Source organism: Juglans regia, chromosome 15 (genome assembly GCF_001411555.2).
Source record: "Juglans regia cultivar Chandler chromosome 15, Walnut 2.0, whole genome shotgun sequence".
In the NCBI taxonomy this organism is placed as follows: domain Eukaryota; kingdom Viridiplantae; phylum Streptophyta; class Magnoliopsida; order Fagales; family Juglandaceae; genus Juglans; species Juglans regia.
In genome coordinates this window covers 1433045-1577223 of record NC_049915.1, presented here as the reverse complement: position 1 = coordinate 1577223, position 144179 = coordinate 1433045, and the positions used below count along the sequence as shown (strand labels likewise).

The window sequence follows — 144179 nt, the reverse complement described above, 5'->3', positions numbered from 1 at the left end:
TAATATTTTTTAAAAAATATACAATGATCGAAATACATATCTTATATTTTGCAATAAATAGATTGTATCAATTTCAAGTGAAACGAAAAGATCTTTTATCTACTTAGCAAAAGATCATTTCACTTGTTGGTCTCCCTTATTTGCGAATTTCATAGTGCTATTCCAGGTATGATGTGTTTGGTTTAATTGCTTTACCCTAATTTGATTGTGTTTTTTCTTGCAGGTTTTATCCGTTTGTCTAGGTTTGGTTTTGAGTCTGGTTCTGGTTTTTGTCCTGTAATCTCTTGTAATTAATTGGTTGGAAGCTTTTTAGTTTTTGATGCTTGGGTTTTGGTTTTTCTTGTTTATCTGTATCCCTCAGGTGTTGGGTCGTAACCACGGTTTTCCTCCACCACAAACGAGGGCTATCAATAAATTTGGGATACCGTCTTCTTCTTTAAAAAAAAGAAAAAAAAAAAAAACCAAGCCACTAAATTCTTTTGTTTTAACCCAGAATTACTAATAAGACTTGTCAAAGCAAGTCAACTTATTATAAAGGTTAATAATGGGATTGTAAATCACTAGATTCAGCATGAATAATCCAAATTTTACTAAAAAAAAAAGGATCACAAATTTAAGAAAAATATTTTTTCATGGAATTATGCTGGGACAAATAGATCAGACTTGTATGGGCATGGCCTTGATTCTCTAATTATTGTCTTATTCATGACTTGGTATATTCGTGATCCAAAGGTAAAGACAAATATTTGTCAGGCCATATGAATATGTTGTTTTTGTTGTTGCTGGTAATACTACTGCTGTTATCTTGAAATTGATGTTGATGGGTAATGAACTGATTTATAGCCCTATAGTATCATCTACTGATAAATTTTTGAGGTTGCTCCGGCCACTTACATGCCACATTCAAGGAACAGCTATATACAAATATCCCCTCTCAACGTTGTTAGATCACTTATTTTCATATTTTTGGGAACTTTTCTATTAGAATGTTAATATTAAAAGCCAAAGACAGAAATTTGTTTACCTGGTAAGCCAAAGAAAGGCTTTGCTACAGCTTGTTGCTTTCCTTGCATTGCCTTCACTGGCCTCTTTCTTCAAGATCTCAACCAAATTTGAATTCAGTAAAGGATCAGATTCATGGACCATTTCCAATTTCTGCACAAGAGACAGAACATAATAATGGAAGTCACTAAAGATAAAGGTAAGTTATAAATATCTCAGAAAAGCAACCTAGTTTCTGTCTTTCTGATAATAAAGCATTGCAACTTTGATAATGGCAGCAGGAAAGCATGCATGACTTTCCAAATTCAAAGGAGTATTCTTTTCATACAAAGAAATTTGTTGAAAGGTATATGCATAGGGAGAATAATCATGGTTTTCCTTCTAGTTAATACCTGAACATTCTGATGAATGTCCTGTCTCAGAACAGCCATTGTTGGTCCAAGCTTATCTGCAAGATGTATTCAACAGAAAGGTTTATGATTATCTACACATCCAAAACTATTGAGAGAGAGAGAGAGAGAGAGAGGACCAAACCAAGAACTTGAATAACCAAGTTGCAGACATAAAGAAAAGGCTTTGTGGGGATGTGAGGAGCAGCAGCTGAAGCAACATGATTATCACCAGGTTTAAGTTTGACAATCAGAGAGAGCTCTTCAATGGCATATCTCAGGATCTCTGTCCCCTTCTCCATCTCTCTTCTCCTCTTCATTTCAACCTCTATATCTTCTTTCTCTCCCTCTTCTTGGGCTTGCATCTCCTGCAGACTCTATAAATGTAACAAGGTAGAGGGAGATCAGGAATTCTCTTTGTTTTTTTTCTAATTTTTATTTTTTGCAAAAAGATCGGAAGCCTTTAGAATTTGCATTGATGAGTGTCTTTCTCTTTTGTTCTTTTTATTCTATATGCCATTGATGGCGACCTTAGATTTGACCTTGGAGTAATCGGCTCTCCTACAATTGCATTTCTATATTGTAAACATATATTCTTTGACATGGGTCGTCATATAATTAAAAATTAACAAGATTGCCGGCAAATTAATTACATCATTGTCTCTCTTTGCTCCTATCGATCACACTTTTTTTCATTGCAACTTGATCATGAGGGAATATTTATCATAATCATGTTGGCCATGTCCATGCTGCAAAGGCCAGCTGATGAAGCAGCTCGTTATAATGTTTGAACATATATATCATGTATGTATGGACATATCATGTACATATGCACGTATGTAAACACATTTTTTGTGAATTATATATTACAAAAGAGGATCTTTCACAGCATTGATTTCCAGAGTACAAGGAGGAAGAAGAAGAAGAAGAAGAAGATTGATGGGTACTATAACATGCTTCCAAAAGAGAACGTTTATATAAGTAGAAACCGCTACAAAAGTATATCTTATAACTCATGCTTGATTAGTGTCTTATAAATTAAACAGTACCTGATCTCCCAACTATCAATATACCTGATCTAGCGCCTGCCATTTAAAATAATCATTTAACTCCAAAATACAAACAAAATCCAGAGAGTGAAGAAATTAATGAGCCTAATTTATCTCATAAAACCGATTGTACAAGAGAGGATTGTTCATTGCTTATAAACATGCCCAAGACCTTGTCCACAGCTAATGTGGAATTATTACTCAACACCCTCACTCACGTGCAGGTCAGTATTTTTTTTGATCCTTGTCACGGAGTAAATAGTGTGGACTCCCATTTGTTTTGTGGCAGGCTCTGATACTATGAAGAAATTAATGGGTCTAACTCATCTCATAAAACTGATTCTACAAGAGAGGATTGTTAATTACTTATAAACATACCCAAGACCTTGTCCACAGCTAATATGAAATTATTACTCAACAGAGCTCCTCTCTATATATGTAATTGGCAGATTTTGATCTTTTGGTTTGCCGTGCACCAAGGTTGGAAAAATCCTAAGGTCGAGCGTACGTGGTGTATTTTTTTTTTCCTAATATCCAGCGAAGTACTAGAGGAGAGCGGCGTAGGGTGCCTAGCTTATGCATGAAACATAGGTCCCGGACTCAGCTTGTTAATTTCTTGACAAAACTTAAAAATAAATTAAACCGTTGCAAGTTTTTTTGATGTCCAAAAAATGAATTAATATATGTTTCAGATATATATGTATGTAAAGATAATGTTTCATAGAATGATATTCATCCATTATTATTTTTGTAATTAAATATTTAGAATTTATTTTTTTCATAGAAACTATCAATTAATCTTTTAGGAGATCATCTTTAATTCATTTTAGTGTGTAAGCTTGTTATAATTAAGTCTTATATAAAATCTTCCATAAAAAAAAAAGTCTTATGTAAAATCTAGATATTTTTGTTCCGCATTAAACATATAATGATATAATTGAGATCACCTTAAATAAATTTTTTCTTGCTCAATGAAGTTTAGATCATCATCAACCTTAAATGATTTTTCTTATATTTTTAATTTGGATTCTATATTAAGAAGCGTAATATTATATAATAAAAAACTTTGGGATCCATATTCATTAGTAAATTTATTATTTCTCTTAAACTCTTTTTAAATTACTTTTAGTGAGGCAACATCTTTGAAAATAGATAATATATGGAAATTATATAAAATTTTGGGACTATAGAAAAAAAAAAATTTGGAGAGAGGCATTTCTATGTATATTGAAATTTTAGAAAATGTTAGAGAGCATATGAGAATTATAATTTTCTTTGGGGGTTATTCTCTATATTTATAGAATTATAAGTAAAATTTAGGGAGCATTTTGAAATTTTAAAAAAATTTGGGGGCTATATATATAAATATAAATACATGCATGGTTTCTAGGGCATGCATGCATGCACATGTATATGAAATATGAAATGTCTCCCTTATTCTTCTTCCATGCACTAATTCCATTGATCATTTTGCCGATCGAGGAAAAACAAAATCATGACTTTAATTCGTTAGTTGTAGATTCCAATTAAAAGCATGGTAGTTAATCTGTCCTAGTATATGCTTACATGATCAATGATGCATGCATACCTTAATTATCGAGTTTCCTGCTAGTTGTATGTATTTTTTAGTATGGCATGCATTTATCAGAGATGATCATCAAAATAATTTTGCAAGACATATATATATATATATATATATATATCATGTTTTATTCATATTATATTTTGTAAGGCATGACTCTCATGACGTACTGGATATGTTGCATGCAGCTAGGATTATAAAAATATATCCAGTACTTACTTACTTCCCTATCAATATATATAATACCTCAATGAGTCTACATACTTATAACTACCATTAATATAAGTTAATCATAGAGTCCTGTACTCATTTTTCCTTTCCATGTAGCTTGACTTTTTTTTTTGGTAGTTACATATATTTGTTATGGGATACAACTCTCAAGTTTATTTCAATTTTCGGGACCTTAAAATTAGGATCCCGTTTAGATGTTGAGTCGAGTTAAGATGAATTGAGTTTTTTATAAATAGTAGTAAGTTGAGATGGTGGAGTGAGTTTTGTGGAGCTCACCTAATATGAGTTTAGATGTGTTTGGATGTTAAGATGAGTTAAGATGTATTTATGAGAAGTTGAAAAAAGTTGTGAGTCCTGTGTATAAAAATGTGTTGAGTTGAAAAAAATTGTGGGGTTCACGTATAAAGAAGAGTTGAGTTTAGTGATTTGAGAGTTATGTGTTTAGATATTGTATTCAATTTAAAATTAAACTAAACTCAACTCAGTCCAAATTTCAAACAGGCTAGACTCCGCATTGGGCTAGATTTTTTCGATCTGGTTCTGAATCTAGAAAATTAGATTCATTTATCTATCCTAATTTTATTTGGGCTAATATCCGGATCTAGTACCCGTCTTTATCCAAATGCAAATATTGTTACATAATGTGAGTTCCAAATTAATACCTAGATCTTTAACCAGGTTTCATATTTAAAAATAAAAAATTTATTTATAGATAAAATCATAAAACGACGTCATTTTGATCTTCAAAATACTATCATTTTGTGTTAATATCCCACCTCTTTAAGATGATTTTTTTGACAACTTCGAGTATCCGGTTATAACCCGGATAACCGGGCATCCATATTTTTATAATAAATCACCCACCCAAATTATAACTGGTTAATCCAGACGAGTGCCCAGATCACATTATAAAGCCAGATGCAAATTCGAGTATAACCGGTTACCTGAATTTGCATCCGAATTTATACCCCTACTTAAAACATTGAAGGACATCTAGGGTTTCTTTTTATTTTATTTTTTGGTCAGAAAATGAAGCATCTTGCACCATTTCCCACTTACTAAAATATTGGCTCTATACTGCTGTCAATTTAATTTGTTTTTTCTTTTTATACTTGTAAAGAGAGGCCAAGTAATTAGTTAAAAGTATAATTAGTCTCTTAAAATAGTTATAAAGAGCAAAAAAAGCTTTTTTCTTTCAGAAGATATCAACATATACGTTCAACCTTTGATTAGGTGAGCTAAGTTACCACTGCCACCACCCGTGGCCGCCACCGCCACTGCCGGCCACCGACTATAGTATTTTCTAGTTAAATGAAAACGAAAAAAAAAAAAAAGCATTTCTATAGGCCCATACATTTATAGGCTATAGCATCTGGTAATTGGGCCCATCATTCAATCTGTCTATAAACTAAACCGGCCTCTTGGGCCTCCTGCTAGACACGAAATTGCAAAACTACCCTCAATCCTTCCACTTAATTACGCTTATATCCTTATCAGTATCTGGTAGAAACAGAAGGCGCAGACACTTCAGTCATCAACCATGGCCTCGACCGTTGTGGTGTCGTCGGTGGGTGCACGGTTAGTGCATCTACCGCGCTTATTAGCACCGTTCACCACCCGACTTAGACCGACATACTCCTCCTCTAAAATGGGTTTTACCCCGATGCATCTCGGGACCACTCTACTAGCAAGAAAGCTTGTAGTTCGAGCTGCTAGAACTGAGTCCAAAGGGACCTCCTTAGGTTCCAAAGCTCCCCATTTTGAGGTTTTTCCTTTCGGCTATTGTCGTATTTGTACCAGGTCATTTTGGTCTTCTCCAAATTGGGTTGCAATTTAATCATTCCTTGTTTTCGGTTGGTGTAGCTTCCAGAGCCACTTACTGGGAAAGTGTGGAAATTAGAAGATTTTGAACCATATCCTGCTTTGCTGGTAAATTTTCCCATTATTTTTTTTTTTCCCCTTTAAAAGACATTTTCTTTTCGTGTTGCTAGTATAGATAGCCCTTTTTACGTTGATTATCTGGAATATTGTTGGTGAATTCTTTTTTGTCATGAGTAATTGAAGATATTATTAAATAGTTGCAAAAGGCATAGCCCAACTACACAGGACGTATACAAATGTATTGGATATTCTTGATCCTTGGTGTTCACTTAACATTGTTATAAACACGAGGAACCTCAAACAAAGAGTAATTGGTTAGAGTCAGGTATTTGAGGAGCTTAAATTTGGTGAGTCCTACTAAACGTCTCTTGACAGTTGAATAGTTGCTTTTTTCTTTCCTCAGCAGGTTTGCAAATTTAATAATCCACTTCATTCCCCCCCCCCCAAAAAAAAAAAAAAAAATTCTCTAGATCCTATAATTTTATAAAGGTTAAGTGAAGAACATTTTGGATTATCTCTTGGTATTTTACCTAACCCATCATTTAATTGCAGTTGAATTTAACTTTTCATAATTGAGTTTACAATGTTGCGTCAAAAATAAGAATCATATGTGGGCTTGGATTCTAATGAGGCCGAAGTTTCAGATTGGCCTATGGTTAACTGCAGAATCTAAGGAAAACATAGGATATGATTGCTTCTTGTGAAACTTAAGAAGAGCCAACTCTTGAGGGTTTGATCCAATGGGATTTTTTTACAATTGACTGAATTATATATGAGAAGTTAATGTTAATTTCCCATAAAGGATCAATAGTACCTACCATTCGGGCTGAGTTTCATTCAACCTTTATTGTGGCCTACATGCCCATAAATTAGGCAGGTTCTTATGATGGAGAAAACCAGTCGTGAAATTTGTAATAATATGTGACATATGCCCATATGTTATGACTATCTCATCTCCCGGGACCCTTAAAGCATGACCATTACCACAACTATGGCTATTCCTTTGCTAGGGAGTTTCTATAATGATATTTTTGCCAAACTAGACTTGCAGTAAAGTGCCTTTTCTCTCTTTGTAGAATAATATGAGCAATGATAAAATTCATTCTATCAGAGTTGTAATGCAGGTTATGTTTGTTTGCAACCACTGCCCATTTGTTAAACACTTGAAGAAAGCTATTGTGAAGCTGACCAATTTTTACATGAAGGTATCTGAAAATATCTCCTCCCAATATGCTTTCTTCCATTTCCTGTTGCACTTTGGAACTTGAGTAACTTATTCACATGCTATTGTATCTTGCTGCAGAAAGGACTTGCAGTGGTTGCAATATCTTCAAATTCTATAGCTACTCACCCACAGGTTCTAATAACTCCATAATTAGGAATTCGATCTGTATTGAAGCTATTGTAACATAAACTGCTCCTCACAGGATGGACCACAATTCATGGCAGAAGAAGCTAAGCTACTTAACTATCCTTTCCCATATTTATATGATGAGGTATACTATGTCACTCTCACCCTGATTCTTATTTTTGGTGAAGTGTGTAAGCACTCACATATGCAAAAGCCTATGTGGTCATATGTTTTTATCTTCATAGTAGTCGGCTTTCATTTTGTCAAACTGCTACATTCTTGTTCATGCACAATAGAGCCACTATCAAATAGGAATTGGTGCTAGTGTTTCACCCATGTAATCTGTTGAGCTGTCGGAGTACTCATCCTCTGTCTAGAATGCTGGGTAATATCAGGTTTATTGGAGATCAGAAGCTTCACCATGCACGTAGTTCTCCAAATTATAGGTTTAGTTACAGGTCTCTGTAACTAAAGATTGGAAGTTACCAGTGGCTACTAACATTTTATCTTTTTGATATTTTTTCAATAGTCTTTGGACAGAATAAATATCCCTATATAAATAATGGGTGGAGGATGAGGTAATGTTTTGAGGGAAGGAATGTGAATAGCTTTTATTGATTGAAAAAGTGGTCCACTTTGGTATTTGGCACACATGATTATGATAGGCGGGGACTTATTTATTATGGGCATGGTGAAAAATATTTCCCTTCAATTTGTTGGATGATGTAACAGTTATGAGTTTTAAGTCATATTGTAAAGAAATGACCCAAAATGGTGACGCTGAAGAAAGAGGAAAAGATAATAAAAAAGGACTCTATCATGGTCACCCTCTCTTGCCAACTAATTTCTTTTATAAAGAAGTCTCTAGTGTAATTGAGCTTCTTTGTTTACTATAATCTAACCTATTTTTTTATTTAATTCTATTAAAATGAGAAAAATAATCGGTTGATTTTGGTCCTCCTTTGCCCCAGTTCGTCATTTTTCCTTTTATTTTGATATTAATTTGTAATTTTAGTTTTAAGTACTTGATAACCGTCCTTAGAAATGATATGGATGGGAGCATAACTTCTTGCTTGTGCCATATATTTAGCTTTGTATGTTCAATTGCAGTCACAGGATGTTGCACGAGAATTTGGAGCAGTTTGCACACCAGAGTTTTTCCTATTTAAAAAGGTGGTAACAACCTGTAAAAGTTACTTCCATTTTTAAGTGTGGTATCTCATGTTAGACCTGGCTCAAAGAAGCTCAGGCTCATGTCATTTGCTTTGAAACCCACCTGCATGATCCAACAATGCTTGTATTTTGGGTGACATATCTAACATGGTGGTACTTTTGTCAATTAAACACAGGATGGTCGGAGGCCATTTGAACTGGTATATCATGGTCAATTTGATGATTCCCGACCCAGTAATAATGTACCTGTTAGTGGAAGGTTAATCCCGTTTGTCTTTAGCTTAATTTGAATGAACATTGCACATCTGCTGCCATCCATATGACAAGGGTAGCTAACTCGCTTCACTAATACTGTGACTAGGGACTTGAGCAGGGCGATAGATTGTGTTCTCAGCAGCCAACCAATCCCATCAGTTCAGAAACCTAGGTATCTTCTCCTCTATACACTTTTTTTAACATCTATAAAGCCCTTATAGCCTTATAGGACATAATTACATGGTTAAAGTGATCTTTTTCCTATATATGTGACAGTGTTGGATGCAGCATAAAGTGGCATCCTGAGACAACTCTGTAATCTGTAATCACTGGTTTGAACTTCATGAAGACAAATTACAGAACAGTGTGGTGTTTCTATCAGGTATCAAAGCCTCTTATGTAAGGGACGAACACTATTTGATTTAGTATGTACTAGTATTTTTCTTCCTTCTCTTAATCTTTTCAGTCTTCCCGTCTTATCATTTTGGATTTCTCAAGGCATGGAAGACAAGGAATGCTGTAAGATTTGATATTTTGTATATGATTATGTAATATGAGCTCTATTTGTAATATTTTCATTTGGATGACAGCCGTTACATTGAATTTTCTTGCCCGATCTTACGTTCTTTTATGCGATTTGGAATCGTCTATGGTGCCATTCCCATTAAGATGCGTCTGCAAGCTTAAACAAAAAATACTGAGTATTGGTAATGGCTTATGCATCTTTATATTCATCGTCATATTTGCATAACATCTCCTCAAATTGGTCTGCATTGGATTATGCATCTTCAAAATTTTGCATAATTATGAACAATATTTCTTCAAATTAACAATGTTTCTTCAAATTTGAGGAAATATTTGAAGAAACATTGTTTACTCTCCAAATATTATTTTACTGTTTTTTCTCTCTCCTACCATTTATCTCTCTCAACATCAATGCAAACAAAGAAACCAAAGAGGACCGAACGGGTTGATAATTGCTTATTTAAAGCAGATCAAGAAAAAATAATTTTAGGAAGAAAAAAAAAATATTTTATTATTATTTGGTTCAAAGATACATAATCCAATGTGAGAGTTTTCTTAATATACAAAATCAATCTTCAAAAGATGTGATTTTTCATATGCATATAGAGAAATCTATGCCAGTGCTAATAACCAAAAATAAAATAAAATAAAAAGGAATTGTGACCATACTGCTGATATTTGCTCATAAGCTATCAAGGTTGAGAATAATTCAATGAGTATAGATATTATGCTTAACAAACCATAAAGCGAAGTTTTTAAACACATCCAAGCATTCAGTATTTCAGGAGTTATTATGGTGTGATCTTTTTGGCAATTTATGAGCCTACATCTACTAAAGCCCAAACGCTCTGTGCACATCTTCCTTAAAGGCAGGGTCAGAGTTTGTTGTGTCTGGTTGATTTCGCATTTTACCTATCTAAACTTTGGCCCTTGCGTTGTGCGGGTAATGACTTTAAAATCAAGACTCCTATGGCTCTTTTATCCCTTAGCCTTAGGTACGTACAAGGCGTCACAATTATACGGGACATTTGGAAACCAAATCTACCAGGTCTCTTTCCATTTCCATTACACAAAACCATTATTCATGAACCATCTTTTTTGACATGGAAAATACTTTAGCTACAAAGGGATTGATTATATAAAAGTAAACCTATAAACTGATATGATTTGATATGGTAGGTCAGATTGTAAAGTTATTTTTATTATAATGTAGATCTCGGATTTCATGAAATCACATCAGTTTGTGGGTTTATTTTGTGTAATTTTTTTGTATCTGTAGCAGTTCTCTTTTGTCATTGCCCAAACATAAATGTCTCTGCAATCACAACCACAACCATGTTAATGTGCAAAACATTCTAGACAGGAATTTGATATATAACAGAGAAAATCATTTTGCATCCAGGCATACAAGCGCGCCCTAGAAAGCTTGACAGGAAGATGATGACCTTCCAAAGTTACCCTTATTTTCTTTCAGCTTTACGCTAAACATCATCTGTGAGAAGGTGGTTTGGATTTAAAAGATCTAGATAGATGAGAGCTTTAAGATATTTTTACCTTTAACGGCTACACATTATGCAGTTCTTTAAAATTTTTTTTCTTAATAAAAAAAGGTAGAGAGATGATTTAGGTTGCGTTGGGTAGTGAAGTATTTTTAAATATTCTGTGAATAGTAATGAAAAAGTAATAGAATATTGAATAGTAGTGAGAAGTAATAATAAAATAATAAATAGCAGTGAGGTATTCTAAACTAGGCTGTGACAAGGGTTTCTCAAGAAACTGCAACATTTCAGTAAAGCTGCCATTTAAAAAAAAAAAAAATGCTGAGGTCAGGCCTCTTATTATTAAGAATCCCTCACCGAGGTGGAGGAACAACTATACTTACAACTACCAACACAACTAAAAAATTACATAAATGTCAAATATAAAGAATACCCAATTTATCCATACGAACTAAGCCCCGAATACGACCTTCCATCAATGTCAAGTAAAGCTGCCATTTGCCCATTTGCATGTGACATGCGTGGATATGTATGTGCCCTTATCCATACATGCTAGCACATATGTGGAAAACTTCTGAGCATGACAAAATATATTTTGGTAGTTTAGGCATCACAATAAGATATAAAAATTTAAAAATGTTGCAATTATAACGTTTTTGACTCCAACCATACTGGTTGACAATGACCAAAGTTAAAAGTTTTGTAATTATTGTTGTAAAAGTTACTATGAGAGGAGGCTTGTAACATTATTAAACAAAATTAAACATTTTTTTTGAATTATAATTTTAGTCAGTTGGAGCTGATCTGTGTGCTTTTCAGTTACATGTCAATTACTAAAAGGGCTTGCCGCTTAGAAGGATGTGTACTTGCTGATCCACCCAACTACTATATAACTTCTAATTGCTTAAGAAGTTTCACAAGAATGATTACTTTAGAGGATGGTTGCTTGCAATCTTAGACATTGGGATTCGATAGATTGAAGTGAACAATCTGTGGGCCCAAGATGGTCTCATGTATATGACTAAAAGCAATGTATCTTTTGAAGAACATGGAGCAGGAATCTTTTTATTTCTGCATCAACCATAATTGGAAAGTTGAAAAGGAAAGGGGTCTTTTTTCTTCTCTTAATTTTGTGTTCTACCAGACTAAATCCCTCCCAATCTGTATCACCACCTCGCTTTTTAGTGGCCCAGTCCTCCACAGACATCCATTAGGTACACTTTGTGGCAGAGATATGCTAATTGAATCATAACACGTAGGCAATATTGTAGTTTTCTGTTTAACTTTACTTCCTCCATTAGGATATATTGTTTGTTTAGAATCTAAGCTACCAGTTTTTTTTTTTTGGGGGGGGGTGGGGGGGTTGTGGTGGTGGGGTTGTGGAGTGATTCTGGATTGTGGGGTTGAGGAAGGAGTTCTTGTGAGTTATGTATTCCTGATTTTATAATTCAATTTTTGAAGCTTGTGAAGATTCGCTTAAACTTTGGTGTGATTGTACCAGCACTAATGTATCGAATTCCATCAGAACTTCGCAGTTATGTGTGCTTGGACATGAATGATCTTTTAGGAAGTCCTTGTGTTGCAATCCTCCTTGTATTTACAAATATTAAAAAAAAGGTGCTGAAACATGTGCATCATTCATGCTATTCCGCTATCTAAATGCCAGTGTGATAACCTCTTGCATTCTTGCTACTACATAAAAATTGTCAATCAATCTATTTCTCAATTACTTCTTTATTTTAAATTATAGAAAAATAACAAAGAACTACAATATTCTAGAACCCTGGATTGCTGCTTCTGGGTTTTTTGCTACCCCATTGAGAAGAGCCTTTGGATTTTAAACATTCTCATTCTTGTGCCTGATTTCCTTTAGCATCATCACTACATCTTTCATAGTTGGCCGTTCTTCTGGGGAAGCATTCAAGCATAGGATAGCAACTCCAAGAACTTGAAGCATCTCCTGGATCTGTGCTCCAGATTTTGAAACTAGTTGTTGGTCTAGAATTGAAATGAATTCTCTTTTTCTTTCTCGAACTTCCCTGATAACCCAGGTGGCGATGTGAGCACCTTCTGGTATCCTGCCATCAGTTGGTTCCATCCCAGTTAAGACCTCTAGCAGCACCACTCCATAGCTGTACACATCACTCTTCACTGTGATCTTCAAGCTGTATCCATATTCTGCAATTCGTGACAAGCATGGATTAAATCTTTTGCTTTGACTAAAGATGTACTTTACCCAGCTTAAATGACTAGAACTGAACATAATTTGAGGAACCTTTCGAGTGTAATTGAGGAACATCTTGAGTTATGGAACATCACTACAATTTTTAAATAGTCTATCTTGATAATGATAATAAAGTCTTTTCCAAAAAGATGTTAAAAGCTCAACTTCATATTATTTTAGTTTGATAGGTATCTTGCTGCGGTTATCTAAGAAGAACCTTAAGCATTTACACTCACCAGGGGCAATGTACCCATAAGAACCAGCAACTGTGTTGGAAACTCTTGAAGATTCTGGAGATTGAACAAGTTTCGCAAGGCCAAAATCGGCTAAAAACGCTTCAAATTGTTGGCCTACCAAGATGTTGTTAGCTTTGATATCACGATGAATTATAGGAGGAATACAGTCATGGTGAAGATAGGCTAAACCATAGGCTGCTCCCAGTATGATCTTATACCTAGCATCCCAGTCCAAGAACAGCCTCTTCTCATGGAGCAATCCAGCCAAACTTCCATTACAGATGTAATCAAACAAGAGCAATCTAATTGTTCCATTGTCACAACATCCCAGAAGCCTCACTATATTTTTGTGCCTTATAGATCCAAGAGTCTCAACTTCTGTAGAAAACAGGTCTCTCTCAGGAACCTCCCCATTCTTCACTGGCCATAGTTTCTTCACTGCAATTACCTGCTTTCTTGGAGTCTCAACACGATAAACGATGCCGGAACAACCCTTTCCTACAATGTTAGCATCCGAAAGCCCTGTGACAATATCGTTTATGGAAAAACTAAGTTTTTGAAATGGAGTGATATCCCATTCCAAGTCATGATCTTCTTCATCGTTCTTTCCAAATAAGCCTCCATGGACTTTGATTAATAGAACTAGTCCAAAAATCAATATCACCACTGTTACTGTTATACTAAGAAGAGCATAGATGATATGTTTTCTGATGGATTTCATGCCATGAAGATTTCCATTTATGCGGCACTCACTTCTGTTGATGCAGAGTTCTTGATTGCCGGAAAACGCTGTGGCTGGAAGGTCATGGAAGAACTTGGTATCAGGAAGGAGACCTGAAAAATTATTGTATGAGACATCCAGAGATACTAGGTTATCAAGTTTACCCAGTATTATCAGGCTTCCTGTTAGCATGTTGTGAGAGAGATCCAAGTTGGCAAGCTTTGAGAGATTAGAAAAACTCTCTGGAATAGGGCCAGTCAGAGAATTCCAACTCAAATTCAATAGAATATCTAATCCTTCAAGATGACCGATTTCATCTGGGATAGAACCAATGATCTTGTTGCTGCTAATGTCCAACAACTGTAAATCCCTGCAGAGGCCAAGTGATTGAGGGATGAAACCAGTAATGTGGTTTCCACTGATTACTAGTTTGTTCAAGGACGTAAGCTTGCCCATATTCTCAGGAATGATACCTTCTATTTTATTCATGGAAATATCTAGAACATTTAGGTCAACAAGAAGTTCTAATGTCGAAGGAATCATGCCTTGGAGTGTATTTCCGTGCAAGTCAACCATTTCTAGTTTAGTGCAGTAACCAATTTCAGGAGGAATTTCTCCTGTAAATTGGTTGTCTGACATTTCAAGGAAGCTCAAACGATGTAGAAGCCCAATTTCTGATGGGATTTGACCGGTTAAGTTGTTTGATCCCAGCCGTAAACGGATCAAGCTGGTGCAATTACCAATATGAGGTGGAAGTTCACCTGAGATTCTATTTGATATCAACAACAATTGGGTTAAGTTCTTGAGATTGAATAGAGAGCTTGGAATTGATCCGGTGAGCATATTGTGTGAAAGATCCACTGCTTGAAGTTTCTCACAGTTGGCTAGCTCAGTTGGTATTCTTCCTTGGAGCTGATTCTGCCAAGCAAAAAACTGAGAAAGTTCTTTCAGTTGCCCGATGGCCGGTGGAATCTCACCAAAAAGTCTGTTGTTGTCCAATTCGAGTTGCTTCAGACTGGAAAAGTTGCCTATAAATGATGGTATTGTGCCAGAAAGATTGTTATTAGGCACAAGAAGCTCCTCCAATGTTACTAAATTTGCAAGCGACACAGGAAGCTCACCACTGAGGGAATTTGATGAAAAGTCTATAACCACCAAACTTGAACAGTTTCCAAGAGTTTCTGGCATGCTTCCACTTAGACTGTTCTGCCATAATAACAACCTTTTGAGGCTTTTTAACATACTCAATTCATCAGGAAACTTTCCCGACAGCTGGTTTTCATGAAGAAACAAGTTCTCTAAGGATGAGCAATTGCCAATTTCTGGTGGGATTTGGCCCGTGATATTGGTTGTGTAGATGGAAAGAGTCTTGAGATTCTCAAGTTCTCCCAAGCTGTGTGGAATCTGCCCCGAAATACCAGTTTCTGCAAGACCAAGAAAAACTAGTCTTTTACAGTGTGATATGAGCGTTTGGATTTCGCCATGAATTCCCAGATTTCCACCTGCACGAAATACTTCCAGACCTGACAACTTGCTGACTTCTGAAGGAATCCTTCCAGAGAGCTGGTTATCAAACAATTCCAGCTCTTCAAGGTTTGAGCAATTTCCGATTTCTATTGGAATTGGACCCCGTAAGGAATTTGAATTCAGTGACAATACCTGCAACTTGTGTAGCTTTCCTACTTCTGCCGGGATGTTCCCTGATAGAGCATTATAACCAAGGTCCAAGGTGGTCAGTGATGACATGTTTCCTATTGAAGGTGGGATTTCTCCAGTGAGGTTTGCATTTGAAAGGACAAGAGCAATGAGATGGTTGAAGGAGAGGAGCTGATTGGGGAAGCCGGTGTGAAGGTTGATGGATGTTATTGTGATTTCCGAAACAAACCCATCAGTGGAACATTGGATATAATCCCATTTGCATGGATTATGGTCGTTTGGATTCCATGAAGAGAAGAATATAGCAGAGGAAGATGAATTGAAGGCTGAAAGCCATGAAAGGAGAGACAGACCTTCTTGATTCAAGGCAGAAATGGTCTGAAACATGTAGATCTTCAGAAACAAGAAACAAAATAGCGATTGCATTGCTTGACATGAAGCTCATCTAATCTCACAAAACCAGTCTCTCAAAGTCTATCTGTATGTTCTATGATCGACAAGGGGATACTAAAATGCTTTTGGATTCATCCAAATTTGCTGGAAGAAAGGGTAAAATATGTGCTCTTGAAAGCTGAAATCCTTTCCACATACTCCATGAGGTTGTCACTTTTAATGAATAAATAGACAGCTAGGGACTTGGGTGACTGATCATTTATGGTCTTAATTACAGAGATGGTTAAAAAGAATTTAGTCATATTAATATTTTGGGAATAAAGGGAACTGGATTCAGTTCTTTATGATATGAGAGGCTTTTCTTCTTTCGAATGTTGACAAATTTGGTACTATTTACCTTTTCTGTATCCTATACAGTCGAATTTTTTCTTGTAGAATAAGGCTGCATTTGGCATTGGGAAATACAGTACTTTTCTTCTATGAGTACTAAAAAAGATGCACTAGAAAAGGATGTAAGATGTAAGACAGCCCACTGAATTAAGATTTTCCCTACTCTTTCTCTATCAGAATTGTTCTTTTCTTTCTCAGATAATAATGAAATCAGCAGTACATAATAGATTGAGCTGGCCTGCATTGAGAGATTATCCAAAGGTAGAGAACAAAAGAACATCAGCAGTGAAAATAGTATTAGATTTCCTTATTTGCTAGAAGTCAGGAGACTCATTTCAAAATTATGTTGCAACTGGAAAAAGATGAGTAGCTTAGCATAAGTAAACAAAACATGCACATACACATACTAATTAGTACAAGACCAAACCAGACATTCATTCATTTGTTGCAAGAGACCATCATGTGATGTTTTTTGGTTCTTATTTCTGTAATTATTCAGTAATTCAAATTCATTATAATAACTTCTTATCTGTGGGATCATTGACTGTTTGATGGGAATTTTTGTAGTTTATGATCAAATGCTTTCACATACAGATCATCCATCCTTTTTTGAACTAATGATATACACAGAGAATGAAAAGGACAAAGCAGCACCTAGAAATGCGGTATGAACACTTCAAAATATTCTGAGATATTGATGCGGTGAGGTCTCAAAATCATCTTAGTTTGATAAAGTTTTTTCTTATCACGAAAGTTAGCCAGCCATCTTCCATAGGGACAACAATATAGGTCCATGCCGCATATTCAGAAAGCTCATTTTCTTCCCCATGCATGAACCTTCCAACAAACCAAACAGCAACCTAGCTAGCTAATAAAAAGTAAAAAAAATAAAAATTGGGTTCTCTTGTAATTTCCCTTCGTAGAATATACCAGAAGACATCCTCGATCGGCTTAGTGAATTTTTTGCACTTTGTAATGTTAGATATCTTTGAGTTTATATGTAGATCATTGATTTTAGCCTGTGATTAGTGATTTTCTGAGATGAACATTAAATTGTAAGAGAATATAACTTTAGACATTTGAACAAGGGTAATTAGTTACAAGTCCCAAATGCATTATGCTTCGTGCAAACCTTTTGTAAAAAAATGGATCCCTTAAAAAAGTGATTTTTTCACACTTTTTCCTTGTGGGTTTATTTATTTATTTATTTATATATAAAGGGATAGAATTTCTTTTTGAGTAATGGGCTTTTGTTATTGCTTATCTGCAGAAGATTGAGAGTAGGTAGTTGATCCCACGAAGGGATACATGTTTGATAAAAGTATAGTTGAAAATTGGAAGATAGAGAGAAATTGTCTCCCAACTAATATTAAATACCAGTCTCTCTAAGACCTCGTTCAAACTCGGCTAGCCTAATATTAACTATAATAAAGCTCAAGTACTTAAATGAATATTAACATCTTCCTTTTCTATTTCCCAAATCTTTTCATATCATAAAGTTTTAATAAAGAATAAAAAAGTTTAACAGGTTAATTTGACACTCATCTGCAAGCAGCCACAAATTATGATATATACAAGAGAAATGATTTGTACAAGTTCCAAATAGATAAATTTCGTGCATGTCTTTGTAAAAAAGTATACTCTATCTTAAAAAAATAAAAAAGTTATTATTTTTAGTTAGACCAATCTTTTTATAAACGATTTATGCGGGCTTATCTAATATGAACTTGTACCTAGTATTATTGGGTCTGCTGATTGGTAGATCATGGTGTGAAACAACTCTTAGTTGGTTTCGACCTGCGTCAAATTCATCTCAAATGGGGATTATTCTTGGATTTCTGCCTTCAATTATAACATGGAAACTTTGGGAACGCAGGTGCATAGCACGAATGGAAGGTAGATTGGTTTCGGTACAGGCTTTGTGGCATTCTATCATACACTGGATTGGCATAATTTCTCATGATGTTTCTCGGGTGTAGAGGATTTCTCAAGCCGACAGATACATTTTACACAGTCTTATGATTCCTCCAATCCCAAGTCAAACAAACCAAATTCAACTTGTTTCATGGAAAAAGCCTACAGGTGATCGAGTTAAACTAAATACGGACGGAAGTAGCCTTGGAAATCCAAGTCCTTCGGTGCAGGAGGGGTGGTTCGAGATAGGTATGGTGCTCTGGTTTTTGCTTTCTCTGTGAATATAGGACATGGTTCTCGTTCACGGGCTGAGCTAAGGGCTTTGTTGGAAGGTGTTAAACATTGTATATAAAGAAATTTCCATGCGGTAGATATAAAGGTTGATTCCAAGGTGCTTTTTTATTGGTTGCAACGTAATCGATGTGGCATTTGGTATTTAGAGGACTACTAGGAGGAATTACAAACTTTACTTCCTGAGTTAAACTTCACAGTATCTCACATATTTAGGGAAGGGAATGCGCTTGCGGATTGGTTAGCGAGGAGGGGAGTAAGGGGAGGTGATTCTGAATGGGATCATATGATAGAAGTGCCATCGCATTTGTGGGGCTTACTGAGAATCGATAAATGGGGTCTCCCCATGTTTAGATGCAGAGGATCAAGTAGAAATGGCAGGTGGTAGCATGTCATTTATGGGAGGAGCTTCAAATGTTGCTTCTAGAGGATCAAATGATGCTTCCAGAGTAGCATGTCACTTATGCAGAGGGTCTATCTTAGAATAGTTATATTTATTAGTAATTTATGTGTAATAATTTTTGCAGGTGCTCTTTCGAAATGTTGTATTTGGTTGGTTAGGATTTTGGGTTTTAGATTTTGGTTTTTTTTTGGCTTTATTTTGACTATGAATTTTGGTCCTTGGAGTCCATTATTGTATCACAATTTTCCTCCGCCACAAGTGAGGGCAATTAATAAAATTGGGGAGGAGTCCCTCGTGGATAGGAGGCTCTAACTCTTTTATAATATATATATATTTATATATATATATATATATATATTCCAACACGTGACTATGGATTTATGGGAATGGGGCTTGTTTCTTGTGCTAAACCGTACGTGTTATAAGTTAATGCAGGTAATCTATATGAGAAAACCTTATAACCGATGTCTCCTATAACCGGTGTAAATCAGAGACCAATGATAGCTTGCCACGTGGGGGAGATCATGGTTGAAATTGAGACCGCGTAAAAAGAGAATAAGCTCTCTCACTCTCACTCTCTCTCTCTCGGTGTCTCTTGATCCCCATTTTTTTTCCCTCTCTCTCTCTCCTTCATTGGTCTTCTTCCCCCCTTGCTCTGCGCATACCCTCTCTCTCTCTCTCTCTCTCTCTCACACACACACACACACATTTCTTCTTCCCCCCGATTAACTCCTGGAGTCTCAACAACTATGAAATGTAAGCACGTATCCACAATATACCTCGCAACGCTACCTACTCCTCTCTCTTTCTCCCTTTCCATATTCTATCTTCGATTCCAATTACTCTCACTTCAAATTTTGCTAGTGTTTTTTGCAAGCCACACACAAAAGGAAAGACCCAAAATTCAAAAAAGAATAATGGCAACACGAGATATCAATCACAACCATTAAAATCGAAAATAAATTACTTCTAATTTCAACCTATCCCAATATCCAACTTTCAGCCAAGAAATGATTCTTCTGTACATATGGGTATTTGCAGCTGGGTATTTGCATTTGAAGGGAATGGATGAAGTTTATCCAAACAAATATGACTTTTTTGTAAAGGGGATACGTGTGGCCAGATTTAGATTGAAACCAAGTGTAATGAGAACATTTTCATGTTCCTACAAACCAGATTTAGATCCATAGCAAGTTTCATGTTCATGGGCCCTACTGATGTGGGGAAAACAGAGCTTGCAAAAGCCTTAGTTGGTTATCTCTTTAACACAGAAAATGCTCTTGTCAGAATCGATATGAGTGAGTACATGGAGAAGCATGCAGTTTCACGACTCGTTGGGGCTCCACCTGGTTATGTTGGTTATGAAGAAGGTGGGCAGCTAACTGAGAGATCGAGAGAGTTGAGCGATTTCGGGATTTTGGAATCCCCGAGAGAGAGAGAGAGAGAGAGAGAGAGAGAGAGAGAGAGAGAGAGAGAGAGAGAGAGAGAGAGATATTAGGGAGATTTCAATTTGGTAAGAGATCAAAGAGGAGAGAGAGATTAGAGAGATTTCAATTCAGTAAGAGATCAAGCGAGAGAGAGAGAGAGAGAGAGTTTTGAGCGTTTTCGAGAGATATTTCCCATGAGAGATTGACCTGCATGAGAAAGAGAGTCGAGCGGGAAGGAAGAACTGAACATGATCCCCTGTTATGTGTCCCCAAAATGGAAATGGAGAAAGGCTTATGTGGCAGCTTGCTATTGGTCTCCGATAAGATCACTAAATAGGATACACCGGCGCGAAGAGGAACTGAGTCTATATATACTCTTATTGCAGAGTATACTCCTATTATATTTCTGCTTAATATATATAACGACTCCCCGACTTTGAATTTCAACGATGTGGGCATGTGACTAACTCAATATATTGAGTAATTGACCATTCTTTTCAACTTTTTTATTTTTTAAAGGGATGAAAAATATGTATATATGTAGGTTAAGGTAAACTCCCTAAATTAATTATCACTATTTAAGATCAAGTAATTTGTGCCTCCAGAGAAGCCAACTGTTCTGATCTTCATGTACACTGTATGTAGAAAGCTGGCCGGCCGTAGAATATTCTTTCACCAATTAATTATTCTCTTATACACTATTTATTTATTGACCTTCCATTTTCTTGTAAATTGTGCCTATATACTTATATATATATATATATATAAATTTTATACATTATTCTACTATTTTATTAAATAAGATGTGACATATTTATTCTCTAATATTAACATAGATCAATTAATAAAATGACACATTTTAAATGATTTTAAGTAAAATTGACGAGCAAAATTTATAATCAAATGGTAATTCAAGAATAATCAATTGCCGAAACGATAACTCATTGATCAATACTTACATGCCATTATTTCATATTCCCATTAGCATATATAAATTACTATAATTAACGTCCATGCTATTCATATTTCCATGGACATGCATGTAAGCTATCTTGAAGAAGAAGGAAACAATCCATATCATGAAGAGGAAAAAAAAAACATAAATTAATTTGATTGTCCATTGCATATCAAATTCTTGAGAAAATTACATCGAAACCCGAGAGATCCGAGCAACTCCAAGTACTATCGCTTATTAGATTCATCCTTGACAGATGATTGTTGGACTGAACCGAAAACTCCAACTCTTGCAAATGCACCACAGGCCGTTGCCACGTTAAACTTGGCGAAGTTGCAGCATCTGACCGCAAAACTTCTTGCACCATTTCATCATCCAACAAAGCCTGCAACAAATGAAATTCATTCGCCGCATCGTCTTCATCAATGAGTTCGTGAACTTTATCCTCTTGAGGATCAACTCCTTGAACTAATATCTCATCACTCTCACGAATATTGGGCCTATGGCAGTCAAAAACCGCACTGTTTTGCTCACCACCACCAAGGATTAAAGAACATGGCGACTCGGATAGTGCGTTAAAGGAATCATTAGGCAATTCTGGGACGGTTCTGAACTCCGGCTCATCAGTAGTGCTCGGGTTCTGATTCAAGAACCTGGCGAAAACAACAGCGAGATCAATATCCGCCTTTGAGTCCCCATTAGAGTACTCGCAAGAATCCGTAGATTGCTCGTAATTGGCAATGTTATAATTACGAAAAGAAGTGAGACAAGCCTGTTGCGTCTGTGGGAGACTAGCCGACCTGGCACGGCGGTTCTTGCGACTACAAACACCACCAACAGGTATGTTCCGAAGAGAACCACCTTTGGTCCAGTACCGCCTACAGCCTTTGCAGAAGTACCTAGGCTGCGACAAGCTGTAGTTGTTGTAGTAACAAAACTTGGTGTTGGAAGAGGCGCAACGAGGGCAGTTGGGAGCGACCTCAACGTTGGGTTTCCACCTTCGATCAGCCATTGCCAATGGCGGCCTAGAAGCTGTAAACATCCTTCAAACATGCACTAATAAACAAGAATTGGGTTTCTGTTTTTGGGAAATTTGAGGCGTTGGAGTGAGAGAAAGTCTAGGAGATTTAAAGAGATTTAAGTCATGTGTGAGAGTTTGTGCATGAGCATGTGCGTGGCACAAGGAAGGGGCCGGGGGCATGCGTGGGGGGTGAGATTTTGAGGTGAATTATTTCATGCAATAGGGTGCTGTTTAACAGGCGCAATTATCGTTTTTGCTCTAATCCCACACGTGGAATTTCGTCATTGGGCACCATATGGAATATCAAAGTCAAAGCATCTTATAGGTGGTGTTCTTGAAATGACTATTATGTCCTTGTGATATTATATTTTAGATAGGAAACCGATCACTAATGGATAACTTTTCAGCATATTAATTATATATTAAGAAATACTTTAGAAATAAAATTTTTTTATAAAAATAAATTTATAAATTGAAGTAATTTAATGCTATACGTCATATTATAAAATTATTTTTATTATAAAATAAATATAATATATCACATAAAACTATATCAGTTTATAAATTTATTTTTATAAAATTTTTGTATGACTATATCAGTTTTCTTAATTATTACACTCTTGGGGTTTGGATATTGAGGGAACAAAAGGGAAATAAAAACTGATCAAATAAAAAATTACAAAACTCTTTTTTAAATAACAATGAAAATTATCTCATTATGAGAATGGTTTATAAGAAAAAAAAAAATCTCTCTTTTTGTTGTACGTTGATTTTTGTTTCCCTTGCCATTTTTTTTTTTTTAAATCAACATACACAAACATAAATTAAATAGCAACATGTACACATTAATGTGACCTATTTTAATAATTTAACATATAGAAAATAGAGAAATGTTACAGTCACAAAGATATTAACAAAAATAAATGATCACAAACAGATATATTTTCATGTAATACGTTAGATCTACTTTACAATATAAAATAAAGGGTCTTTTTCAGCTTTTTTTGGACTTGGTACCAATAGTGAAGCTGAAATAAGGGCTGTTAGAGAAGGTATTGCTCTTTGTAAAAAGCTAAAACTTGGTAAATATTATTATCGAGAGTGATTCCAAGTTGGTAGTGGATTGGCCTCACAATGGTAAATATAGTGTTTGATATTTATGGAATTTTTTGGAGGATATGCTTAAACATCTTGAGGGGCTTAATGTTTTAGTTTTACATCAACTTTGTAAGAGTAATCAAGCTGCATATTTTCTGGCCCGTTTGAGTGAGAATGGACAAAATATTTGTTATGAGGATGATTGAGATTTACCACGTCTATTGAAGGGTATTATTAGGCTTGATAAATTGGGTTTATCACATATTCGTTTTTAGCCTTTTTACTTTTTTGCTGCACTCTTGGTATTAGTTTTTCTGTGTGATCTAACTTTGTTTTGCAAGTGTTTTTTTAATTTAATTTAATTTAATTTTAATATTATTTTTTTTTAATTTTTTTTTTTATTTTTGAGGTTTATTGACAAAAAGACTAGATTGTATTGAGGTTTATTGATGTTTAATGTTTTTTTTACGCCTGTGTTTAGGTCTTTTTGTTATATTTGTAACCCTCATGTGTCGGGATATGTAATCATGATTTTCCTTCGCCATAAATAATGGTTTTCAATAAACTTGGGGTACCATCATCTTCTTAACCAAAAAAAAAACTTTACAATCTGATGTATCTCATCAAGTCATACCAATTTGTAAGTTTATTTTTATAAAATTGATCTTTTGTGGCCAAAATATTTTTCTAGAAGATATAAAATTAAGTTCTGCTAGCTATATATGATGTATCATGCATGTAGCCCTAGCTATCAACTGTGTGTGTAATGTGAGCTTTAGGGAAGCATTTTTGGTTTCGATAGTGAGTTGAAATGAGATGAGATATAAATTAAAAGTTGAATAAAATATTATTTTTATTTTAAAATTTTAAAAAATTGAACCGTTTATTGTATGTTATTTGGGAGTTTAAAAAAGTTGTAATGATTAAATGAGATGAGATGATATGAATTGAGATATTTTTCTATCCAAAACTATGGCTAAATGAGATTCTCCATGCATGCATGTGTGTGTAATTATATATACACACGTATACATGCATGCTCATCAATTGTACACAACTCGTGGGGATTAGCAAAAAATTTAGCAAATATATACCACATGGAAGGTTTCATCAATGGTATAGTGCATGCTAATTAACGTACGTCGAGAGCATGCATGTTGTATTCCATGCACGTGTCTGATGCCATATATATATATATATACATGGCTGGCATGTACTATTAATCGCATACTTCCACTCAGATCTCATAAATAATAAATCTCGGGATTCTTTATCCCGTAGGTGTTGGGGGCATGATGGTGATGTTCATCACACGCCATTCTCGAATTTAATTAATTTGCTAATTTTGACAATTTCAGATGATAATCTTCGTGGACGGTCAACGAAATCTTGTGGGTCTTAGCCCCTCAACGTGGACCTTAAAATAACCCATTATTAAAGTAAAGATATCAAAAGTGACTCCAATAATATTTATCAAAGTATATATAGCATATAATATGAAGTTACGTGGTCACTATATAAGTTTACATTTGTAAATTTTTTTGTGGTTGTGGCATTTTTCATATATATTATCGTTTGGATAAAATTTATTGGCAATATAAATTTGATGTAACCATTTCAGGCATGTTTGAGTAATGAGATGCGATGAAAATTCTGTAAATAGTAATGAAATAGTTTAAGTTAAAATATTTTATTAGAATTTAAGAAATGATAGAGGAAAAATTGAATAACATATTATCAAAATTAAAATGTTATTATAATATAATTTTTATTTTAGAAATTGAAAAGATTGTATTATTTTTTGTATTTTGTTTGGAAGTTTTAAAAGTTATAATAATTAAATGAAAAAATTGAAAATTTTAAATTGGAAATTATTTATGTTTAAGTGATGTTTGGAAAAAAAAAATTATGAGAAGTTTTGAAATGAGATAAAATGAGATCTCACTTCTACCTGAATGCAATGTTTGCATGCTTTGTATTTTGTTAACGCCTAAAAATAGCGCAACGGGCTTGAAGGTGAGAAATAGTCATTCACAGCCCGTTGTGGCGATTCGGGCTTTGATTGTTGTGGTTTAGAGCTCCAACAGTGGTCTGGTGATGTTGTATGGTGTCTGTGCATACATTCATGACAATAAACATAAAATAAATACAAGAAAAATAAAATAGAGGAAGTCATAGACATTTACGTGGTTTGATATAACGTTTATGTCTACAGGTCATTTGGGAGAGAATTCACTATATTATAATTGTTTTATAATCTCTTGTAATATTAAATCCTCACTGTATAATGGAGATCGAAGCTGTCTTTTCATAGACAAATATTGTCACTAATCTTCTTATCGTGATGTTAAAGAAGCTGAAGAAGTTGAATTCTTCAAGCACTCTCATTAGATTAGCTAAAAGCTAAATCCAATAAGTATTTAGCTATTAAGAATTTAAGAGTAATGATACACCTACAACACATTGTACAACAATGTGTTAAATGAGGGGTATTATTGTAAAAATATCTTATAAAAATAAGATGATTTTACAATAATGCCCTTCATTTAACACATTGTTGTACAATGTGTTGTAAAATGTGTTGTAGGTAAATCATTTTCCTTATGGTGAATAAAATGGTCAAAAGTCAAATTTCTCTTACATTCATCAAAACTATCCTTTAACTTTGACTAATCCAATGAGAGTGCTCTAATTAGTAAATCCTTCTTCTGTTCTCTTTACCCTCGTATCTTTTCCTGCTTTATATCCCTTCTTCTTCTTCTTTTTTTTTTTATTAATTTTATGTCACATATTTCATTTTTTCTCTGGACACCTTCCTCTTCTCAATCTTTAGTTCTTTCTTTTTTAAAAAAATCTACACCATCTCTTATTATTCAAACAACATCCAACATATCATTTTTTTTATTACTTTTTTCTTTTATCAGATATTTAATATATAAATAATAAATAGAATAATTGAATTAATTTAAAAAGAATAAATTCAATAAAAATTTAAAATTTTTTAAAAATATAATATATGAAGGTTAGAGAAATTACGTTGCATTGCTGTCGAACTATGCCTTGAAACCCATTATAAGTGTGGGATATTTTATTCCCTTCCTATTCAGTTTTTAAATTGACATGATATTAGAATTCCAACTTTCAAGATTCTAAAATTTTGGGATTTTTTTAAGCTGCTACCAAGCATAGAGTGCGGGATTAGGCAGACATTTACGCTGAGTTATTTGTACTTTCCACAAATAAAAAAGGAAATAATGCTTAAAGGAAGGAACGAAAATAGTAAAGTGGAGTCAAGTATTCTATCAACTTTTTCAAGTCTTTATCAGATATCCTTCCATTCAAACAGTAAAAAATAAAAAACAAATTAAACAGTAAGATAATAATGTGTAAGGATATCATTATCCAGGAATTTTAATTTGGCCCAAACTCCTATAAATGCTTTCTCTCCATTTTTTTTTTTATCCTATCTCCCTATTTTTTTTTAACAAAAATAAAAGATACGCATGTTATTGTACTTTGACTCCAAGATCGGATTACTCCCCCTCTGAATTCTGATAGTATATTCATGCAATGCGACTCGTTTGGTTACGTAATTCAGATGAATTAAAATAATATAAGATATTTTGTTAAATGTTAAATAAAATATTATTAAAATATTATTTTTATTTTAAGATTTAAAAAAATTAAATTATTTATTATATTTTATATAAAAATTTAAAAAAATTATAACGATTAGATAAGATGAAATAGTTTAAAAAAATACACTTCGCATATCACAATTAAACGAATTTAAAGAATTTCTGATAATGAACAATTAGGCCGACTATACAACTCGCGTGGATCAGGCCTACTATACAACTTTAAAGAGTCATATTAAAGCTGACCTTAGCCTATGGGCCTCATGGTCTAGAGGACTCGTAATTGTTTTTCTTTCAAATTTTTAGGGCCCATTTTGGAACATAATTGTTCTAAAATATTTTCATATATTTTCTTTTTAAATATTATTTAAATACAAACAACTTTTTAATTTTTAATTTTTTATTTAATTATTACGACTTTCTCAAACTTCCAAACAAAACACAAAGAATAATAATATACTTACAACTATTTTTACAATCATTTATACAACTATATTTTAAAATGAGGGTATTTATGTAAAATGATGTTACTTTTATAAATTATTTTACAAAAAGTCTCTCATTTAAAACATAATTTTATAAAAAAGTTGTAAAAATAGTTGTATGTCTATCAATCCTATACAACTTTTCAAAATTTACAAACAAAAATAATTTGCAAACAATTCGTTTAACTTTATAATATTTTTATTCAACGTTTTCTTTCTTAAAACACAATCAAACATCTTAAATCAAATTATTTTATTATTATTCATATATTATTTTACTACCATTAATACTATTTTGAAATATTCATCTAAACTAAAACTTAGCTTTCCTTTGTACGTAAACAAGTGGAGGGAAAATCATCATGACCACGTAACTAGGCCACGTTTGGTTACAAGATTCAGGTGAGATCAACTCTGTTCAGTCTAATTTTAAGTTAAGTCTAATATCTAAATATTTAACTTTTTTCAACTCAACACATCTTTATATATATATATGGGTCCCACAATCATTTTTAATTTTTTATAAATAGTACTTAACTCATATTAACATCTAAATATATCTAAACTCATTTTAGATGAGCTCTATATAACTCACTCTACCTATTTAACTCACTATTATTCATGAAGAACTCAGTTCAACTCAACATTCAAACGCAACCTAAAATATCAAAAAATGAGTGCAACTTGACTGACTATACATTACTTATAAAGGTTGTGTTCAGGTTGATTATTATTTAATATTACTTTATTATTTTTTATTATTCTGTATTTGTTATTATTTAATAATTTATCATTATATTTTTGTTATTTTATTATTATTATTCACAAATCATCTAAAATTACCTCACTATCCAAAGTTGGTTTGTTTTCACAATTCATCTAAACTCATCTTATCTAATCATTATAATTTTTCTAAATTTTTACACAAAATATAAAAATAAACAATTCAATTTTTTTAAATTTTAAAACAAAAATAATATTTAAAAAATATATTTTTATAATATTTTATTTAACTTTAAACTTTAATCTCATCCCATTTTATTTCATCTACAAAAACAAACTAGACGATTTAGTAGTTAAATCCAGCCGCCAAGTTGCAATGATAGGTAGGAAAATTTGACAAGCTAATTCAAATTTACCAGTCTAATCCACATTGGTAGCCTGTCCTTATTACCAAAAATAGAGGCAACACACACACTAGTGAAGGTGTTACGTGCAAGTCACATATAGCCCTTGCATAGTTTATGTGAAACCACATAGTTTAATTAAAGATGGAAGAAAACAGACGACACCTTTATACGGATAAACTTGACCGGCATCACTAAAGGTGTTTATATCTTCCAATATGGTTTACCAAATCATACATTTTTTCTTCTTAAAGGAAAAATAAATCAATATAGAAATAATAGGGCCGTGGACAGAGTTCTTATCATCGGTTATAAATATCTGCATGTGAACGTTACGTTGTGACGACCCCAAAGCAGCTAGATCATCTCCGTTGTTATCTGCAAAGGTTTTGTATACTTATAAAAGCAATAAGCATCTTGATCTTCCTCAAAATTCAGCATGGCAAAAATGGCTGCTACTAAGGCCACCAAGTTGATAGTTGTGGCTGTTCTTGTTGCGATCTTTCTGCTCATGTCCACTGAGGTGGCCATTGCTGCACTTGATGCAACATTGACAGATCATCTTAAGCTTGGTATTTTCAGCATTTTATTTCAGTCTTCTAGTAGAAGTACTGCATGGGCTCAAATTAATCATGTTATTCGAATCTAGTAGCTAGCAAAATGACATCATGCTAAACCTTCCTCTGCATTTTTAGTTAGAGATCGATGCATTCTCTTTGCATACTTCCTTTCATCAAAATCTAATTCTATCTATCCATCTTGCAAAAGTTGCCTACAAGTTTGCTCCAATTTAGCTATATATATATACGATCCTTCTTGTGTGTTTGAGATCAGAAAATTAAACATATTTGAGTGGTGTTTTGGGAGAAGTTCTCACTGTATATTGTTGGACTAGTTCTATGTGTGGAGTCTGATCGTGTTTGTAATGGTTCAGTTTGATGACTCTATTGAATAAGGATTCGTTGCAGTGTTTTGGTAGATTTTTAATGAGATTTGGTGTTTACTATATATTGTATTAAATCCTTGTACGGTGGCCTCCTACTGCATATTTTATTATTATCTAAATATAAAAATTTCTTACAGTTTCATAGACGTAATCATGTTGTCGAACCACGTAAATCTTTATTTTACTTTTCCTCTTATGGTTCTTAACGTATATCCCCAATGTTTGACAGCATAATATACTTAATTTACGGTAATTGCGGGAAGAAGGGTTCTTCAAACTGAGTACAACACCAATGGGAGGGGAGGATACAATAGCTACAATACCACTGGCCGTGGAGGATATAATTAATTAGATTTAGTAGTAACTTGGTCGTATTATTAATAATTGTACCCTAATTAAGCTATTGCATGTATGCTTTGTTAATTTTGTTTTAATGTCTGTTTGTTTTTCGAATAATTAGGTTGTTTCTAGGAAGAAAAGTACTACAGTCACAAAAAGATTCTACAAGAATAAATCTACAAATTGATATGATTTTTTAGATCTATTTTACAATAAAAAATAGTTTTACAATATAACGTATCTCATCACATCATGTCAATTTGTGAGTTTATTTTTATAAAATATTTTTGTGGTTATAGCTAAAACATATCTCTTCTAGGAATTAATAGATATCATGCATGCATGATGTACGTGTCTGGATGTTTCGTTTTGTAATAAAACAGTGGTCGTGCACCAACTATATATTAATGAGGATCATGACTAGCTTTTCTAGCCTGTGTTTCTTCTGTTTTGGTGCCTATGAATAAAGTTTGCTCTTGAATGGCATGCATTGGTGTGTGAATCAGCTCTACGAGTAAATAAACACTACAAGAAAACTGGTCTATTGCGGCGATTTTTTGGCCGCTCGAAATAATATCACCTCAATAGCCCAGTTTTCACGGCGATTTTCTGCTTCGACGCTGCTTCAAAGGGGTTCGGTTTTAATTTTATCTTTTGCAACGAATTTAAAGTTTTTTGCGGGTATAGCCAGCGATACATAATCGCTGGTAAAAGTGTTGAACTTTGTAGTGAAAGATCATTTGCCAGCTGCCATTATTTTCTTTATTTTTTTTCTTTTGGAAAATATGAACAAATTGAGCCTGCAGCTTATAATTCATGATTGAAGAAGATTGAATGCGAATTGGTTAATTGCCATTATATAGTCTAAATCTTATGCTCGAGAAAAAACGATTAAACAATAATATTTTCATGGCATTCAAAGCAATGAGATTGAAGAAAATAAGGGAAATGATCATAGAACGACTCCTAAGGAAAACGTAGATAACTACAATTTAGAACAGTATTGATCATTTGACAAGGTGCCTCCCTCCCAATTTTAATAAGAGTACTGCTACTGAGTCATTTGAGTTTTACTTGTTCAAATAACATCACATAATGATATCACGTGATTTATTATAAAAATAAATGAACAAAATTAAACATATTCAAAACAAAAGGATTGAACGGCCGAAAATATAAAAGAGAAAAATTGAAACCTAAATTTTTCCTATTCTTTTGTGTTTATTTTATTTTTAATAAACTACGTGTGTCAAGGGGGTCATCTGAGCGATAATGTTTAGATGGCCTTATAGCATTATTTTTTTAAGAAAGTCTTGCAATAGAAAAATATTACATAATTAGAACGTAGAGTCATGCTACACCTACCGAGGTTGTAGTACAAGAGTAGTCACCGATAAGGCTAAATGACTTTTTTTTTATCATTTTTTTTGTACATTTTTTCTATGCTCTTAAACATTTGAAAAAAAAATAGAAATTCACAAACTCATTTAAAAGCACTTTTTTAACAATTAAATAAAGAAATATATAATAAAATAAAATAAAATATGAATCAGTGACTTTTGTAGTATTGCATCGTCTTGGTGGATGCAACATTTTCTTAGAGCTCGTTTGGATAGTGAGATGAGATGAGATTGTTTTAAATGAGTTGAATAAAATATTATTAGAATATTATTTTTTAATATTATTATATTTTGAGATTTGAAAAAGTTGAATTGTTTATTATATTTTGTATAAAAATTTAAAAAATTGAAATAATGAGATGAGATGAAATGTGTTAAGAGTATTTCTGTATCTAAACGGAATCATAATTGATGTCTAGCCATCTAACCTGATGATGGATCTGTACTATAACATTTAGGGTGGTGTTACAGCATCTTATAGGGTGGTGTTCTTGAAATGACTATTATGCCCTTGTGATGTTATATTATAGATAGGAAACTGATCACTAATGGATAACTTTTCAGCATATTAATTATTGAGAAATACTTTAGCAACGTACAAACAAATTCTATAAAAATAAATTAATAAATTGATATAACTTAATGCGATACGTTAGGTTATAAAACTATTTCTATTATAAAGTAGATCTAACATATCACATGAAATCATATCAGTTTATAAATTTATTTTTATTAAATTTATTTGTGGCTATAACAGTTCTCTTAATTATTATACTCTTGGAGTTTGGATATTGAGGGAACAAAAGGGAAATAAAAACTGATCAAAGCTGCTTAAAATATTACAAAACTCTTTTTTAAATAACAATGAAAATCTCATTATGAGAATGGTAATTTATAAGAAAAAAAAATCTCCCTTTTTGTAAGTTGATTTTTGTTTCCTTTGATATATATTTTTTTAAAATCAAACATATACAAACATAAATTAATACCAACATGTACACACTAATGTAACCTGTTTTAATAACTTAAAATATAAAAAATAGAGAAGTACTACAACCACAAAAATAATTGAACGATCACAAACAGACATATCTTCATGTGATACGTTAAATCTACTCTACAATTAAAATAACTTTACAATATGATGTATCACATTAAGTCATGCCAATTTGTAAGTTTACTTTTGTGAAATTGATTTTTTGTGGCCAAAATATTTTTCTAGAATATAGAAAAGTTCTGCTAGCTATATATGATGTATCATGCATGTAGCCCTGGCTATCAACTGTGTGTGTAATGTGAGCTTTAGGGAAGCATTTTTAGCTTGGACAGTGAGTTGATATGAGATGAGATGAAAATTAAAAGTTGAATAAAATATTATTAAAATATTATTTTTGTTTTGAAATTTGAAAAAATTGAACTGTTTATTCATGTATTTTATTTGAGAGTTTGAAAAAGTTATAATAATTAAATAAGATGATATGATATGCTCAATTGAGATATTGATTTTTTTATCCAAAACTAGGGCCAAATGAGATTCTCCATGCATGCATGCATGCGTGTGTAATTATATATACAAACATATACGTGGATGCACATCAATTGTACACAACTCGGGGGGATTAGTAAAAAAATTAGCAAAATATATACTACAGGGAAGATTTCATCAATGGTATCCAAAATTTTTCAAAAATATGGTTTAGTATATGGTTTTTTCAAAGATATCGTAATATAAAGATAATTTGGCCTCCAAAATATTTTCAAAAATCTCATTTAGTACTTAGTTGTCTATGTTTCTTTTAGTTTCTCAATAATTTTTTCATAATTACACCTATTTTTTGTCATTAATAAAGTTTCACATTTTCATTTTTTTTTACATCTCATAAGTGGCAATAAAATATCTTGGTCTCTTTTTATAAGCTATTTGATAAATTTACAACCTCATTTTTCCTATTTATTTATACTTTTTCCTTTTAAGTCTTTCACTAGCTAGTTTGTTTGGATTAGTTTTGTTAATAAATACATATTATATATATATATATATATAACTACCATCGAGTTAACAATTAGGAGTGAATGTAACAAATCTCACATAGCTATTTTTATCTATATTATAGAGACTTTACAATATTCAATCTTAGATTCAACAAAAAAGTTTATCTTTGTTTACTTAATTTTTATCATTTGCTTCAAAAAATCTTACATGGCTATTTCTATCTTAATTTTTATATTTCACTTGAGTTCGATGGAACTCAAGTGAGAGGTTTAGATAGATGACTTTAATAATTTAATTTTTTCCTAGATAATAATTTTATATGGTTAATGTTAAATATCGGTGACACATTTTACTACTTTAAATATTGGTTACTGTTTACCCTTACGTATGACACACTTTATTAATCGCCCCTCTCATGCATCAAATCTTAGTTCCACCCCTGGGTACAGTACTGCATGCTACTTAACGTACGTCGAGAGCATGCATGTTGTATTCCATGCCATGCACGTCTGATGCCATATATACATGGCTGCAGGCATGTACTATTGCTTCCACTAAGATCTCATAAATAATAATTCTCAGGATTCTTTATCCCGTATAGGTGTTGGGGGGATGATGGTGATGTTCATCACACGCCATTCTCAAATTTAATTAATTTGTTTTAACAATTTCAGATGATCATCTTCGTGGACGGTCAAGTTGAAGATTTTAAATTGAAAATTATTTATATTTAAGTGATGTTTGGAAAAAAAAATTATGAGAAGTTTTGAAATGAGATGAGATCTCACTTCCACCTTAATACAATGTTTGCATGCTTTGTATTCTATTAACTCCTAAAAATAGCGCAATGGGCTTGAAGGTGAGAAATAGTCATTCTCAGTCCGTTGTGGCGATTCGGGTTTCGATCGGTGTGATTTGGAGCCTCCAACAGTGGTCCGATGACGCTGTATGGTGTCCGTGAGTACATCCATGACATTGAACATTGAATAAATGCAGGAAAAGTAAAAGAAAGGAAGACATAGACATTTACGTGGTTTAGCATAACGCCTACGTCCACAAATTGTTTGGGGGAGAATTCATTATATTATGATTGTTTTACAGTCTCTCATAGTATCAAATATTCATTATACAATGAAGATCGGAGCTCTATTTTTTCGTGGAAAAATGTTATCGCTGGTCTTCTTATCATGAGGTTGAAGAAGTCGAAGAAGTTGAAGTCCCAATAAATCATTCTTCTGTCCCCCTTTACCCTCCGCTCCTCCCCTACTTTATATCCCATCTTCTTTTCTTTAGGTCACAACTACACTTTTTCTCTCGACATCTTCCTCTTCTCAACCTTTTGTTCATTCTTTTTAGTTTCTCACTTTCATCAGGCCAGATCATGAATTCCCTCGAACTATGCCTGATGAGTGTGGGATATTTTATGCTCTTCCTATTCAGTTTTTAAATTGACATGATATTAGAATTCCAACTTTCAAGATTCTAAAATTTTGGGATTTTTTTAAGCTGCTACCAAGCATAGAGTGCGAGATTAGGCAGACATTTACGCTGAGTTATTTGTACTTTCCACAAATAAAAAAGAAAATAATGCTTAAAGGATGGAACGAAAATAGTAAAGTGGAGTCAAGTATATATTCTATCAGCTTTTTCACGTCTTTATTAGATATCCTTACATTCAAATAGTAAAAAGAAAAAAAAAATATTTAAATAGTAAGATAATAGTAAATAATGTGTAAGGATATCATTTATTACAAAGAATTTTAATTTGGCCCAAACTCCTATAAATGCTTTCTTCACATTTTTTTATATTCTATCTCCCCTTTTTTTTTTGGATCGTGCTACAGCTCCCGCTGGGGCTCCCGCTGAGGCTGTAGTGTATTTTTGTATGTGTTTTTTTTTTAAGTTATTTTTTATATAATTTTTTTAATATTTTTTAATATTTTTTAAAAAATAAAATAAATTTAGAACATTATTAAAAACACTTTCTTAATCAAGAAGTAAAAAAAAAAATTATTAAAAAATACTTCCTTAATCATGAAGTAAAATAAAAAATCATATAAAAATATTTTATATTTTACTTCGTGATTAAGCAAGTATTATTTAATAATATTATAAATTTTTTTATTTTTTAAAAATATTTAAAATCATTAAAAACATCTACATAAAAAAAAATTAAAAAATACACATAAAAAAATACACTAGAGCTCCAGCGGGAGCCCCCAGCGGGAGCTCTAGCATTTTCCTTTTTTTTTTTAACAAAAATAAAAGATACGCATGTTATAGTACTTTGACTCCAAGATCGGATTACTCCCCCTCTGAATTCTGATAGTATATTCATGCAATGCCACTGTACGTAGTTAAGATGAAATAAGATGATATAAGATATTTTGTTACATGTTAAATAAAATATTATTATAATATTATTTTTTAATATTATTTTTATTTTAAGATTTGAAAAAATTAAATTATTTATTATATTTTATATAAAAATTTAAAAAAATTATAATAATTAGATGAGATAAAATAGTTAAAAAAAGTACACTTGGCATATCACAATTAAACGAATTTCACAATTAGGCTAAAAACAGCGGAAAAAACTAACTTGGCTGAATATCTGATAATGAACAATTAGGCCGACTATACAATGTGGATCAGGGCCTACTATACAACTTCAAAGAGTCATATTAAAGCTGACCTTAGCCTACCTATGGGCCTCATGATCTAGAGGACTCGTAATTGTTTTTCTTTCAAATTTCTAGGGCTCATTTGGGAACGTAATTGTTTTAAAATATTTTTATATATTTTCTTTCTAAATATTACTTAAACACAAATAATTTTTTAATTTTTCAATTTTTAGGTTTTTTTATCTAATTATTATAATTTTTCCAAACTCCCAAACAAAACACAAAGAATAATAATATACTTACAACTATTTTTACAATCATTTATACAACTATATTTTAAAATGAGGGTATTTATATAAAGTGATGTTATTTTATAAATTATTTTACAAAAAGTCTCTCATTTAATACATAATTTTATAAAAAGTGGTAAAAATAGTTGTATGTCTATCAATCCTATACAACTTTTCAAAAATTTCAAACAAAAATAATATTCAAACAATTCGTTTAACTTTATAATATTTTTATTGAACGTTTTCATTCTTAAAACACAATCAAACATCTTAATTCAAATTATTTTATTATTATTATTATTATTTTACTACCATTAATACTATTTTGAAATATTCATCTAAACAAGAACTTAGCTTTCCTTTGTACGTAAAAAAGCAGAGGGAAAATCATCATGACCACATAACTAGGCTACGTTTGGTTGTGAGATTCATGTGACATCAACTCAGTTCAGTCTAATTTTAAACTAAGTTTAACATCCAAACATTCATCTCTCAAATTATTAAACTCATCTCAACTCAAAACCTCCTTACAGGTGTGACCCATAATTTTTTTCAATTCAACACATCTTTATATGTGAGATTCACAATCGTTTTTAATTTTCCATAAATAGTACTAAACTCATCTTTACATCCCAATATATCTAAACTTATTTTAGATGGGCCCTACATAACTCACTCCACCTACTCAATTCACTATTATTTATAAAGAATTCAATTCAACGCAACATCCAAATACAACCTAAAAAGTCAAAAAATGAGTGCAGCCTAACTGACTATACATTACTTAAGGTTGTGTTCGGGTTGATTATTATTTAATATTATTTAATTATTTTTTTTATATATTCTTCATTATTTTTTATTATTTTGTATTCATTATTATTTAATATTTTATCATTAATTTTTTGTTATTTTTTTACTATTATTTACAAATCATCTAAAATTACCTCACTACTCAAAGCTGGTTTATTTTTATAATTCATCTCAACTCATCGTATCTAATCATTATAATTTTTTTATATTTTCACACAAAATAAAATAAACAATTCAAATTTTTCAAGTTTTAAAATAAAAATAATATTTAAAAAATATATTCTTAAATATTTTATTAAATATTTAATTTTAATCTCATCTCATCTCATCTCATCCACTTATACAAACAAACGATTTGGTTTATCGATCCGAGTGAAAACGTACGTACCAAATCCTAGTAGTAAAATACTAAAATGCAGCCGCCAAGTGATGATCATACGTAGGAAAATTTGACTGGCCAATTCAAATTTATCAGTCAAATCGACATTGGTGGCCTGTCCTTATTACCAAAAATAGGGGCAACACATATAAATATAAATATAAATATATATATAGGGATTTGCAGATCTGAAGAATATAAATATTTTTTTTAACATCACGTAGACATTTATTACATGATATTGTGTTTAGATTTAGTTTAGTTTCATGTATATATATAGGAATGATTTTGTTAATGAAGATGTAGAAATTGGAACAGATTTTGTTTGGGTTTGAGAAAAGCATGGGCAAGGTAGTCGGAGTTTGTTAGGGTTTGTGTGTGTGGTCTAAATAGGGGTAAAGATGTAAATTTTCCAATTAAACAACGGGATAAAAACGTAAATTTGTGAATAAAACAAAACAAATGACAAGGACAAAACGAGAAAAGCAGAAATGAAGAGGGATAAAATTGGAAAATGAAATTTGGAGAGAATATATATATATACACACACGCAATTAGCTTCCCCATAGAAATCTGGAGAGAATATATATATATATATACACACACACAATTAGCTTACAAAACGAAATTTGAAACGGGTTTCTAGCTCGACAAAATATATTTACAATTTTGAATTATGTAATTGTTGTGTAATCATTTTGAAAAAAGTAAATAAAACATGAGACTCATATAAAAAAAATTAATTTTTTAATAGTAGACTCCACTCTTTTTCAAAACGATTACGCGACGTTTACGCATTTCAGGATTGTATGTAGAATTACTCATGTTTTATATTGATAAAAGTGATACAGTCACAAATAAATTTATAAAATTAAACTTATAAATTTATGCGATTGAATTTATGTAATATGTTAGATCTATTTTATAATAAAAGTAACTTTTTAATATGACGTACCACATCAAATCATGTTAATTTATGAATTTATTTTTGTAAAATTATCTTGGGGATAATAAAACATTTCTCTTATATATACTAAAAGAATACGATCAAAGGATTTGGTGATTATTGGAGTTAACCACATATTTTAATTAAAAATGGAAGAAACCAGAAGATACCTTCAATTATACGGATAAACTTGACCGGCATCACTAAAGGTGTTTATATCTTCCAATATTATGGTTTACCAAATCATACATTTTTTCTTCTTTAGAGGAAAAATAAATAAATAAAAAAATAATAGGGTCGCGGACAGAGTTCTTATCCTCGGTTATAAATATCTGCATGTGTACGTTACGTTGTGACGACCCCAAAGTAGCTAGATCATCTCCATTGTTATCTGCAAAGGTTTTGTATACTTATAAAAGCAATAAGCATCTTGATCTTCCTCAAAATTCAGCATGGCAAAAATGGCTGCTACTAAGGCCACCAAGTTCATAGTTGTGGCTGTTCTTGTTGCGATCTTTCTGCTCATGTCCACTGAGGTGGCCACTGCTGCACTTGATACAGCATTGACAGATCATCTTAAGCTTGGTATTTTCAGCATTTTATTTCAGTCTTCTAGTAGTACTGCATGGGCTCAAATTAATCATGTTCTTCCAATCTAGTAGCAAAATGACATCATGCTAAACCTTCCTCTACATTTTTCGTTAGAGATCGATGCATTCTCTTTGCATAGTTGCTTTCATCAAAATCTAATTCAAATTAATCATGTATGCTGCAATTTAGCTATATATATACACCATCCTTCTTGTGTGTTTGAGAGAAAATTAAATAGATTTGAGTGGTGTTTTGAGAGAAGTTCTCACTGTATATTGTTGGACTAGTTCTATGTGTGGAGTCTAATCGCGTTTGTAATGGTCCAGTTCTATAGATGTGGGCACGTCGTTGTCGAATCACGTAAATCTTGTTTCACATGTGATTGATTTTCCTTTTCCTCTTATGGTTCCTAACATATATCCACAATGTTTGACAGCATATACTTGATTTATGGTAATTTCAGGAAGAAGGGTTCTTCAAACTGAGTACAACACCAATGGGCGGAGCGGATACAATAACTACAATACAACTGGCCGTGGAGGATATAATTAATTAGATTTAGTAGTAACTTGGTCGTATTATAAATAATTGTACCCTAATTAAACTATTGCATGTTTGCTTTGTTAATTTTGTTTTAATGTCTATTTGTTTTTCGAATGATTAGGTTGTTTCTAGGAAGAAAAGTACTACAGTCACAAAAAGATTCTATAAGAATAAATTCACAAACTGACATAATTTTTTAGATTTACTTTACAATAAAAAGTAATTTTACAATCTAACGTATCACATCAAACCATCTCAATCTGAATGTTTCATTTTGTAAATAAAACAGTGGTCATCAATGACCAACTATATATTGAGGATCATGACTAGCTTTTCTAGCCTGTGTTTCTTCTGTTTTGGTGCCTATGAATAAAGTTTGCTCTTTAATGGCATGCATTGGTGTGTGAATCAGCTCTACGAGCAAATAAAGATCATTTGCCAGCTGCCATTATTTTCTTGATTTTTTTCTTTTGGAAAATATGAACAAATATTTGAGCCTGCAGCTTATAATTCATGATTGAAGAAGATTGAATGCGAATTGGTTAATTGCCATTATATAGTCTAAATCTTATGCTCGAGAAAAAACGATTAAACAATAATATTTTCATGGCATTCAAAGCAATGAGATTGAAGAAAATAAGGGAAATGATCATAGAACGACTCCTAAGGAAAACGTAGATAACTACAATTTTGAACATTATTGATCATTGGACGAGATGCCTCCCTCCCAATACTCGGTCATGATCTAAGTTTTACTTGTTCAAATGACATCACATAACTGTGTCACGTAATTTATTATAAAAATAAATAAATAAATAAAAAGAAACATATTCAAAAGAAATGGACGGCCGAAAATACAAAAGAGAGATTGAAACCTAAATTTTTCTTATTCTTTTGTATTTATTTTATTCTTAATAAACTACGTGTGTCAAGAGGCCGTCATCTGAGCGTTCAGATGGCCTTGTAGCATTATTTGTTTAAGAAAGTCTTGCAATGGAAAAATATTACATATTAGAACTTAGAGTCATATATGCTACACCTACCGAGTACCGAGGGTGCAGTACGTGAGTAGTCACCGATAAGACTAAATGATTTTTTTTTATCATTTTTTTCATACATTTTTTCTATACTCTTAAACATTTAGAAAAAAAATAGAAATTCACAAACTCATTTAAAAATACTTCTTTAACAATTAAATAAAAAATATATATAATAAAATAAAATATGAATCGGTGACTTTTGTAGTGCTGCATCGTCTTGGTGGATGCATCATTTTCTTAGAGCTCGTTTGGATTGTGAGATGAGATAGTTTTAGATGAATTAAATAAAATATTATTATAATATTATTTTTTAATATTATTATTATTTTGAGATTTAAAAAAGCTGAATTGTTTATTATATTTTGTATCAAAATTAAAAAAAAAAATTGTAATGATGAGATGATATTAGATGTGTTGAGAGTGTTTCTTTATCCAAATGAGACCATAATTGATCTCTAACCATCTGACCTGATGATGGATTTGTACTATAATATTCAGGGGCTGGGCCTTTGCGTTTGGATGTTGAATTGAATTGAGTTGAGTTTAGATGATAAAATATTGTTAAAATATTATTATTTATTATTATTATTATTTTGAAATTTAAAAAAATTGAATTGTTTATTATATTTTGTGTTGAGATTTGAAAAAGTTGTAAGGATAAATTGAGATGAGTTTAGGTTCCAAACGATCTAAGCCCAAAATTAGCTTCCCCAAAGAAATCGTGTTTGTTATTGATAAAAATTCCATTTGAAAAAATATTATGATAATTCCGATAGTAGAAAGATACGAAATTTCATTAATTATAATCTTGATTTAGTTGTTTTGAAATATTAATTCGTTTATAAATTGTATATGATGTGTCTATAGGATTTAAAATATATAAATTTATTTTAATATAGTAAATAAATTGTACTGTCTTAAGCCTACATGTTTTGCCAAGTTCTTCTGATCTTTGTCATGGCCCGGTCATGCATTATATCCAACGCGTACGGGACCAACATCATATATACGTACATATATATATATATTATATATATATATATCAGTTCTACTACAGGTACCCAGCATTGGGTACATGTTGCGGAACCATGTGGCATTACTACGTCACTTTTATATTATTATTTTAATAAATAAATTTAAAAAAAAAAACACGATTTCATAATCCTATATATCATGCGCCAAATTCATCCATATTTTCATCTTAGAAATCATATTCATTCCTTGCCAAACTCATCCCTATTTTGCATAAACCATCTCGTCTTCGTGCTGTCGAACTCGTCATGAGGGAAAGCACCGAGAAGACACGTAACGGTGCGAGGAAAGCGACCATTTTGCTTTTTCCTCATCCATTGTCGCGTTTCATCACTGTCGTGTGCTTTCCCTCTTTTTCTTTCTTCTTCCTCCTCCTCCTTCCATTCATCTCGTTCCAAAAAAAGTCAAGTCTTTGAGTTTGAAGTGGAGGATTCTTTTGGTTTCCTTCTTTGAAAACTCTCCCGTACCTTATTCCTCAACTCGAAGAATAAGTCTAACTTTCTCTTCCTCTTTCCTATTACTTATTCTCTTTCTACTTCTAGAATCTATATAAAGGTCATTCATTTATCACCCACGAGTCTTGGCTAGTTTTTACCATTGGGTTTTGACAATTCTAAGAGAAATCTCATTTGGGTTTTAGTCCACTTTTTTTTCGAGTTTTTGAGTTTTCAGAATCTAAATTTGTGTTGGGTTTCGAGTGAATCTTGAGTAGCTGATACATTGTTGTGGAAAGAAAAAAAATATTCTACAGGAACTTTGATAGATTGTCTCAAGTGTTTCAGTGCGAGTTCAATCTTGGAGATGATCAGGTGAACTGGTGAAGATTTTCTCGGGTAGAGTTCGATTTTTAAAAAATTGGTGAACTGGGTGGAACTCGATTTCTGAAATACTATTACATTTGAAAACACACCGTTTAATTAATCGCACCGTAATTAAATTTGAGTTGGAATCCGAGTATGCGGGGTATACACGTCCCAGGTGAAAGTAGCTTTTATATATATATATATATATATATATATAGAGAAAGAGAGAGAGAGAGAGAGAGAGAGAGAGAGAGAGAGAGAGAGAGATTGGTCTTCCCCTTTCAATTTTCTCTCTTGGTCCCTCCCGACAACCAGTTTATTAACTAATCCCAGACTGACTTGACAATTGACATTAATCCATGCATGTTTCTTTTACTCAGTCAATCCATCTGTACTTGAATATTAATCATTTTGGATTATATATATTTGTACAGACATCATATTATTAATAATTAATGTGCTAATTAAGTTATAACAAATTAATTAACGTTTTTAATTATTAAATAACATTATAATTATTAGCTAGGCCGGCAATTAAATTAATTATCATCCAATATCGACCTAGCTAGCTAGGCCTAAGGATTAATTATATATTGATATGTAATTCACATATACATATATATATATATTATATGAAGTTTAATTTCTAAAAACATTATAATATATAAATTACTATGTATATATATATAAAGGATTCAGCATATAAAAAGTAGATCAGCTAGCTTATGGAAATAAAATGGGTATTAAAACAAATTATCATTGAGGTTATTGGTTTTAATTACTCATTTGTGACATGAGTATCAATTAATCAAGATGATTTCTTAATTAATTATATATGTTGGAAAAGAATAGAAAAAAAAATGACAAAAATGACCCAAAAAAAAAGAAGTAGATGATGATCATGCAGAAGTCTTCAATGTTGGAAACCAAGTGGATATGGTATTGACTTTGAGGGACCATGTGACTTTGACAATGTTTTATGCTTGTTGGAAGATTCAAAAGTATTAGTTACATACCCATCAATCGCGTCCTCCCAGATGAAACAGTCCAACCACATGCCTATATGGCCAACCCATAAATACAGATCAGATCGATCCATCTACTAGCTGAAATTAAATATACAGGAATTACTAGGCAGCCTGCCAAATGCTATGTACAAGTTACTACGTACCTCTCCATATATATATCTCAGACAGTGGTGGAACCAAAAATTTATTGTAGGAGGCAAACAAATTAAAATTATAATAAAATATTTTTTATTCTATTTTTAAGTCAAAATAATCTATAAGATTAAAATAATTTTGTACAGGGCCAAGATAATTTTTTAGAGAGTGGGCCAACAAAATATGAGATTAGTATGATCCTATTAAATCATAAAAAATTAATATTGCAACTTCATAGGTCCGCCGCTGATCTCAAATATTGATAATTAATAAAGAGATAGATCAATGAATACATGAATGAAATTAATTAGTAATGATGATTTGTACAAGTCTCGTGCAATCATTTTGTAATCTAGCTAATTTTCTTGTGCATTAAGATATCTTGAAGTGGGGCTTTGATGATCGCTTACTAACTTGAAATGAGTCGTACGTGTTGCTTTTTATTGTTAATTTTATCATCTTTAATTACGCTGATTAAGGTATATATAGCATATGCAATGCAGGTTTTAAATAGTTTTATAGGTCAATCAGTTAAACATGACACATTTGTTAATTTATATGATTGTAAATAACAAAACTGATCGGAGCATCATTTAAAATACAAGTGCATTTTGGCTAGCTAGCTGGCTCTTTCAAATTCAAGTAGCTAGCCCTAATTTCTTTCAAGATCATTGGTATATTTTCCCCTTGAGATCACTTCAAGGTACCTTATTAAAGTCTGCATGCATGCATACATACAAATATATATATATATATATATATATAAATATATATATTTATATATATGGAAAAGGAAAATGATCATAAACACAATTTTTTTTTTTTTTTATAGTCGACCTTTATATAACTATATATATTTTAAATGAGATGTATTTTTATAAAATAACTTATAAAAGTAACATCACTTTATTTATATAAATACCATTATTTTAAAACATAATTATAAAAAATATAAAAATAATGATGTAAATATATCATTATTCTTTCAAAAATCCCATTGATATCATGAGTTGGATGAACAAAATCATAATTCCAGCACACCTCATCGTACATGTACATATTTCGCATGAAAGCCGCCATGCATATTCAAGATAAACTGATATCTATTGGTCTGATCACTTCCACAATTAGCTAGCGACATGAGCCCCTATATATATATATATATATATATATATATATATATATATATATATTTATTATATATGATCACAATTAAAAGATACCATATATGCATGCCAACATTCATGAGATCGACCATCTAAATAAGAGGTCCATGATATGATTGCATGTTCTGCTTAAACACTAGATTATTCTCATCAATATGATGTATATATACGTAAGTACACCATACATATATATATATATTATGGTCAGGATTATAATATCTATTCATTAATTTAACAAATTAATACTAAATTCATTAGACTTACATGGATGCCACGTCATGATCTATTGATATTTCCCCTCTAATTACGAGGTAGTAAAGGACCCGGCCCTTCCAACTCCCACGTAAGTTTAGACAAGTTCAAACATACATACCATCACGAAACCGGCCATTATATACCATTTCTACATATATCATATTAATTTCCCTCTACAAGTGGACAACCTCCTTCTAAATATTTGGTGCATTAATCATCTTTTTTCTTGATCTCTTCAATTCATTCCTCCACTCCATTGACTTCCTCTCCCGATCCTTAAATATTTCCTTTTCAGCTCTAAATATATATACCCATCTCGATCCATCTTCTCGGGAACTAACCTGCTGCAAAGTTCTAGTAGTACTAGTCATGATTTTATGATCATTATCATCTCTTCATCAAAAGTATCTCTTCTTTATATGTATGTACGTGTTGACCGCCATTGCACAATACTCAGCTAGCTGCATGGATTCTTCAGGCAATTACAATATCCCTGCGGGAAGATCTCCAAGAAGAGAGATCCAAGGTCCTCGCCCCACGCCTCTCAGAGTGCACAAAGACTCCCACAAGATCAAGAAACCCCCCCTAGCTCCGCCACATCAGCCGTCACAACCACAAGCTACTCAGCATCGCCCTCCGGTCATCATCTACACCGTCTCGCCCAAGGTAATCCACACCAGCCCTAGAAACTTCATGGACCTTGTTCAACGCCTGACCGGCCGCCTGCAGCAGTCATCATCTTCTTCATGTTCAAGATCCTCATCATCTGTTGCTGATCATCATCCTTCAAGCAATCCTTTTAATGTCATGAATAACAGCGGTGCAGTTTCGCCGGCGGCACGTTATGCGGCTGTAGAGAAGGCGGCGAAGTCTCCAGAAGGGAATAAGAAATCACAACAGAGTGGCGAAGTGGGTGGTGTGGAAGGGATAGAGATTGCTCATGGGGTTGAGATGATCATGGGCTCTTTCCCGGGGATACTGTCACCCGGGCCGGCTTCACTTCCTCCAATTTCATCGAACTTTTTCTCTCCGCCATCTGATCCGAGCCCACTTAGCAGCTTCTTTCATGATTTGAGCCCTGTCCTTCATGGCAGCAAGAATTACCTAGAAGGTAGTTTCATGCCCAGTCCTTCGACCTTTGTTTCACCTCGTATGGCTTCTTCCCCCACCACTCCATCCATAGATTTATTCAACAATTTCTTCGACTACTGATCATTGTTATAGATTCTTCCTTTTTTTTTTTTTTTTTTTTTTTTGGATATAGGAAATTAAGAGTTATAGAGGTGTTTTTTTGGTTCAGCTAGCTAGCTAGTTCAATGGTGAAGAAGATCGATCGATAGATCAAAGAGAGGGATGACTAAGTGGAATTAATTCTGATATTACTTTAATTTTGTTTTTTTTTTTTTGGGGTTATTGCTACTTGGAGACTTCTTAATGGCACTGTCTGCTTAGCTTATTCAAATTCATAATTTGGTGGGCCATGCTTTAGGACAATTTGGCCCAAATATCACATCATACTCAACCTTATTTTTTGTTTCATTCAATTTTATTAATCAATGTCTTGTTGTGGCTTGTGGCCTTTATTTTTCTCTAATTTGTTGTGGCTTGTGGCCTGCAAATTATATATTGGCATTAATGCATTTCATCTCTTTTTTATGTTTCAAGCACAAATCCTTAATTCCCTTCTGATCTATATATATATATATATATATATATGTTTGAATTTGAAGTCTAAATTAATGCAACATTGTTTATGGGTATATAAATTTTTCTTTTTAATTCATGTTTTGTTAGATGAATTCAATGCAAATATATTATGAGAAGTGCATTGTGTATTGCATGCATCATGCCATATATCATGTTTCATTTGTCAACATATATATATATTTATATATGGAGGAAGAAATCAGGCCACCCTGCACCGGGACATGGTGTACTTTTACTTTTTCCTCCAATAATTATGTTGTTAATTAATTCATTGCATGAGTTTAAAACTCCTAATTAATGCTTGCTTTCCTCCTCTCCTCTCTGATCTCTATCATCCCTCGGACTTTTGACCTTGTGGAAGCCAGACATGCTACCAACCATGCACCATATATATATATATATATATATATATAGCCAGTTGTTACAAGTGGTTTGGCGCATCAAACCGCATATCGACGTTGATATGACTTTTTTTATTAAAAATAAAAATTTTGAAAGAAAAATAAGGTTCTCTATCTCACGAAAATGATTTCCGTCTCAATTCACACCGTTTTATTAAACGAATATTTTACATGTCAATATCAGTGTACGAACTTGCTTGCAAAGAAAACTTTTCCATATATATATGGTAGCTAGGAGAGAGGTTTGTAGTTTCTGCATCTTCATTAAGGTTACTGTTACCGGGTATATTTAATATTTAATTAATTTGATAAGAAAAATAAAATGATCTAGATCATGTTCTGATTGGATTTATAATTTACATAGCATTCGATCAAAGAAACTGATCAAATTATATATGTAAGATATTTCTTAAAATTATCTCAAAACATGATTTGTGTATATAATTGCGTTTTTTTATGAAATATTATTATCTCAAGATTATATATTGTAAAACATTTCTTAATTAATTATAAGCGCGCATTAAAAAAACTATTAGATTTTGAAAGACACTCAATAAATTAGCTATGAATTGAACTGGCCGGCAGATTATTATTCTTATTTTATGTGTTGAAATTAAGAATGGTTTTTAATTTTTGAGAGTAATGCATAATTTTTTATTGATCATCCGTGAGCATCTCTCAATTTATATATTATTCAGCTCATTTCAAAGTCCTTCGCTATACAACACAAGTTCATGAATACAACCTCGATTACAAGACCAGCTTGAAAGAATATCTTCATAAGAAAATACACGACCTATATATCTAGCTAGTTAGGATTTTTTTTAAAAATTTTTTTTATTACAAATTCATCAAATTTGCAAGAAATATATGGTTTAATTTGAGTGCATGTAAACTACTATAACGTTCAGTAGAAGCTTTTAAGTTGTACATGTTTTACTTCTCGACCACTCATTTTAATATATTATATAGAAAAATATTTTAGTTATAAAAGAATTTTATAAAAATAAATTTAAAAATTGACATGATTTTATATATATAGTACCTCATATTAAATTAATTGCATATTTATTGTAAATATATAATGTACCGACACGAGATTTTATAAAAATTTTTTATAACTGTAGCAATAGTATAATATATATTTCAGATATCCAATACAATATTACAAGATGTAAATTAAATCACTTCTCATGATGTCACTTTTTTTACAATTAATTAAAAAAGAAGTACGTGATTGACATTTCCATGTTGAATATACGACAAAAACGTTTTACTTTGCCCACAAATTACCACGCATGATCTGTAAAGTAAGGATGAATTTATAATATATATTGCTCTTAATTAATTGGTTATGGTCATGTGTGAAAAGATAATCTATTTCGAGGTTGCAAAGTCAATGTATTCATCAATATTATTATTAATTCACAATCATTTACTTATTAATAGTTTTCCATGTTTCTGTATTTTCTAAAGCAACACGGGATCGAGGGAGTGGTTAGATAGATAAGAGCATGTTTTAGGAAGGAAAAATCAGCCCACTAAAGTTGATAAAGTTGTAATTAGTTTTTTTTTTAATGTTTGGTTTTGGTTGGCATATTAACTTAAGAGTAATGCCATAGAATATCTAAGACTTGGGGCCTATCATGATATTGATTAGTTTTGAAGTTTCAATCATTCACGTTCGTTTCTAGTGATATCCCAACAATATTTTATTTTTCTTGAAATTGTCTCTTATGGTTACAAAGACGAGAAGAAATAGAAAAAAATTAAAAATTAAATAAAATATTGTTAGAATATAATTTTTTTAATATAATCTTTATTTTGTGATTTGAAAATGTTGAATTATTATTATATTTTGCGTGCTAGTCTGAGAAATTTGTAATGATTATTGAGAGAACATTAGATTAGATAGTTTGATCTGTGTAATAATAATAATAAAAATAAAAACTATGTTCAGAGATTATATTTTCAGATCCCAACCCTTGTACAAAAAATAAAAAAATGAAATACTCCACCACTCTACTCCGTGGGAGTATACATTTATTTGCTATTTCCATATCAACAAGAGTCAAGCTATTTCATGTTCAGAATCTTAATTTGCAGTTAACTCATCATTATTAATGCATCCATGATTGAATACAATAACATTACAATGAACTCATCTTTATGCATCCATCAAGAGTTTAATCAACTTGGTATGAACATTGATCACCAGTCTTGCTCCAACAATAACCAATGAACAAAGTTTAATTCCTCGCTTCAACCATATGATTTAATTTATCCTCGAAGTGGATCATTTCCTTTTTTTACTTCAATGTTCGGCACTTATATTTTTTTGATCGGTGAAAAAAATATAAGCGCTGCGCATTGAAGTGCGAAAAAGAAATTCTCAAATGTTTTTTTGATTGGAGCTTATATTTCAACTGCGAATTGAGTTTTCAGGACAAATTTTCTAATGCAGACTTACGACGGATCATTTTCCTTCTACGGTTCAATGCTCGCCGGCGCCGCTGTATATCATCCATGGCAGCCAAATGCAACCTTTTTGTCTCCTTAATTTTATCCTCAGCAGCGAATAAATCAACTTTAAGCTTCTCAATCTCAGCACGGCTGTCTCTATATCTTTCACAACAGATTCATTATCTTTTCTCAAAAAGGACACTTCAGACTGAATGGCATTCAGTTCCTTATCAGATTTTATAGAAGCTTGCAGAACATCTGAAACCTCATGCTCCAGCCCTGCTATCCTCACGTTCCTAGTTGAAATCTCTCCTTTTGACTCTACCAAAGACCTCTCTTGGTCATCAAGAAGGCGCTCCGGATCACTTACTCTGGCCTCAGCCTCATCAAGACGTAATCGAAAACGACCATTTTCAAACTCGGGATGGAATTCGGAGATTTGATGGTCACGAATAACAGCCACTGCATTTAAAGCACTCTGCAATAAAAAAGGAAAGAAAATGTAACAACAGCGCCAGAGAGTGGTAATAAAAATAAATAGCAAAACATGCCCTACCTTAACCCTAATCTTCATTGGCTTAATCTAGATGGTACAAGAATAGCTACGTTGATAATAGATAGCTTTCTTACCTTTGATTCACAATCCTCACAAAACCAAGTAACATATTCATCGACAGTTACGGGCATGCATCCAAGCAATAGCTGCCTAAACAAGCAAACAAACAAACAAAAAGCAAAAGTTAATAGCAGTCCATTTCCATCGGGGAAATTACAACCACCATGTGAGATCTCTTCTTATGAACATAGAACTTCAGGCAAATAAATTTCTATGCTATCATAGGATTTATAAAAAGTCAAAAAACTAAAACTAGGAAGACGATAAGTAATACAAATTCGGTATTTTTTTCGTGCTAGTTATCCTTAACAATGGAAATGATGCATTTTAACAGACACAATGCAATGAGTCATACCGATGCAAAGCATTGGCCAGACATTTGCCACAGTAGACCAAAGCCACAGAGAAGCCTATGTCACCACACTTCTGACACATAGTCACCTGCAACAACAAACATATACTCTTGTTGGAGCATTCTCATCATTTATCTACATATAATCATTAGATATGTAGGGATACGTAACAAAAGTCTTCATATATATAAATACACGTGTGCATAAGCGTGTGTGTATATATATATATATATATATATATCACCAAAGACATTCATCATTACAACACACTCTAAATAAGATTAATACTTTAAAAGAAAAAGCAGAATTTCAAGGAAATGAGGCCCATAACAGCGCCATGTTAAAGCATTTATAATCTAATCAAGCAACAAGTTCAAATGATAAAGATGGAGCTCAAATCCATTTCCATGAGAAACCAATAAACATTCATTTTAGATCCAAATTTACAGATTTTTTTTTTTTAAGCATTACTAGTAAAAATCATATTAAGCAATTGATCAATTTGGGAGAAACCAATCAACAATAGTTTAAAATAATAACAAGAAGAGCTCCAACATGCATGTTCAAATTCATTGGTTTCTTTACACCGATTCAGAAACCCCACGGGTGCAATTGAGATACACAAATTTCTTTAAAGGCAAAGTCGTATCCTCGTATTGGAAAACTCAGAATTACCACCAAATACTAACAAACAAGCAATGCTATTAGAAAACTTCGTAAACTTCTCAACTCAAACAATCAAGCCCAGTTTGTAAACCTAAAAATAATCAACTTTAAATATCAACTATTTATACCAAACCCAGTACTAAAAAAGCAAAATACAAGCAAATTCATTAAAAACATATTTTTCAAAAGAAAATTCATATTGTAACCTAAAAGAACAGCATAAAACTCGAGTTGAAGGTGACATATACTAACCATGGTGGAGAGTGATACAAGAAGGGTCCACCAAAGAACCAGTCAACTTTCTCACGAAAGTGATGGATTAACCCCGGTCAACTTGTGAGAGAGAGAGAGAGAGACAGAGAGAGGCTAACGTTCGTAATGATGAGATAATATAATATTATTGACATTGAGACAATATTTAAATTACCAAAAACTAATATTTTACCCACTTCGATAAAATTTAACTGTCAAAATTGTGTAGGGTCATATTTATCATACATGTTAACTATCATAATTGATAAAAAAAAAAGTAAAATTTTAATATTTAATTCTTAATAATTAAAAAATGCAATTATGTCATTCAATAGTTAAAATGAAAAGTGAAACATTCTATGGCTACTAGCTTTTTTTATACATTGTAAAAAATAGGACTATTCATCCTGATTTCGGCCCGTAAACTCGGATATATCTAGAAGGAACCCAGGTTTCAAAATCGGATTGGAACCCGGATTGAAACCGATTTTTAAAAACCCTGAACCTGGATTCTAGGTTGCACTTGTTTTTTTTTAATCAAAACTTACATGTTATAATTATTTTTTATGAAAAAAATGTTGATGCAGCATTCAAAGTCTATTTATTTAATTTTTTAAATCAAAGCTTACATGTTCCTTGGCAACAAATAAAAAGTTACGTAGAGAAGAGAGTAAAAAACCAAAAAATGGATGATTAATTGGATGTAATATGCATTTTTCTTTTGAGTTTTTGTCCATGGGAGGAACAAAAAAAAGAAAAAAACATTCAAACCGACAAAAAAAAAAAATTGGGTACAGGGTGTATCCGAATTTTTCTATGTGAGTACCAGCCCATATTTGTTCTAAAATCTGACCTGGATGAATAGGCCTAGTAAAAACCTAAGTTTCAATATCTTAACAAACATAAAAATTAATTGTGAAGAATGCAAATAATTCAAAGTAATAAAAACTTTACTTAAAATTGGGGAAATTATCCCATGCAAGAAGACCAGAAACAAGAATAAGGATAGGAGAGTCGGAGGGATGGAGAAGGTATGGGGAGGAATGAGGGGTCGAAGAAGAAGCCATTTGGGCAGGGTAGAGAGGATTGGTTAGGCTGATACCATGTCAAAAATGTAAACATATATTTCTGAAACATGATTTTTACATTGACGAAATTGTCAAATAAATAAATACAAGAGACTAAGTTATCTATGGTAACTGATAGGGTATGGTAAGAAGCTACAATTACAAAATTAATGGCTAATTTCCTAAAATCAATTTCAAACAATAGCCCAAGTGTTTGGTTTAAAGCATGTGGCGCTCGAATTCTCTATGAACACGATATGGTGTAGTTTATACATATTTTAAGCCAAAAAGATCTCGATATTAATAATTCGCCTCGGTCTCGAAAATTTGAGGCTTTCATGCATATCCATGGAACTGAGAGTCTGCTGGTAAGATATACATATCAGCTAGTCTTTCTGCTTTGCCGGTTACTTGACTAAATGCACACAATTCTAACTCAAATTTTCTCAGGACTTAGATGGAAGCTCTGTATACAACTTGTTTTACCTGTATCAAATGATCAAATGTTCTTCCCCTATATCAGCAAAGATGCTCTAGTGACATTTGATTCAATAACTAGTAAAAGAATGATACTTGGATGGGACTTGCTTTATGTGCTTCTTTTTCTATCCTTGAGCATTCTCCAACTAGCATAGTTGGTGATCCAAACACATGAGTTCCTAATAATTACCACCTTACTTTGTCTTTGAAAATTGATATGGGTACTCTGGAACGTTTCCATACCTATTACCTCACTGAAGAAGATCTCACGTCGTTATGGCGCGTGAGAATGTACATTGGAATGTTTGTGTTATATTTTGCGTGCATCGTTTCTGGATTGGTTGAATGGGTGTTCTTTTATTGAGGCTTCAATTGCAAGCGACTACCCCCGCTCGACAATGTGCAAGTGTGGGTTCTGTCTTGTGTTCCAACATGATCAGTTGTTTCATGAAATAGTGAAATCTCTTTTTGAATGCCCCGACAATGTGTGGTCAATTGTTAAGTTTTTACAGATATAAACATGAAAAGCTAGTACTGGTAGTGGTAGATACACATATGAAACTTTATGAAAAGTGTTAGGGACTAAATTGATTGGGTCCTACCTTTTGGAAACCTATCACTAATAATAATAAGGGAAGAGATAAAGCCAAGAAAGAGATAAGGAAAGGAAGAGATATGTCAAAAGAAGTTGGTTCAAACTCCTAAAAGGAAAAAAAGCTGCACAAGGTAAGTTGGACTCTATCACTTCAAGGAAGAAAACATATCTCTATAAATGGAGGGGGCTCTCTCCATGCACTCTTTGCCAATTCTCTAGATGCACTCTCTACCAATTCTCTAAAAAGACTTTCCTGAGACTAAATTCTCCCATTGTATTGAGTGATGTGTGAGACCATGAGACATTATAAAATATAACCTGTTATAGTGGATTTTGCCCTCAACAACCTGTGGACATAGGCTTTTATGCCAAAACACGTAAATTCATGTGTCTCCCTTTATTTATTATTATTTGATGGATGATCACGAAGAGTATCATATCGAATCCCGAATCACCAACGTGGATTGGGAATTACTCTTTCTCTATTTTCGGTCTGTTGTGTAATTTTTGGTAATAACAGTTTGCACCGTCTGTGGGATCGACGATATCTTCTATACTGGAATTGGGAGAAGGATATTCTCTGACTGGCAAGATCATCTACAAAAGTTCAAACTCCTTGGCTCACGAGGTTGTCTCCAGATGCTAGATAAGTTTTCCCCATCAAATAAATTATTTTATTATTATTTGTTTATTTTATTAATACGTTTCTACAAAAAAAAAAAACAAAGTGGAAAGAAGGGAAGTGTGTGCAACATATATACCACACGTGAAGCAGAAAAATAAAATAAAATAAATGAAACCGATGAAGTGCATGGCATGCACTGTGCATGCCATCCACAATGTGGGTAACAGGTGCATGACATGCACGCAATTGTTTTTTTTTATTGTGTAGATGGCAGAACCTGTAGCCCAGCCACCACCCCCAAAGTACAATGGGGTTTGGTGCTGGCCACCCCACATGGCAGGGATGTTGCGACAACAGAGCCCCCATCGGACGCTCATTGTAGCGGCGCACTGTGCATGCTTTGCAGAGAGTGTGGACAAAGCTCAACTAGTGGCTGAAGGCCCTCACACTAGCATCCGCAAGTCAACGGGGCCACCACCAGCCACCACTCGCACCGCTGACAATTTATGTTGCTGGTGGGGTGGTTCCTTGATGCCTGAAGTCAACCACGTTGCAGGTAGAGGATGCACATGGGCAAGGCACAGCCTTGCATAGCGCAGTGGGTAGAGGACACCACTAGCCACCCATCGAATTCCTCTGTGACCAGCATAGTAGGTCCTCCACCACTTGCACCGTTAGAGCTCCCTTTCGCCGACGAGGTGGCCCTTGACCACCGAAGTAGTTCACACTAGGCCATTGTGCGAGTAGAGGACGTGAGCTATCAAAAGAACCACCAAAACCATGTGTCGATGAGCTTGTCACCAACCACCATCAATTTCGCCAACCTCTTTTGTCACTTGAGCAACGGTTCCTGACTATAGTGGCTTTCCTCTCAACTTGTCATTGCCGCAGCAGCACACCATGAAGGTTGTGCATCGTGTGAACGTTGGGAGCACAACGACGAGCAACTCGAGGGAACCAGCTCAACTACCACCTGCTTTGTCGGTTAGTTCTGTCGCTAGCAAGGAGGTCTAGACACCTCACGGTGTTGCTCGCTAAAGTTCATCACTGTTTTCGCCAGTAGCACAACGAGCAGCTCGCTCAACTAAAACTCGTTATGAAGGTCCCGTCACCGAATCACTCAGCCAAGTTGCAAGTTGTAGCGATCAATGAGGTGTAGCTCAGAACAAAGTAGTTGTCCACTGAGTTTGCTCACCACGGAGTTTGTAAGTGCTCCTCGCCACATGTAGTACCAATACTCACCATGGGTTCTGTCTTGTGTTCCAACATGATTAGCTATTTCAAGAAATAGTAAAATCTCTTGTTGAATGCCTTGACAATGTGTGGTCAATTGTTAAGTTTTTACAGATATAAACATGAAAAGCTAGTACTCGTAGTGGTTGATACATATCTGAAACTTTATGACAAGTGTTAGGGACTAAATCGACTAGGTTCGACCCTTTGAAAACCTATCACTAATAATAAGAAAAGAGATAAAACCGAGGAAAAGATAAGACAAGGAAGGGATAAACTAAAAGAAGTTGGCTTGGACTCTTAAAAGAAAAAGGCTTCACAAGGCAAGTTGAACTCTATCACTCCAAGGAAAAAAACATATCTCTATAAAAGGAGGATATCTCTACAAATGGAGGGGGCTCTCTCCATGCACTCTCCACTAATTCTCTAGATGCACGCTCCACCAATTCTCTAGAGAAATTCTTCTGAGACTAAATTCTCTCATTGTATTGAGTGATATGTGAGACTATGAGACATTGTAAAATCATCACCTGTTATAGTGGATTTTGGCTCAACAACCTGTGGACATAGGCTTTTATGCCAAAGCACGTAAATTTATATATTTCCATTTATTTATTTCTATCTGATTATTTATTATTATTTGATGGATGAGCACGAAGAGTATCGTATCGAAACCCGAATCACCAACTTGGGTTGGGAATTACTTTTTCTCTCTTCCGGTCTATTGTGCAATTTTTAACATTAACAACAAGCTTTACAATTACTCATAGCTGTCACAAATGTTTGAATGTATCAAATAAACATGTACACAAAAGCTACATGTACCAAATTAGAGATATTATAGACAAGATTTTCAATTTCATTGCTATATAATAGAGAGAATTTGTACAGTTTTAGGTATACAAATCCAATAATACATATTTCCTCTGAAAAAAATAAATTGTTTTAGCGATTTACACAACTTTCAGATTGTATATGGCATTGACGAAGGCCTGGGAATAGAAAAAAGAGTACAAATACATGACTTTTGTGCTGTGCTTGGAAGATGAACTCAATTTAACTCATCTTAAACTAATCATTAATGAGATTTACTACCTTTTCAATTTCTTATAAAAAAAAAAAGTTAAACTCATTTCAACCTATTTCATACATTTCAACCTAAAAAACTAAATACAACTCAACTTAATAAAGTTAAACTTATCTTGATAAAATTTATAAAATACTATTATTCATAACTCAACTCAACTTATCTCAATGTCGAAATGCAGCCTTGGAGTTTGAGCTTTCTGCATATGGTGTTGAATGCTAGTTATATTCCCACCAAAAGCAACTAAAAGGTTTAAGTTCGCATGTGCTAAACACAAAGAAAAAGCTTGTGCCAAAGAAACAATTGGGGCTAAGCCCGTTTGGATATAGAAATTGTTTTATTTTATTTCATTTTATCATTATAATTTTTTTAAATTCTCACATAAAATATAATAAAAAATTCATTTTTTTCAAATATCAAAATAATAATAATATTAAAAATAATATTCTAACAATATTTTACTTAACTTTCAACTTTCATCTCAACTCATCTCAACTCACTATCCAAACGGTACCTAAGTGAAATTGCATTTAGAAATGTTTGGTGAATGAGATAGGATGAGAATTATGTGAATATAGTGAAATAATATGTTAATATTAGTGAAATTATTTGAGTTAAGATGTTTTATTAAGTTTTGAGAAAAGAGAGAAAAAAGTTTGAATAAAAATATTGTTAAAATTTTACTGTTTAATATTATTTTTCTTTTAGAATTTGAAAAATTGTATTGCTTTTTGTGTTTTCTTTAAAAGTTTGAAAAAATTATAATGAATAGATAAAAAAAAAGTTTAAAATTTGAAAATAAAAAGTGTTTGTGTTGTGATGTTTAGAGAGTAAATAATAGTGAAATTTTTAGATGAGATGAAATAATTTATATTTTCAAATAAGCCTCGAAGCTCCACTACGGGGAAATACAAAAGAGAGAGAGACATTAAAAATATTTTACATATGTGAACAATGTTCTCCAAAAGTAACGACATCACCGCAATAAGCTAGAAAATGAAGATGAAATACAAGGAGCTCATGTTTGAGCAAATGTTTTCATATTTTACAGATAATTATATTTTGCATCCTCCACTGGGAATCATGCTCTTAGCTATGGTTTGGTTGTTTCTTTGAGTTGTTTTTGTAGTTTGTCTTAGGACTCATCTGAACATTTGGAGTATCTCATAATTTTGTGAATAGTAGTGAAATGATTTAAATTAATATGTTTTATTAGGTTTTGAAAAATAAAAAAAATTTAAATAAACATATTATAAGGTTCAAAATTATTTTAATATTATTTTTATTTTGAAATTTAAAAAATTGTATTGATTTTTACATTTTGTTGAGTTGTAAAAATTATATTGATTTCTGTGTTTAAAATTTTGACTAATGTGTAACTAATAATTAGATAAAAAAATTAAAATTTTAAAATTAAAAAATATTTTATCTTAGAATGTATTTGAAATGAGTCCTGCTACACCTATCGAACTAGACACATGCTTCCCTAAATGCATTTTTTTGTTTTCACACAATTTTTTTATACCTTTAAATATATATATTTTTTTAAATTTACAATATTATTGAAAAATATTTTTTTAATTATTAAGTTAAAAAAAAAAGTCGGATCCATTGTCGATAGCATCCATCGGGATGCATAGAATTTTTCATCTGAAAATGAAATTATACAGTAACTCCGAAGTCAATTTAAAGATCCCTCGTTGACATTTGATATACCCGAGAATTGGTACAACGGTTCTGCAGCCTGCTTGGATGGGACTTGTTTTATGTGATTTTACTGTTTAATGAAGAAATTTATGGACTTAACTCATCTCATAAAACCGATTCAATATAAGATGATTGTTCATTCTTTATAAACATGTCCAAGACCTTGTTTATAGGCAATGTATGATTATTCCTCAACGCCCTCATTGATCACGTGCAGGCTAGTATTTTTCCTAATCCTTGTCACGGGATAAGTAGTGTGGGCTCTGTATTCGTCATGTGGCAAATTTTGATACCATGGAGAAATTCATGGGCCAAACTCATCTCATAAAACCGGTTCTACATTAGATGATTGTTTATTCTTTATAAATATGCCCACTACTTTTTTTTTTTCTTTTTGTAAAAGGACAGAATCTCAAGTTTATTGATAACCATCACTTATGGCGGAGAAAAACTGTGGTTACAACTAGACACCTGAAGGCTACAAATAATCATAACTGTCAAAACCTAGGCATAAGAAAAACTAAATTATCATAAAGGGAAAACCTGCAGACCGGTCAAGCTGTTATTCCTTAATAAATATCCCTCCAATAGTAGGGCGCCACGTATGCATTTTATTTTACTTAGGGCAGGTTTGAGGGATGGGATGAGACACAAAATTCTCATCTCATCATTACACAATTTTCAAATTCTTATACAAAATATAATAAACAATTCAATTTTTTCAAATCTCAATTTAACTTTTTCAAATCCTAATATAATAATAATACTAAAACATAATATTTTATACACTAAAACAAAACACAAAATTTTCATCTCACCCTCCAAACCTGTCCTTAGTTTGAGTTTGCCTACACCCGATGAGACCTCATATAGCCCCCCACTTCTTCGTCTTTCCCTCCATCCCCTCCATCCCATTCCCAAACGATCTAGACCCCATGGCAGAACTCGACCCCACACTCATCTCGTAGGCAACTCGACCCCCCGACAGAGCTTGACCCAAACGGTGGCATGGAGGAAAATCTATTTCCAAAGAAAACTGTGAGATCTCCACCCGTGTGCAAAATTGATTTTCGAAGCTTTTCAAATTTACTTGTATTTTTGCAGGCTTCTTGACTGAGATCTCCACCCGCATGACTTTCTCAATAAAAACATTAATTTTTGGTTTACGACTATTTCATAGTTTAAATAGAAAATTCTTAATACAAAACTCTCAATAGTTGGGCGATGTTGTGTTAGATAGCTTAAGTGTGAATCTGCTGCTTGGTTGTAAGTATTAATGTAAATTGGTGTTCAAGAAAGAGGAGAACTTATTGGAAGCCTAAGAAAATGCCATGCATAGAAAGTGTTTGGTAAAATTTCTAAGAAGAAAAATTATGCTCAAATTGTCGATTTTAAATTGTATTAACGTTGGCATGGGTCTATTTGGATGAAAAATTGAAACAAAACTCCTATATTTTGTTTTTTCAAACCAACCCCACCTTACATTATAATGTAAAAGAGGAAATACCTCAGCAACACCAAAGTCATTGGAGTCAGCCATGAACAACTATTAGTTGGTGAAGAACTAAGGAGGAAAACCACAGCCTTAAGGTGGTGAACTGGTGGCGGCGGATGCTGGAGGCGGTGCTTTGGTTGGCGATGCACGCGTGCTTAAGATGAAGATTCAAGTCGTGCGTAGATGAAGTTTTTGCAGTGTTTTACAATTTAATCCCGTGTGCACGAGTCTAGTCTCATTACACCTCCTATTGGAGGGCTGTTATTCTTTGAAAAGCATATGGACCGCTTAGCAGCGGCTGTGTATCATAAATCCACGTATCAAAATAAACTGAAGGAGCAACCTTAGATTATTCCTCAACATTCAAAACGTTACTGCTCCATCGCTTCTAGAAGTATGTCAGATGCGAGATTTCTTCCAAGGCCCCAGTTTCAACGAAACGACTCCAGCAGACACGCTTGCTCTGTTTCGTATTTAGCATTGCTCTACGCGTAAAGTGTCATCGAAACAGCTTCCAGATTATAAATGTAACGCCCCAAACCCGGGTGGCTTGGAGAATTACTACTTGTCACTCATAATTATGTCTCCCAACACATTCGAAGAATAATCTCCAAAAACTTTATAAATGAAATCAATCTCAAATCTTCTCAATAATCTCATTACAAACTCCACACAATCTTTAATGCAATAATAATAAATCAAAGGGGTCTATAACCTCCCGGTAGTCATAACAACCCAACCAATAATTTCATAAATCTCACTGAAACCCAAGATATTACTAAAACTCAAAGAGATTAAAACTAAGAACACCAGAAGTCCTTCTTCTACCAACATCTCCTCAGCTTAAACACAAACAGCAATCTAATCCAGGTCCTCATTTGGACTCTCCACATCATCTGAAAAATATTATAATGATAGGGGGTGAGTTATCAACAACTCAGTAAGCAGAAATCATATGCTAGCGTGCAAACATGAGCATTTACAAAGTAGAACATGCAGAACAAAATATTTTCCAGAGTTAACATGCAGAACATAATATATTTTCAAAAGTAACAGAGCGATGGTTTTAAGACAAGTAAAACCCTTAGTGCTTTGGCATAACATAAACTGAGTATCATCATCAGATCAAAACAGAGCATCAAACAGAGCAGAGACCATGTTTCACCCCCGTGGTAGGGTTGTGCTAACCCCGGTGGCCAAACCAGGCAGAGACAGAGGTGAAATCTTTCCTTTATTCTTCTCGGAGCCCCGAGTGTGCACACAGGAAAGACCACAATAAAACCACTTTGTTTCCAAAGTGGGTGCACTCAGAGACAGAGAAGTTGGTACCAACCCAAACAGAGCAGAGCATAACAGAGCAGAGCAGAGCAAAGCAGAGACAGAGTCAGATACGAAAACCAGTACACCATGCCAAAGGTTTTCAGATATTATATCAAAAAATTACAGAGTACCAAAACAGAATCAGAACAGTTTACACACGCTGAACACAAAAGTCAGAACAAATAAATGCACAACTTTTCATATTCCCAATATCGCTCTTTTTCCAGATTTCAGAAACCACATGACAAAATTTAGCTCATGTCTACACAATGCATGTCAGAATATAATTTTCCTTTTTCACACAGATTTCATGAATAATGCAGATAAGTGACCGAGGTTGATCTTTGTTTTCATAAGTTCCCAACACAACACAAATTATGCAAGTTTTCATAAAATCAACCTCAGTCTTATTAGCTTGTATAAAACCCAGCATAGGAACCCCGCTTACCTGACTCCTGCAGCGCATTATCTATGACTTGAATACAGTCTCTATCCATCTCGTTACCTATTCATAAAAAATAATATAAACTAAATATTAAAGTCCAACAACACAAAATTGATCTTAGATAACTCAAGACCCAAACTCTAGATCATAATTCAGCAAGTTTAACCAACTCCAACAGCCAAATAACAATCCGGACAGCCCTCACTTCGACCCAAAATATTCTATACCAATCTCAGTATTGTCCAATACAAGCATAAAGACCAATGCCAATTCAAATTCCAATAACTCACACTTATTCCAACAGTTCGCAGTCCCAAACAATTACTAACAATTTAACCAACAATACTACACAAAGCACACTTCTTCCCATTCACAACTCCATAACAGAAAATATAAACTAATACCTCCAAAAATTAAACTGTACTAGACAAAGAAAATTAAATTCCATTCTAAAATAATTTCTCAACCACCAATCCAAACGACCCCCTCTTACCCCTCGGACTCGATCCGACACAACCAACAAAAACACAGTAAATAAGAATTAGAGCATAAATACATTTAAATCTCAAAAGTACTTTGGAAAAATACTTACAATGCTATAATATAATTTTTGAAAGATCACGGAGGTGCTAGAAGCGGCAACGCAGCAACAAAACAGTGCCAAATGCACTATGGCCGTGGGTCTCAAAAACCCACTTTTGAACGGGTGTAAACGAAGACCCGAGATTGATAGGGTAGGGCTTAGGGATGTCGGTGAGACTAGTGGTGGTGGTGGTTGGCCGTGGGTGGCGGCGCAATAGGCGGTTGAAGTGCAAAAACACCCAAAACGGAAATGTTGATGGTGGGGCTTCACCGGTGACAGATCGGAGGTGGGGTTGGGTCCATTGGGTTGCTAGAAGGTCGAGGATGATGTGGTGAGAAGATGGTGGCCGGAGGTGGCGCGATGCCGGCGCGGCGGCGCAAGGAATACCGCGGCTTCGTGTGGTGCGTGGAGGCTAACGGCGGCGCGGCTGGGGCTGGAAATCGGAGGGGGAGGTCGCCGGTGGGTGGGGGTGCTGGGAAGCCGGGCGGTGTCGACCACCGCCGGCGCACGGCGGCGGGTCGAGGGCAAACGGCGGACGCACGGGAGAGAGAGAAAGAGAGAGAGGCGCGGGAGGGAGAAGAAAGAAAGAAGAAAAGAAAAAGAAAAGAAAAAGAAAAAAAATAGAGAAAAAAGAAATGAGGTCCAATCCTCATAACTTGGGTCACGAAAATGTTCCAACTGAAACGATTTTAAAACAGCTAGTGAAATAAAATATTTCAAACACAGTGATTAACATGAAAATAATTAATTAAACCCAACAACAAGTTAATTTAATTTGAGAAGAAATTTAAACGCATAAAAATAATTAATTTAGAGAAAGCACTTCAAAAATAATTTTCACAAAATTAAAATCATAAAAATAACACAACTAAAAATTCAACAATTTTAAAACAAGAGAATAAATTTTAAATTAATAACAAATAATCTTTCAATTAAAAAAAAATACACTAAAATATGGAGTGTTACAATAAATGCAGTCTCCGTTGAAACTTTCTTCTTGGAGTCTGATGATATAGGCTGGTGTGGCTAATGGCTAATAGTCTTTGAGCCACGGTTTGACCGGTAGTTCTTTGCTTGAGTTTCACGCGTTTACGCTATATGCAATGCTGGGTAGTGTCTTCTTGCCACGGCGCAACATGTCATTGCTTGTTTCTATTTCTTACTCTGGTCAAAATGTTATTGTATGCCTTGGAATCTTAACTCTACCTGCAGGCTCTAGCTTCCAATCGTTCTAATGTCTTACACCAAAAAGCTTCTTGGAAGATCCCATTCATATATTGGCTCTTCCTATTCTGAATCTGAACCCAAGGAGCACGATGTATTCCTCAGTTTTAGAGGTGAAGACACCCGCAATACTTTTACCGACCATCTATATCAGGCTTTGGTTGATAAAGGGATTAGCACTTTCAAGGATGATGAAAAAATTGGGATTGGAAAACCCATTTCCCCGGAACTCTTGCTTGCAATTGAGAGGTCGAGCATGGCAGTCATCGTGTTGTCAAGAAATTATGCATCTTCCACATGGTGCTTACAAGAACTTGAAACAATTATTGACTGCATGAAAGAGAGGGAGATGAGAGTTTTGCCCATTTTCTACCATGTGGATCCTAGAGATGTGCGACATCAGACAGGCACTTTTGCAGTTGCCTTTGCCGAACATGAGATACGTTTTGAGAAGGACTTAGAGAAGGTGCGAACATGGAGAAATGCTTTGAGAGAAGTGGCTAATCTCTCCGGACGCCATTTACAGAATGGGTAACAATTACTAATCCTCCTTTTTTCTTCGTCTTAACTGCAAAATCGACTTTCAGTACTGTTATATATTAATTTTTTTTTTATTTTAACATATAAAATAAATAATAAAATTTATTATATCTTCCCTCTTCTTCTTTTGAGATAAATAGTATTATATATGATATAAATAAGATTTTTTGAGTTCGAATCATAACTTTACACTCTATCATATTTAATTAAATATTTTATATATTAAATTATTTATTAAGAAAGAGTCTAGCCTATATATTAAAGAGAATATTAAGATATAAAATAAATAATAAAACCTACCTCTTCTTATAAATTTAAACTTTTAAGATAAGTGATAATTATTCTGTTTGAATTATATATTAAAAATTTGGATTTAGATTTGCACCATGGCCAAAAGGCCAAACAAGCCTTTAAACTTTTCAAAATCTTAAGAGTTGGAAATCATAGTTGTATTGAAATCCTAATCCAAATTCTTTTATCCAAACACAACTCTAGTGTTGATCAGGTTAGTTGTTCCACATGAACAAGCAACACACCAACACGTTTGACATCTCTTTTCGTTTTGTGTTCTTTTGAGTTGATTTGTTGAAATAATTTTCTTCAATCCTTCTTATAGGCGTGAGTCAGAGTTTATCAAAACCATTGTTGATGGTATATTTCGTGAATTGAGTGATACACTCTCGATTGTTGATGAGGATAACCTTATTGGAATAGAATATCTAGTTAGCGAATTATTGGATTCGCATCTACAACCGTGGCGAAATGAAGTATGCTTTATAGGATTATGCGGGATGAGTGGGATAGGCAAGACGACACTTGCGCGAGTTGTATTTCAACGAATCCGGTTTAAATTTCAAGCTTGCAGCTTTCTTGACAATGTTAGTGCAGAATATAATATAGTTGCTCTGCAAGAAAAACTCCTTTCTGACATGAAGTTGAGGAATGAAAAAGATAAGTGGGATGTAAGCAAAGGAATGGCGGTAATAAAGAATAGATTGCGTCTCAAGAAGGTTCTTATTGTTCTTGATGATGTTGATAACAAAGAACAATTAGAAACATTAGTAGGGAACTGCAATTGGTTCGGCATGGGGAGTAGAATTATTGTAACCACAAAAGATAAGCATTTGTTGATAAGACATGGAGTTCCAAATGAAAATATATACCTGGTTAAAGGATTGAATGAATACAATGATGATCTTGATTTGAAGCTCTTTTGTCAAGAAGCCTTTGGCAAACCCTATTGTGGAACAGATTTTTTGGATCTATGCAAGGATTTTGTACGTTATGCTAGTGGCCATCCACTAGCACTTAAAGTCTTGGGATCCTCTTTATTGGGAAAAGGAAGAGAGGTATGGCAAAGTGCTCGAACTAAATTAAAAGCAATTCCAAATAAGGATATTCAGAAAAAACTTCAGCTTGGGTTTGATGCACTCGAGGACACAGAAAAAATTATTTTTGGATATTGCGTGTTTCTTTAATGGTGATTACAAAGATCGAGTAATAGATCTACTAGAAGGTTTAGATTGCTACCCTACCATTGATATAGAAACTCTTGTTGACAAATCTCTCCTTACTTGTTCTGGAAAAAGATTGTGGATGCATAATTTACTACAAAAAATGGGTTGGGAAATTGTTCGTGGTGAACACCGTCGGAATCCCGAAAAATGGAGTAGATTATGGCTTTCTAATGACATCCTTCAAGTGCTAAAAGAAAATACAGTAAGTGTAGTAGAAAAGTATATATTTGTGCGGTTTTTGTAAAATTATTGCAGCATCATTTTCAGAATTTAACCGCTTACTTCTTGTCTACTAGGGAACAGATAAAGTTGAGGGCATAATGCTGAATACGCCATCTCATGAAGCACAGTTGAATTCTAACGCCTTCTCAAATATGAAAAAGCTAGGACTGCTTAAAATCTATAACGTGTACCTTCCTGCAGGCCTCAGATATCTTTCTAATGAGTTACGTTTGATGGAATGGCATGAATATCCTTTGACTTCCATTCCAAATAATTTCCAGCCAGACAACCTTGTCGAACTGATTATGCCTCGTTGTCGCTTTGAGCAACTGCCCAAGGGATTTAGTGTAAGATTTTAACTTATACAACTTTGTTAATCTTTTCTTTTTTCCAATTTTTTTTTTTTTAATGAACTCTTGATTTACTTGTTTTCTCTTTTCATATTTACTTATTTTCTGATCACAGAACTTGAACAAATTGAAAGTCCTGGACCTGAGTAACTCCCAAAACTTAATCAAGACACCTGATTTCACTGGTTTCTCAAATCTTCAAAGGCTGATTCTCCAAGGTTGTACTAGATTGTACAAAGTGCATCCATCTATCCGAGTTCTCAATCGACTTGTTCTATTAAATCTCAAAGATTGCCAGAGTCTAGCTAGCCTTCCATACGAGATCAACTTGGAATCTCTAAAAACTTTTTTCCTATCTGGCTGTTCAAGCCTCATTAAGTTTCCAGAGATCGGGGAAAATATGAAACGTTTGTCAGAGCTTTACTTGGACAAGACAGCGATAGAAGAGGTACCATTATCAATTCAGAATCTAACTGGTCTGACTTTACTAAATCTTTCCGGCTGTAAGAATCATCCATCTGAATCATGGCATTGGTTGTTCTACCTCTCAGCACTAACCTCTTTAGTAGCTCTAGACTTGAGTGATTGCAATCTATCAGACGGAGCAATCCCTGGTGATCTTAGTGGCTTATCTTCACTGGAGTCTCTAATTTTGAGCAGAAACAATTTTACATGCTTGCCTGATAGCATTTCTCAGCTTTCCAAGCTTAAATTCCTCTACTTGGATAATTGTAGCAAGCTTAAATTATTGCCAAGTCTTCCCTTCAGTGGCGAAGTAGTAATGGCAAGACAATGTTCTTCACTCGAAAATTGTTCAAATCAAGTTATAGTACTGCAGACTTCATACGAAACAGAACTCACAATTATTAACTGTCTCAGCTCTGGTGATGATGAAAAATCCAAAGTTTCTTTGCTAGATAAGCACTTCCATCCACTGCGGTGGGAATACCAGGAGGTCTCTCTCTCTCTATCTCTCTCTCTCTCTCTCAAGAACACATTGAAGATACTATTGTCCTCAATTTTGGTTTGGTATTTATGCAGGAGCCAATTCAACATGGCAAAGGATTTCTTAGCAGTCTTCCTGTTACTCTAATTCCAAAGTGGTTCTACAATCAGGCATTAGGGTCATCTGTATCAATTCCATTACCACCTGGTCTTTCTAAGAATACTAGTTGGAAAGGAATTGCATTGTACACTGTTTTTGAAGTCGAGAAAATTTTGGGCAACGATTCTCCTTGTCAGAAATCACATAATATTCACGAGTTGATATATGATTTTGACATGCAGGATGGAGCTGATCTTGAAGATTGTACCATAATCCTTCATCCCCCTAAAGACCAAAGCGGTGTTGATTTATATAGACTCTGTTTATATATCTCGCATGCTAGGTTTAGGGACCAATTAGACAGACGTAGCTGCATTAGCCCTTCAATTTCAACCAATAGCCCAAGTGTTCGGTTTAAAGCATGTGGCGCTCGAATTCTCTATGAACACGACATGGTGGAGTTTATAGATGTTTTAAGACAAAAAGGTCGCGGTTTCCGTAATTCGCCTTCTCCTCCTCGAGCACTTGAGGTTGTCAAGCGTCGTTTCCCTAGAACTGAGAGAGTGCAGGTAAGATATACATACCATCTACTCTTTTTGTTTTATTTACTTTTTATTTCTCCCGGCAACCTGATTAATGCCCACAATTCTTATTTAGGACTTTGATGGAAGCTCTGTATACAATTTGTGTTTTTATGGATCAATTCAAACGTTGTTCCCCCGCTCTATCATCTGCAAAGATCCCTCGTTGACATTTGATTCACCCAGTTACTGGTACAAGGTGGATGGGAGTTGGTTGGGACTTGCTCTATGCGCTTCCTTTTCTGTCGGTGGCCACTCTTCAACTAGCATAGTTGCTAATAATTACCACCTTACTTTGTCTTTGAAAACCGATGAGGATAGTCTGGAACGTTTCCAGATCACCTATTGCCTCACTGAAGAAGATCTCAAGTTGTTACGGCGAGAACATAAATTGGAATGGTTGTGTTATATGCCGCGTAGGTCGTTTCCAGATTGGTTGAATGGGTGCCCTTTCATCGAGGCTTCAATTGCAACCGACTACCCCGGCTTAAGGATGCAACAGTGCGGCTTCCGTCTTCTGTTCCAACATGACGCCATGTTTCAGGAAGTAGTACAAACTCTAGATGCATGCCCTGATGAACGGCAGTTAATTACTAAGTTTTTAGAGCTATAAACATTAAAAACTAGTACTGGTGCAAACGGAGAATCGCTCAAGTCCGTCCCTCTGCGCGGAAGTTGTGGGCCACTTTCCCGGGAAGCTCTATCAAGAGGTGCCGTTGAATACAAACCTGCAACTTGTGGACTTCAAGGATTACCATGAATTTTGGTCACACGCTAAAACATTGTTATAGAATCAAATCTCTATACTTTAGGCTTAGCTGAGTGTCCAATGGCTTCCGCCAGCAATGTTCAAATACTCCCATTATCATCATCTCTGATCTTTCCTCTCCTATTTCTGAATCACCATGGGAATATGAAGTTTTCCTCAGTTTCAGAGGTTAAGACACTCGTTATACATTTACTGAACGTCTATATGATGCCTTGGTCGAGAGAGAGATTGTCACCTTTAAGGACGATGAAGAACTCAAAATAGGGAAATCCATTTCGTCTGAACTCGTATGTGCAATCAAGAAATCGAGAATGGCAGTCGTTGTCTTGTCAAGAAACTATGCATCTTCCACATGGTGCTTGCAAGAACTTGTAGAGATTGTTGAATGCGTGAAAGAGAGAGGGATGAAAATTTCCCCCATCTTCTATCACGTGGATCCAAGCAATGCTCGGCATCAGAGGGAGACTTTTGCAGATGCCTTTGTAGAGCATGACAAACGTTTCAAAGAACACAGAGAAGGTGCGAGTGTGGCGAGATGCTTTGACAAAAGCGGCCAATCACTCCAGATACTCCCTAAAGGATGGGTAAGGTTTAATCATCTACTTCTACCAAGTCTTCTTTTTTTCTTTTTCTTTTTCATTCTCCCGAGAAACACCAAGCATATGGCCATGGCGAATATATTCGATTCAAACAACAACTCTAAAACCCTGAATCTCAATCAATGGAAGTTATGTAATCGCCATATCTAAAAGCAAGAGCTTTGTGTGTGTGTGTGTAAGAAATGTTTGGTTCACAAAACATTTCTGCATCCTACAAACCTTGAAACTTGAATTAAGTTTCTTCTTAATCTACAAGTAATTAATATCTTAATTGTTTTGCGGAATTCCATGTATATATATATACACACTAATGCCAACTAATTACTCATAATAATGATTTGAAAGAAATCACAATTGACTAACTTTCAACAAGCATGATTCTGTTCGACCTGAATCTGCGTAAGTTCCAAATACCACCAACTACCTATCCAAAGAAGGAAAAGAAAAGTTGATGAACAAAATTAGCCCAATCGACCAGAGTGGCTGTGCTTAAGGGCCGATGCTAATAATCTTTTTGCTTGATAGTTCACGCAGGCATCATTGGATTTTAAGAACTCCACCTCCCCTGTTGCACCTTATAATCAGCTGCCTAGTATCTACCAAGTAAAAGTGGTTTTTGACCATTATTGTAAATTGAATACTACATGGCATTTTATAATCTATAGTGGCTGATATCTAGGGTTCCATTTAACTACTGAAATCCAAGTTTAATTTAATTTGTATAACTTTTAACAATAAAACAGAATACATATTGAATAATACGTTAATTTCTACTTCTTCAAGTTAGCATCAATATGTGCATATAACATCAAAGAACTAACTTATTTTCTTCGGTACACATAATTCATTCTTTAGATGCACACTGTGATTCCACAGCCAAAACAAGCTGGACTGAGGACTATGATGTTATATGCAATTTCAGACCTCTTTGCCTTGAGATGAAAAAGTAGAACATCCAAAGTTTCCTCTCTCTTTGGTTTTTCTTTGATCCCCCAAAACATTTTGGTTCTTTCTGACAGGTCTGAGTCGACACACATCCAAACCATTGTTGGAAAGATATCCTGTGAGTTGGATGGTACACTCTCAGGTGTTGACAAGGACAACCTTGTTGGAATGGACTCTCCCTTGTTGAGAAAATGCTTGCACAAGCTGTTTTTAAAAGGATCCGTAGTCAATTTCAAGCTAGCAGCTTTCTCAATGATGTTATAATGGAGCACGAAAAACATGGTTTAGCTACATTGCAGCAACAACTCATTGATTTGAAGTTAAAGAGTGAAAAAGATGAAGCATATGTGTGTAACAATATTATGGCCATAATGATTCTTCTGAAGTGTTCATATACTTTCTCTACACTGATTCATTGCTCTTGTCTTTCTAACGAGTTACATTATGGAATGGTATGAATATCCTTTGAGATCCATACCAAGAGGTTTTCAACCAGTCAAACTTGTTGAGCTCATAATGCCTCGCAGCCGCTTTGAGCGGCTACCAATGAGATTTACTGTTAGATTTTGAATTATGTTGTTTTTTCTTTCTTTTTTTAAATAAGTTCTTGACTATTGATTTTCCTATCTTTATTTTTCTATTTTATCACAGAATTTAAAAACGCTGAAACTCCTTGACCTTAGTGACTCTCGAAACTTAATCCTGACTCCTGATTTCACTGGATTCCCAAATCTTGAGAAGCTGATTCTTCAAGGCTGCACAAGATTGGAAAAGGTTGACCCATCTGTTGGAGCTCTTGAACGGCTTATTCTATTAAATTTGAGGGATTGCAAATGTCTTAGTAGCTTTCCACACGAGATCAACTTGAAATCTCTTGAAATTTTAATTCTATCTGGCTGTTCAAGACTCAAAAACTTACCAGAGATAGGACAAAATATGATATCCTTGTCAAAGCTTTATTTGAATGGGACTGCCATAGAAGAATTACCATCATCAATTGAGCATCTAACTAATCTAGCTCTATTGAATCTTCGAGATTGTAAAAGCTTTTTGAGTTTTCCGAGAGTCCTTTTTGGTTTGGCATCTCTTAAATCTCTTATTCTTTCAGGATGCAGGTGTCAACCAACTTTAGTTGATGTCCGTCTCAACTTTGCACAACTAATTTCTTTTTCTGTCCTATACTATTTGATACTGCCAAACACATATCTCCGCATCCTCACCTGTGTTGCACTTATTTTATGGACACATTTTTCATGTGTTGCCCGACAACATGAGTCAAAACCCATTAACTTATTGTTGCCAAGGTCGTTCTCAGGGTTAAGCTCTGTGGTGTCTCTAGATTTAAGTGACTTCAATCTATTGGATGGAGCTTTTCCTGATGATCTTAGTTGCTTATCTTCTTTACAGTCTCTAAATTTGAGCAGAAATGGCTTTATATGCCTGCCCAATAGCATTTCACAGCTTTCTAAGCTCAAATTTCTTTGCTTGGATAATTGTACCAAGCTTAAATCATTGCAAAATCTTCCCATAAGTACACAGTTGGTGATGGCACGAGAATGTAGTTCACTGGAAAATTATTCTGGTCAAGTGGTTGTGTTGACTTCTGGTGAAGCTGGATTCACTTTTATTAATTGTCTCAGCCTAGCCGATGATGAAGAATGCAAAGTAGGCGAGGTTTTCTTGCTTGATTCACAAGTTCGACCACTATGGCAAAGATACATGGAGGTTTCTCTCTCTCTCTCTCTCTCACTTGCCCGTACACTTGCGAACACTCACAAGTATATACCCACACTGAAAATATTTTTACTTAATTTCAATATTTTGCAGGAGAAAATTCATCAAAGCCAAGGACTTCAAAGCATTTTGCCTCAAACAGAAGTTCCGAAGTGGTTCAGCCATCAGAAATATGGGTCATCTGTACTGATCCGGATACCTTCTGATTTGTATGAAAATAGTAGTTGGAAAGGAATTGTGTTGTGTGCTATTTTTGTAGTCCACAAAGATTTGATCAGCAACATTTCACCTAGTCAGGATCCATATTTCCACAAGTTCATTCTCTAGAGAGCACGATACGGAAGTCGGAACCAGAGCAGGTGCAGAAAACTCGCATATGACTCGGGAAGGTGACCAAATCGTGGAGTTGAATGTAAAAATATTTTTAAGAATGCTGAGAAGAAATGGTTTTATGTAATTTTCCCTTTTTCGATCCCAACACTCGGGTTATTATTGGAGAGTGAATCATCGTCTGATCAATTCCATGTAAATGTCCAAAACATGAACCAATCCCAGTAGTTTTGTTTTTTAACAAATCCCAGTAGTACTTGTAGCAATCTTCATCATATGCATTCTGAGAGGATTCTGTTCTTTTTATTTTCTTACACTCAAATTATTGCCACACCATCACTATAATTCTGTCTTGGAAAAATAAATGAATAAATAATATTCACGACATTAATCCTAGAAAAAATCTAACGTTTCTTCCAAAATATCAGTCTCAAATAGAACACCTACCATAGACCAATCAAACCCAGGAGCAAAGGCATTAATCGACAGAGTCTGATTCGACGTAGATCATGTCCAGCAAGTCTGCATTGGAAAGTAAATTTCGAACTTTGTCGGAAAGTCTCTGTACATGAAACAAGATTAGGTTTCAAACCTCCTCCAACGCCCATGCATGCATCCTCACAGGAAGCAGATGAAAAGAGATGTCAAGAAGTGATAAATCCCTCTTCGCCTGAAGTCCACACCATACCTTGACTTGAATAATTTTCCAATGAAGCACATTCTCGTGCCATTACAAATTGTATGCATAAAGGAAGTTTAGGAATTGATTGAAGCCTGCCACATTTATCCAAATAAAGAATTTTAAGCTTAGGAAGCTGAGAAATTCTCTCCGGCAGCCGTGTAAAATTGTTTCCGCCCAAATTCAGAGAATGCAGTGAAGATAAGCGATCAAGATCATCAGGGAGTGCTCCGTCCAACAAGTTGCAATCACTTAAATCTAGAGAGACCAAAGAGCTCAACCTTGAGAACGACCTTGGCAACAAGAAGTTGATGGGCTCTAGCTCAGGAAGTTGGGCAGCGAAGAAGAAATATGCCCATAAAATAAGCGTAGCACAGACAAGGAAACTGAGATGTCCATGGGGCAATATTAGGAAAAATAGGATCAAAAAAGAAATTATTTGAGGATACGTGGCAGTGACACGCACTGAGGACAAACTATAAGAGCGTCCAAGCGAATGCCATGATCTAGTTGGTCGACACTCAAATCCTGATAAATTGAGCGTTTGAAGAGATGTCAAAGAACAAATCATGTCTGGAAAAGCCGAAAAGTTTTTGCAGTCTCGGAGATTCAATAAAGTCAGGCCACTTAGATGCTTGAATGATAATGGTAGTTTTTCAACAGCACTCCCATCCAAATAAAGCTTTGACAAACGTGTCATGTTTTGTCCAATCTCTGGGAATTTCTTGAGTGCTGAACAGCCAGATAAGATGAAAGTTTCAAGAGATTCAAAGTTGATCTCGGGTGGAAGGCTATAAAGACATTTGCAACCTTCCAGATCTAATAGAATAAGCCGATTCAGAGCTCTAATAGATGGATCAATCTTGCACAGGCTTGTACAACGTTGAAGGATCAACCTCTCAAGATTTGGAAATCCATCGAAATTAGGAATCTCGTTGAAGTTTTGAGAGTCACTCAGGTCGATGAGTTTTAAACGGTATAAATTCTGTTGCAAAACAATCAGTAAATATAGAATTAAATTAAGAAGTTAAGAACTCAATATAAGTGTATAATAAAAAAGACATCTGCAAAGATAAAAAAAACTTACACTAATAAACCCCTTCGGTAGTTGCTTAATGTGGCTGCAACGCATAATGAGTTCGACAAGGTTATTGGGTTGGAAACTCCTTGGCAAGGATTTCAAAGGATATCCATGCCAGTCAATGACAAGTAACTCATTAGAAAGATAATCGAGGCCATGAGGAAGGAGCACATTGCAGATTTTAAGCAATCTTAACCTCTTCATTTCTAAGAAGGCTTCAGCATTCAGCTCTTCCTTTTGTAGAAGTGAGTCTAGCACTATGCTTTCAACTACATTTGTTCCCTGAGAATCAATCAAGAACATGCAATTAAGTTGGTGAGGAAAATATCTGAAAAGTTTGCCAAATATGCTAAAAGCAAATACTTTTTTAAGTTTGATTCTACAATACTAATTCCCTTACTTTATTGTTCTTTAGCACGTTGAGGACATCCTCACAAAGCCACAACCGACTACGTCTTCCAGCCTCCATAGGGGATTCATTACGAACAATTTCCCAACCCACCTTTCGTAGTGAATCATGCATCCATAATTTTTTCCCTACAATGGTAATGAAAGATTTTTCCTTGAGAACCTCTATACCTATGTTTGGGAAGCAACCAGAATTATCTAGTATATCTACAACTCGATCCTTGTCCTCCCCATTGAAGAAACATGCAATATCTAAAAATAGCTCTTTCTCTGTATCCCAAAGTCCATCAAAGTTGAATCTATCTGCATCCTCACTGTTTCTATCAACAGCTTCTGCTTTTAGGTTATCCAGCTCAACTATCCATTGCTCTATGCTCTTCCCATACAGAGAGCAACCCAAGTTTTTAATAGTTGAAGGCAGGCCCTTGGCATAATTTACGAAATCCTTGCTAAGATCCAAAAACTCCTTTCCACAATTTGGTTTGCCGAAGGCTTTCCAAATAAAGAGCTGTAGAGCATCGGACTCATTCAGTTGTTTAGCCAAGCATACATCTTGCACTCCATGTCTTGCCAACAAATATCTATTTGTGGTGGTTATAATGATTCTACTTCCAGGGCCAAACCATTCACGGTTTCCTGCTAACATTTGTAATTGTATTTCGGTATCAACGTCATCAAGAACAATAAGAACCTTTTTGCGACATAGTCTGCTTCTTATCGCATGGATTCCCTTATGCACATTCCATGCATCTTTTTCACTCTTGAACTTCATATTATAAAGGAGTTGTTCTTGTAAAGCAGCTAAACCATATGATTTAGAAACCTCTCTAACATTTTCAAGAAACCTGCTAGCTTCAAATTTATGAAGGATTCGTACAAAGACAACTCTTGCAAGGGTTGTCTTGCCTATTCCACTCATCCCGCATATCCCTATAAAGCGAACATCATTTGATGCCAAATCTAAATGCAAATTCATTTCCTCAAGACGAGAGTTCATTCCAACAAGGTCATCACCAGCGACACTTGTGAGTGTATAATCAAATTGCAAGGATATCTCTTCAACAATGGTTCGAATAAACTTTGCCTCAGACCTTTAAGAAAGAACCAAAACCTCACGGTTAGTCAATGCAAACCAAATTAAAAGAGAGATGCAAGTGTAGATGTTCTATTCGTTCATCTTAAAACAGGAGTTCTCACATAAAAACTTGGTTGAGTTCTATTGGGTCCGAAGTCCTACAGTGCATCTAAAAATTGTGCTGTGCGTCCAGAAGATAAGATATTATGCTTTCTAGTTCTTTGATCAGAAAAGTATATATTGATCTTAACTTGAAGAATAATGAAACACTATATTATTCAAATGTACTTTCCTCTTCTTTTAAAAAATAGAGAAACTTAATTGAAATTTTGATTTTATGATTGTCTATGATTATTCTATAACATTGTACCTTATATTTATGCTCTTTAAAGGTTGCATTTGTGACTTCTTATCTTAGTTCAATAATAATTTGAATGTTATTTTGTTACGAGAAATTTAGATATTGTTTGGTTATACAGATAATATGAGATGAAAGTTGAATAAAATATTATTATAATATAATTTTTTAGTATTATTTGTTGTTTTGAAATTTAAAAAGATTGAATTGTTTATTGTATTTTGTTTGAAAGTTTAGGAAAATTGTAATAATTAGATAAAATGAAATGAGTTAGATAGTTTGTAAAAATAAACAAGCCCTTAATTAAATTTTAAAACTTTGTGTAAAATATTTAATTAATTTTTAAAACTTTGCATATAATCATTAAAAAAATTACCAAATATAAGGACATTAAAGGTAATGAGAACAGGTGTTGATGAACTGTGCTATTTTGCTGGAGGAAATAGTACCAGTTTAACTTCTTTAGATCAGTGTCAAATTTGTGGGCAGAAGACAGAAAAAAAGATTGTAATGCTACCCATTTCTCGACGACTTAAAAAAAAAAACTCCCGCTAAAAGACCAGAAAGTGTTACCCGTCTTCGATTTTGAATCCAGAGAGATTGGTCACTTCATGCAAAGCATCTCTCCATATTAGCATCGTCTCAATGTTTGTGAAAGGTCCATGTCTTTCAAAGGCATCTCCAAAGTTCCCTCGCTGATGACGAACTTCACTGGGATCCACATGGTAGAAAATGGGCAAAACTACCATCTTTTTCTCTTTCATGCATTCGCAAATCATTGAAAGTTCTTGCAAGCACCACCTGGAATGTGCATAATGTTGTGAGAATACGATGACTGCCATTCTGGATTTCTCCATCGCACTCGAGATTTCTGGAGCAATCCATTCTTCCCTCCTAGATTCTCCATTAATGTCCATAAAGGTACGAATACCTTTATTAACCAAAGCCTCGAACAGATGGTCGGTAAAATTATTGCGGGTGTCTGTACTCCTGAAACTAAGGAAAACATCATATTCCCATTCGGAACAAGAAGAGGAAAGAGAAGATGGCGGCTTTTGAACATTGCTGCTGGAGGAAGCTACCGGTGAATCTTTCATCGGAACATTACGTTGTAAATGATGTACAATGAATTTGATAAACTTTGACTCGGGCCTGTAAGAAGGAATGAAAATGTTTCGGTTAGTCAAAGAAACGCAAAAGAGATCTGTAAGTGCTGACGTTAATCAGAGAATCCAAATACTAAGCACATTGAATTGTTAGAATTTGAAGAAATCCACCCAACGAATTACCCATAAACAAATTAAAGGATCATCATCTGGTTTGTGTTCACAGTAAATCTAAGAGAATAAGTATACGTTATTTAATTCTTTGATATGAAATGTACACCAGACGGCTGGTCAGAGACGTTGGCCCCGATCTCGCTGTCCTTCACCTCTACCTGCAGCGAAAGCTAGCGGGAGGACCCTGTGCAACAGTCCACTACCCTAGGTAGGAGTGAAAACCGACCCCATCGGCACGGTTTTAAGATAAAACCGATGCTGACCGATAGTTTATTTTTGGGAGAGAATACCGGCCGAAACCGATCGATGGAGAGAAGAAACACCAGCCGTCTCGACACCGGCAGTTCACGGTCGGTTCATCGGCGAGTTTCATTTGAGAGAGTAGAGAGAGAGAGTGTGTGTCGCAGAGGAGAGAGAGAGGGGATGAAAAATACGATCGTGTCACTGGGAAGAAGACGCCCGAGGAAGAAGACGGCCTAATTTCAAAACGACGCAGTTTGGTTTAAACCAAATGGCGTCGTTCTACTTAATTTTTTTTTAATACGTTATGAATAAAACGACGCCGTTTGGTTTAATACCAAATGGCGTCGTTTCAGTTATGTTAAAACACAACTACAGACTTAAAACGACGCCGTTCCACTTAAACTTAAGTGAAACGGCATCGTTTTGAATACAGAATATATAAAAAAAATAACATTTCTTTAATCGGCCGGTTCAACGGTTTAAATTAGGTTCGAACCGACATTGAACCGGCCGATATCGGTTTACACTATTTTCTGCCGCACACCGACGGTTCTAAACCGGGTTCCGAGCTCCGATGGCCGGTCTGAGTCGATCTAGGTCGGTTTCTCGGTTTGTTGTACAGCCCTAACCTTGGGTGGTGGTGTAGAGCCACCAGCAGTAGCGGCATCTATGTATAGAGACACCTGAAACCTCCGACGACGGGTTGTGTCACCGGAAGAGGACCTACATCATGTGGGAAGCCAGCAAGCAGACAACCCGCCAACCATGCGACCGGCATGCACAACCTCGGCCCGCCGACATTTTCTACATTCATCGCAAAGTCCCCCACTCCATGGCGAGCAAGTGCAAGCTTGCTCGTTGCAACATCCATGGCTTTGAAGACATAGGCCCAGTCCATTGAAGGGGGAGGGGCGGGATATTCCCCAGAACCGGGATAATCGAACCTAGCCCACGGGAAGAATGGTATAAGCGACAACACACCCCCATCCAAGTAATGGGCAAAAGGCTGTGTCACATTAAATGCACCGACATGGAGCGCGAGCATGAGATCTCGACTGAAGATCATGTTACTGACAAACAATTGTTGTATTTAATGCGGCAGTTTGACAATCTGAGCTGACAAGTCCCCAACAAGGAGGATATAAGTAGCGTAAAGCTGACAAATGAAGGATATAACTTTGTACGCATTCCTGACTCTCTCTCTGTCTCCCTTTTCTCTCTGGTCTTCTCATGGAAATTGTCTTCTGATTTGGGGCATTGGAGGTGTCTCGGCACCTGATCACCCCATTGTATTGCTTTTATAGGTTCAAGGTGCGGTTCGTCCTGGCATATACGAAACACATCTTAATAGTTGTTTTCAATCTAATAGCATAGACATGCCTTTTGTAAGCTAGCAACGACCTGCTCGACCCAATAGTAGAGGAGGTAGATGGGCTACTCGTCTCAAGGTTTATTCGAGAAGCCCCAGAATGGCTTCCCAACATGGTTCAAGTGCAAAAGTCAAACAACAAGTGGAGGAAGTCAAACAACAAGTGGAGAATGTGCGTTAACTTCATCGACTTGAATAAGGCATGCCCGAAGGACAGCTTCTTATTGCCAAGTATAAACCTGATCGTCACACAACAACCGATCACAAAATGCTGAGCTTTATGGACGCCTACTCCGGATACAACCAAATCCAGATGAGCCCTGAAGATGAAGAAAAAACCATTTTCGTTACAGATCGAGGCCTATACTGCTATCGGGTAATGTTGTTCGGCCTAAACAACACAAGAGCCACTTACTAGAAGTTGGTTAACCAAATGTTCAAGAACAAAATCGGGATGGAAGTATATGTCGATGACCTGCTCATCAAAAGCAAAGAGCTCGAGGGCATCTCGACAATCTGCGAGAGACCTTTGCAGTCCTCAAGTATGGGATGAAGCTCAATTTGGCGAAGTGCACCTTCAACGTAGGGTCGGGAATGTTCCTCGGATTCATGGTCTAGGAAGAGGCATTGAAGCTAATCTAGAAAGGATTTAGGCCGTGATCAACATGAAGTCCCCTTGCACCATCAACGAAGTACAAAGGCTTAAAGGGAGAATTGCGACACTCAACCGGTTTGTTTCCAAGTCATTCGACAAATGCTTGCCGTTCTTCCAAGTGGTGAAACGACGATTGCGAAGAGGCATTTACCCGGCTCAAGGAATACCTCGCTTACTTGCCCTTTTTTAGCCAAACCATACCAGGAGAGACCCTGTATCTCTATATATCGGACACGGTTGTTGCCATCTCCACGACACTAATTATAGAGTAGGGCATGACGCAAAGGCTTGTTTAGTACACCAGTAGGGAATTAAGAGGAGCGAAGCCAAGATATCCATTGATGGAGCTATTGGCATTCGCACTAGTGGTAGTTGCTTATCAACTTAGGCCTTACTTCGAAGTGCATCCGATAAAGGTCGTGACGGAAGTGCCGTTGAAGAAGGCTATTCAGCGCCTAGACACGTTCAGGCGCCTAGTTTTTTGATCGATCAAGCTAAGTGAGTTCGACATCGACTATGTCCTTTGGACAACCATCAAAGGGCAAGCCCTAGCAGACTTCATTTCAGAGATGATCAGACTCTTTAGAGATGCACCCACCCTACTAGAAAGCAACCAATGACGCATCTACATTGATGGCTCATCATGTTGGAAAGGGGGGGGGGAGGTGTAGGAGTACACATGATCACCGACAAAGGCGAGGAGACCTACTACTCAATAAGGCTTGAGTTCAAAACTACAAAAATGAAGCAGAATATAAGGCTTTGCTAGCAGGTCTTTCCATCATATGAGGGCTTTGGGCACAACAAACGTGAAGGTGATGGCAGACTACGAGGTAGTGGTGAATCAGGTTAAAGGGAAATATGTGGAGAAGAGCGAAAGACTCCAACTCTATCTGCAATGGGTGTGGGAAGAGAACGAACACTTTCAGGACTTCGCCATCAAATGAATCCTCTGAAAGGAAAACTGAAGGCAAACCAGTTGGTGCAGGCTGCATTGGGCATGGACGACATGAAACTACCAGGGGTAGCATTCACCAAGGCAGTAAGGCTCTCGATCGTAAGAATAGAGATCTCGGAAATAGGGGGTTTTGTACCTAAATGGGGTCATGAGATAAATTAGTTCTTAAGGGATGTTTGAGAAATGAGATGAGATGAAAATTTTGTGAATAGTAGTAAGATGGTTTGTGAATAGTAATGAAATAGTTTGAGTTATGTATTTATTGGGTTTGGGAAATAAGAGAGAAAAAGTAGAATAAAAAATATTATAAAGTTAAAATATTGTTATAATATAATTTTTTAATATAATTTGAAAATGTTGAATTATTTTTTGTATTTTGTTTGAAAGTTTTGAAAAATTGTAATAATTAGTTTGGAAACGTTGTAATGATTAATTTAAAAGTGTTTGTATTTGAGTGATGTTTTGGAAGGAAATGAGATGTGATGAGATACAAGTTATTTCTAAACAATCCTTTAACCACTAGAGAGTTGTCGAGACAAAAGGAAAAGGAGAGGAGAGTAAAAAACAGAGCAGGCCGATTCGTCCTGGGGATGGGAAGCTATACAAGCAGGGTTTTTCTTCCCCCCTCCTTAGGTGTATCTCATGGTAGAAATACATGAGAGAGTATGTTGAAACCACTCGAGCGTGAAGACCCTAGCAGGAAAGGCGATGAGGGAACTCCTAGAAACTTCCAACCTCATCTCGACACAAAGAAGAACTTCTTGAACTAATTGTTGACGCGGGAGAGTCGCTATTCAGGGCGGTCCATCCCAAATTTGGATTGGGACCTAAAACTACACACATTGCCCTCACGACCTGAATCTAATGGATGTAGAAGAACTCCCTCGCTATCAGGTCAGGATATTTCTCATCCTTGGCACCTAGCACCATGCACCAAATGACGTAGCAAAACATCAATATCTTTTTCTTGATAAGTAATAAATTATTTCTTTGATAAAGAAAATAGGCATAGTCTAGGTACACTGGAAGTATACATGTGAATACACCTATTTAAGAACTAGAAACAGTTACAAGGAAATCTTGGAAGCTAAGGCCATTCAAATCTAGAGCAATGGCCCACAAAAACAAAATCTTCCAGAAAAAAACTCCTAAACTCTTCCAAGGAGTGCTCATGATCCTAAAAAAACCTCTCGTTTCTTTCACACCATATACACCAAAAAATACATATGGGAGTCATCTTCCACACGGCCGCGATATGTGGTGTTCAAGTGATCCCTCTCTAGCTTGCTAATAGTTTCACCACCCTACTCGGCATAACCCAAGCTATTCACATTCTACTGAAGAAGTAATTCCAAATATCTCAAGTAAAATCACAGTGTAAGAGTAGATGGTTTGCTGTTTCACCCCTATTTCTGCACAAACAGCACCAATCTATGATGATAAGGCCATCGTCTAAGATTATCTATGGTCATAATCTTCCCTAGAGCTATTGTCCAGACAAAGAATGTAGCTTTGGTTGGTGCTTTACTCCTCCATATGGTCTTCCATGAAAAATTATGTCTTTGTTGCGTAGTAATAGAGTCATAGAAGGAGCGTACTGAGAACTTCCTTTCCTAAAGGGTCTCCATTCCAGCAAATCTTCAATTGTGGCTGCAATATGAGTGATGTACAACAAGTTCAGAAACTCCACCAAACCAGTCACTCCCCAATCATGCGCATCCCGAGTAAGGCTACTATTCCACTCTTGTGAACCTTGGTTAATTACCCGCAAATTAGCCACCATAGCTTCCTTCTCCCTTGCAATACTGAAAATTGTGGGATAAGCATCCTTCAAGGCCGTGTCTCCCACCCACACATCCAAGCTGATCCTACTCCCATCCCCCAAACACAACCGAGTGTTACTAGCAAAGGAGCACCAACCTTTCCATATATACTTCCATAGCCCCACTCTATAAGCCCCCCTACCTTATTTAGAACACCAACCCCCCCGTTCACTACCAAACATCATGTCGATTGCCCATTTCCATAAGGCACCCCTCTCATAGTTATAACGCCACAACCATTTACCTAACAAGGCCTTATTAAAATCCTTCACATTTCTAACCCCCAAGCCACCATCCCTCAAAGGAGAACATACCTTGTCCCACCCTACCAAGTGGAATTTAAATTCATCTCTTATTCCACTCCATAAAAAGTCCCATTGAATTTTCTCCATTCTAGTTGCAATGCTAGCGGAAAGAGGAAATAAAGATAAGTAGTATGTGGGAATGTTGGATAAAGTACTCTTGATAAGAGTGATATGCCCCTTTTAGATAAATACAACCTTTTCCACTTGGCCAGCCTCCACTCAAATTTTTCCAACACCACCTCCCAAATTGTCTTAGCTTTGAAGGAAGCCCCCAACGGAAATCCAAGGTACTTCAATGGCAATGAAGAAACCACACAACCCAATATGTCAACCAACCCTCTGATATTGTTTACATCACCAACCGCGACCATCTCCGTCTTAGCAAGATTAATCTTCAACCCGGACACCACTTCGAAACAAAGTAAGATGGCCTTCAAAGATTGAATATACCATGCATTTGCCTCACATCAAAACATCAATATCTTCCACGCATTAGTGTGGAGTTGTGCCAAGGCTAACCCAAAGAAGTCTAGAGTCCAGAATGTCCAGAACAGGGCGGTAGAAAGGAAGTCGCAACCCGTTCGAGAATATCATAGAAAGCTTTCTTGGCAAACCCTTTCGAGTCCATGGCCCCCTAGCGGGGTCCAAGGATCTCCAAGGTAATGTAATCTAATATCCTAAATGAATCGGGCACAACATACATGTCTAAGTGAGAGGTAGAAGCAGACCAATGCTATCCATTAAAATACTGGGCCTATGTTTGTAATGCTTTAAGGCCCAGGAATCGGGATAATCGAACCTAGCCCATTGTCATGGGAAGAAGGCCTAGATGGGTATAAGCGACGACGCATCCCCATCCAAGTAACGGGCAAAAGGTTGTCACATTAAATGCCCTGGCATGGAGCGTGGATGAGATCCTGACTAAAGATCCTATTGCTGACAAAGAATTGCCGCATTTAATGCAACAATATGGCAATCTGAGTTGACAAGACTCCAACATGGTGGATATAAGTAGCATAAAGATGACAAAAGAAGGATATAACTCTGTACGCATTCTTGACTCTCTCTCTCTCTAGTTCTCCCACAGAAATCATCTTTTGACTTGGGTATCGGACACGCCCCAAAGACACCCAACCATCCTATTTTATTTATTTTACAGCTTCAAGGTGTGGTCTGTCCTAGCTGTTATAAAACCCATCTTAACAATCCCATCAAGTCATTCACGAAGAGCAATGTGTCGCCCAGCCACCCGTGAGCTCATGGAGCCACTGGCAGCTAGCCACTAAACTAGTGGGCATTCTGTCACCGCCATGGGGTTCCCATGACAGCATGCCCGAGAAGCTAGTACATCCCCCTTGCGGTGCGCAACGAGTTCCTTGCGGCCACAATGGCATGCCCGAGAAGCTGGCCTACCACCCTTCTGGCAGGCAACGAGTTTCCTCTCCCCGCGGTGTGCCCAGAGCTGCCACAAACACATGACCAAGAGGAATTGCGGACAAGACTGGGGAAAGAATGTCAAGGAGTCTTTCTCACTGGTCTCACAATGGTGGGTACGACAAAATACGAGCACGCGGACATGTAAATTGGGTGAAACCTTTATATATATAATTATCTGAACTTTGTCTCCGAACTAAATCTAGTAATATCTACTACCTTTAGACTATGAAACCTTTAAAAGTCCATCAATTAAATCATGCTTTTTTGGTGATGGAACACGTACCTTTTTAGCTGAGAGAAAGAAGGGAACTTACGATTACTTTGTATCACTTACAATAATAGAAATGAAAGCCGATTTTGCAGTTAAGACGAAGAAAAGGATTAAAAGAGGATTAGTAATTGTTACCCATCCTGTAAATGGAATCCGAAGTGATTACCCACTTCTCTCAAAGCATTTCTCCACATTCGCACCTTCTCCAAGTCCTTCTCAAAACTTATCTCATGTTTGGCAAAGGCCTGAGCGAAAAAGCCCCTCTGATGTCGCACATCACTAGGATCCACATGGTAGAAAATGGGCAAAACAGTCATCTTCCTCTCTTTCATGCATTCAATAATTCTTGCAAGTTCTTGTAAGCACCATACCGAAAATGCAAAATTTTTTGACAACACGACCACTGCCACGCTCGAATTCTCAATTGCAAGCAAGAGTTCTGGGGAAATGGGTTTTCCAATCCCAATTGTTTCATCCTTAAAGGTGCGAATCCCTTTATCAGCCAAAGCGTGATATAGATGGTCGGTAAAAGTATTGCGGGTGTCTTTGCCTCTATAACAGAGGAATACATCGTGCTCCTTTGTTTCAGATTCAGAATATGAAGAGGAAATATACGAATGGGTTGTTCGAACCTTTTTGGTGTAAGACATTATGATTGCAAGCGATACAATGACATATTGAGTCGAGTAATAAATAGAAAGAAGCGAGAAGACTATCGAGCAACGCGTAAAGCGTCAACGGAACTCAAGCAAAAAAATAAGTACCGATCGATGTTCGAACCGTGTCTGAAGCAAATAATTGTTACATCATGAACGAACAAAATGTCGGAATGAGGTAAGGTTTGAATTTTCAACGTATAAACAAAGAAGACAGACGCACATATAAAATATCAAAGTGACAGATAATTGATCAAAGAGTTTTCTTCTCCTCTTAGTAGTCTTCCCCTTTCGATACGTACATTTCTGAATATCTACCCATCCATTCATCACAACTGAACTCCAACGCCATCGATACCCCACTAACTCAACCTGCCAACCAACTGAAATCTAACAACTGAACTCCATCGCCATCAATCAGGGCCGGCTCAATAATTAGTTAGGGGGCTAAGGCAAAAATTTTGCTTGAGGCTTGTTTTTAAAAAGCAAAATTAAATATATTAATTTTTTTTATAGAATAAATATATTAATTTTAATTTTAATTTTTATATTATATTTTTATTTAAAAATAATTCCTATCGTTTGACAAAGTAAAATTACTGATTAAGATTTTATACCACTTTTTCAACTAATAATCGACTTAATCTTTATTAGAAAACTTTTGATTTATAGAGGATTTTATCAAATCTAGTTTTACAAGACGTGCTTTAGACTCTTGGAGCCCTTGGGAACATAATTGTTCTCAACTATTCTCAGATGTTCTCAAATTCTTCTTTTTTCTCTCTCATTTCTTAAAATTCAATAAAACACCTTAACTCAAACTATTTCATTACTATTTACAAACTATTTTATTACTATTCACATATATCATGATATATTCTTAGTATCCAAATGAGCCATAGAAGCAACTATAATCATTATTGTCAATAAAGTTATATAAATAACCTACACATTTGGAAAAGTTAGCCCTTGCCTCTACAAAGGATTATACAAAAAAATTTATGAACACTCGAAAATTAGATTTTACTATTTATAATTTTTACATTATATATTAAACTACTAATGACAAAAAAGAAGTCTATTTTTAGAATGAGAGTACTTGAAATAATTATTATGTGGGATACTTTCAAAACTAATAATGACATAATATTTATTTAATACTTTTGATATTCTCATTGAGTTAATTAATTTTTTTAATTAGATATTTTTTCTATTTAAACAATTCTAATTTTTTTTTTTTTCTGGGGTGCCTTCTTTCACTAGGGGCCTTAGGCAATTGCCTAACTTGCCTAATGGAAGAGCCGACCCTGCCATCAATACCCACTAACCATTCCCGCCAAAACCCCAACCAACCAAATCCTTTCCAACAATGCCCATAGAAAAGGAAAAAGAAAGTCTGGAATCACTCATTGAACGTACAAAGGCTTTAACTTGGGATGACATTATTCTAGTTCCTGAAGCAGACGCAGAAACAAATATTTTGAACCATGCACTGATTGGTAAGTTGGTCTCTTCCAAAAATTTGAACAAGCATATTTTTCATTCCACAATCCGTGCGGTATGGAGCTTCATACAAGGACTCACCATTGAAGATTTAGGACCTAATGTATTCCTTTTCACCTTTCCATCACCGACTATGAAAAATCGAGTTTTTTCACAAAGGCCTTGGAATTTTAAGGGTTATCATATGGTGCTCAAAGAATGGCCTCCAGGTTTAAATCTTCAAGAAATAGACCTAATCCATTCGGCTTTTTGGATCCAAATATATGGGTTACCCCTAGAAATGATGACTAAACATAATGCAGCAAAAATAGGAAGAGTGCTTGGTTATTTAGTCGAAATTGATCAAGCTTTCCTTCCTACCAATGGGGTCAAACAATGTCTAAGGATTCGTGTAGAAATTAACACAGAAAAGCCCCTATACGAAGGGTTCACTCTTCCGTGTTCCAATCGTCAACCAGCAAAGGTCAGCTTTAAATATGAAAGGCTTTTGGAATTCTGTTATAGTTGTGGAAGAATTGGTCATCTTCTACAGTCATGTCATATTTTCCCCAATCCATCGGAGGAACTTTTTTTCTGTCCTTGGATGCGAGTAGAGTCCCAAGAGTTAAGAAGATAGATGTGTTTTGAAGAATCCCAAAGAGACCAACAAAGTACCCAGGCCCTACATCTATCAAACCAAATGAACTTCATCCCTCCTACCCTTCCGCTAGTTCGCATTAAAGAATCAGTCATCCCAATGTTTCATGAAGGTTCGGGAACAAGCGACCTAGCCAAAAAGAGCAACATAGTTGAGCACCTGGGGAAAAGTGATTATTGTCAATACAGAAGAAGGCCAGAGGAAGGAATTTTGTATCAAGAAACTTTTCTCTGCACTACCAGGCGAAGAAGGAGAAACCCTAAGGGGTAACACTATTCATTTCAAATCACTATATTAGGACTCAGTCATATCACCACATAGAATTGTTTAAACTCACTAGACAAAGGCTTCAGATCCCATTAAGGTGAGCAGCCAAAATTTCATGAAATAATTTGAGCCCTGCTTCACCAACACACTTGTCTGCCAATGAACCTCTATCACTCCATGTGTCCCGCACATCATTAAACTAGTTCCCTCTGAATATAGAAAATCAATGCAATGTCCCTCTGGCCTTACCCCTCAACACAAAGTAATCTGACTCACTGAAATCTGGCAAAGAACCCATTGGGCCTCTTTCAATCGAACCCAAGTCCAACCCATCATTCATCAAACAGTTCATTTCCCAACTCAAAGATAAAAAAAATCCCATTTGAGTTTCAGAACCCGAGTCACAACATATCACTTTTAGTTAGCCCATCTGGTAAGGCCTGTTTTGCAATCAATACCATTCAACTGAGCCCAACAAATATTTTATCTCCTACACATCAACCCAACCCATCCTAGCCCGAGCCCCAAGCCATATTCACCCAGTTCGAACCTCCCCCTTTGACTCTAACCCTGCCAGAAATGAAAATGCCATCATCTGTCAATCCTTAATACCCAACTCTCATCCAAAATGATACTATGAGGAAGAGGAAAACTCCATTAACAGAGATGGAGCAGTTCTGTAATCCCCACAAAAAATGTTTGCTTAGCACTATAGTCCCAATATCCATCGATGAGAAAGCAAGAGAATAAGAAAATGAAGATGAGAAGATGAATCAGAACAGAGTAGCGCAACAGCCAAAGAAAAATTGAAACTCAAGGAAGCAACAGAAGAAGAGTTCAACGATAATCAGATACTCACCATACCAAACTCAGAACTTGAAGGCAACAGGCAACAAGGTTCAATCTCAAACCATGAATTTATTCCCTATGAATCAAATGACTGAAGTGGCAGAGTCTTCACTGGCACCAAAAGAACCATGAGACTTCTTGCTTGGAATTGTCGAGGCATTGCCCGGCCTCATGCAACCAGATCACTCAGGGCAAATATTAGGGTTCACAACCCTGATATTATTTTCCTTTTAGAATGTTTAATAGCTTCTAGTGATTGTGTATGTACTGTTAATATGTTGGGTTATGCCTCTTTTGTGTACTCTTCTACCGGAAAATGGGGGTCTTTTGCTCATGTATCGACCTAGTGTCGATCTTGAAATTGTGCATAACTCTAGTAATATTATTTCTATTTTGGTATATTCTGATCCTAGTCATTTTCCATGGCTTCTTAATTTGGTTTACTATCCAGCTTCCTACAAAAGAAAGGAAAATTTTTGGAACCTTCTCTCAAGTATCACATCCTCATTTCCTAGTCCAATTTTGGCCTTTGGTGACTTCAATTCCATTACCTGTCAAAATGAAAAATCTGGTGGTCACCCTTTTGCTCAATCCTCAAAATCCAAAGATCTCAAACTCTTCATGGAAAATTTTGGCTTTATGGATTTAGAATTTTCGGGTCCTAAATACACTTGGACCAATAATAGATCAGGTCCTCACCTGATTAAGGAGAGATTAGATAGAGGTATTGCTAATACCTCTTGGATTGATATGTTCCCCCATGCCATCCTTACCACCCTTGCTAAGGTAACATCAGATCATGCACCCATTCTCTTGGACACAACAAAGAGAAATACTTTTCCCAAATCTTTTAAATTTGAAGAATTATGGCTTCGTGATCCTTCTATATTTAAAATTATCAAAGAAGCCTGGAATTCTCAATTTATGGGAACCCTTTCTTTCATTCTATCAAGGAAATTAAAAATCACCAAGAAAGCTCTCAAGGAATGGAATAAAAAAAATCTTTTGGCCATATTCAAACTAATCTTAAAGCTTTGATGTTTAATCTTTCATCTCTCCAAGATCAACATGCTCAATCTTCATCTAGCACTTTAGAAGCCGATACAAAAGAAAAAATCAATGAGTTGCTTCTTAAGGAGGAATCTCTCTATAGAAAAAAATCCAGAATAACTTGGCTGGCAGTCACTGATCTTAATACAAAATTCTTCCATGCCTCAACTTCTATCAGACGGAGAGGGAATAATATTGATTGTCTCAAGCCAGGAAGAAATAATTGGACAACTGATCAAACCATAATCTCTTCCAAGATTCAAGAACACTTTCAAGCAATTTTTTCTTCTTCTAATCCTACATCTCTAGTCGACATGGATTCCCTGTTCCCAAGGAAAATCTCTAATCAAGATAACGACTTTCTTTGTAAAATTCCTAATGAAGAGGAAATTGCTTCCATTGTTAAAAATCTCCCTTCCACCAAGGCTCATGGTTCGGATGGTTTTACGGGTCTTTTTTACAAAACCTTTTGGGAAGTCATTAAATTGGACTTGATTGCTGCAGTTAGGAGTTTTTTTATTCATGGGAAATGTTAAAGGAACTCAATCATACTAATTTAGTTCTGATCCCAAAAGTTGGCAACGCAAATGATATCAATCATTTCAGACTCATAAGCCTGTCTAATGTTTGCTATAAAATTATAGCAAAAATTCTTCTTAATAGGCTTAAATCCATCCTCCCTAACATAATCTCTTCGTGCCAATCTGCTTTCTTACCTGGGCGCCTTATTCAAGATAATAATATTTTGGCCCAAGAAATATTCCATTGCATGAAAAAAAGAAGAGGAAGAATAGGTCAAATGGCCATTACGGCTAAGGCTTTTGATTCCATGGAATTGTCCTTTCTCCTTGATATCCTAAAACATGCGGGTTTTAGACAACAATGGATCAATTGGATTAAAGAATGCATCACCACGGTGACCTATTCAATCATCATCAATGGCTCCCCCCACAAGGTTTCTTTCATCCTTCCAAAGGTCTACGCCAAGGTGATCCGTTATCTCCCTTCCTCTTAATTCTTGATACCGAGGTTCTGTCTAGACTCATTACTCAAAAAGAACAATCCAATGGTCTCAAGTGTATCAAGCTCTCTACAGGTGGTCCTTTCATTACTCATCTCCTCTTTGCTAACGACCTGTTTTTGTTTGGGTTAGCATCTGCTATTAATGCTAAAAATTCTCGAATTGCTTGAAGATTTACAATCAATGGTCTGGTCAAAGCATCAGTGAAACCAAATCCTCTCTCCACCTTAGCAAAAATGCCACTCTTGCCTCCATCAATGATGTTAAAAGCTCCTTCAATTTCAGAATCCCCCCCCCCTCGAATTTCAGATATCTAGGGTTACCTCTCTCCAATGGAGCCGATAGGAAAAAAATTTTTACGGACTTAATGGAGAAAGTCCAAAACAAGCTCCAGGGTTGGAAATCAAAGATTCTCTCTCAAGATGCGAAAACAGTTCTCATAAGAGTTGTAGCAAGTTTCATTCCCTCGTATGTGATGTCATCCACTCTTGCTCCTAAAGTAATAACAAAGAACGTGGATTCTCTTTGCCATAGATTCTGGTGGGGGTATGAAGATAGAGAGAAAAAGAAATTCACTCCAAAATATTGGAAGTCTATCTGTCTTCCTAAATCTTTGGGAGGACTTGGCATCAGAAATATGTTTTCTTTTAATTCTGCTTTGGTTTCAAAAAATGTTTGGTCTCTTCTTAATGGACCAAATAGTCTTTGGAATGAGGCCATCTCAAAAAAATACCTGAGTTCTAAAGCTTTTTTGGAAGCTACTCCTAAAGCTTCCAATTCTCGGTTCTGGAAAAGTTTGATTAAACAGAGAGACTTTCTGAGATCTAGCGTTTGCTATCAAATCAATAATAGAACTTCTACTAAGGCTTGGACTAACCTCTGGATCTCCACCATTCACAACTTCATCCCTGACCCAAATCCTGATAACAACCTTGAGCCTGATCTAAACATGCATGTTTCAGATTTCATTCTAGAGGAACCAAGACGTTGGAATGTCCTTCGCCTCAATACTCTTTTCTCGGATCATTCCTCAAGAGAAATCCAAAAATTTCCTTTGGCCAACCATAATTTTGAGGATGTTGAAGATAATATCAATTGGATTCATCATTCCTCTGGAAAATTTTCAGTTAAATCAGCATATGTTGCCCTTGTCAAGGACAATAATCTTTCCAACCCTAACAATCAGCCCCTCAATTGGAAGATTTTATGGAATTTGAAAGTGCATGATAGATTGAAATTATTTTTCTGGAAAATAAGCCATGATATCCTTCCTACCAAAGCAAAGATCAACAATGTCATTCATCTAGATGAAGATCAAATTCTTTGTCCGTTACGCAACACAGAATTAGAAGACATCTCCCATCCCTCAATTGCATTTGCTTTAGAATTCTATGGAGGCATTCTAAATGGCCAATTGACATCTCTTCTTTTTCAAGACAGCCCTTTCTTATTTGGCTAAAAAACATCCTCAATCCTTCAGTTGTCCTTAAAATCCTTGAGGAAGACTGTCATCCCTTCCAACTTTTCACTCTTATAGCCATGGATAGTCTCTGGTTTCTCAAAAACAAGAACACTCAAAAGCATTTGGTTTACACTCTCTTGCACACTAAGGGGAGAAGAGCTCTCAAGAACTCAAAAGGAGCTTGGAGAAGAGGTTTGGAGGAAGTGAGGGAGTGGAGGTGAATTTTATAGTGCTCAAGAGGGGAGGGGATGCCAGCCATGGTGCATGGTGATTGGGTGAAGTGGGTGGTGGGTAATGAGTGCCACCAAGCCGATTGTATGTGTCATCCTTGTGTAGTGAATAGTTCCCAGAACCACCATGATCTCATCAAGTCAGGTGCTACAAAGAGGCTAGGGGGTGCAAGGCTGTCGTGGTGTAGAAAGGAAAAATAAAAAAATAAAAATAAAACCAAGGCATGATGCCATGCCATGATGCGCCAGGTAGAGGTTTTGAAAACAAATTGGGCAGTTTTTACTATTACTTTGTCTCATCTTCTTGTATTTCTTTTGCAGGTCAAAATTCTACAGTTTGATGGCCTTTCAGGTGAAGGAGTGATGCTTGGTTGGCTACCAAGTGATCATACATGAGCAGCTCAAAAAATGGGTGAAATGGAGGTGGTTGTTGAGTGGTGTTTTGCATAAAAGGCCAATCGGTTTGGCTCTATTTGGGGTGGCTTGGAGTTAAGGTTCACCATGATGACTGGAGGGGCTCTTAGGGATTGGATGAGAAGGGAGGTGGCATGTGGTGGTGGCTCAACTATGAGCAGAAGTGCAACCAAAACTCAAGCCATTCGGTTTTGGATTTTTGGTTTGGTTCTTAGAACCAATTTCATCCACCAGTAGGTCTACCTTGAGAAGGGTATTTTGAGGTGCTAAAAGACAATAATTCCCTTGAGAAGGGCATTTACCAGTCATAAATGACACTCTCTGGCAAGTGACAACAATTGCACATCACCGTATACCGTGAAGGCATGGAAAATCGTGACTCAATCATGTGCACAAATTTGTGGAAGCCTGCTTTCAAACTGTGGTAAAAGGCATCTCATTAGTGATGATCATCTCCACAACTATATCCCTCAACATCTTCTCACGATATTGAGCGATTGACAGCGTCTTAATTTGCATGCCATCAGTGGCTATAGATGTCTCATAACTCAGCTTCGTTTGATCAGTTGCCACCAACCCTTTGTGAATCTTATACCGCTCGTAGCCTGTAAGATGTGCTATTAATACTGAAGTACATTGCTTCTTTGAATGAAAGTCTCATAATTGCCCACAGTAGTGACATCGAGCCTGCATGTTCTCACGGTTATCGAAAATTTTGGTGGAAATGTTCCCATGTCCATAACCTTTTTTACTAGGTCGTGCTGGTCGATCGGCCTCAACATTCATCAACTTCTTTTTCTCATAAAGCATATCAACATCTTCTAGATCTATTGAGACTCAACTACTTGTACAGGAGGTAGCTGCTCTAGATAGGGGTCTACCGCCTGAAGTATCTATCAGTGACACCAGCGGCTGTGCATATCCTCTTGTGAAAATTTGAGGCGAGATGGTGTAGCATCCATAGTTTGCTAAGCCTTCGTGCAAAATTATCTGAAACAATTAACAAACAACCTTCATTTAACATGTTATGAAAACTATCTATACATTGAAAAGGAAAAACATATGTCTCTAGTCATGTTTGGAGTTTTAAACTAAATAAAATACAAAAATTGAACGTCCGCTCGAGCGAACAATCTGTGTGAAGTTCACCCGAGCCACAATCGAATGGGCATCGAGCGAACATTGTCTAGAACAAAAAATTCGATTTTTCCAAACCTAAATCACTACAAGGAGAATCACCTTTACCGGCGATTCACTTTTGTTGGCAAAACCAACAAAATCGCCGCCTCTCACCTATCCCAGCGATTTATAAATCGCTGTAGGTTCGCCGGTATTAAATCTCCACTTTTGATCTACTCCAACGGAAGCCAAAAATCGCCAGCAAATATTTTTTTTCCCAGCGATTTTTATCCGCCGTAAATAGTACCTTTATCGCCGCAATTGCACGATACGATTCAGTTGTTAATCGTTGGGAAATATTAATTCCAACGATTTAATGATGTCGCTAAAAGAGGAAACATCGCCGGAAAAGGTCAATCCCAGCGATTTTTTGAAATCGCCACAATTGACTAAATGACTTTGAAATATCTTTTCTGGCGATTAAAAGTGCGTCGGCATAGATCAATACCAGCGATTTAAACATCGCTGCAATTGAGTTTTTTGGTTTTGTGATCTCAGTTATGGCGACACAAAATCGCTGGTATAGATCTATGCCGGCGCACTTTTAATCGCTGGAAAAACAGCAGCAGAACAGTGTAAAATACACTGTGGCCGTGGGTCACAGATACCCACTTTTCAACAGAGGCAAACGAAGACCCAAAATTGATAGGGTAGGGCCTAGGGAGGTCGGTGAAGTTAGTAGTGGTGAAGGTTGGCCGTAGGTGGCGGCGTGGGCGGCGGTAGAAGACCAAAAACACCAAAATCGGAAATGGGGTTGGTTGTGCTTCACCGGTGACAGATCGGAGGTGGGGTTGGGTACAAGGGGTTGCTAGGAAGTCGAGGATGAAGTGGTGAGAAGATGGTGGCCAATGGTGGTGCGACGGCGGCGCAGCAGCGGAAAGAGTGCCGCGGCTTCAATGGGCTCGGGGTGGCTAACGGCGGCGTCTGGGGAAGCTAACGAGCTGGGCGGTGACGGCCATCGCCGGCTCACGGCGGCGCTGGGTGGTGAAGAACGAAACGGACGGAGAGAGGGAGGGGGAGCTGGGTTGCGCGCGGGAAGAGAACCGAAGGAGAAATAAGGAAAAAGAAAAGAAAGAGAAAAGAAAAGTGAAGGAAAAACAAATGGAGGGAAAAGAAATGAGGTCCAATCCTCATAATTTGGGTCACAAAAGTGATCCAACGGAAACGACTTCAAAACCACAAGTTAAAAAAAATAATTTAAACGTAATGATAAAGTCAAATTGAAATAATTAAATCCCACAGTAATTAATTAAATATGAAAAGAAATTTAGATGCATAACAATAAATAAATATTAAGAAAGCACATAAAAATAATTTTCACCAAATTAAAATCATAAAAATAAACTCACTAAAAATCCAACCAATTTAAAATAAGAGAATAAATTTTTGAATAAAATAAAAATAATCCTTCAATAAAAATATACTAAAATACAGGGTGTTACAGCGTGGGTTGAGGGAGAAGAGAGATTGGGAAGGCAGAGCGGGAGAGGGAAAGAAATGAGGGAAATGGTAAGGCAGGTTGTTTAAATTTAATTTCACTTTTCTGGTGATTTTGATTTGCCGCTAATAGTATATAATTTACTAGGTATGCTCTTGCGGTGAAAATACGGTGAATATTTTCGTCGCAAATAATCTTTGTTGTTCAATTTGCAACGATATTAAAATCGCTACAAAAAGTAAAAGTAATTTCTTTTCCATCAGTTGAAAAATTTGAGAAGGAAAGCAAGCAGCGACTTAGAAATCGTTGGAAATAATGTTTATTAGTGGTATTTTTGTTGCAACGATATTAAAATCGTTGGGAAAGGCCTAAATTTTCTAGAAGACTATTTCTAGCGTTTTTTATTCGCCACAAAACTAGCTATTATGGCGATTTTCCCATTCGCCACAATTAAAATATGGCTACAGTTTCTGATATTATTTGCGGCGATAAAAAAAAAATCGCCGCAAAAGATCAAATAATCGCCACTAATGAGTGAACAGTAATTGCAACATCAGATTTCGTATACATTGCTTTAGATTTCAGCGACGATAAGAAAATCGCCGCAAATAAGGGTTAATTATAGCGATTTTTTTGGCGGCGATAGTAAAATCGCTGGAAAATGCGTTATTTCTTGTAGTGAATGTAACAACCCGATCCTATATTTATTTTTTTTTTAGATAAAATTCGAATAATTTTATTAAGCTCAATAAATGAGTTAAAGCCCATTAGAAAATTTATCGGATATATTATTTTTTAGGCTTCATCATTATTATTATTATTATTATTATTATTATTATTATTATTATTGTTATTATTATTATTATTATTATTATTATTATTATTATTATTATTATCATCATCATCATTATTATCATTATCATTATTATTATTATTATTATTATTTTCTCTCCAAACTCATGAATCCTCTTCATAATAAAAATCCTCCCTACCGGATTTTCTTCTTTGAATTTCAAACAATCCACTTACATGCACATGCACATGCACATGCACGCTCTTCCTTTATTTTTTTCTCTAGGGTTTTCCACCATGTTTTTTTTATACACATACAAGAACTTTCTTATTGATGGTTGCCGCAATAGCCCTCCATCACCTAGACTCCTCACTGTGGTAGATTTCTATTCATGCACGGTTTAGTTGTTGTCCATCTATCACTGCATACACGGCTTTATTGCATCCGTTTCCTCCGCTTGCACGTCTAGTCATCTCACTCATTTGCACGTCTATTTCCCTAGGTTTTATTTTGAACGTTCTCCTTCACCGTTCTCTATCACCTATATATATATATATATGTATATATGTATATACATTTTAATCTCTTCAACGTCGCTGCCAGCCCTCACCCCGTAAGTCACGAACACAACCTCCACCACCTCCCCTCAGTTCGTCTAGCAGCACCACCTTGCCGAAGCCAAGCAAACCACATCTCAGCTCCTTCCTCTGGCCACCCTCGAAAGCAGCCCAAACACAGTAGCCACCATCATCATCTTCCGTGGAAAGCGGAGGCTGGAGCTGCTCTGTTTTGAAGCCATCGAAACAGAGCATCCTTCCCCAAACCGAGAGCCACGTTCTGCCACTGGTGGGCCGTGACACCATCGTCAGTAGCAATAGATGATGCCGGAGATCTAGCCTCCACCACCCAGTGACGCCCAACTCCACCGCTCGAAGCCCCCATGCACGCTGCGTGGTGCGAAAGAAAAAGTTTTAAGTTCAAGTTTAGTAATAGCACACTGGCTCCTCGAAAATTCTAAAATGTCTTTTTGGGAAGCGGGGTGTTACACTAAATCTCTTAATTATTAAATTTAACAGCCTAAAAACCGAAATCATTAAAATGAAAATAATAAATCATTGAAATGAACAACAAATCATATACATTTCAAAAATTTAAAACCACAATGTGACAATTAAATGATTTTGGAATCCTAAAATTGTACAAAAACAATTGAGTGAGTGAGTGGCTTACAAATACAATTAACTGATGACCTCCAAAAGGTAGCTCACTGCAGCCTCAGGCGATGGTAGACGGCGAGGGAGATGAAGCACAATGTGGAGAGGAGAGAGATAAAGGGAGTTATGCGTTTTGGATTTCTACGAAAGTGAGGGGGAAGAAGAGGGTCCAACCTTCTTCACTAAACAATGTCGTTCTGCTTTGTTTAGTTACTTCAATAGGGGGTCCTGTGTTTTGAACCTCCTTCTGAATGAAACGATGTCGTTCCACTTAAAAAAAAATATGTCGGAGTTCAGGCTCGGAGTTCTAAGCCAACATGGGCTCCAGACTCTAACTTTGACTCCAATTTTTCAAAAACTCCGACTCCATCGGAGTTGGTATCTTGTCGAAATTTGGATGGAGTTGGAGTGGCCAAAGTTTTTGCCAACCCCTACTAAATAGTTTAAGTAGCATTGTAGGCTTTTGATTCTCCAGTCAATTAAACAACTTACAGAGTAGCACACTCTATTTTGAGGTACATAAATGGGTATTCAGAAAGCAAAATAAATAAGTGAAAAGAAGCAGAAAGGAACCTTTTAATCTCTAGGAAAGTTATTGACCTTCAAGAACATAACAGTTGCAAAGGAAGAGCTGAAAAAGGGGGCGAGGCCCCCTTCCCTGCCCCCCGCCCCAGCATGGGCAGGGGTGGGGATTTTTTTCCAACACTCCGCCCCCGTCCATGCGGGGTGGGGGGCGGGCCAGGAGTGTGGGGGTAGACCTCCATCCGTCACCCCCCCCCCCCCCCCCGGTCCCACCACTAGGCCTTTGGCCCAATTCAATTATTTAGACCCAAAATAGCTCAAAAACACATTTAAACCTGTTTTTGGGCCATTTTGGTCCTAGAATTTAACTACAAAAATAAATATATTGCAAAACTGAAAACACAAAGTAAATTATATGGATATTGGATAGAAACTATTAACTAATAACTATATACTAAGTTCCAATAATACTATTAAGTATTAACTAATAATCATCACTAAGACACTAACCTATTACAAGTATACAAATTAAGAGAACTAATAAAATATTACAATATTACAAACTCATTTAAAAATAGTAAATATTATAAATTGTACTATTACCTATTGTAGCAACAGTACAATTATTTGTAAATTAACAAAATCATAACATTTCAAATTTGATCAATTTGGTGTGGCGGTGAGTTCACTGAGTTGTGTCGACTGTTGTAAGACTCTGAGAATCGAGATCATAAAACCTGCAATATTAATAAGTTAAAAATAAAACAAATTAGAATTATAAAGTTATAAACATGAAACAAAAATATAAAATATAAAATATTAAAAGTACTAACCAAGATAAGATTGGGTTATTGGGATGAAGATGAGCATAGATCGTTGGGCCCATAGGATTAAGATTCGGCATATGTATATTGAGAATATTAAAGCTAAAAAACATAGAAGCAAAATAATTAGATACTAAAATATTATATAAAATTATAAATCTAAAAAACAATTAAGGGACAAATTGTGCAAACCATAGCAATAGTGGGTCCAATACATACAAAGTCATACTGCAGCGGAGGTAGTTGTAGACGCCATCTCATGTATCATTACAGCAATTAAATTTGAAATTAATACAGATTAAATGAAAATAAATTAATTAAAATAAGAAAATAAAATTCAAGTCCCACAATTACCAGACCCAGGCTGATCACCATCATCCTCCTCGACGTCGGCCTCCTCATAGTCAAGAACATCATGAACATGAATTGGAGTCCTCGTGATCCAATTCTACATGTAAATCAAAGCCTCCACAGTGGTAGGAGCTAATGAACTCTGGAATGAATCCAATACGCGTCATCCGGTACTAATGGCCGACTCTTAGGCTACAGTGCTAATTGGGATGGCCAAAATACTGCGGGTTATCTCTCCAAGGACGGGATACTTCACGGTATTCACCTTCAACCAACTTAATACATCAAAGTCTCGTGAAAATGGTTGAAGCTCCATTGCCAAGTCTCTATCTATCTCTGAATAAACCTCAGTAGAACTCCGGACGAATGGGTTCTGCTCCCACCTCTCACCCCCGTCCAATCTACATATTTTCCCAACCTTGGCTTCTAGAATTGGTGGGGGGATAGGTGTAGGTGCCGCAATATTACCACCACACAAGATGGTAAACTCATCAAATAATCTATCAAGGGTTTCCCTAACCCTTGTTGCAATATGCTTTGTCCATGCTTGCCCATACGCAATTCCTAATCCATATACCATGCCATCCACCTTAAATCGAGGGTCAACAAAAGAAGCTACATATAACAAAATATTAGCCCTAGTGAAATCTCCCCAATACTTGTCATACTTCGTCCTCATAATCATTGTCATCTTCTGCATTCTAATGTGACCACCCACGACCATGACATCTAATTCTTCTTTTACCCTACATATTTGCTGATAGAAATGATGGGATGTAGGGTACAAAATTCCATATAGTGTCATGCTGACCACGGAGAAAAGCCACAAAAAATTTATGAAAATAGATACAACTTCCCAATCATCATCCATAGGCTTCCCTAATCCTCTGTGATCATCAAAATATTTTACATATTAGATGTCTTCATCACCCAATAATGCAAATGTCAACTTATATTCTTGGGCCACCTCCAACATACAAAATGTTGAGTTCCATCATGTAGGCATATCAATACAAAGGCCCATCTTGAATGTTAGGCCCACAGACCTCGCAGCAATCTTGAATTTCTCAAATCTCAAAGGAGAAGATCTCAGCCATCTCACAACAATCCTAACCCGAGCAATCGAGTCATGAAAATCCCTCAAACCATCAGTGACAATAAGATTCAGAATATGTGTCGCACATCTCACATGCAAAAAGTCACCACCCATGATTGTCTTATTTGTCTCTCTAAGGTAGGTATTAAGATATCCAAATGCGATATCGTTAGACTAAGCATTATCAACTGTGAATGTAACAACTTGTGCCAACCCCCACTCTTTTATTACGGCCTCCAAGGCCCTCCCAATCATCTCACCCTTGTGATCGATGATTTGACAAAATTCTATAATTTTCTTGTGCAATGTCCAGTCACAATCAACAAAATTCAAATTCAAAGACATATTATTAAAATTTTTTATCGATGTCCAAGTATTGGAAGTGAGACAAACAAATTGAACTTCTAATTGACTCCTCAACTTCTCTTTTCAGACCAATAATATTTTTTTACATCCTTTGTCACCGTGTGGTGAGAATGAAGATTAAACCTTGGTTCCAAGTAGTGAGAATATGCTTGGAACCCTTTCCCATCAACAACTTGAAAATGTAGCTCATCCATAATGACCATACGAGCTAGGTGTCTTCTACACTCATCGGGATCATACTTAGTATATACCTTCTCAATGTTGCACTCCCACTACTACCATCCGCCATTTTTTTAAGTTCAATCTCTAGCCTAGATTGACTCTTCTCTTGTAATGATCTTAATATTGGACTTTTTTTGCATTGCTCTTCTAAGTGCACCTTTAATTGTGAGGTACCATGTTTTATATAATGGCATTCATAAATGTTACCATAATGGTTACACTTGACTTGGAGGTTATTAGGGTCACCACCCTCTAATTTCGTGAAATAAGACCAAACTATGGAAGTGGATTTCTTGCTGGGCTTAGGGGCGGGGCAAGGTTCCGTAAGCGTAAGGGTAGGTATTGGGCTAGGAGTAAGAGTGGGGGTAGGGGTACCCTGGGTAGTAGGGCTGCAACCAGATGACAGTTAACTTTTTACTGTGTGGGTCGGATCGGTGGTTTTTTTTTTTTTTTCCAGCTCCTGTCTGCTACATTCTACAGTGGTTATTGTGTATGACCAACGATTGAAACGTCATATTTTGTAGACTAAGTTTATGCCAACCTCACTTCAACAATACTTACTAAAAAATAAACTTTCATCAAGAATAAAGAGGCCCTTGGATGGACTTTATCCATACTGCCCATGATACCACTAATCACCTCCTTCCTTATAACTGTTTAATTTAATGGCTAACATATAGGCTAAATTTGTACAAAAACTAATAAAAAAAATGTACAAAATTCATCTGTTACAAAAGTTATCTAAATTAGAAAATATGAATATCAACTATTACAAAAGACTAGGAGCATCCAACGATCAAATTACAGCAGCTTCCCATCTCTTCCTCTATATCTGCCATTATGAAAAAATCTAACACCAAATTAATAATAGCACATCAAATAATTCAAGTCAAAATAAAGTGGTTTAGTTTCTCTAACAAATGAGTGAAATGAAAATCATACCATCATGCAGACCATAAGCCTTGAGTTACTCACTCATCAATGTAAGTAAAACTTGATTTTGGATCAAACTCTAAAAAAACACATGATAATTATTAAATGATATAAAAATAAAATTTATGAAAAAGTTTAATAAATATGTAAATAAGAAATAAGTTTATTACTCAATTCCACCACAAAGCTTTCAATATTATCCAAGGAGGCACGAAGATCATTGGGTATTGGATCCCTCAACCAATTTTGTGTACAAACGAGTGCCTCGACTGTTGTTGGAGATAGTGAACTATGAAATGGGTCAAGCACCTGACCCCCTGTACTGAAGGCTGACTGAGAAGAAACAGTAGAAACGGGAATGGCCATCACATTCTGTGCAACTCTTGCCAAAATAGGATACTTTACTTCATTGATCTTCCACCAATTTAAAATATCAAAATTTGGAGCTCGTGTCTCACAACCATGTTCCAAATACTGATCGATCTCCGATTTGTTCATCAAACTAGATTCAATTATTTCTTGTTTATACTCAACCTAAAAGCTTTGTTGAGAATCAGAATCAATCATACTAGGATCAACTGAAGAAGGATGCTCAGAATAGGAAACTCCACTTGAACTCCCATACACAACACTATATTATCCATAAATGTCAATCATCAGTTGTTTTATTTTTGCAATCCTTTTTTCGACTAAATTACCGCCATATATTTTTTTGAACCAAAAGTGCAAAAGATTAAATTTGCATCTTGGATCAAGAACAACAACAATAAATATCATCAAATTAGTCTTCTCAATTGATCCCCAATATTTATCATACTTAAGCTTCATATTCGCCGCCATACATTTCAACACTGCATCATTACTTTGCACACTTTTGACAAATGTGATTGGATGCTACAAAACTCTTGAAAATATGCATTAGATGTGACATACAAAGAGCCAGAAAGTCTCACAGTAGCATCATAAAAAATCTTCCAAAACTTTATCAATACTCTAACTCTCACCCAATCACTAGAGTTTGGAGGGCTCAAGTTCACACTACGACAATAACGAAAAAAAGAATCATCATCCTTCTCCAATTGCAAAAATGATTTTTTAAATGCTTCCGCAACTTCTAGCATTAGATAAGTTGAATTTCATCTTGTGGAAACATCTAGGCATACCAATTTTGTACAACTAATTTTCTCTTCTCTATACACATTTTGAATTTATCCATTCTTGCGGGAGATGATATAACATACCTAACCGCATTGCGCACCCTTGTGATTGAATCATCACAATCTTTTAGCTCATCATTCACATTGAGGTTCATAATATGAGCACAACACCTGATGTGAATATACTTCCCTTCCAACAAATGACCTCCTACGAACTTCCTCAAATATTCAATGGCAACATCGTTTGAAGAAGCATTGTCAATTGTAACAGTAAAGATCTTGTCAATACCCCAATCTTGTAGACATGAATCTACATACTTTTCAATAGTTTCTCCTTTGTGATTAGGGATCATGAAAAAGTTTAGAATTCTTTTATGTAGTTTCCATTCACAGTCGATAAAGTGTGCAGTAAGACACATAATTTAAGTTTTGAATCAACGTCCATATGTCAGTGGTTAAACTAACCCGCCCAACCGTCTTAAATATTTTTCTTAACTTCTCCTTCTCCATTTTAAATAGTTTAATACAGTCTCTCGCTGTAGTAGTTCGAGATGGCCCTTGGAACCTTGGTTCAAGTGATCTACATACTTTCCTAAATCCCTGGACTTCTACTATCCGAAATGGAAGTTCATCACAAATTACCATTTTAGCAATTTTCATTCATACATTTTCTGAATCAAACTTATGTGCATTTGCCGAGTTATTGACATCCCACACTGCTGAGTGGTCTTTATTTGCCCTCCTTTTATGAGGAGGGACTGGGAGACTTGTGTCACTAGACAAGTTAATATTTGAAGCCATTTGTGATCAGTTTTCCAAAGGAGTATCAGTCTCATTATCTCTTAAATTTGTACAAGTGTCACTTTCGAAGCAATCCATATATAAGCTGACATATAATATAACATATAAAAATCAAGATATTAGGATATGAACTGAAAATTACTCTATTTTTATGATTTAAAGAAACTCAAATCTAGTGACTATCTGTTTGGGAATGGGAATGAGGAGAGGAACTGCCAGACATAACATAAAGCAATCTAGCACCAATGAATGACCACTAAAGAGATATGTTTAAAGGACAACAAAACCCATAATTCCACAAATAGATACAATGGATGCATGAGAGAAATAGAAAGAGAGAGAGAGAGAGTGGACTTTGTTGGCTTATTCTTCATCATTCAAACTGGAAACGATTTCTTAGGACAAGCATGACTCATCTCGATCACTAAACAGTATTTATGGAAGAAGCAATCATCTTATTCTCTATTTTGTTTATAGATAGAGAATAGTTTTTGGGCTGCTAACATCTTAAAGGATCTCCAAACCAGTAAGATTTCCAATCTAGAAAAATCTTATGAAGCTATAGCTACTAGATTTCTACAAATCTGATGAACGAATTGAGTTTAGAAATTCCAGGCCTCTCATCACAGACCTGTTTGAATCCCAGCAATCAGTTAATTACAGAGTCTTACTTAAATGTGTAATTTGGACAATTTTCTGATGCAGTCTTAATTACAGAGTCTACGGTGAAAAAGGGGTATATGCGACAAGATATATAAACATGATGCAGCCATGTGGGAAAGGCTTGATTGATTACTTCAAAGATATGGTACGTTATGATCATGTAGTGTTTAAGTTATATAAGCTTGTACGAATTTTTTACCTTATAGTACAGTAAAATGCGCAGCATGTATACAATTATAATGATCAGAAAAATTGAATTATGGGGTATGAAAAGAAATCTTGGTTATTTTGTTGGTAGTACAGTTTAAGAGTTGTAAAACTTCCAACTTATATATCTTGAAGGAGGAGTTAGAGGATTTGTGTAACGATGCAACCAAAATCAACACTTCTATGGAAAATCAAACGATACCCGAACCAAAATCTAAAATATACCCAAATTGAAAAAAAAAAAAAGAAGCAAAATCAGTGGACCGGCTACCGAGATCCAAACCAAAATCGAAGACAAAAGGGAGGAATTAAGCAGGGTTACAAATGAGGGAGGAATTAAGCTGTAAAGATTAATCAACCCAAAAAATTTGCACGTGAATCCACATTATCCATGCCAATCAAGGAACAAAACCCAAAAGCGTTTATAGGTTTGTAGCCAAGGTACCCATCGTTGTCAAGATGAGAAAAAACCAAAATATATAGAGATGATTGGGGGAAGGGGGGTACACTGCATTCAGGCCAAACATGGAAAACGAAAGCCAAATGGCGCAGTGGGTTGTTCGCAAAAGAGAGAGAGAGAGAGAGAGAGAGAGAGAGAGAGAGAGAGAGAGAGAGAGAGAGAGAGAGAGAGAGAACGCACTTCTACGATGACCTCTGCGACCAGCGATGGCGAACGGCGACAGTGATTAGGGTTTCTATAGTGGAGACTAGAGAGAAGAAAGGGAGTGTTTTCGTTCAAACTTCAGTGTTTTTGTCTTGGAAGTGTTTTCGGATTCAACAGGTTCGATGTGTTATTTTTCCTAAAACCCGTCTTTCACTTTTGACCCGATGAACCTGCCTTTCACGGGTTGGGAAAGTCAAATCCTTTGGACAGATCGGGCTGATTGCCCATTATGCACAGCCCTACTGGGTAGGAGAGCTCGCACTAGAATCTACCAGATTTTCCATGAATTCAAGCAAACAACAAATCTAAAATTATAGCAAACATGGCAACATGCCAAACAATTAACATCCAACTATTAAATCTGAAAAAAGAAAAAAAAACATCAAGATTATGCTACTTGTAAAAGATTGTGCAATTATTTTAATATTTTTTACATTTGTTATTTTTTACAATTGTAAATTGTAATGATATTTTTATAAATTAACTTGTAAAAATAATGTAAGTTTATATAAATACTTCCATTTTAAAATAGGATTGTTCAAATGACTAAAACCCTAGCAACAACTTGTGTGTGTGTTGTTTTTATTTCTTGGAATAAATCATATGGCATCATGTCAAGAACATTATCTAAGAGCAATTATTTTGATGATAAAATTTAAGTTTTCTGTCGAATGGGTGCATAATGTTTTACGCAAGCAAACATCAAAATTCAAACAAATAGAAGTACCAAATTCTAATGTTTCAAAAATCAGAATTCTAATGAAAGAAGGATGCCTAGAAGGCGACTTTTTTCAGCAATTGATGCTTGTGAAGGGTTGTTAAAAGAGCATCATTTCAAAACATTAGTATATCTACATTACAACACCATAAATTTAGGGTTCCAACGTTTGAAAAACAGAATTTTGAAACCCTAAATTAGTTTAGGGTTCCAATCCAAAACCCCTAAATTAATTTAGGGTTTCAAAATTCTGATTTTTCAAAGATAGTTGCAGAGTTAAAGGAAGGAAGTGATCTGTGTTTAAGTTCGAAAAAGTGAAGTTAAGGGTGGCTTGAACAAGAAACATTGTCGTGGGAAGCTTGAGTGAAGTGCACCAAATGGAGCAGTCAAGTAAAACAGGGAGTTTAGCTGCATTTAGAAGGTTGGGGCTATTCAGTAGTGTTTGTAAAGCACAGCGTTTTGGGACTTTAAAACACCAAAGCTATGCGTTTAAGTATCCATAAGTTTCTTAAGTTTTAGTGGTCTATGATGTGGTTTTTTATTATGCACGAGTCAGGTTATCAAACCTTGGAAGTTTGTTAGAGTCTATTTTGAAGGAGTCAAATATAGAGGGGAGGTGGAAGGAAGGGGAAATCATCTGGAAATTGTCAGGACTTTTATTGTAAGGAGGTTTGGAATCTGTCGAAGTATTCCTCATTTCAATTTACATATGGCTCACCGAAGCCTTTTCTCAAACACCTGCCACCCATCTTCCTATTTCATCACTACAATATCTCTTCTGTTATCATTATCATTTCCTAGTTACATTCAGTCAACACACAACAATCACAAAGGTTCTTATCAGTACACAAAAGCTACATGTACCAAATTAGAGATATTATATATTGAGTGGGTGAAACTTTATTACAAATTTCATATTATTCCTCAAGGACCTCTATATTCTAATATTGATTAATCTTTATTGAAATATAACGCAAATGTAGCTAGCATATCTCCGGTTCATGACAGACGGTATTGACAAAAGGTATAAGAAATCTCGTATATTCAAATATACTTTCTTTACAAGAATGAGTGGGTATATAACAGAACAAAAAAACGTCTAAATTTGGCTATACATGTATTATGGCTTAATTAACTAAATTGATAGTGTATCCCAAAACTTCCTCCTATAATCTTGCGAAGGACAACTCACGCCAACACTCCCCCTCAAGTTGGTGCATATAGATCTCGGATGCCCAACTTGCCAAGTGAGTTGTAGAAGCTTCTGCTACATACAGCTTTTGTAAGTATGTCTGCCAACTGGTCTTCAGATTTAACAAACGGGAATCGAATTATCTTGGCTTCAAGATTTTGTTTGATGAAGTGCCGATCTACTTCCACATGTTTGGTCCGATCATGCTGGACTGGATTATGAGAAATGTCAATTGCAGCCTTGTTATCACATAATAGGTCTATCTCGCAGCCAGGAGCAAAGCCAATTTCAATTAATAGTCTTCGAAGCCAAATAAGTTCACAAAGGCCCTTAGCCATCCCACGAAACTCGACTTCAGCACTTGTTAATGCTACCAACTTTTGCTTCTTACTTCTCCACGTAACCAGGTTCCCTCCAACAAATGTGAAATAACCTAAGGTGGATTTTCTATCGGAGATATTTCCTACCCAATCAGCATCTGTGTAACCTTCCACCCATAGGTGATTGTTTCTTGTAAACATAAGTCCTTTTCCGAGGGAGGACTTTAGGTATCGGAGAATCTGAATCACCGCATTCATATGATCTTCACTTGGACAGTGCATGAATTGGCTTACTACACTCACTGCATAGGCAATGTCAGGCCATGTATGAGAGAGACAAATAAGTTTTCCAACTAATCTCTGGTACCTTCCTTTGTCTGTTGGCACTTGGTCTGGGTATTCTCCAAGCTTGTGATTTTGGATTATTGGTGTATCTGCAAGCTTACAATCTAGCAATCCAACTTCTGATAGTAAATCTAGGATATATTTCCAAAAAATATTTGAGTCTTCCTAGATTTTTCATCTCAAATTTTGTGGCCAATTACTTTTGAAGTCTTGCTATTTCCTCTGGGCCGTCTCCTGTAATGATCATATCGTCTACATAGACTATCAAAGCTATTATCTTACCCCGGTGATGCTTTAAGAATAGTGTATGGTCTGAGTTGCTTTGTGGAAAGCCATATTTCCTCATTGCCAAGTTCAAGCGCCCAAACCATGCTCTAGGAGATTGCTTCAAGCCATACAAAGTTCGTTGTAGCTTGCACACCATTTTAGCTTTAGAGTTTGCCATATATCCTGGAGGGACATCCATGTAGATTTCTTCTTCAAGATCTCCATGGAGAAAAGCGTTTTTAACATCAAACTGGTGCAATGGCCAATCAAGATTTGTTGCAAGAGATAGTAGAACCCTGACAATACTCAACTTGGCCACAGATGAGAACGTTTCTTGATAGTCTACGCCATAGGTTTGCGTATAGCCCTTAGCCACCAGTCTCGCTTTGTACCTTTCAACTAATCCATCAGCTTTGTACTTAATGGAAAATACCCACTTACACCCCACTGTTTTTTGACCTTCTGGTAGGGGAACAAGAGTCCACGTCTCATTTTTCAGTAATGCCTCCATTTCTTCCTTCATAGCTTGGATCCATCTAGGGTCTTCCAGAGCCTCTTCAACACTTGTGGGAATATGATGTGAGGAGAGTTCATTCACAAAGTTCTTGAGGGGTTCGGACAGCTCCTTTGTAGAAACATAATTGGCAATTGGATATCTCGATCTTTGGTCCTATAGTCTCGGAGAATATCTGTTTGGCGGTTTGCCACGATTGTGCCTAAAAGGTAACTCATAGCCAATAGGATATCCACATCATTATAAATGTGAGATGTGATAGGGGAGCTTACCTCAATGATATTCTCAGGAGATGGGTCATTGGATACTGAAGAGTGGGGGGGTACTGCTACTTCAGCTTCTGGAGGTGTCGACTCTGGATTAGGTGCCTCAATGATCAACTGGGGAGCATTAGGTGTCGGCTTTGGATTAGGTGCCTCAATGATGGACTGAGGAGCATTAAGTGTCGTATCAGTATCCTTGAACCAGTCAAATGTCAACCAATTCGTCTCTTCTACTCGTGTCTCCCCCTAAAGAGAAGAATTGGATGTGGCAGGAGAGTAGAAAGTGTCGGATTCAAGGAACATGACATCCATAGTCACATAGGTGTGCCGAGTAGTTGGGTTGTAGCAGCGGTACCCTTTTTGGTGTATAGCATATCCCAAAAAGAGAGAACGAATAGCACAAGGATCAAGCTTCATGCGTTGGTTCTTGTGGAGGTGAACAAACGCAACACAACCAAAGACACGAGCTAGAAGCATCAGGATTGTGGGTAAGGACACATAGGTTGACAAGGCCTGTAGCGGAGTCTTGAACCCAAGAACTTGCGAAGGCATGCGATTAATGAGATGGACAGTCGTGGCAACAGCATCAACCCAATGGTGGCTAGGTACGTGAGCTCCAAGTAACAAAGCTCAAGCAGTTTCGAGGATGTGACGATTCTTGCACTCTGCAATACCATTTTGCTGCGGAGTTTGGGGGCATGAGGTCTCATGAATTAGGCCATAGCGTTGGAAATAATCACGAAACTATTGATTCACATACTCCCCACCATTATCGAATCGTTTAAAGCTTAGCAGAGAACTGAGTCTGAATTAGTGTATGAAATGATTGGAAGACATGAAAAACCTCATTTTTATGTTTCAATATATAAATCCAAGTCATTTGAGTACAATCATCAACAAATATCACAAACCAGCGAAAACCATACAGAGTAGATTTTAGAGAAGGACCCCAGACATCAAGTGAATCAAAGCAAAAGGAACATCGCTCTTATTCATACGGATAAGTGACTCAATGTCTTTCAACTAAAATGCAAGTCCCACATTTAAAATCAAAAATTGACAAACCCGAGAATAAATCAGGAAACACATGTTGCAGATAGCCAAACGAGAGATGGCCTAACCGACGGTGCCAAAGCAAAATCTATTCCATTTTGAGGTCGCTTGGGCAGTGCATGTGGTGTGCTCGGCCAACATTGAAATCTTCCATACGGCGAAGGCCCCCTCCTCTCTTAGTACCACGCCCAATGATCTCCTTGGTGAGAATATCCTGAATAAGACAAAATGCAGGATAAATGAGCACAACACAATTCAAGTCTTTAGGAACTTGACTCATGGATAGTAACTTGTGAGAAAGAGAAGGCACGAGTAAAGTATTAGATAATGGTAGGGTTGGTGACAACATCACAATTCCAGTCCCTGTTACCGAAGAAAGGCCTCCATTAGCATTGACAATCCTAGTTCGCCGAGGAGGGGAGTGCTGAGAAAAATCATTTGCATCAAACGTCATATGGTCCGTTGCGCCGGAATCAAGTATCCAAGCATTGTAGTCAGCCTCCCAATGAGAATCAAGTAGAGCATTACCTGGGTTAAAGTTTGAACTATCGGCTGGAATAAGGGAAAGTTGTGGTTCTGCTGCAACCACTGCAGCCTTGCTGGTACTATCATCATTCCCACCTCCATCACGGCGCTTTTGAGCCTGGAGTTCATGCCACCAATCGGGATACCCGTGAAGCTTGAAGCAGGTCTCACGAGTATGCTTTGCACCCCCACAGTGAGAGCATTTAGTGCCATCAGAGGTGGCTCGGGATTTGGTGTTGGAACCGGATTTGCCACCATGCAAAGAGAGAGACCCGGAGGATGCTTGAGACTGTGAGCCATGCTTGAGACTCTTGGACGCTAGACCCACTCCTGGTATATCATTGGGGCTACTCGTTGTCACCACGGCTTGACGAAGAGCTTCCCTCCGGACGTGGGCATAGGCTTGCTCCACTGTGGGGAATGGCTTTATCTGTAGGACATCACTCCTGATATGGTATAAGCGATCATCAAGACCATCCAAGAATACATATACCCGATCTTCTTGAACGAGGGTATTGTAATGTTGAATATCAGTTGGGCATTCCATCAGGTTTGGACAACGGAAGTCAATTTCACGCTAGAGGCCTTGAAGATCATTGTAGAATTTTTCAAGAGAGCTGCCAGCCTGTTTAAGGCGGGTCATCGTCGTCGAAGGTCATACACCTGGGACGTGTCACTGCCATCAAAGTATATAGTAGCAATTGCATCCCACACCAACTTGGCTGTTGGGAAGCGAATGAAGTTACCGATAAGAGAGGAGTCCATGGAATTAATCAACCACCCTTTAACAATAGCGTTGTCGGTGCACCATCGTCGAAAGGTAGGGTCTATCTGAGGAGGTTGAGGTAGATCGCCATTTATGTATCCCAAGTTGTCTTTGCTCGAGATATACATCTCGACCACCTGGGACCAAAGAGCATAGTTTGTGCCATCCAACTTGATGCCGATCGGTGCAGTAGCAATATTGGGGTTCTGGGTTGGGGCTAAAGCTTTGCTGAAAACTTCAGTCATTTTTGTGGTCAACTCTGCTAGGATGGAGGAAGATAGAGATTCATCAGTATGGGGTTCTAAATCAGCCGTGGAAGGAGACGAGATGGGTTAGAAAATTGACAGGAGGATCGGTGGCTCTGATACCATGACAAAAGGTATAAGAAATTTCGTATATTCAAATATACTTTCTTTACAAGGATGAGTGGGTATATAACAGAACAAAAAAAAAAAATCTAAATTTGGCTATACATGTATTACGGCTTAATTAACTAAATTGATAGTTTATCTCAAAACTTCCTCCTATAATCATGCGGAGGAAAACTCACGCCAACAGGTATTACAATGGATCTAACAAAAACATTGAAATACTCCAATTATAAGCACTTGTACAAGATGATTAACACTTTAATGCAAAAGCCTTTTCAAATATGAAAAATCCAAGACTAATGAGTTACGCCTACTGCCTACTGCCTACTGGAGTACTGGGATGAATATCCTTTGGAATCCTTGTCAGATCAGTTTTTCTCTTGCGAGTTTTTTCAACGTCATTATTTGTTTTATTTATTTTTATTTTTTTAATCAACGTCATTATTTGTTTTAGCTTCTTCAATATTGAATTTCCTATATTTCTTTGCTGTTTTATATTATCTGGTTGTTCAAAACTAAATAAATTTCCAAGAGATTGGGCAATATCATATAAGGCTCAATTTGGATAGATAGTTAAATAAGATAAGATGAGATATTTATAAAATATTATTAAAATATATTTTTTAATTGCGTTTGTTTTTATAAATGAGACGAGATAGTTAAGATAAAAATTAAAAAATAAATAAAATATATTTTTTAATATTATTATTGATTTGATATTTGAAAAAGTTGAATTGTTTATTTTATTTTACATGAAAATTTAGAAAAATTATAATAATTAGATGAGATGAGATAAATATGTTGTGAAAACAACCGAATGGGAGTTAGGGTGACTCAAACCAATTTATATTAATTTTAAATTCGTTTATTTTAATTTATGTTGATATTAAATTTATGGATAATTTTAAAAACTTAACTATTGATTTAAAAGTCCTGGCAATATTAGATTCTAATTTGATTAAACCTTAATCTTCAATATCATAACATTCTACAACTATTCCGTGACTTGAGCTCGTAACATAATTTTTACTATGATATAAATCCATCTATGGATCCAAGAGATACAAATCATTAGATACTAATTTACTTGAACTTTTAATTCTCGTGATAACACTTACCTCGAAACAGTAAAAAAAAAAAAAAAGGAAAAAAGTAGGAATATTTATGATTACTTAATTTTTGTGTAGCTTCTACGAAAACCAACTTTTTATTTTAGTTGAATGACAAAGTAAGGTGTCAATTGAATAATGAATTGAGATGAGATGAGTTATAATGAAAATTAAAAATTGAATAAAATATTATTAGAATATTATTTTTTAATATTATTATTATTTTAAAACTTAAAAAAATTATAATGATGAGATAGAATGAAACGAAACACTTTTACTATCCAAATGTAGCTCGTTCTCTTTGCATCTAAGAAATCATTATTAATTTATTAGATGGACAATGGTGTGCACACAAATATAAATAGTTTATTGTAAAAAAAAAAAAATAGACTATTTTTTCTCTCTAACTTTTTAAAAAATATATATAAAAAATTTAAATTCATTAATAATCACTTTTTTAATTATTAAAAAAATAGAAAAAAATTTAAAATATATGATTGGACGAAACATTTGAAAGGATACCAACATTTTCCGTATTAGATTATCGAATCAGCTTATCTTAATGAGTTAGTAATTCTCAATTTCGTTCCTCTGTTCGGGTGTTGTAGACCACTTCCCGGGAAGCTCTATCAAGAGCTGCAGCCTGCCGTTGACTACAAACACAACTTTAGGACTTCAAGAATTACCGTGAAGTTCGTTGACGCGCTAAAACATTGTTATAGAATCTAAATTCTATACTCTGGGCTTAGCAGAGTGTCCAATGGATTCCGCCAGCAATGTTCAGATTGTCCCATCATCATCTGATCTTTCTTCTCCTATCTCCGAATCCCCATGGGAATATGAAGTTTTCCTCAGTTTCAGAGGTGAAGACACTCGTTATACTTTTACTGAACGTCTATATGAGGCCTTGGTCGAGAAAGGGGTTGTCACCTTTAAGGACGATGAAGAACTCGAAATAGGGAAACGCATTTCGCTTGAACTCATATGTGCAATCAAGAAATCGAGAATCGCAGTCGTCGTCTTGTCAAGAAACTATGCATCTTCCGCATCTTGCTTGCAAGAACTTGTAAAGATTGTTGAACGCGTGGAAGAGAGACGGATGAAAATTTTTCCCATCTTCTATCATGTGGATCCAAGCAATGTTCGGCATCAGAGGGAGACTTTTGCAGATGCCTTTGTAGAGCATGACAAACGTTTCAAAGAAAACATAAAGGAGGTGCGAGCGTGGAGAGATGCTTTGAAAAAAGTGGCCAATCACTCCGGCTACTCCCTAAAGGATGGGTAAGGTTTAATCATCTTCTTCTACCGAGTCTTTTTTTTTTTTTTTTTTTTTTTCCATTCTCCGGACGGAGAAGTAGACTCTTAATATTGCAAATGTCTGTCTTAAAAGGTTGTTCAGAAAAAGAATTGTCTTTTTAGGTTTACTATTAACCCAGAGGACCACCATGCATATGGCCATATGGCGAATATATACATCTAAAACCCCAAATCTCAATCAATGGAAGTTATGTAATAACCATATATAAAAGCAAGAGCTATATATATATATATATATATATATGTTTATGAGAAATGTTTGATTCATAGAACATTTCTACATCCTACAAACTTAGAAATATTGTATTTTGGATGGTTAAAACTACTATATTGTATAGATTAGATATTTTCATCTTAATTGGCTAACCAAACCCGCATTTATCAGAGCTTTACTTGGATGGGACTGCCATTATTGGTACTTCGTTACTAAAACCTTTTGACTTTTTCAAGCATCATTTAGTTGCGTCTATTTTTGTAGATAAGACAAGAGAGTTGATATAAAAATTAAAAATTAAATAAAATATTATTAAAATATATTTTTTAATATTATTATTAATTTGAGATTTGAAAAAATTATATTATTTATTTTATTTTGTGTGAAAATTTAAAAAAAATTGTAATGATTAGATGAGATGAGATGAGATGAGTTGAGATTAAAGTTAAAAAGTTGAATAAAATATTGTTAGAATATATTTTTTAATATTATTGTTGTTTTGGAATTTGAAAAAGTTGAATTGTTTATTTTATTTTATGTGGAGATTTGGAAAAGTTGTAATGATGAGGTGAGATGAGATGAGATGTTTTTCGAAAACTAACAAGGCCAACAACAAGCATAATTCTGGTTGACCTGAATCTTTGTAAGGTCCAATCGACCAAAGAAGGAATAGAAAAGTAGATGAACAAAATTAGCCCAATCGACCAGAGTGGTTGTGCATAAAGGTCACTGCTAATAATCCTTTTGCTTGGTAGTTTACGCAGGGATCATTGGATTTTAAGTATTCCACCTCCCCTGCTGCACCTTATAATCAGCTGCCTAGTATCTCCCAAGTAAAAGTGGTTTTTGGCCATTATTGTAACTTGCATACTACCTGCCATTTTATAATTTATTGTGGTTGATATCTAGGTTTCAATTAACTACTGAAATCCAAGTTTAATTTATTTTTTATAACTTTTAACAATAAAACAGAATGCATTTTGAATAATACATTAATTTCTACTTCTTCAAGTTAGCATCAATATGTACATATAACATCCAAGAATTAATTTCTTTTCTTCGGTACACTGCGATTCCACAGCCAAAACAAGCTGGACTATGTTGTTCTATGCAATTTCAGACCTGTTTGCCTTGAGATGAAAAAGTAGAACATCAAAATTTGCATGTGTCTTTGGTTTTCTTTGATCCCCCAAAAGATTATGGTTCTTTCTGACAGGTCCGAGTCAATGCACATCCAAACCATTGTTGGAAAGATATCCCGTGATTTGGATGGTACACTCTCAGGTGTTGATGAGGACAACCTTGTTGGAATGGACTCCCGAGTTGAGAAAATAAAATTGCATCTGGATATGACTTTGAATGATGTTCGCTTTATAGGAATATGCGGGATGAGTGGGATTGGTAAGACAACGCTTGCACAAGCTGTTTTTAAAAGGATCCGTAGTCAATTTCAAGCTAGCAGCTTTCTCAACAATGTTAGAATGGAGCACGAAAAACATGGTTTAGCTACATTGCAGCAACAACTCCTCATTGATATGAAGTTAAAGAGTGAAAAAGATAAAGCATATGTGTGTACAGGAATCGATGAGACAATTAAGAGATTGCGTTACAAAAAGGTTCTTCTGGTTCTTGATGATGTGGATAATATAGTACAATTAAAAACATTAGCAGGGAACCATAATTGGTTTGGCTCAGGGAGTAGAATTATCATAACCACTAAACACAGACAGCTGTTGAAAATACATGGAGTACAAAATGTGTACATGGCTGAGAAATTGAATGAATGTGATGCTCTACAACTCTTTTGTCAAGAAGCCTTCCACAAACCCCATTGTGAAAAAGGCCTTCTAGATCTATGCGAGGGGTTTATAAGTTATGCTGATGGGCATCCTCTAGCTCTTACAGTTTTGGGATCCTCCCTGTTGGGAAAAGAAAGAAAGCTATGGGAAAGTGCTTGGGATAGGCTAAAAGAATTTCCTGACAAAGTTATTCAGAACACACTTCAAATCAGTTTTGATGCTCTGGGGGATACGGAGAAAAAACTATTTTTAGATATTGCCTGCTTCTTCAATGGGGAGGAGAAAAAAAGAGTAGCTGATATACTAGAAGGTTCTGGTTGCTACCCGAAAATTGATATGGAAAATCTCATTGACAAATCTCTAATAACCATTTTAGAGAGAAAATTGTGGATACATGATTTACTACAGAGAGTGGGTTGGGAAATTATTCGTTGTCAATCCCCACAGAATCCAGGAGAACGCAGTAGGTTATGGCTTTGTGACGACGTCTTTAAAGTACTAATGGATAATACAGTAAGTGTAACAATATTATGGCCATAAAGATTCTTCTAAAGTGTTCATATACTTTCTCTACACTGATTCATTGCTCTTGGTTACTAGGGAACGGCTTCAGTTGAAGGCATGATGCTAAACTCATATCCACATCAACAAGAATGCTTGAAGCCTGAAGCATTCTCGATGATGACAAATCTGAGATTGCTTAGAATCTACAATGTGCACCTTCCACTGGGCCTCAGTTATCTTTCTAACGAGTTACATCTTATGGAATGGTATGAATATCCTTTGAGATCCATACCAAGGGGTTTTCAACCAGTCAAACTTGTTGAGCTCATAATGCCTCGCAGCCGCTTTGAGCAGCTACCAATGGGATTTACTGTAAGATTTTTAATTATGTTGTTGTATTTTTTTTTTTTTTTTGAATAAGTTCTTGACTATTGATTTTCCTATCTTTATTTTTCTATTTTATCACAGAATTTAAAAACGCTGAAACTCCTTGACCTTAGTGACTCTCGAAACTTAATCCTGACTCCTGATTTCACTGGATTCCCAAATCTTGAGAAGCTGATTCTTCAAGGCTGCACAAGATTGGAAAAGGTTGACCCATCTGTTGGAGCTCTTGAACGGCTTATTCTATTAAATTTGAGGGATTGCAAATGTCTTAGAAGCTTTCCACACGAGATCAACTTGAAATCTCTTGAAATTTTAATTCTATCTGGCTGTTCAAGACTCAAAAACTTTCCAGAGATAGGACAAAATATGATATACTTGTCAAAGCTTTATTTGGATGGGACTGCCATAGAAGAATTACCATCATCAATTGAGCATCTAACTAATCTAGCTCTATTGAATCTTCGAGATTGTAAAAGCCTTTTGAGTTTTCCGAGAGTCCTTTTTGGTTTGGCATCTCTTAAATCTCTTATTCTTTCAGGGTGCAGGTGTCAACCAACTAAATCAGGGCATCCACTTGGACTTTCTCCCATTTTATCTCCAATTGATGTCCGTCTCAACTTTGTACAACTAATTTCTTTTTCTGTCCTATACTATTTGATACTGCCAAACACATATCTCCGCATCCTCACCTGTGTTGCACTTATTTTATGGACACATTTTTCATGTGTTGCCCGACAACATGAGTCAAAACCCATTAACTTATTGTTGCCAAGGTCGTTCTCAGGGTTAAGCTCTGTGGTGTCTCTAGATTTAAGTGACTGCAATCTATTGGATGGAGCATTCCCTGATGATCTTAGTTGCTTATCTTCTTTACAGTCTCTAAATTTGAGCAGAAATGGCTTTATATGCCTGCCCAATAGCATTTCACAGCTTTCTAAGCTCAAATTTCTTTGCTTGGATAATTGTACCAAGCTTAAATCATTGCAAAATCTTCCCATAAGTACACAGTTGGTGATGGCACGAGAATGTACTTCACTGGAAAATTATTCTGGTCAAGTGGTTGTGTGGACTTCTGGTGAAGCTGGATTCACTTTTATTAATTGTCTCAGCCTAGCCGATGATGAAGAATGCAAAGTAGGTGAGGTTTTCTTGCTTGATTCACAAGTCCGACCACTATGGCAAAGATACATGGAGGTTTCTCTCTCTCTCTCTCTCTCTCTCTCTCTCTCTCTCTCTCTCTCTCTCTCTCTCTTACATGCCCGTACCCTTGCGAACACTCAAGAGTATATACCCACACTGAAAATTTTTTTACTTAATTTCAATATTTCGCAGGAGAAAATTCATCAAAGCCAAGGACTTCAAAGCATTTTACCTCAAACTGAAATTCCGAAGTGGTTCAGCCATCAGAAATATGGGTCATCTGTACTGATCCGGATACCTTCTGATTTGTATGAAAATAGTAGTTGGAAAGGAATTGTGTTGTGTGCTATTTTTGTAGTCCACAAAGATTTGATCAGCAGCATTTCTCCTAGTCAGGATCCATATTTCCACAAGTTCAAACTTCGTTTGGACATGGATGGAGGTCTTGTAGATTGCCCTCAAGTCTTTAACATCCCCAAAGACAGATTCCATGCAGGTTCGTTTGGACTTTGGCTATATCTGTCCCATGAGAGGTTTAGGGACAATTTAGATGAACGCAACTGCATTAGCCCTTCAATTACAACCCACAGTCCAGATGTTGAGATTAAAGCCTGTGGTGCGCGTTTACTGTATGATACAGATATGGCAGAGTTTGTACAGAATTTGAGCGAGAATAATTTTAGGATTTCTGAAGACCTCCTCCATCAAGGCCATGAAAATTCATGGAATGTCATCTGAACAATTCCCAAAGGCATCAGGCGGAGGGAACTATTAAACTAAACCAATCTGAATTTTGGTATTCTTTTCATTCTTATGTTTCTAGGATAGAGCTATTAAACTTGTTTAAAGAATGTCTCTCTCTGGGGCTTGTCACGGTACAGGGGAGGTGAGGATCCATGTAAGTTTAGATGAGCTTAGCATTGATTTCTATAGTTTTATGACTTTGGTACTTTATTTAACGGCATGATTTCAGAGGCCACGCAAAATACAACTTGGTCTTTGTCTCTGGGGCAAAACCGACCGGACCGAATATTTCAGTCCGGACCGGACGGAACCAAATTCTAAACTGGTCAGTCTCGATTTCAAAATATGTGGACCGATAAATTCGGTCTAATCCCGGAATTTATAAATTTTGGACCGGACCGGACCGGACTCCTATATAATTTTTAAAAATATTTTTAATAATTTAATATATTATTTGTATATAGAAATTATATAAGTTAATAATATAATTTTCATCTAATTTATTATCATTGACCATATAAAACATTAAATAATATATACTATCAATTAATAATTAATCATAAATCATTTAATAATATATTTCATTATATGTAAATAGTTAATACATTAATACATACTCTACTATTTATATTTAATTAAAGTACTTAGGTAATTTCTTTTTAAATACCTAAGTTGTAAGTAATCATGAATAATCTATGTAGACTGAAATTATTTGATATTCATTAACCATATATAAAATGTACGCTATTATTAATAATTATGCATATTAAAGAGCAAAGTCTAAGTTAGAAAGTAGTAATTATCAACATCATAAATATAATTATAGTTAAATATTTTTTTAATGAGTTAATTACATAATCCACATTAATAATTCACTTTTTTTATTAATTTATTTGCAAACTGTATAAATTCTGTTGCAAAACAATCAGTAAATATAGAATTAAATTAAGAAGTTAAGAACTCAAAATAAGTGTATAATATAAAAGACATCTGCAAAGTTAAAAAAAACTCACACTAATAAACCCCCTCGGTAGTTGCTTAATGTGGCTGCAACGCATAATGAGCTCGACAAGGTTATTGGGTTGGAAGGCAAGGATTTCAAAGGATATCCATGCCATTCAATGACAAGTAACTCGTTAGAAAGATAATCGAGAGGCCATGAGGAAGGAGCACATTGCAGATTTTAAGCAATCTTTAACCTCTTCATTTCTAAGAAGGCTTCGGCATTCAACTCTTCCTTTTGTAGAAGTGAGTCTAGCACTATGCTTTCAACTACATTTGTTCCCTGAGGACCCATGACCTTGTAGGAATTATAGATGAATCTGAGCCATGTCCTACTCAATTCCTTCCTTCCCAAGATGGGTCTACACCCACTTTGAATACAGGTTATGTTCTCTGGAATAAGAAGGATCGGTACCTTCTGAGTTTGATTAATGCGACTCTAACTGAGAGTGTTCTTTCCACTGCTTTTTGCCTCAACACCTCATGCCAAGCATGGCTTTCCTTGGCATCTAGATTTGCCTCTCACTCAACGTCTCGAGTCAATCATTTGAAGATCAACTCCAAACACTAAAACAAGACTCAAAGTCTTGCATTCAATATCTGCAACTTGCTAAGTCATGGGCGGATCAACTTGCAGCAGATGGCAAGCCTGTGGATGATGAAGATCTGATTTCCTTCATCACCAGTGGCTTAAATCCTTCCTATACTCCTTTTGTTACATCTTTTTTCTTTGCCACCCGTACCAATCCAATGACATTTGATGATTTTCAAGCATAATTACTTAACTATGAAATTCTACTTGAATCTCAGCGAAAATAATTTCCACCAAAAACTAGAAGTTTTGCTCTCTTCACCAACAAGGGCAACAAGAACTTCAACAATCAAAAGTTCGGACAAAATATTTTTTCCAAAACTTTCCCTCCTAAGAATCCAAATCAGCATCCTTCAAACAGCAACCAAAGTCCATACTCTACAACCAGATCTGGTTCAATCTTTCAAAATAATACTCGAACTGTGGCAAAACTAATCATCAAGCACTTAATTGTTTTCACAGGATTGATTACTCTTTTCAAGGAAGATATCCTCCTCACCAACTGGCTGCCATGATTGCTCAAACCAATGCTGAAATTGATGACACAGACTCTTGGTTTGCAGATAGTGAAGCAAACCAGCACATCACTGCTTCAATTGAAAATTTGACCCTGCAGCATCCAATTGAAAACTGTTGATGTGTTCTATTTGTTCATCTTAAAATAGGAGTTCTCACGTAAAAACATGGTGGCGTTCGCGCGATTTGGTCTGAAGTCCTACAGTGCATCTAAAAATTGTGTTATGCGTTCAAAAGATAAGATATTATGCTTAATTCTACTTCTTTGATCAGAAAAGTACATATTGATCTCAACTTGAAGACTAAGGAAACACTATATTATTCAATATTTACTTTTCTTTTAAAAAAATAGAGCAATTTAATTGAAATATTGATTTTATGAAACCTAAACATTTGCAAATACCATGGATTCCACAATGGCAGGGAGAAAGAGTAATCCCTAATCCAAGAAAGAGTCATCCATGATCCATGGTAATCCCTCGATGGTGGCTCGTGCGTCGATACAATGCTCTTGCCATTCATCCATAGCAATAAATGATAAATGAAATGTAAATAAGAGAGAAATAGATTTACGCAATTCGACATAGAGCCCACGTCTACAAAGTGTTTGGAGGGCAAATTCATTATAATGAATGATTTTATAATATTTCATGGTCTCTCGTATCTCACAGTACAATAATTTTAGCTTAGAGAAGATAATATCTTTAGTGTCTCTTGGGTTGAGGTTGAAGAAGCCATCAGAGCACTCTAGGTAGAGTTGCCCAGATGTCCCTCTCAGATAAAATCCCAAACCTCCCATTTTGTCTTGGATAGGAAAGCTCCACTTTATTGAGGTCTCGGGGGTGGTTGGAGAGAAATGTCAGCTTCAATTCACATCACTCTTTCTTGAGCATGGTTGGAGAGAAGAGTCGGTGGGTGTAGCTCGAGGATGGGTCCAATAAGGCCATTTAGTCTTTTTATTTTTTAGCAGAGAAATTTTATAATTGGGTGCCTTTAGTTTTTATCAATTATATTTTTTTATTGTTTCATTTCAAGAAAATTAGAATACAATGATATTCCTATTTTCTCTTCTAAAATTAGTAATTAACTAGGTGAAGTATATTAATGAAAAACCCCATCTTCATTGGATAGTGGTATGTTACATTTTTAAGAAAAATATAAAACAATTTATTGTTCTCATGCAATTACCTCTGTTTTATAATTTTTCATTTTTCAACTTCTTTTAATTTTAACATATAAAATTATTATATGTAAAATCATCAATTTTCCTGGAAGAATGCAAATTCAAACATTCTTTTTTCTGTTATATTTTACTCTCTCTTTTTATCAATGGTGTTCTTAAACAAATTCAACTCAACTATTTATTCTAGTTTCTGGCATCGTCCTGCTAGGTAGATTTTTTTTTCTAAGCAAGCATTTCATAGATAAACTAGTGGTTACAAGTAAGGATAGGCAAAAGCTCCGAGTTGGAGTCAGAGTTTTCGAAAATCGAAGTCGAAATCGGAGTTCGGAGTCCACGAAATCCGACTCTGAACTCCAACATTTTTTTTTTAAAGATGGGCTAACTGAAACGACGTCGTTTTATTTACAAGGGGGTCCAAAACGCAGGACCCCCTTCGTTTTGTTCTCACTTCTCGTTCTCCCCCTCATTCTCGCACAGTTGCAATAGTTCTCTAACAGTCACTTCTCACTCAGTGGTTCTCTTTCTCCCCGTCGCCTGCCCCGCCGTGAGCCACCGTAGAGAAAACTCCATCCGTCGTTGTTTTTTGTAAGCCTTACATCTTATATTTTGTTATAAGGGTATTAATTGTTTATTAATTGAATGATTTAGGGTACGAAAATTATTGAAGTTGTTAGTGAAATTTGTTGTTTTCATGGTTTTTATAGTTGATTTATAGTTTGAATTGGGAGATTTCTATTTTTAAGGTTTTAGTCGTGACATTTGTGGGATTTTGTTTAGGAAAAATTGAATGGTGCCTTCGGACAATGTCCGCTCGACTGTGGTTCAAGTGAATATCACATAGATTGATCGATCGAGCTTTTGCTTGAGTGTGGCTTGAGCGAACATTGCACAGATTGTTCGCTCGAGCCTTCGCTCAAGTGTGGCTTAAGGGAGCTTCACACAGATTATTCGCTCTGAGCTCTGACTCTAAGCTCTAAACTTCAATTAGAGTCGGAACATATTTTGACCTCCGACCCCAGTTGGTCTCGAAGGTCGAAGGTGGGCATTCCGACTACGTCGAAGTCGAAGCCCACCCCTAGTTACAAGATACTAAATGGGGTGGGAGCTCTCAACAGTCATCTGAAAACAAACAAAAGCAACACAAGAAATATAAAAAATTGGGATCTTGAGCCAAATATTTGACTCCCACCCATTTTTCACAAAAGAGAAGCCGCTTGAAACGGTTTTTACATAGTCTGATAAATAGACTATAACATTACGACTACAAATAATATGAGGGATCTGAAGCCACTAGTTTCGATGGTGCTGCGCGTGGCAGCATCAGACTCCCCCTAACGCGACGACGCGTGAGACTCACACGCACTGTGAACCACGCGTGAAACATACGTGCCACTAGAGAATCTGATAGCAGGGCGCGTGGCAATCGTAGGAAGCCGGTAGGCAGCATTTTTCTTTCACTTTACAGTGAAAAAGCTTGTAAGAGAACCAGAGAGGCCACAGGCCACCGAAAGGCTTGGACACCTTATCAAGAAAAGAATAAATTAAGGACCCAATCTGACGGGCCAACACACACGCACATGCATACACATTTCTCTCTGACTCTCACTTCAATATATCTTTCAATTGCAGGTGCTTTTGTTTCACTACTTCCCATTTCAATCTCTCGCACAAAAAGCAACTTGAAGGTTTGAAGTTTGCATGCGCTAACTATGGTTTGGCGGTTTCTTTGAGTTCTTTCTGTAGTTTAGCTTAGAATCCTAATTCCAAGAATCTGAACTTTTCGGTGTCTAATAGATTGCATTAGCAATCGGCTCCCACCATATTCATCCTCTTCTTCTGAACCCATTACATAGGAATAAAAAATTGTTTGAGAGATGACACCGAGTTTTTTCTCTATATTATTTAATTTTTGCTGGGCAGAATTTGACCTCGAAACCTCCCGAGTCTTTGTCGTTTTAACTGGTTAATCTAAATTAAGGCAGAAGGCCATCGACGATATGATTAAGAAATTAAATTCACAAAAGCTGTGATTCTAATTGGACGGAGGGAATTTCTGGCTCATACATCCCATTGCTTATTGATCTCATGACAGTCATGATTTTTTTTTTTTTTTTTTTATGTGAAAATTATTTGTAAGCTTTTTTTTAATGTAAGTGGGTCTCATTATAATGAAAAATATTAATGTTATAATTTTTTATAATTATACACGGCCTCAAAAGATAATCATGTGTTGACATATTTGCATATAGAAAAACTCTTAAAAAATAAGTTAATATATATATATACACACAAATGTGCTTAATTATAAACATTGTTTTTTTAAATGTAATTATGTCACATGAGAGACTGAGTGGGAAACGCCATGCAAGTCAATAAAATATAATTTAATAGGTTCGTAAGGTTATAGAAATTGAATCCAATCCAATAAGCAACTTGTATTATTTCTTGTCGGCGAAGAAGTCACTTGATCCAATGCAGCTGTTGATTTTAAATTAAATAGTTGAAATTTTGTTAATACCAACCAATTAAGCATTTGTCATTTTAGCATGGCAAAACCGTAACTATTAGAGAAGTGTTACATGAGCTATAAAGAGATTCAATAAAAATAAACTCACAAATGGCATGACTTTATATTTTATGTTATATTTATTTTTTAATAAAAATAACTTTACAATATGACGTATTACAATATAATCAAATCACATTAATTTATAGATTTAATTTGCTTCTCATGCCTTCAAAATATAATGTGAGAATTATCAGAAAAGAATGCCAAGGGTACCCATGGTCGGGAATCCCTCCACAATGCTACTTCCCAAGTCATGCATGAGGATGTTTCCTACTCATGTTCCTCATTGATCTGCAGGAACTAGGAAGACTTCGACAACTTTGACGACTTTGACGATTCAAAACCTTTTAAAATTCCACACTTTTCCAAGGAGTTCTTTCCTGGAGGTTTCACTCTTCCACCGGCCTTGATAGACGTTTCTACTGAGGGAAACCAACCAATTAAAAACTGATATGTATTAAATTCAAGGAGGTACTTAATCGCCTGATCATGCATACAAGCAATAGCTGCATAAACAAACAAACAACCAAAAAGGAAAAGTTAACAGCAGTCCATTTCCATCTGAAAATTACAACCACTATGTGAAATCTGTTCTTATGAACATAGAACTTCAGGCAAATAAATTTCTATGCTGTCATAGGATTTTTAAAAAGTCAAAATAACTAAAACTAGGAAGACGACAAGTAATACAAATTCAGTATTTTTTCGTGTTATTTATCCCTCTCTGTTCTAACGATTACTGCACTGGTAGTGGAAAACTTATTTCTTATTCCACAAGGACTCTGAATGTACATCGGAAAATGATTTGCATGGTTTGCAAGTCCTGTACAATCTATGAAACCCAGTTTGCAAACCTAAAAATAATCTAACTTGAAATATTAACTATTTCTACCAAACCCAATACTTAAAAAGCAAATTCATTAAAAAACATATTTTTCAAAAGAAAATTCATATTGTAACCTAAAGTAACAACGGAAAACTCGAGTTGAAGGTGACATGTACTAACCAATGAAGAGATACATAAAAATTAAAAATTAAAAAAAAATTAAAATACTTGAGTGGTAACATTGAGAGAGCTAAGTAGTATTTTTTTTATATTTTTTCATTTATGTGTTGTTTGGATAGTAAATTGAGCTGAAAGTTAAAAGTTGAATAGAATATTATTATAATATTATTTTTTAATATTATTATTATTTTATTATTTGAAAAAGTTAAATTATTAAACTTTGTTTGCAATCCCACGAGACATTTTCATTAAAAAAAATCACATGCTTAGAAATAATACTTTATTTTCTTCGAAATAAATAATCTATAACACTTTTTATCTACTACAACCAAGAAGATGCAAAGATGGACCCATAACAATATGGTGAAGGGCAGTGCTTAAATTTAACATCAATATGCCCTTTTAACTAATTGATTAAAAAGCACGTTTTATGTTTTCTTGAGAAGAAAAGATATTTATAATTGTGAATTGTATAATCGTCACGTAATCGTTTTGAAAAAAATAAATAAAATATAGGATCTACATAAAAAAAATTAATTTTTTAATAATAGACTTCACACTTTTTTAAAACGATTACGTAACGATTATGTATTTCACAATTATATATAGAATTACTCTTTTTTAAGAAATTATTCATCTTCAATTAGATATGCCTAATTTTCAATGTACGGCGTCCCTAACAATGGATTCCCACTGATTCTTCTACCATGTGGGATCCACTCCTATCATCTTCGCATGATTTCATGCCCATTAACCTTGGCCGACAAAACAGTATCATTTTCATTTTCATTTTCATTTTGTCACGGTAATATAGAAAAGAAAAATTCTTTCTCGTTATGCTATTCGTTAAATTTTATTTTTTATTTATATTGTTAAATAATAATATTTTATTATTACAAAGAATACGATGATTAATCTATTATAAATTTTGAATGATTAGTTACAAGAAAAAAATTATTATATATTAATGAAATTTTAAAAAATGTATAATAAATGTCAATACTTTAGGGAAAGAAAAAAGCTACTTGCACTCGGGACAGGGACACGCCGCGTACCCGGGTTCCAAGTAAGCATTATTTAAACAGTGCGTTTGCACCCTTAGTTAAACTGTGCATTTCTGAAATCGAGTATTGTTTCTAAAATCAAACTTCTGAAATCAAACTCGAAAGTAGCATGAAGACGAGACAATATCTTGGGTGAGAGAAGAAGAGAGTAATTCGAGAGAGGGACTCACCGTAAGGGGTTGCAACAGGCTGGGGTGACTTGGGTCTGTCCGGCAGCCCTTTTCGTGTAGGTGGCGACATCTTGGAGTGGTTGGCGAGGTGCGGTGGTTCGGTGGGTAAAAATCTCTGTTTTGAGTGAGAAAAATAGAGGTGCTTGTGCTGCCGACGCTTTGGCTGGGTAGTGGCTTTCGGTGGTCATTTGAGGGAGGAGCAGCAACGGTGGCTGGCTTGGCTTCGGGGTGGCGAGGCAGTGGCTCATGTGGAAGGAGTGGTGCTCTGTTTTCGGGAGCCAAAGTAGAGGAATAATGGCTGGGCAGTGCGACGAGGCTTCTCTACAGTGGTTCTCGGTTTGGTGGCAGCATGGCAGCGACTATTCTCAGGGCTTCTCTACGGTTAGGTTCTTAGGGCTTCTCTACGGTGGTTCTCAGTTTGGTGGCAGCGTTGCAACGGCTGTTCTCGGGGCTTCTCTACGGTAGATGCTAGGGTGGCAGCGGCTGTTGGTGCGTGCATGCAAGAGTGGTGCCGTGGATCGGTTGGGGTCGATGGCATATTTGACGTGATCGCTGCTGCGTGAAGCTTCCTGTGCATGCATGTAGACGTGGGTTGTGAGGAAGAATTTGAATGAGGGAGAAGGAGTGGGACGTGGGCTGGTGCTTATCGGTGAGGTCTGTGCAGCATTTGGGCTATTGACATTTGGTGTGCACGTGCAGGTGCTTTTGTCGGCATAGTCAATGGGGGAGTGGGCAGTAAAACAGAGCAAACCCACGCCGTCACTCACTTGATGCCCCTTGCTCAGATGGCCAAGGAAGACAGCACGAAGATGACAAGGTGAGACGATGAAGACGTCCTCGCTTTTCTTTCTGAGAGCGCAAAAATTCATTTCTGAAATCGAGTTTGGCGCCTAGGTGAGGGTTTCTGAAATCGAGTTTTTTTTTTTTTAATAATAATAAAAAGCTGACCTCAGACGATTCCGCAACAGGTACCCAAAGGCGGGTACCTGTAGCAGAATTGCACAATGTAGAAAGTCAAATCTCCCTTTTAACCTTCTAGCCATCCACGTCAAATTTTAACATTGAGTTGTTATTCATTTTTTTATTATATAATAATAAAATAAATTTGACTCGGACTATTTTATTCCAATTAAATCCTCATATTAAATTATTGATTTATTTATTATATAATAATAAAATAATATTAATTTAAAAAAGTAATAATAAGATAAAATAAATACAAAAGTAAAAATGAACCAAAGTATGCACAAAAGTAATGACAAACGAAGGTACCCAGAAAGAGAGAGTTATAAAAGAATCGCTTATTCAAAAAATTTCAACTGCAGGGTCGTCTCCTTCCCAATGCTTTTATTTCTATCTATTTTCCTTCCTAGTTCCTGGTATATGTGCATATGCGACCAGTGTTAGCATGAATTCTCTACCGGAGAGTTAACCGTGGGCTTGCTTTTGCATTGTATATCCTTTATAATCTAATTAAACATACATGGTAGGAAGCTTTTCATCTTTAAACACCTTTTTTTCTTTAAATCTTAATGTAAAAAAAAAAAAAAAAAATTTGAGTGAATTTACTGTCGTAATAATTAAAATATAATAAAAAGTATTTTTACCATGTAAAAGGTTATGATAGGTTAATAAAATAAGACTCCGTTTGGATTAAGAACTCATCTCAACTCAACTCAACTCAATTCAATTTAACTCATTTTATCTCATTATTATAATTTCATCAAATTTACACATAAAATATAATAAATCATAATTTGCTTCTCATGGTCTTAGCGTTGGGGAATCCCTCCATAATGCTACGGCCCAAGTCATGAGGATGTTTCCTACTCATGTTCCTCGTTGATCTGCACTAGGAACTAGGAAGACTTTGACGACTTTGACTCTTCAGAACCTTTTGAAATTCCTAACTTTTCCAGGGAGTTCTTTCCTGGAGTTTTCGCTCTTCCACCCTTCATGTATGCCTTGAGAGAGAGAACTTCATGTAGAACTTTCATAGGGGACATAAAATTATATATGTTTCTTGAGATTTTTAAATATTATATAAAAAATAAATTCACTAATACATACCAATATTATTGATTTAGGATATCTAAAATATTGATAATTGGCATATATAGCATTCATGTCATGAAAATGCGGACTAAAACTATATTATCTATTTGATCAAGATGAACCGTATCCATCCATGTTCCGTGCATGGAAGATTCCTCGGCAGAAATCTACTAATCAATGCAGCCAAGAATGAAGCCGAAGAAGCCTCTCCAAATATTGACCCAAAGTCAATGGATCAAGCTGTAAAGATAAAGCACAATGATAAGCCTGATATCATTACCTCAACATCATGCTCCAGACCAGCCTCCGTGAATCACGGCCAGTACTGTACACTTGAATATGGTGTGGAAAATGGAATCATGGCCACAACTATACAATTACTTTCACTTTTAAAGGGCCTGTGACTACTTAAAAGTAGATTCTTATTTTTTCCTCTGTTCACACCTAAATGTGTGGAAAAAACAATTACTTTCACTCTTAAAAGGCGTGTGCGAATACTTTTGTTGAAAGTAGAGCAGATTTAATATGTTCCGTTTGTTCAGACCTGGACATGAGCAGATTTCAGAGTTCTGGGGAAGAGTTAATTGAGGGCTTGCTTTCATAATCTAAACTCGAAGATGCTTAATTAGCTAAGCCAAGTGTCCGATATGGCTTTCACCAGCAATATTCAAACAACCCCTTCATCTTCTTCCTCTTGTTCCAAACACCAATGGAAATATGAAGTTTTCCTCAGTTTCAGAGGTGAAACCCGTGAGACATTTACAAGCCATCTATGTAATGAATTGCGTGAGAAATTGATCTACACCTTTATGGATGATGTAAGACTGGAGATCGGAAGACCCATTAAGAAGGAACTCTTGGATGCAATAGAGAAGTCAAGAATGGCGGTCATCATTGTTTCGAAAGAGTATGCATCGTCCACATGGTGCTTGGAAGAACTTGCAAAGATTGTTGAATGCATGAAAGATAGAGAGTTGAAAGTTTTGCCCATTTTCTATCATGTAAGTCCTAGTGATGCACGGAAACAGGAGGAAGGCACCTTTAGAGATGCCTTTGCTAAACACGAAAAAAATCTTAAGAACAAAGAAAATGTGCAAACTTGGAGAAATGCTTTGAAAGAAGTGGCCAATCTCTCTGGATACCATTTAAAGAACGGGTAAGATACTACACAGATTTTTCTCTAGTGAGAATCTTTTTTCTTTTACAAATAATCACTTTATTTTCTTCGAACTACATAATTTAGCCCTTTATATCTGCAACCAAGAAGATCCAACTCTTCACTACTCAACTATATGCTACTATAATAAATTTCACTAGTTTAAGGCGAACATGCAAAGAATCAACCCTTACATATCTCTTGTGATTTGTGTTGGTTTTGAGTTGACTCATCAATAGGTTTATTTTACCTGTTTTACAGGGATGAGTCAAAGTTTATCAAAAAAATTGTTGAAAGGATATCTATAGAATTGAGCAACACCCGCCCAAGTGGTGATGAGAACAACCAGCTTGTTGGGATAGACTCTCGTGTTAAGGAAATGTATTTGGATTATTTTGATATTGGATCGAATGATGTTCGCTTTATAGGGATATGGGGGATGAGTGGAATGGGCAAGACAACTCTTGCACGAGTTATTTTTCTGAAGTACAATCATCTATTCCGAGCTAGAAGCTTTCTCGAAAATGTTAGTTTGGTTTCTAAAAGAAATGGTCTAGTTGCTTTACAAGAAAATCTCCTTTCTGATATGAAGTTGAAGGATGACCAAGAAAAATGGGATGTGCTTAAGGGAATTGATGTGATAAGGAATCGATTACGTTACACAAAAGTTCTTATTGTTCTTGATGATGTGGATGAAAAAGAACAATTAGAAACATTAGCTGGGAACTGCAATTGGTTTGGACCAGGGAGTAGAATCATTGTGACCACTAAAGATAGACATTTGTTAACAAGACATAGAGTGCGATTTATATACCCGATTAAAGGACTACACAAAAAGGAGGCTTTACAGCTTTTTAGTCAACAAGCTTTTCATGACCCTGATCAATGTGAAGAACAAGACTTTTTGGATCTATGCAATGACTATGTGAGTTATGCCGACGGTCATCCTTTAACTCTTAAAGTTTTGGGTTCCTCCCTGTTTGGAAAAGGAAGAGAGGTATGGAGAAGTTCTTTGAATAGATTACAAGTACTTCCTCATAGGGATATTGTAAAGAAACTCAAAATAGGTTTTGATGCATTGGGGGAGACAGAGAAAAAAGTGTTCTTAGATATTGCATGTTTCTTCAACGGGGAAGACAAAGATCGAGTAGTAGATTTATTGGAAGGTTCTGATTGCTTCCCTAACGTTGATATCGAAACTCTTGTGGACAAATCTCTTATCACTATTTTGGGGAGAAAATTGTGGATGCATAGTTTATTACAAAGACTGGGATGGGAAATTGTTCGCTGTGAATACCCTAAAAAGCTTGGAAAACGCAGCAGATTATGGCGTCGTGATGAGATCCTTGAAGTTCTACGGAAGAAATATGTAAGTGTAATAGTATTATATCAATACACTCACACACAATGCTTGTGACTGTTTGTTGCACAGTTCCATTCATTTATTTTGTTATTTTTTATTACCAGGGAACATATAAAGTCGAAGGCATAATGTTAAGTACCTCGTCTTCACACCAAGAAGAAGACTTGAATCCTGAAGCCTTTTCAAAAATGAATAAACTTAGATTAATTAAAATATGTGATGTGAATCTTCCACGGGGCCTTAATTCTCTCTCTAACGGTTTACAACTAATCGACTGGCACGAATATCCTTTGAGGTCCACAGCGGAGAGTTTTCAACCAATCAATCTTGTTGAACTCATTATGCATCGCAGCAGCTTTTTGCAATTACCAATGGCTTTTCTTGTGAGATCTTTTTCCTAGATTAATAGCCTTTTTTCATTTATTTTTTTTTTAAATTTGGAGTCATTTCTTAAAGACTCTTCTCTATTTCTATATTGTTGCATTACAGAATTTAAACAAGTTGAAAGTCATGGACTTCAGTGGCTCTGAAAACTTGTTGATGACTCCGGACTTCTCTGGATGCCCAAGTCTTCAAAGGTTAATTTTTGAAGGTTGCACAAGATTGTATGAAGTTCATCCATCTATTGGAGCTCTCAATCAGCTCATTCTATTAAATCTCAAAGATTGTAAATCTCTGAGTAGGCTTCCGCATGAGATCAACTTGGAATCATTGAATCTTCTGATATTATCGGGTTGTTCAAGACTCTCTAAGTTTCCAGAGATTGGGCAGAATATGAAACATTTGTCAGAGCTTTATTTGGATGGGACTGCCATTCAGGAACTCCCATTATCAATTCTACATCTAACTGGCCTGACATTACTAAATCTTGGAGAGTCCAAGCAGCTTTTGGTTTTTCCGAGTGTCATCAGTTTTTTACCTGCTCTTAAAACCCTCATTCTCTCTGGATGCAAAGGTCAACCTCCTTCCTCTGTTTTATTTTCAATTGGTGCACCCCTCACCTTGTCGTTGCCTAGCTTTTTTTCAGGGTTGACCTCTTTGGTAGCTCTAGATCTTTGTGGTTGCAATCTATTGGATGGAGCACTCCCTGACAATCTTAGTAGCTTAACCTCCTTGGAGTCTCTGAATTTGAGCAGAAACAATTTCACACGTTTGCCAGAGAGCATTTCTCAGCTTCCAAAGCTTAAGTTTCTTTATTTGGATAATTGTAGCAAGCTTCAGTTATTGCCAAATCTTCCCTCAACTACACAATTTGTAATGGCTCGAGAATGTACTTCACTCCAAAATTATTCCAATCAAGTTGTAGTGTCGACTTCAGGTGGAGGAGAGTTCACTGTTATTAACTGTCTTAGCTTGGCTGCCAATGAAGAAGACATTCTAAGTGAGGTTTCCGTGCTAGATAGACACTTTCACCCATTGTGGATGGAGGTCTCTCTCTCTCTCTCTCTCTCTCTCTCTCTCTCTCTCTCTCTCTCTCTCTCTCATATATATATTCACAAACATATTAGAACATTTCTTTCCTCTTAATTTTTCCATTCTATAATATTGTACAGGAGCAAATTCATCAAAGTGAAGAATATCATGGCATTTCTCAGACTACAATTCCAATGTGGTTCAATCAAAACTACTGGTCATCAATATCGATCCCATTACCATACGATCTCTCTAAAGATAGTAGTTGGAGAGGAATTGTGTTGCATACAGTGCTAGATACTGATTTTCAAGGTGTAACTTTGGCTGATGCCTCGTATAATTCTTATGAGTTGATATGTAGCTTGGACATAGATGGAGGTCCTGCAACTTTTTCCGTAGTCCTCCCTAAATACCAACGCATCCGCGATCGTTCATTTGGACTTTGCCTATATATATCGCATGCGAGGCTTAGGAACCAACTAGACCAGTGCAACTGCTTCACCGCTCGGTTTACATCCAACAGCCCTAGTATTGCTATCAGAGGTTGTGGCGCTCGTATCCTCTACAAGCAAGATATGATGCAGTTCGTACAAATCGTAAGCCAGAAAAATTTTGGATGGAGACTTCTACTAGCTCAAGTACATAGTAGTTTTCAGCTTGGGCCTTATGATGAATTCTATGCAGCTAGCCCGCTGGTAAGGGTTTATACCGTCACACCTGGGGACATTTGGACAATGAGACATGAAATTCTCAGAATTTTCAAACTTCTCATTATGTCAGTCCCAAAGGTCACTCAAATGTAAAATATTTTTCAATTTCAAATCTTTGAACTTTTTCATCTAATAATTTACCTAATCATTATTCAAATACAAAAATCAATGCAAATTTGAACTCCTCAATTTATAGTTGCAAATGATGCCATGCATGTTGAAACTCTATGCCAGCTATTATATGCAGATATAGTTTTTTGATAACGCTAATTAACCATGTCATAAAAATCTCAATGCATCATGTAGGCGCAGAAGATATACTTGTTCTCTCACCAGACAAGATGGTGAGACTGCAACGGTGGTATCCCCGAGGGCAAGGATTTCCTTTATCTATCTTTTGTCCATATTTTCTCCATTGACAGCCATCGTTCATCTATATACAAGAAAAATCAGGGAAAAAAAAATCCATTAATTTTGTCTAAACTAAATGTAGCAGATGCATTGTAACATATATAGTTGTCAAATACAAAAGGTTTGTTGCATGTCATGAGGCGGTGACATCCGATAATTCTTCGCCACATTTTCACTAAAACAGTTGTTTACAAACGTATCTTATACATAATAAGTTTAATATTCGCTACCTCTCTCTCTCTCTCTTATTTGACACTAAATTTCCATTTTTACAGGACTTTCATCCCTCCACTAGGTATAGTTCTTGTTTCCCTCCGAGTAAAGTTCAAGACTGGTTCACTCATCAAAGTTGTGGACAATCAGTGGCAATTGACATACCCCCAAGATTGTACTATAATGATAATTGGATGGGACTTGTTCTATATGCTTCTTTTTCAATTCGCAGGGATCCAGAAACCCTCCTTGACAATTGTCAATTGCAAATGGGTATCCTTTCTTTCCACACCAGTAGACATGCAATCAAGCGGTTTGTTACTCGAGGTGGCTTTTGTTGGATAGCCTACATACCAGGTAATCAATTGACTGGTTGGCTACATGACAGCAGCCACATTGCAGCATCATTTGTGAGTGATTGTCCATTCATTACAATGGATAAATGTGCACTTCGTATTTTGTACAAGCATGATCAAGTACAATTCGAGCAAGAACTAAAACATTGCAATGATTTGTTTTCTGAGTACCGAGATTCCACGGGTCCTTTTATGGCTGCTCTAGAAAAATCAAATGAAACAACAGTACCTGTCCACTCTAATAAGGACCTCAAAATTGAAATATCGATAAGGGGCATTCGTTGTCAGGAGAAGACTAATAAAACTCGCAGTAGAAGTAACCTTATGCAGGTAAGAAATTTTTATGAGTCTTTGTTTTGCTTCAATATACCATATTTGAATTCACCCTTTGTATATGTAAATATTAATTCTCTCCTTCTGAGTAAAGTTCACCATATTTTCTATTTCTCTCTTTTTGAGTAAATTTCACAATATTTTTTATCTTTTACACAGGATCGTGTATATGATTCATGTTATCGTCCAAGTAAAATTCTGGAGTGGTTCACCCATCGGAGTGCCGACTCCGTTGTGACAATCCCTTTGCCTTCAAATGATCGTACTTCTTGGATTGGACTTGCTCTTTGTGCTTCTCTTTCTGTCCCAGGGCATTCAAGTTACGTTGCTGACAATCTGGTTTCCCGACTTCCTTCCAACCTCATTTGTGATCTAGAAACCGATATTGACAGAGTGGAACGTTTCCATACCTATTGCCTCACTGAACATGATCTCAAGTTGCTGTCAAAGCTAGGTGGATTCATCTGGCTGTCATATATACCACGCCGGTTGTTTCCAGATTTTATGGATGAATGCAGTTGGATTGATGCTTCTATCTCAACCGATTACCCAGGCTTGATGGTGAAAAAGTGTGGATTCCGTCTTTTGTACAATGAAGAAGAGCTAAATGATCAATTTGAGGAAACAAAAAGCCATTTCTCAAATACTCCTGATGATATCAAGGATCTCTGGGGGAAATTATATCATGTTGACCCGAAGAACTCTAGGGACACGCTGATCTCTTGCAGCCTTAAATACTGTTGGAAGTTTTTTTTCTATTATTTTTTGGGTTCTTTTATAGAAAAGACCGTTGGAAGTTCTTTTTTTTATATTTTATATTTTATATTTTTATTTTATAAGAAAGACCGTAGGAAGTTCATTTGTAATTTCTTTATGAAAATTTTTAGATAAAAGAACTCCAATTATTTTAGGATATGACTTTTGATATTCTCAAGGCTGAGTTGATGTATCTAGAATTCTCTTTCTATTAGTATAAATATGTATAAGCTGTCAGCTTATGCAACTGTGATGAAGAAAAAGAAAACGCAACATTTGCAGGTGTAGCTGCTTACCATTTGATTGAGAATTCTCTTTCATTTGATTGAGTAGTATTGGTATTTGAATATTGTGGATTGATGTCATATTGTTGTTTGAAAAAAAAACACATAGTCATGAACTCTGTAGAATTTTAAATGATCTAGATTTTTATGTTCACATGTACTAATATAATTTGCTGCATATGAGCTACAAGGAGGGTGACTCTTTTGTGGATTGATGTCATATTGATTCCAATTAAGCTTGTTGAAAGCATGGCTTTCTCTGAAGGTCAGATTGTATTTGTGAAAAATAAACCAATCTGAATTTTGGTATTCTTTTCATTCTTATGTTTCTAGGATAGAGCTATTAAACTTGTTTAAAGAATGTCTCTCTCTGGGGCTTGTCACGGTACAGGGGAGGTGAGGATCCATGAAAGTTTGGATGAGCTTAGCATTGATTTCTATAGTTTTATGACTTTGGTACTTAGTTTAACGGCATGATTTCAAAGGCCACGCAAAATACAACTTAAATCTTGGAGAGTGCAAAAAGCTTTCTGTTTTTCCGAGTGACATTTGTTGTTTACCTACTCTTAAAACTCTCGTTCTCTCTGGATCAACCCCCACCTTGCCGTTTCTTAACTTTCTTTCAAGGTTGACCTCTTTAGTAACTTAACTCTATATCTAAGTGACTGCAATCTATTGGATGGAGCACTACCCGAAGATCTTAGTAGCTTATCCTCCTTGGAGTCTCTGGATAATAAGGATCTTTTCCATGACAGTAAAGATATCTCTCATGACAGCATGCAACATAACTCTCGGCCTTAAACAATGCAGTGTCAACGGCTCAAATTATATTTTTAGCATCCCTGTAAATCTGCACTAATTGTATATATTATGTGCATGATCTTAGGCTAGACAACTATCCATATTTATACTGACAGCTATCATGTAAATGGCCTATATATGTGTAATACTTTGATATGGAATATACGAGAGTTTCCTTCCATAAATTGTAAGTTTACATGGTATCAGAGTGTCAAACGTGACCTCTGTCAAAATCTTTTCTAATGGCTGCTCCTTCCTCTATATCTGTAAACCCAGCAAACATCCAAAGCTTAGTGACAGTGAAATTAACCAAAGACAACTATTTACTATGAAAAACTCAAGTCGTTCCATACCTACGGGGACAACAACTTTTCGGGTTTGTGGATGGATCCAATCCTTCACCACCTATAACCATTACCAATCCTGTACCAGCCACCTCCTCAGCAACAACAGCAGAAATTCCAAACCCAAAATTCACAACCTGGTATCTTCAAGATCAGGCAGTGCTTAGCACCTTATTGTCTTCCTTGTCTGAAGGCATTCTTGCCCAAATGGTTGGTCTTACCACCTCCAGAGAAGTGTGGTTATCACTAGAGAAAATGTTCTCTGCACACTCAACCGTTCGTGCTATACAAACTCGCCAATTCATGGCAACAACCAAGAAAGGTAACCAGTCTATCTCTGATTATTTTCAGAAAATGAAGACTTTTGCAGATACCTTAGCTGCCATTGGACAGCCCCTGCTTGATCAAGAATTTACAGCGTACCTCCTGGGTGGTCTTGACACCACGTATGATGCTATAGTCAGCTCCATTTCCACTCGCATTGATCAAATGCCTACTGAAGAAATGTTCAGTCACCTACTCAATTTTGAATTGAGACTAGAGTAGCACAACTCCACTCTTGAAGCCACAGTTGGGTCAGCTAATGTAGCAACGAGACAAGATTCATGCTCTCGGGGTGGAAAACAATACCAATATCAGCGCTCCTCTCATCAGCAATATCGAGGTCGTGGTCGCAACACCCGTAAAAGAGGACATCAGTTCTCATCGTCTGGACAATTTCAGTCATCTCAGCCCAACAATCCTCGACCAATTTGTCAAGTATGTAACAAAAATGGTCACACAGCTATCCAGTGCTACTACCGTTTTGATCAAGCTTTTCAAGGACCCCCTCCCAGTATGGCTGCATATCTGATTGCACCTTCTTCCACACCTGATGCAAACTGGTATCCTGACACTGGCTCCACAAATCATCTGACACATGATCTCCAAAATCTTACCATTCATGCTGAACCTTATGCTGGCAATGATCAAATCCAAGTAGGCGATGGAGCAGGTTTGCACATTCACCACATTGGTTCTACAACTCTGGAAACTCCCACTCAATCTTTCTCATTATCTAATTTACTCTATGTACCTACTATTAAGAAATATCTTCTTTCTGTGAGCCAATTTACTGACGAGAATAATGTGTTCATTGAGTTTCACTCTTCTTACTTTTTGGTGAAGGACGAAGCCACGGGGACAACACTTCTATGCGGCAACACTAAGGATGGCTTATACACCTTTCCAGCACCAACTCAATTTTCTCCTCAGACCAACCTCTGTCATCACGCCCCCCTTGAAGTCTGGCATTGTCGCATGGGACATCCCTCATACGCCACTATTCGACAACTCATCTCCAAATTCTCTCTACCTGTTTCAACCAATAAAAATCCTGGTGTTTGCATTGCTTGTCAACAAGGGAAAAGCCATCGTCTTCCATTTTTTCCTTCTCCTTCTGTTTCTCAAATGCCTCTTGAATTAATATTTTATGATGTATGGGGACCTTCCCCAATTTTGTCATCAAATGGAAATAAATATTATGTTTCATTTGTTGATCACTTCAGTAAATATACATGGCTCTTTCCCATTTCTCAGAAATCCAATGTCCTTAAAGTTTTTACCTCTTTTCAAAAACTTGTTGAACGTCAATTTAATTGCAAAATAAAATCAGTCCAAACAGATTGGGGCGGTGAATTTCACTCCTTACACCATTTCTTTGCTACTGTTGGCATTCAACATCGCGTCACATGTCCACACACTTCCGAACAAAATGGCTCCGTTGAACGGAAACACCGTCATATTGTTGAAACAGGTCTTTCTCTCCTCTCTCACAGCAGTGTTCCTCACCTTTATTGGGATGATGCTTTTCTCACCGCAACATACATTATTAATCGCCTTCCCACGGCTCCTCTTGGACTTTCCCCACATGAAAAATTATATAAACAAGCACCCGATTTTTCATTCTTCAAAATTTTTGGTTGTGCTTGTTTTCCCTTCCTTTGGCCTTTCAACAAACATAAACTTGATTTTCGCTCCAAACTCTGTGTTTTTCTTGGCTACAGTAACCTTCATCACGGTTATAAATGCATTGATCTCAGTTTGGGTCGAATCTTTATATCTCGTCACGTGATCTTTGATGAAGCTTCTTTTCCTTTTCGCACTCATAACTCCCTTTCTACTCTTCCGACCGCATCCCACTCTGAAACCACTTCCCTTCCTTTTGCGTTCCCACCTCATGACAATGATGCATCCCCCTCTATGCATGCATCCTTCCCCGTGTCACCTCTCCTCCCCGAGCCACCTAATGCATCAATCTCATCTGAACAACCGACGTCTGGACCTTCCTCTCCACTCCATGTTTCCATACAACCCTCCTCTGAGCCTCCCACTAACCCAACGTCATCTATGATGCCTGGTCCCTCCTCTGAGCCTCCCAATAATCAAATGCCATCTGACAGTGCTGCTGCCGAAGAAGTACTCCCTCAACTTCGTGCTCATCCAATGAGGACTCGAGCCCAAAACAACATTGTTAAAGCCAAAACACCCACAGACAGCACGGTCAGGTATCCTCTTCCTCGGACTTTTCTCACCACTTGCTCTGTTCCAGAAACTCCAACGTGTTACTCTGAGGCATCCAAATATAGTGAATGGCGTGCAGCCATGGATGATGAATTCTCAGCTCTCATGAAACAAGGCACCTGGTCTCTCATACCCGTGCAACCTCGCATGAATATCATTGGCTCCATGTGGGTTTTCAAATCCAAACATAAATCCGATGGAACTCTTGAACGGCGGAAAGCTTGGTTAGTCGCCAAGGGGTATCACCAGTAACAAGGAATCTATTTTTCCGACACCTTCAGTCCAGTGGTTAAACCCACCACCATCAGGTTGGTCCTCACTGTCGTTATTTCTCACAACTGGTTTATCCGACAAATCGATATCCAAAACGCATTTCTCCATGGAACCCTCTCCGAAGAAGTTTATATGAGCCAACCTTCCGGATACATTCATCCCAGCTTTCCACATCACGTTTGCCGTCTTCACAAGGCACTCTATGGGCTGAAACAAGCCCAAGGGCTTGGTATTCTCGACTTCATGAGCATCTCTGCACCCTTGGTTTTCATAACTCTGCCTCGGACAGCTCTATCTTTATTTCTCGGCATGGCTCAGTCACTCTTTTTGTGTTGGTTTATGTCGATGACATATTAATCACTGGCTCTAGTACCGCTGCTATTGACGACCTCATCTCTGCTCTCAGCCTTGAATTTGCAGTAAAGGATCTTGGAGGATTGAGCTACTTCCTAGGTATAGAAGCCTTGCCAATTGCCGATGGCCTCCTTTTGTCTCAAAGCAGATACATCACTAACCTACTCTACCGAACGAACATGCATGAAGCCAAGCCAGTTTTCTCACCCATGTCCTCTTCTCAAAAGCTGTCGTTATTCACTGGCTCTCCTTGCTCTGATCCCTCACTATATCGGAGTGTAGTTGGCGCGCTTCAATATCTCTCGTTAACACGCCCCGACATATCCTTTGCAGTGAACAAATCCTGTCAGTTCATGCACAAACCAACCGAAGAACACTGGACTGCGGTCAAGCGAATTTTGAGATATCTCAAATTTACTGTTGACTTTGGCTTATTAATTAGACCGAGCACTTCAACACAATTTCCATCTACTCGGATGCCGATTGGGCGGGATGCCCTGATGATCGCAAATCCACCTCTGGATTTTGCATCTTTCTGGGTTGCAACCTTATATCTTGGAATTCCAAAAAGCAACCTACGGTGGCCCGTTCTAGCACCGAAGCTGAATACCGAGCCATTGCACATGCCACGGCAGAATCTCTATGGTTGCAATCCTTATTACGAGAGCTGGGTATATTTCTTCCTCAGCAACCAGTTCTGTGGTGTGACAACATCGGTGCCACCTACCTCACTGCCAATCCCGTCTTCCATGCTCGTACCAAACATGTGGAAATTGATTATCATTTTGTCCGAGAAAAGATTCAACAAAAATCACTTGAAGTTAAATTCATTTTTGGCAAAGACCAACTAGCTGATGGGCTAACCAAACCACTTGTGTCCACTCAGTTTTCATTCCTGCGAGACAAGCTCAACGTTTGTTCTTCCAGGTTGTGCTTGAAGGGGCGTAATAAGGATCTTTTCCATGACAGTAAAGATATCTCTCATGACAGCATGCAACGTAACTCTCGGCCTTAAACAATGCAGTGTCAACGGCTCAAATTGTATTTTTAGCATCCTTGTAAATCTGCACTAATTGTATATATTATGTGCATGATCTTAGGCTAGACAACTATCCATATTTATACTGACAACTATCATGTAAATGGCCTATATATGTGTAATACTTTGATATGGAATATACGAGAGTTTCCTTCCATAAATTGTAAGTTTACACTGGATTTGAGCAGAAACAATTTCACACGCTTGCCGGAGAGCATTTCTCAGTTTCCAAAGCTTAAATTTCTTTATTTGGATAATTGTAGCAGGCTTCAGTTATTGCCAAATCTTCCCTCAACTACACAATTTGTAATGGCTCCAACATGTATTGTCGACTTAGCAGAGGGATCCAAATCTGACATTATTAAGTTTAGGGAGGGATGGGAGTTTGAGTCAACGCACAAGCGAAAAATGGAAGAAGTGTTTGGGCAGAGAGAAATTGCAAAGGTGGTAAGATTTGACAAGCACAGTCGGCCAAACGCGACTTGATACGAGATTTGTAGTTTTAGATTTGATATTAATTGGTTCTGTAAAAACGAGTTGACTTTGAACTAGTACTAGGAGAGATTTCTTGTGTAGCTTCAAAGTTATTTTCATTTCCTTGATTTTAGAATTCTTCATTGAAGGTATTGACTCAATATTGAACTTTCTTTGCAATCCCACTAATCATTTTCATTAAAAATATCACATTCTTATAGGGATATGCAGGATGAGTGGAATGGGCAAGACAACTCTTGCAGACGTTATATTTAAAAAGTTTAAACATCTATTCCAAGCTAGAAGCTTTCTCAAAGATGTTAGTGAAGGGCAGTGCTTAAATTTAACATCAATATGCCCTTTTGGCTAATTGATTAAAAAGCATGTTTTATGTTTTCTTGAGAAATTATTCATCTTCAATTAGATATGCCTAATTTTCAATGTACGCCATCCCTAACGATGGACTCCCACTACTTCTTCTACTGTGTGGGTATAAGGAATGAAAGCATTAAAGCAGGAATGCAAGAAATCAGCAAACAGATGATCACTTCAGGATTGCAGAAAATCAGAGAAGAGATTTCATAATCTCAGTACGTGTACATAGCTATTCTAGGAAGTCCAGGCTGTTAGTCAATTGTATTTACTATTGCTCTTTTATTGTAGCATTCTCTAATTCCTTTCTTAGCATAGTTTCCTTATTTACAGATTGTAACAGCTTGTAATTATTTAGTGTGCACAGACTGTAATCATCCTATATATGTCAATAATATACACCCTCTCTATCTCAACTCGTGAGATAGCTTTTTCTCAAAACTTCTTTATGGTATCCAGAGCCAAAACGTGTTGAAAGAGAGTGGTGTTCTTTATTCTTCCAGAAATGGCTTCTTCCTCCTCCTCTGACACCTACCCTTATCCAGTCTCACAAAATGTTTCAAATTATGTTTCTCTCAAACTTACCTCCTCTAATTTCCTGCTATGGAAAATACAAATGCTAAATATACTTGAGAGTTATGATCTACAAGGATTCATCACGGGTGAAGTTCAAGCTCCACCCCAAATAATTCTTGATCAGTCATCCAACTCACAGCAAAATCCCCTCTATCACAAATGGCGTAGGTCTAATAGGTTCGTTAAAGGTTGGTTCACAACCACACTGTCTGAGGACGTTTTCGGTATTGTTGTGGGATTAAACACTGCCTCAGAGGTTTGAAGTGCTCTTGTTCATGCCTTTGCAAGAGTATCTTCAGACCGTAGCCTTGCACTCAAGCAAAGGCTAACCTCTATCACCAAAGGATCTGATTCCTTAAGTGATTATCCAGGAAATTTAAGACAATTTGTGATGAGCTTGCTGCTATTGGCAAGCCAGTTTCAGAACACAAAAAGTCTTGGTGGCTTCTCAATGGTCTTGGCAAGGAATTTGAGGTCTTTACAGCCACAATGCTTAGGCCCTCTGTCCCCTCATATTCTGAAGTGGTAACATTACTTGAAAGTTATTTTGACAGGTACAAACTTGATGCTCCTCCAGCATCAATGGTGTTCTATGGCCAAAAGTCTTACAAAACAAAAAACAGACTGGTCCTTTTACTTCTAAGGGACTTGGTTTTGTTCAAGGGCACACCAATGGGCCTAAAGCATCAACTCAAGGCCAATCCTCAAACAATTATTCTCGAGGTTCCAGCAACAGCAAATCTACACAAAAAGATGAAATTATTTGTCAAAACTGTCATAAAAGGAATCACACAGCTTTGAAGTGTTTCAATAGATTTAATCATTCATTTACAAATGATAATCTACCTCAAAATTTTGCAGCCATGAAGATGGAAGAACCATAAGAAGCAACTTGGCATCCTGACACAGGAGCCACTGATCACATGACAGCAAGTCAAGGTACCCTCCAATCTTTGATTCTATATACTGGTCATGATGGTATAATGGTTGGGAATGGCAAAATATTGCCTATTACACATATTGGTAAGGCCATGGTTGGTCCTGCTCAATCACCACTTCAGTTAAATGATGTTCTTGTGGTACTTGATATCAAAAAAGATTTGCTCTCAGTTAGTAGGCTAACCTCAAATTTTTCACTAAAATTTGAGTTTGATGGACATGGTTTTGTGATAAAGGACAGGATAACACAGAGGACAGTGGCAACAGGGAGGAAACAAAAGGGTCTATCTGTCTTTAATGCTGCTGCATCAACTCTTCCAGAAAAAGAGACCTACTTCTCTTCTAGATTTCGATCAACAAATAAGGACAACTGACATTTAAGGCTGGGACATCCAAATTCCAGAGTTCTTGATTATCTCTGTAATAAAAAGTTCATTTCATTTTATTCTAAACAACATTCCATTGGAATTTGTACAAGTTTTCAAATGGGGAAAGCTTCAAAATTACCTTTTCTTCCTAGAGAGAATAATGTCAATGTTCCTTTTTCAAAAATACACTGTGATCTATGGGGACCTGCTCCCACTCCCTCTAGGGAAAAATACAGATTCTATGTCATTTTCATTGATGAGGCTACCAACTTTACTTGGTTAATTCCACTCAAGCATAAATCTGATCTTTTCCAAGCCTTTCTTCAATTTCACATGCTTGTCACTTGTCAATTTAATGCCAAAATACATGTTTTTCAAAGTGATGAAGATGGTGAATTTAATGACAAGAACCTTATTGCTTACTTTCAAAAACATGGTATTATCCACCAAGCTGCATGTCCTAAGACACCTGAAAAAAATGGCAAAGCTGAGAAGAAACATCGAAAGTATTACGAACTTGGGCTTAACCTTGATGTTTCATGCCAAACTCCCAAACAGATTCTGGTTAGACTATTTTTCCACTACTGTTTTTCTATTAAACAGGTTACCATCATCTGTGCTTAATATGGACTCTCCTTTTCTCAGACTTTATGATAAGAACCCAGATTATAGCATCCTTAGAATTCTTGGTTCTAGGTGTTTTCCCTATCTTGGAGACTATAGGTCTGA

The 144179-nt window shown here is 35.8% G+C and overlaps 10 protein-coding genes, 1 long non-coding RNA gene and 1 pseudogene across 18 annotated transcripts in view; 7 read left to right on the top strand and 5 right to left on the bottom strand.

Moving 5' to 3' along the window:
• Positions 1-1836, bottom strand: part of LOC109012170 (glycolipid transfer protein 3-like) — a 2819-nt gene extending 983 nt beyond the window's left edge. Inside the window, exons 1-3 of the mRNA XM_018993682.2 lie at positions 1537-1836; positions 1395-1450; positions 1025-1155 (exon numbers count right to left, since the gene is read on the bottom strand). Of these exons, the coding sequence (XP_018849227.1) occupies positions 1025-1155; positions 1395-1450; positions 1537-1756 (407 nt within the window). The 5' untranslated portion in view covers positions 1757-1836. The remainder of the gene's footprint in view (positions 1-1024; positions 1156-1394; positions 1451-1536) is intronic.
• Positions 1837-5774: 3938 nt separating this feature from the next.
• On the top strand, positions 5775-9516 carry LOC109012163. Of its 2 annotated transcripts, XM_018993676.2 has the most exons (9): positions 5775-6018; positions 6117-6182; positions 7259-7339; positions 7438-7491; positions 7562-7630; positions 8596-8658; positions 8835-8917; positions 9020-9085; positions 9190-9516. In XM_018993676.2, exons 1-9 carry the CDS (start codon positions 5794-5796, stop codon positions 9230-9232), a joined length of 750 nt encoding a protein of 249 aa, XP_018849221.2. In that variant the 5' UTR covers positions 5775-5793; the 3' UTR covers positions 9233-9516. The 2 variants fall into 2 exon arrangements, with proteins under 2 accessions (XP_018849221.2, XP_018849222.1); XM_018993677.2 differs by lacking the exon at positions 5775-6018 and having other exon boundaries at positions 6115-6182; positions 7246-7339.
• A 3226-nt stretch (positions 9517-12742) lies between these two features.
• Positions 12743-16219, bottom strand: LOC109012165 (annotated as a pseudogene).
• A 5500-nt stretch (positions 16220-21719) lies between these two features.
• On the bottom strand, positions 21720-22607 carry LOC109022349 (dof zinc finger protein DOF1.2-like). Its single transcript, XM_019005226.2, has one exon. The coding sequence runs from the start codon at positions 22587-22589 to the stop codon at positions 21720-21722; it is 870 nt and encodes a 289-aa protein (XP_018860771.2). The 5' UTR covers positions 22590-22607.
• Positions 22608-29262: 6655 nt separating this feature from the next.
• On the top strand, positions 29263-30285 carry LOC118344736. The gene is made up of 2 exons (XR_004798480.1): positions 29263-29488; positions 30092-30285. It is a non-coding gene; the product is annotated as an uncharacterized LOC118344736 (long non-coding RNA).
• A 15203-nt stretch (positions 30286-45488) lies between these two features.
• LOC109020294 (protein MKS1-like) lies at positions 45489-46467 on the top strand. The gene has a single exon (XM_019002727.2). It carries the CDS (start codon positions 45660-45662, stop codon positions 46446-46448), a length of 789 nt encoding a protein of 262 aa, XP_018858272.1. The 5' UTR covers positions 45489-45659; the 3' UTR covers positions 46449-46467.
• A 3371-nt stretch (positions 46468-49838) lies between these two features.
• LOC118344728 lies at positions 49839-50886 on the bottom strand. Its single transcript, XM_035686046.1, has 3 exons — positions 50779-50886; positions 50438-50513; positions 49839-50285 (listed from the first exon to the last, which is right to left on the bottom strand). Exons 1-3 carry the CDS (start codon positions 50856-50858, stop codon positions 49839-49841), a joined length of 603 nt encoding a protein of 200 aa, XP_035541939.1. The 5' UTR covers positions 50859-50886.
• Positions 50887-63402: 12516 nt separating this feature from the next.
• LOC109020295 (disease resistance-like protein DSC1) lies at positions 63403-70528 on the top strand. Of its 2 annotated transcripts, XM_035685862.1 has the most exons (7): positions 63403-64086; positions 64712-65814; positions 65909-66181; positions 66300-67139; positions 67226-67798; positions 67887-69163; positions 70198-70528. In XM_035685862.1, exons 2-6 carry the CDS (start codon positions 65521-65523, stop codon positions 68421-68423), a joined length of 2517 nt encoding a protein of 838 aa, XP_035541755.1. In that variant the 5' UTR covers positions 63403-64086; positions 64712-65520; the 3' UTR covers positions 68424-69163; positions 70198-70528. The 2 variants fall into 2 exon arrangements, with proteins under 2 accessions (XP_035541755.1, XP_035541756.1); XM_035685863.1 differs by lacking the exon at positions 64712-65814 and having other exon boundaries at positions 63404-64086.
• LOC118344727 (TMV resistance protein N-like) lies at positions 63566-65472 on the top strand. Its single transcript, XM_035686045.1, has 3 exons — positions 63566-64086; positions 64712-65372; positions 65437-65472. The coding sequence occupies exons 1-3, from the start codon at positions 63566-63568 to the stop codon at positions 65470-65472; spliced, it is 1218 nt and encodes a 405-aa protein (XP_035541938.1).
• On the bottom strand, positions 69170-84825 carry LOC109020787 (disease resistance protein RUN1-like). Of its 3 annotated transcripts, XM_035685860.1 has the most exons (6): positions 84641-84776; positions 84265-84599; positions 76362-76940; positions 74348-75446; positions 73954-74229; positions 71890-73851 (listed from the first exon to the last, which is right to left on the bottom strand). In XM_035685860.1, the coding sequence occupies exons 1-6, from the start codon at positions 84698-84700 to the stop codon at positions 72832-72834; spliced, it is 3369 nt and encodes a 1122-aa protein (XP_035541753.1). In that variant the 5' UTR covers positions 84701-84776; the 3' UTR covers positions 71890-72831. The 3 variants fall into 3 exon arrangements, with proteins under 3 accessions (XP_035541754.1, XP_035541753.1, XP_035541752.1); XM_035685861.1 differs by lacking the exon at positions 71890-73851 and adding an exon at positions 69170-70327 and having other exon boundaries at positions 84265-84825; XM_035685859.1 differs by having other exon boundaries at positions 84265-84825.
• Positions 84826-112839: 28014 nt separating this feature from the next.
• Positions 112840-118277, top strand: LOC109007295 (disease resistance protein RUN1-like). 3 transcript variants are annotated; one of them, XM_035685675.1, is made up of 5 exons: positions 112840-113372; positions 114839-115934; positions 116022-116297; positions 116394-117506; positions 117645-118277. In XM_035685675.1, exons 1-5 carry the CDS (start codon positions 112852-112854, stop codon positions 118188-118190), a joined length of 3552 nt encoding a protein of 1183 aa, XP_035541568.1. In that variant the 5' UTR covers positions 112840-112851; the 3' UTR covers positions 118191-118277. The 3 variants fall into 3 exon arrangements, with proteins under 3 accessions (XP_035541568.1, XP_035541569.1, XP_035541570.1); XM_035685676.1 differs by having other exon boundaries at positions 116394-117450; positions 117645-117801; XM_035685677.1 differs by having other exon boundaries at positions 113265-113372; positions 115000-115934.
• A 10569-nt stretch (positions 118278-128846) lies between these two features.
• Positions 128847-135301, top strand: LOC109020651 (disease resistance protein RPV1-like). Of its 2 annotated transcripts, none has more exons than XM_035685849.1 (7): positions 128847-129509; positions 129771-130878; positions 130977-131255; positions 131362-132300; positions 132426-132980; positions 133682-134302; positions 134468-135301. In XM_035685849.1, exons 1-7 carry the CDS (start codon positions 129001-129003, stop codon positions 135197-135199), a joined length of 4743 nt encoding a protein of 1580 aa, XP_035541742.1. In that variant the 5' UTR covers positions 128847-129000; the 3' UTR covers positions 135200-135301. The 2 variants fall into 2 exon arrangements, with proteins under 2 accessions (XP_035541742.1, XP_035541740.1); XM_035685847.1 differs by having other exon boundaries at positions 133682-134305; positions 134468-135300.
• The last annotated feature ends 8878 nt before the right edge of the window (positions 135302-144179 follow it).

Coding starts and splice junctions, on each gene's coding strand:
- LOC109012163 (XM_018993676.2), top strand. CDS start 5,794: ATGGCCTCGACCGTTGTGGTGTCGTCGGTGGGTGCACGGTTAGTGCAT. Junction 7,492..7,561: donor CTATAGCTACTCACCCACAG/GTTCTAATAACT, acceptor TGCTCCTCACAG/GATGGACCACAATTCATGGC. Junction 8,918..9,019: donor AATGTACCTGTTAGTGGAAG/GTTAATCCCGTT, acceptor TACTGTGACTAG/GGACTTGAGCAGGGCGATAG.
- LOC109020294 (XM_019002727.2), top strand. CDS start 45,660: ATGTACGTGTTGACCGCCATTGCACAATACTCAGCTAGCTGCATGGAT.
- LOC118344728 (XM_035686046.1), bottom strand. CDS start 50,858: ATGTGTCAGAAGTGTGGTGACATAGGCTTCTCTGTGGCTTTGGTCTAC. Junction 50,514..50,778: donor CTGGCCAATGCTTTGCATCG/GTATGACTCATT, acceptor TTGCTTGTTTAG/GCAGCTATTGCTTGGATGCA. Junction 50,286..50,437: donor GTGAGGATTGTGAATCAAAG/GTAAGAAAGCTA, acceptor TTTTTATTGCAG/AGTGCTTTAAATGCAGTGGC.
- LOC109007295 (XM_035685675.1), top strand. CDS start 112,852: ATGGATTCCGCCAGCAATGTTCAGATTGTCCCATCATCATCTGATCTT. Junction 115,935..116,021: donor AAGTACTAATGGATAATACA/GTAAGTGTAACA, acceptor CTTGGTTACTAG/GGAACGGCTTCAGTTGAAGG. Junction 116,298..116,393: donor AGCTACCAATGGGATTTACT/GTAAGATTTTTA, acceptor ATTTTATCACAG/AATTTAAAAACGCTGAAACT.
- LOC118344727 (XM_035686045.1), top strand. CDS start 63,566: ATGTCTTACACCAAAAAGCTTCTTGGAAGATCCCATTCATATATTGGC. Junction 64,087..64,711: donor GGACGCCATTTACAGAATGG/GTAACAATTACT, acceptor TCCTTCTTATAG/GCGTGAGTCAGAGTTTATCA. Junction 65,373..65,436: donor TGGATCTATGCAAGGATTTT/GTACGTTATGCT, acceptor TATTGGGAAAAG/GAAGAGAGGTATGGCAAAGT.
- LOC109020651 (XM_035685847.1), top strand. CDS start 129,001: ATGGCTTTCACCAGCAATATTCAAACAACCCCTTCATCTTCTTCCTCT. Junction 132,981..133,681: donor TCTATGCAGCTAGCCCGCTG/GTAAGGGTTTAT, acceptor CCATTTTTACAG/GACTTTCATCCCTCCACTAG. Junction 134,306..134,467: donor GTAGAAGTAACCTTATGCAG/GTAAGAAATTTT, acceptor TCTTTTACACAG/GATCGTGTATATGATTCATG.
- LOC109022349 (XM_019005226.2), bottom strand. CDS start 22,589: ATGTTTACAGCTTCTAGGCCGCCATTGGCAATGGCTGATCGAAGGTGG.
- LOC109020787 (XM_035685859.1), bottom strand. CDS start 84,779: ATGTCTTACACCAAAAAGGTTCGAACAACCCATTCGTATATTTCCTCT. Junction 75,447..76,361: donor GGATTCAAAATCGAAGACGG/GTAACACTTTCT, acceptor TCTTTCTTAAAG/GTCTGAGGCAAAGTTTATTC. Junction 73,852..73,953: donor TACCGAAGGGGTTTATTAGT/GTAAGTTTTTTT, acceptor GTTTTGCAACAG/AATTTATACCGTTTAAAACT.
- LOC109020295 (XM_035685862.1), top strand. CDS start 65,521: ATGCACTCGAGGACACAGAAAAAATTATTTTTGGATATTGCGTGTTTC. Junction 65,815..65,908: donor AAGTGCTAAAAGAAAATACA/GTAAGTGTAGTA, acceptor CTTGTCTACTAG/GGAACAGATAAAGTTGAGGG. Junction 67,799..67,886: donor CTAGAACTGAGAGAGTGCAG/GTAAGATATACA, acceptor ATTCTTATTTAG/GACTTTGATGGAAGCTCTGT.